Below are 117,104 nucleotides of genomic sequence, written 5' to 3'. Positions count from 1 at the left end.
GTTAGTAAAACGGAGTTATAACGAATAAGTTATTAACGATAGAAGTTGAGGGTAAAATAGTCATTTTGACATTAATGAGAAGATTCCAGAAAATCTGGAATAAAAGGGAGTGCCACGTGTGTGGCTGTGGTTGAAAGGAAATGAGAGATAAGGGAGAGAAGGGGACCAATGGAAGGGGAGAAAACGAAGGAAATGAGAGAAATGAGGAAACGGGTCTTTTGACCCGTCAGACAACCGGCAGGATTCATGGTCTCCCGGCCAATTTCTAGCGAGATGAAGGTCCCCCACTACCTAAAAGTCATCTCTCATCATCCTTTCTACCTATTCCACCCCAAATTGGAGTGAAATTGGTCTAGGAATTGGGGAACCCGCACCATGGGTGCCGCGAGAACCCTTGCTCAAATTCTAACAATTGTGAAAGGTTTCCCTCCAATTACCACCATTGCTAGACTTCCCTTGAGGCCTAGAACAAAGCCTAAACCACTGTAGGGGCTGCGGAGCACCAGAGGCGACGAATCGAAGCACACCCATTCTAGGATTTTTGACAAATTTTGGTGAAATTGGAGCTTTTCCTGACCAAATTAGACTTGGCCACAAGTATAAAGTTTGCTCTACTCTTTGAGATCTTCATTTATGTACTTTATGAGAATTTTTAGAAATAGTTGAATTTTCCGGCGAACCGTGACGGCGGCAAGTACGGCGGCGCATGGCCAGGGAGCCGACGTTGCTATTTTTCATGTAAATTTTGATATTCTGAATCTATAATTGGTAACCATTTGATATGAATTGGAGTATGAAGGTTAGTGTTGAATATGGTGGTTACTAGGATACGTTTGGAAATTTGTAAATAATGAATTGTGAACTAAGAATGACTTGATCCCTGTTTAAGGTACATAGGCAGTCTAACAAGATGTTTGATGCAGCCATAAAACAAGTAAGATTAAATAATCAAGAATTAATTTCTGTTAAGAAGTTGAGTTATTAGAAGTAAATTTTGACTAATAGAAAGCCTAGGCACATGCCTTATAAATTAATTATGTTTATGTTTATATTTATGTTTTTTGAGAGGGAGTTAAGGAATTAAAATAAAGAATCGTGATTTAAAATTTTACGAAATAAAGCAAAGTTTTTGGGCCTTCACCAATATATTTTCCCGAAATTAATATTTTCGGGCCCAGGGCGTGACAACATAGTTGAACATTGGGGATTGGGTAAGGACATTAAGATCATTTTGAGCCCCCGGAATACCGAAAAAAGTGTGCAAAATCCATATATCAAATGATGTCACCGCCTCCAAAATGATATTTGTCTCATTTTTTGTCCCCATAAGCTCTTTGCCATGCATTTAGACTCCAGGTCTAGTGCATACAGTTGATGCTTTCAATCATCCCAGGAAAACCTCGCATCTCGACCTTCTTCAGAAGTCTTTGCAAATCCATCTCAGTAGGTCTCCAGAGGTACTATGCGGTGTAGATAGATTCGATTACGGAGCAAAACCTCATCAAGGACTCAAGAATGATTGATTTCCCCATCCTCGCTATCTCATCCACTTGGTCTGCAGATGCTTTATATGCAAGCATCCGTAAGGCAGCAATAATTTTTTTACTCAGGAATGAGACCCATAACATCAAAAGCATCATTCTTTTGCACAAAGTAAGAATCATGGTTTCAAACAGCAATCATAATTTTGTTGAACAAATTTCGTTCCATTCTAAAACGACGTCTAAAGTACGTATCAGGGAATACACTGTTACAGACAAAATAATTGTCCAAAAGATTTGTACCTCGTCGTTGCCTGCTTCTATCAAGGTTTGCGGAACGGTTGGGCCTGGAGATCAGAGTCACAGCTTGGATGACTCGACGGAATATAAGGCTCTTTGGCTTCTTGCTTCTTCATCTCTCATTCTACGCTCCTCATCCTCATTCTCTTCCATCTCATTTTGGGTCACCTGGAAATTGACCATTTTTTCCCCTTGCTTAAACAATTCTTTCTCTTGCTTCTCGATTTCCCACAACATCCTTGAACAAGAAGACATTGTAAGAAGGAAGCAGAGACTATGAATAATGATAGAGATTTTGATTTTGGTGAAGAAGGAAGCAGAAACTATGAATGATAGAGATTTTGATTTTGGATTGTGATTTCTTAGGATAGATGGTGGGTTATATGGAGAAAAAAATAAAGGATTAGGTTGTAGATAATGTCACATGACATGTCGTCATTCATTAAAAATCTGATCGAAATATATTCTCAAAGATTGTAAACTGATTGTGACACGTGGCGCAATGTGATTGGTTAAAAATCTTATCGGAAATCTATCCTCAATAATTCTGAAAAGGTAACGACACATGGCACGACGACATTGAATAAATATCTTATCGAAATCTATCACCAAAAATTATCTTTTCGAATAATGACACGTGGCGCAACGAGAACCATTGAAAATCTTATCCAAATTACAAATAAAATTATTTTGTATTATTTTATAATATAAAAAATACTAATATTTTATTGCCTATTGTCATGGCTATTCAGTGTAAGGGTGGAGATGCAAAATGCAATTATTGTTCATTAAAGGCAGTTACTATTTATTGGAGGCTATTCAATAGTGACTTGCCCTAGGTTGCTCTTAGGTGACATCTGATGTGGACGAGTAATATTATTCATACCATATTTTCATACCACATTTCTATACCACCTTAGGTGACATCTGATATGGACAACCACATCATTTGAAAAATTTGCAAAACCCAAGGAAATGAAGGAGAAAGACTCTTCGTATACAACAATCATCATTTAATTAACTAGTTTTTCTTAAGGGAAGTATTATTGGCACTCCAAAAATCTCATTCTCCATTCCTCATCAATGTATTTTCCTTTCCAAATATAGAAAGTTTGGAGTGTAAAATGAGATTTTTGGAGTGCTAATAACAATTCCCTTTCTTAATTATTAGTTTATTAAATAATGAACTAAATTTAAAAATCTGATTAATTTCAATGATGTGGCTATACACATCAAATGACACATAATGTGGTATGAAAATGTGGTACAAAAACATGGTATGAATAAGATTACTCAATGTGGACAGCCACATCATTTGAAAAAGAGTAATGCTATTCATACCATGTTTTTGTACCACATTTTCATACCACCTTAGGTGGCATTTGATGTGGACAGCCATATCATTTGAATTAATCAGATTTTTCAACTTAGTTCATTATTTAATAAACTAATAATTAAGAAAAACTAGTTAATTAAATGATGATTATGATATACGAGGAATCTTTCTCCTTTCTTTCCTTGGGTTTTGCAAATTTTTCATGTTTTTATACCACATTTCTATACCACTTTATGTGGCATCTGATGTGAATAGCCACATCATTTGAAAAATTTGCAAAACCCAAGAAAATTAAGGAGAAAGACTCCTCGTATACCACAATCATTATTTAATTAACTAATTTTTCTTAATTATTTATTAAATAATAAACTAAATTTAAAAATCTGATTATTTCAAATGATGTGGTTGTCCACATCAAATGTCACATAAGATGATATGTACAAAAATATGGTATGAATAGCATTACTCGATGAGAATAGATATGGTACCGCCAGACCAGGGCTACGCTCGTTATTATCAGACACTTAACTTCCCACTTAACTAATTAATCATAATAGTTCATGTCAATTCGTAGGAGGCAGCCTAATCCCAAGTAGTGTGGTGTTATATACAAAATCTTTTTTTATTTTCAAATATTCAATTAATTTTTGTTTTTTGATTATTTTTAATTCATTCGATTCGGATGTCAGAAATTGAGAGAGGGCGTGTGAAAAGTAAAAATGAGCGTATGGATAACACCATAAAAAAAAATTAAAAAAAAATTAAAAAAAAATCATTCCACTTGATTTAGAGAAGCAATTTTACTTTTTAACAAAGGAAAATGAGGCGTCATTGTTCAGAAAATTAAGATTCATATTCATTCCTTAAACGAAATATCCTGAGTAAAGTCGAGAAGTTCTTGAAAACAAAATAACGGTGTGAGAAACAAAGAATGTCCTTAACAATATAGGTGAAAATATCGATATGCAAATTTATAGAAATATACAGAAATTATGGAAATTTGCAATGGGGTGAGTATATCAACTCATTTAGATTTAGTCAATATTAGATAAAAATTTCACATGAAAATTTTAAAAGTTTGAAATTTGCAAAGGGTTTCGGAATTTTTTTTGTAGTGAATCGATAAATGTTGTCGATATTCATTGAATTTTCTATATCTCGCCGATACAGAGTCGTCTCACTGGTCAACGGAGACTTGCACTAAAAGATAGGAGGTCGCATATGAACAACTTAACACTTTTGAGTCTAGTCTTGTCACTCACTTTATACTCATTAACCCTCTTTATTTATATCTAAAGGCGGTGTTTGACAGCTACTTACTTAGCGAAGCCTAAATGAACGCCCACATCTTTCTCTCTGGCTCTGTAGCTGGAACTGCAAATCAAACAAAGGGAATAGTATCACGAACGACCATTGCCTAGCTGACACCTTCTTGCTTTGCTTCCACTACGCCACACCAACCTGACACCTTCATGTGCACCTTCTTTCTCAGCAATCCTCCGTCAGGCTTTTGCCCATTGCGGAAAATTCCACACTACTGCCTCCCGTAAGAGTCTGGGCCGTGTCTCAGTTCCAATGTGGTTGGTCATCCTCTCAGACCAGCTACTGATTATCGCCTTGGTAAGCTATCAAGTTTATATTTCACTCTCCTTTCCATATTCACTCTTAATTTTGCGAACATTTCCATATCGATATCAGTATTTTGTGGTCATCAACTCGGATGTTTCCACAGCCAGTATGTCTTTTCATTTATATTAAGAGTTGTTGACTACTGAATAGTGTGGATTTGATTTAGTGGGCACTCGATGTATTTACCAACTAATGCATGACGACTGATAATATTTGAAAACAACGAAACCACCTAATTAAACTTAAGAATTTGGTCTAACAGTCCACTTAATCAAACAATCTCTAACCCTAAACAGCTGCGGAAAATGACTTGTTCATATATTTTAATGCAGGATGAACAATCATGTTTGAACCGAGCACTGCCACTATTCGACAACTTTCCGAAGGCGTGTTTCTTACCTATTGTCAATTAACTATAAAAATTAAGATATTACTCTAAAAAAAAGAAAGTTTACGTATAAAAATTAAAAAGCTATTACTGACACACTAAAAAAATTATTATTCACTCTTTATTAGTAAAAATACAAGGAAGAAAATATAAATGAAAAAGTGTAAAAATATCATTTTGAAGTGTCATTAACATCTTATTTTTTTATTACAGACAAATAAACTAGGTACATATTCTTGTTCACCCCATGGGACCCTATGGGTGCATCTCTTTGTTACCCCAAGTGTGGTTCCCACATTTTAAACGTGCAAATGTCATAAACGAAATTATTTACTCAAAATTCTAATCATATTTAAAGATAATTTGTGCAAAAAATTAATCAAATTATTAATTAGTAATCTACATATGTAAACAAATGGAGAGTACTTTGTGAAAATGTCAATCGTTATTCGTTATAAAATAATCGTTAATTAATTTTATTTTATTTTAGATAATTTTAAAATGATGAAGAAAATGATAAAGTGATGACCATAAACTTTTCCTAGCTAAAAGCAAAAATGTCTATTTGAATTAGATAAACTTGATAGGATGATAGGGTGATTTAACCTGCCTACAACTATCAAATTATTATAGGGCAAATCTGATTAATGGTACTCGTAATTATATACAGCATTTGAAAGATATTATCCTCGTGGTAAAAAATTAAGAACTAAATCTTTGTAGTGATATTCGTTAGGATTTAAACTGAAAATTAAAAGTTTTGTCAATTCTTTTGTTAATAGGGTGCACTTGAACTTCACATGTGATCTAAAACTATCATTCTTTATTCAGAATCTTCAAATGCAACCTATTGACAATAGAATTAACAAAACTTTTAATTTTCGAACTTGAATCCTTACGAAACTCACTATATAGTTTAATTTCTAATTTTTTTTTTAACAAAAATAATCTTTCAAATACTTTATAAGCACGGAAATTGTTAATTCAATTTAGCCCTTGTTATATTGTATTATTCAATATAATTGAATATGCAAATCAATCAGCGTCAGTCATTAAAAATCGTTCTTACATGGTGAACCTATCGACTAATAAGACGGATTAAAATAACAAGAAAGAAACTTCTTAGAAAGATACGATTATGACATTGACCAAAAATTAGTATTATAATTAAAAAGATTGGCGGGGTTGCGTATGGGATGATTTATTTGATTAAAATATGCTAAGTACATGTCATCATGTCGCTCTTATTGGCTTGGACCTTCGACCCCTTGAAGGTCCTTCTTAAGGAATGAAAATCATCTCCAGATCATTTTCGAAGGATTTTGAAGATTTTTAAATTGTGTCGGATCATTATATATTGTACAATTAGTTTTTTTGTCAGATACTATTTATATTTAATTTTAAATAAAAATATTTAAAATAAATTTTGACTATACGATGTGCGATGAATGGACACAATTTAAGGATTCTCAAGATCCTCACAAAGAGGATCTGGAGAGGATTCTCAGCCCATTTCCAATCGAAGGTCCAGAGGGTCAGAGGGCCGAAAATAGCTTGAAAACCGTCTCCAACCGAGGGCTAGACCAGAGGGCTCGTGGGCCCCACAGAATTTGAAAGGGCTGACCATTGCTAAAACGAGCCCTATGGCCCTTTGACCCTCGGTTGGAGACGGAGGCAAATATGACCCTGTACTGTTCATTAAAATATTAATATCTTAGAAGGCCAAAGGGCTAAAATGAGTCATCTAGCCAGTCCTCGATGGCTTCATTACTTCTCAAGAGAGATTTTTCAGTGTATTTTGAACACGAGACGACATGCCACATGTTATACAAGTCATGAAAAGTTTTTTTTTTTTTTTCAAGTGTTTCTTCAATTGTATAAATTATATAACATATCGTTCCGTATTTCGAGTACACTGAAAAATATATTCCTTATAAGGTTGTGGGAGGTTTGCTAACTTACAAGGGTAATCCAAGATATCAACTTGTGATTTGTGAGAGTAAAGCTCAATTCATATTCTTTTGTATTCATTAATGTTCCAACCATCACATATTCACCCTAAAATTAGATGCTCCATTGGATTTCATGTATTTGTAGTATTTTATTGTTAGTTGGAAGGAATCTAATTGGGGAGGATCACCATTTGTTTTGCCATTGAAATTGTTTATTAAACATTGTTGAAATCAGAGTATGAGTGTTATTGATTTCATATAAATTGTTTATAATTCACCAGAACAAAAATCTTTGCTTTTTTTCTTTTAGATATGTGAGGCAATAATAAATAAATGTTACATGATTTCCTAATTTTCACTCTTTACAACGAATTTCTTAATCTGTATGTGCGCCTTATATCTATTTTGATCCGTTAATAATTAGTAAACTCGTTAATACTCCACAATTGAAATTCAATTCTTTATTTTAAGTCCGATTACTGATTAGCATAAGAACTTGAACCTAAACCTTATAACGCGATTAATTTGGAAGGAATACGGCTGATCATTTTACACGTCAAGGGGAAGTGTTGAACAATGACCCGATGATGAGTACCGGCTGAGCAGTCAAACATCAAGCAAACCCACAGAGAAAATGAAAATGGCAATCTCGTAATTAAATTTCAAACCCAAGGTCAATAATTAAGGAGCTCTTGACTTCAGCATTGTCCCCTGATTACGTTGCTATATAAACCCCAAAATATAAACCTCTCTCTTCAGTCTTCTTCGGTGTACCCCAAACTATTTGGAAAAAGCAATCTGTACTCCCAAATGGCTTGCTACTGCCACCCACCGCCGTCCACCGACGCCGACGAAGCCAGCTCCGCCTCAATATCCGCCGTCCATCCGGACATAATCCAAACCCACATCCTCACCCGCCTCGACGGCCCCACGCTCGCCTCCGCCGCCTGCACCTCCTCCGAACTCCACGCGCTCGCCTCCCACCAGCCCCTCTGGGCCAACATCTGCCACTCCACGTGGCCTTCCACCTCCACGCCACGTGTCAGCCAAGTCATCTCCACTTTCCCCGCCGGCCCGCTCTCCTTCTTCTCCGACTCCTTCCCTCTCCTCGCCAATCTGGAACCCAACACCGTAACCGCAACCTCCGGTATCGCGCCAAAACACGATCAGGACCGTCCGTGCGAGTTAATCTCCGCCGTCGATATCTACCACCGCGGCAAGCTCATCCTGAGCAAGGTCATCGAGACGGAGACCGTGACCGGGTGGTTCCGGTGCTCGCCGTTCCGGATTGACCTGCTGGACCCCAAGGACGTGGTCCCCACCCAAATCAAGTACCCGGAGGGGCAGGAGGCCGACACCTGTCGCGACCTCGGGGACGATCTGACGCTGAGCTGGATCATGATCGACCCGACCGGACGGCGGGCGATGAACCTCTCAAGCCACTCGCCGGTGTCGGTACAGCGGCACTGGCTAAGCGGCGAGGTGCACGCGCGGTTCGCGTCGATTCTGCCGGGGGAGAAAGGGACGGCGTCGGAGCACGTGCAGTGCGGGATATTGGTCACGTGCGGAGGGTCGGGGGGAGGGGAGATGCAGATAAGGGAGGTGAGCTTGCAGGTGGAGGACATGGACGGAATGCACTTGAACGGCAGGGAGGGTTTGGTAATTTTGGAGAGGGCATTGAAGGGCAGAAAGGGAAGAAAGGGGAGGAGGAGGGTGGCGGAAGGAAGGAAGAGGTACGCAGAGTACTTGGAGAGGAAGAAGGAAAGGAAGGAGAGGAAGCTGAGGACTGAAGGGACATTAGATACTTTGTGTGTGGCTTTTGGGGTATTGGGCTTTTTCGTCTTTTGGCTATTTATTTTGTGCAGATGATTTTTATTTATTTTCTCAGCTATTTTCCTCCAATGGGTTAGTGAAAAAATATGTAGACATATGTAGACAAGTATAGGGAAACCGAAAAAACGATATAGGCTCAATACCAACATATTCTTATAAATAAGAAATTAAGAAAATGATGTGAGTGGCACAAAATGTTTTATTTATAATAAATTTGTCATGGATATGCTACTCTACCAAACATTTATGGTTAATTGATGAATGCTTAATCAACTTAGTACTGATTTGGTACTGATGTGCTTTTATAAAAAGTGGGTATAAAAAAAACTAAGCTAAAAAAGATGTTTTGGTAAACACTTATAAACAGCTTATTTTCACAGTTTTGAGTGAAAAAAAACTGAAAATATGAAGCAGCAAAAATGAGTTTATTCTCACAGCACAGCAGAAACATTTTTTTTTCTTCAAAGCACAGCAATACCAAACCAACCCTTAGTATTTCTTAAATGTATTTCAACCATTTTAACCTTCGAAATTTATATCGACATCGATGCTTCCACAAAATATGAGTGTCAATTAATATTTTCGAAAAACCCGATTTTTTTGTTAATAAATGTAGAGTGTAGGGCGTGGAGATATTTTTCAAACATGGACAAATAAGCCATCATCTTATTACACAAATAGAGGGACACTTGAAGAAAAAAAAACATCTCTCCACTTGCATAATAACATAAAGAAATTTCTATCGACATTGATGTTCCATAAAATATGAATGTCAATTAATATTTCCCAAAAACCTGATTTTTTTGTTACTAAATGTAGAGTGTAGGGCATGGAGAGATTTTTCAGTGTGTCTGACCATATTTCATTACACAAATGGAGGGAGACATCAAAAAATAAAAATAAAAAAATTCCCTCATCTTGTATAATAACATACGGTGTACTACTCCGTGTTATGGGCACATTAAAAAAATGTCATTAGGGCATGAATGGAAGTATGTGAGTTATGAAGGAAAGCATCTTACGAAAGGGCGTAAAAGGGGTCCTTACTTCACCTAATTCAGCCGGCAATTAAAATTGAGGAAATGGTCCGATTGTAAAGGACCATGATGGCATGATTTGCCCTTTTTTTGAGTCGACAATGGCCAAGAAAGCCGGTGGGAAGTGGGTTGTTAACTCACGAGGAAAGCCATTTACAAGTACAACAATGGAGCAGGAGGAAAAGGAAGGCGAAAAGTCTCTCTCAAGTCTCCTGTGTTTTGTTTTCTTGAGAGGGTAGGGAGCCACTTTGCAATTGCTCTTTTAAGAGAGTAACCCATTAACTCGACACGAAAATAATAGGTTTTGAATTAATCTATTAACAAATTAGACCGTTATTGGGTTATCAGTAAAAATTTGTTAACAAGTCAGGTCATTTTTGGATTACCTATTAATAACCCAATAAGATATCATTTACCATATCTAGACGTTAGGCTTGACAATTTTTTGCATGGCTCGTTAACCTGACACGAAATGACACGAGCTATTAACAAGTCGGGTCATTATCGGATCACCTATTAAGATAAGGAATTTAACACGACATAACCCGTTAAGATAATGGGTACAACACAAATACGAAAAACACGACTCATTTGCTAAGCCTCTAAAATTAGTGAGATGTGCCACTGATCTCTTAGGTGACTAGAATCTGATGGGATGTCCACATCTCTTTCGACAACGTTTGCCATTTAGCAGCAACATGCCAACAGCAGGTTGGTTCTGGATTTTTGCAACTTACAAGAAACCGCAAAATATGAAAGAGTACAGATTCATATTTTTTTGTGGGTCTATAATTTGGCTTATTGTTTACATTTCTCCCAAAATGTAGTACCAAAGTTTTAGGCTTCCTGCTGCAATTTGATTGTTTATGTCACAAGCTTCATATGGACTTAATGCTTCTACAAATTCACATCCCAAAAGGCAAAAGGATCGCATGAATCAGAAAATTATCTTTTTAAATCTCAACGAATGCAACACGAGTGTGTGTGAGAAAGAAAGCATTGATGGTCTCCCGAGGGCCCTTCTCCTTCCGAAAGTATCTTCCAGGAAAAAGGCACGGGTTTTCTTTTAGGGACATCGCTCATGCGCATGTGAGTGACTCCCAATCATTGATGCAACTGTGGGCCCTACCTACGCCCCACTGCATTAATGGCCAAAAGTTACCTAGACGCGCATGAGCTGATTGTCACATGCACTTCCAATGATTGTTTGCCACCCCTCTATCTCTATCACGCCCCCTCCTCCTTCTCTTGCTCAGTCTACCTCAAATAAAATCCTAAGCAAAAGCCTGGGAAGGGTAAACAAATACTTGAAAAGCATGCTTATATAAACAAAAGCAATACATCTTCATTATTTGCTAGTCCAACCTTCCAGGAATTCTTTATCCTTACCAAACTATATAGCGTTTGAAAGAATTTGGTATGTTTATCAAATTTCCATCCACTGAATTTGGAGGTTGTAAGAAATCTGATGAAATATTCTATACGATCTTACTTGCTTTGTTGTGCCTTGGCTGTGCTTCTGAGTTGTTTTTGAGGATAAGATAATACAGCAAACTCACATGAATTTGATTTTCCACGCATTTAATCCTTCCTGCAAGTGCCTCCCAGCGAATAGAAGACCCTGCATAAGTAGATCAACCGTCTTTTATTGAATCAGGAGGTCCTCTTGCAATCGGCATTCCACTGCCATAATTGGTTCTCGGCTTTGCATAGTCCACAAAAATAACGCGTCCATTCAGTGGCTGCGAGTGTTTTGAATATGTCATTTTAGAGTTATTTATTATGGCAAGATTCAAATGGATTAAGGAAAACAGAAAACAAGGAATTACCTTGCCATTCATCTCCTCCAGGGCTTTGTGGGCTTCGTCTTCTGAAGCAAAGGTCACGAATCCAAATCCTTTCGATCTTTCTGAGACTCTGTCCGATACAATTTGGGCTGCCAAAAATAAATAAGGTTTAAGTACAAGATGACAGAATATAATCAGTTTAGAGATAGTTGCCTCAGTATTCTTGCATTTGAATGCAAATCACCTTCTATCACTTGTCCATACTGAGAGAATGCTTCAGATAACCCCTTCTCATTAGTGTAAAACGATAGTCCTACAACGCGGGGAGACAAAGAATTCTTCAAATCAAGAGGATAAACATCAACAAACAAAGAGATTTGCATGAGAAATAAACAAGAGAAAACAAATCAAACCGATGGCAGTTAAACGACTTCAGGCAATGCAAAAACTACGAACTTATATGCCATAATGTAAAAAATTTGGGTGACCAATGTTCATTTTGCTAGCTAGAGCAGAACTATAGAAACCCACACCTTGCATTTACCACTTAAATAATTAAACCCCAATACATATTACATAATCTCTTCTCAAAGAAGCTATTCCACAGGTGAAATCATACAAGAATACCATAAATTTTCTTATGCAGATGGCAGAGATACAGAGTCAGAGAAGCAATGGAATTGTTCCCATAACTTCTCATCCCACCAAGAACCGGATTTTAGCAAGTGTAAAGTGAGCAAGGTTACACTAAACAGAGTCCATGATTGCTCTTAAATACATCATTCTGATGAGAAATTTCTGAAAAATACAACAGCAACAAACAACAACAAAACCTTATCCCACTAAGTGGGGTCGGCTGGATGAATCCTGGAAAGCCATTACGACCGGTTTTGTCCCAAGTCTTCCGTTAGCAAATGGTAAATCATAACCGTCGAATTGGGTTGGAACATGGTATTTGTAAATTTCAATGTGTCCTGTTCCAATATGTATAATCTCTTTTGAGGGGGCAATACTGGATAAGCACAAGTCTAACAAACACTTTGTAAACTTAGTCCAATCCACTCCTTCTCAAACAAATTAATTCCACCAAAGATTATATCTTTCTCCTTAATTTTGGTAAATTGGATGAAAAAACATGATATCCGATTATGTTCGAGTTCGACACAGCTTGTAATATGATTTGAACTTCCTATTCAGAGAACACAACTTCATTTCGTCTTAAAGCAGAATACTTTACAGAAATGGAGATAAAACAGAGAGAGAGAGAGAGAGAGAGAGAGAGAGAGAGAGAGAGAGTAATATACCGCCAACGAAGAGCTTAGTAGCGATTCCCCTGCAGGAAATCAGAAGAGCGGGAGGAAGAAGAAGGGTGGAGGAATACGATAATTTAGGGTTTGAGTGCACCAATCTTCTAAGCATCGCCATTGCTTACGATCAGACTCTGATACTTGTTCCACAGGAGAGAGGAAGAAGAGGAGGGCGGGGGGCGGCAGGGGTTTCTGAAACTTGTGACTAATTAATGGGCCGCTTTTTACAGGGTTTAACAATGTTGGGGGCCTATCTAATTATTAATTATCTGCTTTTCACGTCCTAACAGAGATATTTTTGTACAGCACCTCAAAGTAGTGTGATTCTTTTGCCCTCTTAATTGTCGTTACATAAGTTTAAATTATGAGATTGTGTATAATAAATAGATCAAATTTAATTCATCCAACGGTAATTACTAAGGTAGTGAGCATTACTACCATTTCAAATGATGAGCAAAAAATGGAGTCCATTTAGAGGGCATGTTTAGTATAGGAATGAATTTGCAAGAAACGAGAATTATTCTCATTCATCTCATATGACCACGGACTGGTTTGACATTACCGAAACTATTTTAAAAGCAGCGTTTTAAAAAAGTTGGGGCTAAAATTATGTTTGGTAAATGAAAAAAAGTGTTTTTCCCCAAAATCATGGGTCCAAAACAGCAAAAACCAGAAGCATCTTCCCCTGCTTCTGAAAACATCATTTTTTTTTTTTTCACAGCACAACTCCAAACTGGCCGTACATCATATCTTACTCTTCAACTCAGTGCATCTCATAATTCAAACCCCTTCCCCTTCTCCCCTTGGTGTAAATTAGTATAAATATCCCTTGTAAATAAAGTAGTACAGAATATTGCTTGTAAATAAAAAGTACGAGGATTTGAACACGAAACTCAGCAAGTTAAAGAGAAAGACGCTAACCACCAATTTGAAAAAAGAAATTGAGATCCACATGTTGCCCCACCATGAAACCGTGCCAAACTACAACACTACAACAAACTTCGTGTATATGCAAGTTTTTCTCCCGGCTTCCGGTGCATGAAAGAAGACGAAAAACACAAAGTTGTTCAGGGTATGCTCTACCAGCTAAGCTTCAATAATAGACTAATAAAATAGATCCATAATTAGAGGTCGTTAACACAAGTTTGAATACCACTAATGCAACCAAACCACCTAACAAACCAAAATTACTCATCCAAATTAAACATTGGAAATATAATTAATTAAATAAAAAAAAAAAAAAAAAAAAAACTCAACTAAGTGTTACAAACATCAAAGAGTCCAGGGGGAGATACATATGGATTAACAAACAGGCCGAGTGAGTGCCACCCTTGCAACCCTCCCAAGTCAGTAAATTCCTCAGGAACATTGACCAGCTCGGCGCGGGGATAAGTTTTCGCAGTTGTTACGCCTTATGCTGTTGCGCTGCCATTATTCCTGAGGACCGGAAGTAGAATAACTATATAACTATATACACAACTTATTCTACATGATTTTGTACTCGATCGAATATGCAGAGGAAGACACCATCGGTTCCCTAAGTTATCATGTATGGTGCACTTTCTGCAATGCTTGGTATATCATGTCGATGAATTGATCGTCCTGAAAGAATAACAATACAGAGTCAGTCATGAGAAAACTTTAGGTCGAGGATGCTTAAAACATTGGAGGCCAAATGTTTGATTGTCAACAACCAAGAGACAGGTACAATTCATGCAAAACATAGTAAGATGAATCTATAGTTGATACACCGACTTCTTTTCTTTCTACATATTGATATATAAATCAGCAGACTAATGCCCCCAACGTATATACACAAATTCATATAAAATATAATTTCATAAAAGGCTTTCTATGAAGTAACCGTGTTTTGGACAAAAAGAAAAGGTTTACTGTGCTCACTATATGTTGGGCAATTATTTCATGAATACAGGAGGTAATTCTGAGTACAAAAAAGAGACAAAACACAAAAATACCTGAACAAGCACTACAAGTGCCTCTCGAACTTTTTCTCTGCTAATAAGAGGCCCATCACTCGGAGCGGGAGGAGCAGAATTGGGAGTTAAAGATGGTGGGGGTGTTGGTGGTGGAAAGGGTTGAAGCATTGGGGTGCCATAGGGGCGTTGCAGATTCAGGGGTGGATGAAGTACAGCAGCAGATGGCACAGATGAAGAGGTAGGTGGTATGACCAAAGGAGGTGAGGAAACAGGGAGAGGGAAGAAAGAAGAGGGCTTTATAAGATTAGCGACCCGATTGTTGCTGGTGGTTTGATCAGAGGAGCCATGTAGGGGGGTTGGTGTAGATGGGACTGAATGGGAATGGGTTGGTATTTGTGGAGTTGGTGCAGGGGATGAAACGGCACTGGGTGCATAAGAAGGCGTGGGAACAGTTCCAGTAGACTGATAGGGCAGTCTTGAATTTGTTGCATTTGAAGCCTTATTTCCAATATTCATAGCTGCCTGCAGTAAATATGAGGGGACGATATGATTAGCCATCAGTGAAAACAAGCTATAATGAGTAAGGACAAAGGAGATACGGAGCAAAGACAACATACCGGAAGAGAATGACATGCTAATATCCAGAGACATCATTCTCTTTAAGTCTAAGCAAATACATCATTCGGGTTTTTCAGAATGCTCATATCACAAAAATAATAAAATAGTTTCTTTAGACCAATTTAGCCGAAACAATATCATTTGTAATAATTAGAGCATCAATATAAGCTTTTTCATCTTCTGGATGAACTGTAAACTCTACTTCAGTTAAGATAGTTCTCTCAATTTTAGAAGAAATATGCTTTTATTCATTTCACATGGGCATTCACTAAGAAACATCCCTTGCGATTTCAATGTCCTTCAAGTACTTACTCTCACACCCATACTCTTCCTATAATTGGTATTGCTTCTGAATTATATTTTTGTTATTCAGAGGAATCAGAAAGACAGAAACAACTGCCTTTGTTATCCCAAAATTTCCTCAACTAACATCTCTGAGGAAAAGGATTGAAATAAAGTCCACTCAATTTTAGCACCTCCAAATGCTTTACTGAGAGGTAAACGCTTAGGACTCGGCTACAACTTCACTCAAACAGCCCAAACAGTGAGTTCTTCAGGTATGCCTATGACTTAAAAGAATTTTAGGTACTCTAGGAATGAATTCAAAAGCATCTCAACCATGGAATTAAATAACATACTTATAGATGATACATAATGAACCACCAGGGATTAGGCTAAATTAGTTAGCAATGCACCAACAAAGATTCGAGGGAGGGATTTAAAATGACTGGATGCAATGCATTGAGGGGGATTTGCAAATGACTACTTGAAAGGAGTCATTTCTAGATCCTTTGTTTGCCTTTGTAATGATCATGTAGTGCATTTCAAACCCCTTTATCTAATGTTATGTAGTTCATACCTAACTAATTTATACTAGATCACTTGGTACTTGCAAATCCCTCATCCATAGGGGAAAAGTTCTAGACGACATAAAAGTAAGCAGATCGAAAAGCCACCATGCATGAAATCATACCAGGTAGCTTATAAAGGAAGAATCTTCAGGCGCCTCAGCAGCAGTAGGGGGATTCAATGATGGCTCCAACGGCCCTTCCATGACCAACATGGATGGGACTGCTTCAAGTTCCTCAAACTCACTACAATTTAATAAGCAGAAAGAAAATTAGATGCAACATTGAAGGCACAATTTACTCAATAAACAAACCCAAGTTAATGATGCAACTCATGATATGCAGAAAAAATTATACTGACAAAAGAGAAGATGGAAATATAGAAATATTAGAAACAACAGGAACTCATACCAAGGATAGTACCAAACTTAAGGGGCCCTTTCCACCACTTATTTCTTTTTTTCAGAAATATATTATATAAGTTATCTAACATTACAACAATTCAGGTTGAAGTTAATTTTATATGGCTAAGATTGAAGAACAAATGTCAATTCTGAACCTGAATACAGGAAGTACAATAAAAATATACAACACAATTGGAGCAACAATGGAGAAAGGGGGTAAAACCTTTTGCTTGAAGCCACTTTGGACTTTGGTGGAACCTTTGAGTATGCATTCAGGATCCTGTAAAAAGGAAAGGCATTAGAATCCAAATGCGTAAATGTGGCACATCTACATCCACATAGCTTAATGCAGACACGAAACTAAGGTATCCAGTATTTCCAAGTCACCATTTTACTTCTGTAGATCCCATGCTATGCTCTCTGTTTGTATGCATATCCATATGTATCTTATGCATGCACCCGGGTCACACTGCTGCTGATAACTTCAACATTTAACATCATATATTGTCCTTTTGTGTTGTGTTACACATATATGTAAGCATTTGTATAACTTGTAAACTTTACTAATGTCAAACTCTTGTAAGAGAAAATATATTGTGCAACTATATACCCCTAAAAAAATCTGTAATGTTATATTACCATCCTGCAAATCTGCGATATGCAATTAAATGTCTATAACTCTTTCTTAGAAACTAAAAAACAATTTGTGCTCAAAAGGGAAGCAATAAGAATTATGAGAAAGACATTGTACCTAGTAAAGAGATTTGCAACTTCCTCACATTCACGTGCGTTATAAAACCAAATGCCGTTAACTTCTTGGGATGCATTTCTATACAATAAATATGGAACTTGAACTTCATACTCAAAATCTCCCAAGACATTCTCCACTAGGTTATCTGTATAAAATAAAAACATAAAATTAATAAAATAAAAAAATATCTAAAGGGATATATGCATAGATGTATGTAACAACATATTTTACCAACATAATTAGTGTCGTTCAGTTTCATAGATGATCAAATCAGATATTCTAGGAAGACAGTGTGTACGACTTCCTAAAAGTTGTCACAAATAAAACCTACTTCAACAGAAAGGTAATAAGAATTCTATCCAAAAGAGAATGACCTTATTCAAAAGTATAATATAAATTATAATACACACTTTTACAAAATCAAATTTTACATTGTGTTGATAGATTCAAAACAACGCTATAACTAGATTTCTTGTAACAGGTAAACAATTCTGTCTGAACTTTGGCTCTCAAATCATGTTGGTTGTACTCATTTTATGTGTCATTGAGAAAACAAGTTCCACTTTTTGATCAACTTTATGAAACTTTATACTTTACATTGATCTATTTCTCAACCTTGCATGAACATAAATATCGTGTCACTTTACAAAGATCAAATCGTCCAAGCTTCTTAACAATCCAAACAAACCAATCTTGAGAATTATTTATAGATTAGTGACACGTTCGAACGATCAGTTTAGATATTTCATTTATTTTTGTGGAAGCACACCAAAATGATGTATGTTTATCTTTGCTTAGAGACTGTCCAGACGTGCATTTAAAGTTTAAACACTGCACACAGATGGTAATGTAGATTGAGACAAACAGTAGCAAAAACATCAAGTAAAAATAAAAAAAAAATTATTTTAGTGGTAAAATGCGCTACAATCTATACCGTGACTATCAAATGGAAACCAACTGTCCCTATCAACATTCAAAGAGCATATCTTTCAACATAAAACAACATTGACAATAAAGAATTTATACCAGTATTGCGCCGATTCATAACGATGAACTGGAAACGCGGTTGAGTATTCCTTAACAATACAACAGGCAATCCAACTATCAGTATAACTAAGCGAAACCATATCAGCATTCACTCGAAATTTCGAAAACAAAAACCAACAGACACAAAACAATAGCCAAAAAAATGCAAAAAGTAAAAAGATTTACCTTTTAACAACAAAGAGAGACCCTTCAACATCCTTGCGACTCTGCAAAAACCCAAAACGTAATTAATTAAAAAATTCAACACTTAATTTGGATTAATTCTAAAACCCTTGAATTTCTTATAATTTTCTGGGCAACCAAATGGACAAGTGGAAATTACGATTCGGAAAACGAACCCATTGATTGCTCTCGATGTTAAATTCATAGAAGGTGACGTGGGCGGCCGTAATCAGAATCTCTTCGATGAAGGGATCGATTCTCTGCAGCACCGTGAGATTGAGCACTTTGGTGCTCTGCTGATCGAGATTCGGCATCAATTTCCCCGTCTGAGACATTTCTAATCGGCTCCGGAGAAACTTAAACCCTAGCGCCGGCGATTTTCCTTTGAATTTTCCGTTTTATTTGCCCGGGAATTCTACAGAAGCCAGGGGAGCGGAGAGAGAGGGGTGAGCGTGTGACGGAAGAACACTGCAACGGAGTTGCACAGATTTTGCTGTGCTTGCTTAATCCTGTGAATTTACAATTATGGCCTCACCTTCTCGGGTTGCAGTATGGGCTTTTAGGCCCATTTTTGTCACATAAATGCGGATCATAGTCCCAAAATTTAATGATGTTGTTTTTTTGTTTTTTTTTTATTTTTTTTTCAAAAAATTTAATGATGTTTTTTTGGTGACCATGGATTTGTCGTCTTTGTGTTGTGTCATAAAAATTCTAATATAAAATTTCAGATGTAAAGATAAACACTCTTAATCACTTAAGTTATAAATTTAATACTTCACACGATATATATGTTTTAGTTAGGAACTTATGACTAGAGGTGTCAAATTGACCCATTGGTTGTTAATGGGTACCCATTGAGACCTATTTAGTTTGATCTCACCTTACACCAATGTCATTACTACCAATCTCACATCTGTATTGTGATAATATCAAATTATATAGGTTTTAATAGTACCCATTAACAACCTAATCTGTTGATTTGTCACCTCCACTTATGACCATGTTCTCATTATTTCAAGCCAAAACTATTGATCGTAACAAAAGAAATTGTAAACCTTTTTTTTTCCCAAGAATATTGCTTAAACGAGTCTACCGTTAAGTAGTAGTTCATGTTACTTATGGGTCAAGTATATATATAGTCATCAACTTACCTAATCTATTAAATCAAGTTATGTTTGAGTTTTATTTTCGTGTTGCTTTAGATACTGAAAAATCTCAGAAAATTGTTATTGACAATTCAAAAATATCACCGTGCACGTCTGTTACGAATGACAAAAAAAATAAAGAGAGTAGAGTACGTAAAAAAGACGACTATTTCATAATCTAGTCATTCCAAAAGTAGAGTAAGGAGATGACTGAATAATGCACATTGAGAATAACAATAACTTCCATTACGATATCCTCCATTGGACAAAGTAAACTACAACCAAATTCACACAACGATTACTAAGTAGTTTTGCAGAAAAAAAACCCATACCCAAATAGAATCACAAACAAGCGTTTACAATTAATTGTTGAAGAGCTTAATTAATCTCTTCCATCTTCTTCTTGTCAGTGATGCTTTCGTAGAGCCAACGCAGACAGCAGAATCAAGAACATGAAGGTGACAACAGTAACGAAGGAAGCCACCACAGCCCCACTCACGTTCTTGCAGAAATCACCGAACTGGTTGCAGATGGCCAGCCAGTTGGAGCTTGCGTTGCCGTTGTGGGCTAAGTAGACTATGGATGTTGCAGCCCCAGCAGCAGAAGTGGCTAGAGTCAGTGCCACCTGCCATGACATCACAAGTTTAATTAAGTTATTAATTATAAACAGATTAATCATATATGATTTTGTATTATGAGCTAATCATGTGAATAATAGAGAGTGTAGGAATGTAATTACAAGGTCAAGGATGAGGAGCAAGAGCCTTGGTCCACTTGCATGGGGGCGAACGATGCAGACGACGGAGAAGGGAAGTGAGAGCACCAAGTAGCCAGCTACAAGTGACATTGCTATTAGGAAAAACCTGCATGCATGCATGGATATTAGATCAATGAACCGTACAATACACACAAGGGTGATATTGTCTTTTTCAAACATTCAGAATTAATGTTACGTTGTTAAATTGTCATGTTGCTACCATTTTAGATTGACAGTCTGACAACGTAACATATCAGATTATCAACTAAGCACAACAAAAAGTAGTTCATCTATTCGATAATCTAGATTGACAACCTTACAACATAACATATCAGAATATCGTAAAACATTTTCTTTGGTGAAAAATATCACTAAAAGGAAAAAAGAGGAAGAAGAACGAGAACATACTGAAAGCTAGGCATGTCATCATAGCTAGCTTCAAACTGGAAGAACTGGGTGAAGAAAGGAAGGTTTTGATCACTGGTTCCCATGGTGGCAGCAGCAGCAAGAGCAGCCATTATTGCACCAATCCTCAAAACCAAGTCAATTATGGCCATCCCTTTCTGCATTCCGCCCTTTTCTTCCTTCACATGATGAACTGCCATAACAGGCCCTTTTCCTTTGGATGCACTTCTTGCCTCAATATCAATGGTGGTCGACTCGCCGCCGCCGCTCTTCATTTTCGTCCGGGAGAGAGAGAGATAGAGAGGGGGATAAAACAGAAAACTAAAGCTTTGGAAATGGGAATTGCTGAGGAGAAGAGACTAAAAAGCTTGTGATGAAAATGGTTAAACATGAGAAGCTTTATATAGTGCACCAAATAAGAAAAGTTTAATTAGTTTATTAATTAAAATTAGTCTGAGAGTTGCTGCAAATTATAATATATTTTTTTTGTTGATAGAAGAGCAAGTGAAGAGGTTTAATCTGGAAAATGGATCAAGTAGCAACCACTTCGATATTATATGCACACGTACATGTAAATTCTAAATAATATTTTGATAAGGAGGAGCGGATGGGAAACTTTATGCCGAAATTGGATTTAATTTAAGATTAATATAAATTAAAGTCAAAAGGGCAAGCATCACTTTAAGGTTGTACACTTTAATGGCCAGACTAATCGAGAGAAACTTCGGCGGAAGAGATATGTAGTTAGACATGTAAAGTAAGTTACTATGAAGTTGTCATGTCGACATAAATAGATGTTTCTTTCAATTTTTTTTTCATTTTACATTTAAGGAGATGAAGCAATACAAAAGGAAGTGCCTTCCCTTAACAATTTGGGTGTCTCCATGGAGGAACGATACAGCCAAATATAATAAGAATGTGTACAATGAATTGGGCAAAACTGGTTCGATTACTAAAGAAAAACCTCTATGTACACGGGATTCTACAATGAAATAAGCCCGAGTAAATCACACGCTGCTGTGCGTTGTAACTGAAAACTAAACTACTCCACTTCAATGGGTTTGAGATCTGGCATAGCTCATTTAGGTAAGTTGTATACTCCATCCACGCTCAGCGAGTGCTTTGTTCACCCGCCTAGCCGCCTCGGCAGTGTCATCCAGTGGTGTATAGCTCCAACGCTGGGACATCTACCCAAATAGAAGGAAGTTCAAAAACCTCATATTATAGAGCTGCTTCGATCTCTTCTTTTCTCATTTATTAACTGAAAAAGTAAGGAAATTGATGTTTGGTGACTTACATCTTCTTTACCGGTTAACGGTCGAACCGCTCCTCGTTCCTGCAGAGAGTTCTGGAAGTCTGCAAACTTCCATGTACAGTGTTCCGCACCAATCACATAAACAGGTTTGCTGAAGGTGAACATGACGAACTTTTAGGACGCATGAATTGACTAGAGGAGTTATTTAACACAACTGATATGAAAAAGTTGGCCCTCATCATTCATCATACTTAGGAGTCAAGAACATACCCCGTACTACAAGCCTCACTCAACATACTAACTGAATCAGCGGTAATGACAAAAGCATCGGCGCAGGCTAGATGGCCCATATGTGGATTGCGACCTAGCAGTATCACGTTTAACATAAAATTTCACTTTGGAGCATATATAGGTGCACAATATCCCAAGACTATAATAACTAAGTACCTTCACCATCCCAAATGTAGACTTTGGGATTAGTACTGAATTCCTTCCTCAAAACTCTGGACACCTGTTCGGGAGTTCTCCTAGAGAAAGATATCCTCACACTTCCACAGCTCCAAAGAACATTCTGCAGCATAGCCACTAAATGTTTCGCAAGATCCGCATCATATGAACAGTTTCCTATGAAAAGAATATGGATGCAGGACTATTTGATTATCTCCGCAATAAAAAGCAGGAAGGGAGAAACTACTTTAAACAATGCAAACAAAGAGGGGAACCACCACGTAATTTCAACACAGAACTCTGCCATGTAAAAGATAATACCATAGCAAAACCAGCACCTTAGATGTCGACAATGTCGGGATTTATTCATGTATCAACAATTATGAAAATGACAGGAATCCATCAAAATCATTTCTTCATAAAGACGACATTATTAAAGCATAACAGTTTTTTAGATGCAAAAACTTACTTGAAGGGCCTCCGATATTAACCACAAGCAAAGGTTTTGGAAGTGGTGTCAATTCGGCATGCCAGGCAGAAGCAGCACTCTTAAGTGCAGCAAAATCAGCCTGATGAAGAGCTCCCACGGTGAGAAACTGAAACACATAATAGAGAACCTGTCAACTAAATTATACCAGAAGGACATTTGTACAATAGTACAAGTATTAATCTACCCAGATGACAGATACTCACAACATTTTTGCCTGGTGGTTCCCGTGGAGTGATCCACCTCCGAAGAAGCCAAGGAATTTGCTTCTGTGCATGGGTAGTCAATGGGTAATAATCATGGCGAGGAGCTATCACCAAATCAAACCTATCCACATGCGACCTTGGATGTTGAATCTGGAACATGTCATCAAAGAGAAACTAATAGAATCAGATGCAACCTTGAAATTGTATTATCACGTTCGTCATTTCATTACAACCATGTTACAAAGTGAGCCAAACAAAAATTTAAACAGAAGAAAAATAGTCATTAACCTTAAAGATGAACATTTGAAGAAACTATCACATACCCCAAAAAATAGAATAAAAACGAAAAGAAAATATGTTATCCCTGTGGCTAGTAAAATATATGCCACACGCTAATGTACCATTCTATCTAAAGCAAACAGTTCATTGCATTTCTCCAAACCACATGTATCTCCAGAATAATTTAAATCCAAATAAATAAGAGACTGATCTTGAAATTCTCATAAGAAGTATAACATGTTACAAACATAAACAACATCTAAAACACAAGACGATTTTCCTTTTGGAAGGAACAAAGGGAAGGGTGATTAGATAGTATGGATACTAGAACTCACGAAGGTTCACTGGTTCACTAGTCTGTGAAAGAAAATAAAAGCAAATGGTTGAACTGATGCAGTGCCTCACTTTTTTTTTATCAGCATTAAGTAATTACCAGTCATATTATCGTATGCATCTCTTTCTAGGGGGATTGAACCTTAACCTGGACAAGAAAAACATTTTCGGGAGCCAACTGTTTTATGGCGCTTGAAACAGGAATGGTGTCCCGACCAGATGCAACCACCAGCAACGGGCCATCTCTGGACAGAAAATAAGGAATGCATATAGATGTTTTACTAATAACGAAATTACTGAGCAAAATTGAAAATTACCCAAATTCAAAATAATATCATACATGTTATATGAGCTTGTGAGGCAAGTAATATGCTACCTATCCAACTAATAGAACTCGACAAAATGTTCACATTTCTTGATTCAATTACGAAAACCCGGAAAAGAAGTAGCCACACATACTTGTCGAATGTTCGACGGGCCATTTCTGCAATCTGCTTTGCATCAGCTTCCGGAATATCAGATGAGAGGCCTGAGCTAGCACAATTTTCAGCACAAAAGCAGTCATCACCCAGTTCAACCCTTCTCTTCAATGGATTCAAGCATGTGAGGTCCGCATGAAATCCACGCAGACCCCACGTAACAGAAAGTACAGTAGAAAGAATTACTGAAAAAGTTTCACATTGCAAGTGCAGCATAAAGGAGAATAGTCAAGTACCTAATTTTTCAGAAGAAAGATGCAAAGGCACCACTTTTTTATGGAGAGGGAGTGGAAGCCAGTGAAGCCAGTCGTTAATCCCGCCTCTTGGCCGCCTAACACGCTGCTTAATCATCATTTATAAACCAATCAAACCAACCAAAACAATGCCTAATAAACATGCTCAAAACCAGATTAGCAAATGATTAAATTTAAACAAGAACAGAAACCCAATACCAATACCAACAGTTTTCTCAAATTTTCACAAAAAGATTGAAACTTTGATTACTTACGTAAAGGGACTGACGACCCCAGAGGCCGAGCGCACGAACCAACCCAATGCTCTGATTCTCCGCGCCGGCGAACCCGTTTCCGATCACGACGGCTCTTCTGATTCCGGTTGCTCGGTGGACCCCACCTTGGAACATCTCCGCCATTCCCGGAAACCCGAAGGCCTCCCCTTCGATTCCCTCTTCACTCACTTTCTTTCCCTCTTCTGAAGAGTGGGTGATTCTTTTCGTCTCTGAGCTGCTCTGCTCATTCTTTCCTCTTCCTCTTTTGCTTGCTCGTTCGAAACGGCAAAATCCCAAGCCAAATTCGAAACGAACGACAGGTCGTACAACGAAAACGACATGTCGGAGTTGTGATTCCTTGTTCCCGATTTCAAATTTTGTAATTTAATCTTCCTAGCATAAACCATTTAGTAAACCCATCCATTTGGTCTATAATTTTACTGAACCTACGTTGAAGAGCAATGGACGTTCGGTGTAAAATAATAATATGCTGATGGACCTCCGGTGTAAGTTTATAATGTGAATCAACCTGTACATGCGGTTTCTAATCAAAATTAACATGTTATGTTATGCATTTCGTTTGATTATTAGAACCGGTAAATAAGTTAAGGATGGTAATGAATATAGAGGCTTCATGTTTAAATGGCTAAAAATGTCTCGAATTAAACATAGTAATTGACTTCGTTTTTTTACTCATATCTAATTATGTATCACTGTATAAAAAGAAATTGAAAAAGCGTGACATGTGTTCGTTGTGTTGGTTTTTCTATTTTATAAAGAGAAATGCTAACAATATTCTCACAAACTCACTTATCTTCTCATTTCAGCATTCTCACTTTTCATCATGTCACGTGTACTCCACTAACAGTCAAAACTAAAATTTTAACCATATAAAAATCCCTATATTTTTTTTCCTTTGTTTTTTATTTTTATAACTATTTTCTTCCTTTGTTAATATAATTAAAACTAGTATATGGGCACACACAAAGTGTGAGAAAATTTTTTATTTTTATTTTTGAAATAGAAGGAGAGAGGAAGAGAGGAAGAGAGGAAGAGAGTAATAGAGAATGTGGAAGTGAGAAATTTATTTATTTATTAATTAGAGATATGTTAGGATTATATGTAGGTGAGGCTTTGAAAAAACAAAATTTGGTTGTGTAAAATTACATTTATACCCTATATTTTCGAATTCATGTTCTGTTTTAATTAGAGGGTTAAATTGGTAATTTTATAAAATTTTGGTTGACAATGAATATTTTATTAATTAGTAGAGATAATAAAGATTTTAGTTTGTCAACCAAAAGTAATTAAACTTTTAATTTTGCGTGTCAGTGAAATACACATGGCATAATTAAAAGTGAAAAAATTAAAATGAAAATCTAAGGTAGACTAGAAATGTAGGAAGTTGCTAGCACCTGTCATTCATAAAAGGTTATAATTGTCATTGCACATTTTCGCGTTATGCCCCTCTTTTGTTCAAAGTTGAAACCTTGTGCTCGCTCTCTCGGTCTGAAAATCTTCGGGTCAGAAAGATGTGGGCAAGCAAAGAAGGAGGGCCGCCGGAGGTCACTCTAGAAACCACCACTGGCATCTTCACCGTCGAGGTAAATTTTCTTTCTTCCCAAACTTTCTCTTCAATTTTCTTTCACTTTCTCAGTAACCAAACTGACAATTCAATCCATAAAGTTTGCATCTTTAACTTTATTTGTATTTTTAAATCGTTATAATCGTAGCTTTACTACAAGCACGCGCCGAGGACTTGCAGGAACTTCATCGAGCTCGCTCGCAGAGGATACTATGACAATGTCAAATTCCACAGAATCATCAAGGTTTCATAATTTCTGCTTGTTTAGTAGTGTGTGTGTGTGTATATATTAGAGATATATATATATATATATATGTATGTATGTATGTATACTTTACTGACAGTTAAATTGGAATTGGGGTAGGATTTCATAGTGCAAGGTGGTGATCCCACTGGGACAGGAAGGGGTGGAGAATCCATTTATGGGTAAAAAAAATTCCCTTGAATTTACCCATTATGTATTGAATTTTGCATTTTTTTTTTTGACCCCTGATTTTAATTAGATTTGAGAACCATAGTGAAGAACTTGTTTTGTATAATGGGTTTCAGGGGAAAGTTTGAGGATGAGATAAAACAAGAGTTGAAGCATACTGGAGCTGGCATTTTATCGATGGCTAATGCTGGTCCGAATACAAATGGAAGCCAGTTCTTTATCACGCTGGCACCGTGCCCATCATTGGATGGTACGATAATTTTTACGCAGTAATGTTAAGACTGTTTTTTACTACTATATGTGCAGTATTTAACTTTTCTAGTTACTTAATCTGCATAAAAGTGATCCTTAGCAGTAAACTTTTTTGCCTTACGATGGTCTGCCTATCTTGCATACAATGTGGTTTGATGGACTTGTGATATGTTGACTTTAGAAGTTATTTGCACGAGACATCAGTTCACCGCTCTGTGACCTATTGAAATGTCTAGAGACTGAAAAACAGTTCTTTCCATAACACTATTTCTTTGTGATTTTGCTATGAGCATTTTACGATTTGACATGCACACGCAATCTGGAGATAGTTATGGGTATTGGGCTGTTTTTGTGCACGGGAACCTATAGGCTTTAGGTGACTCTAATAATCAAAACCATCACCGTTAGGATTCTGTTTGAGCTATAAAGTGACCTCTTTATGATAGTATACCATCCTTTCAGCGGAAAATACTCTTTACTTGGATTCATTTGTTTGTTTCGATCAGTATTTTTACTTGCATGGCGTTTCTACTTCATTCAGGAAAGCACACAATATTTGGAAGGATCTGCAAAGGAATGGAGGTCATAAAAAAACTTGGCAGTGTCCAGACTGATAATACTGATAGGTATGCCTTCTGTTAGTTGTATTTCTTGATATTTGATACAGATAAATGGCCTTCTACTGTTTGTGGATTTTCTGCAAATGATTGGTCACACTGCTGGATCCTCTTAGATTCTCAGTCTGTTGTGGTTCACTGCACCTAACCAAAAACTTAAGATTCCAGAGTTTGAAACTTTAGAATGTAACTTGGTAACTATTTTGGTCTTGGATAAGCAAATTATCATGATGACGTTCTAAGATTACCTTCTGATGTGAATTTCTGTATGTTTTGTTTATAAATGTTTCCGCCTCATGTGATAGCATTGAAAAGTCTTCTGTTGAATTTTCTGGTTATAAAGTTCTCTTGACTTTAGAACACTAAGTAGAAATGAAATGCATTAGGAGACATAGATGGATCCTGACCGAATTAATGGATCCTGTCCGAATTAATGGTACCCAATTTCCAGTGAATGTGTTTCCAACCTAAGTAGTAGGGGTACCTCCTTTGAAGGATTCAAAGTATCAGTCTATCTTGGAGTGAAAGGAGGTGACATAGTAAGCTAAGCTACAATGTCTCATGAAATCTGCGAGAGGAATCTCGTTTGGTATGAGTTAAACTTTTTTTAAGAACTGAAGGGAGAAAAAGAGATGTCGAGCTATGAAGTTATATGTCTGAGCAAGTTAAGCCATTAACTATTTTCTTTTTTGCATAAATAATTGTGGACTCAAATTCGTTATACTAAGTTTTCAGTCATAGGAGCAGGTGTAACTCTGGTTTTGATTTTGGATATAGACAATAGTAGGTAGATGTGCCGAACAGTTTTAATCGATTGACATGATTCTTCAAATAATTTGGAAATGATGCTCGGTAGTTATTGAATATTTTCATATTTTAACAGTACCAATTATAAAGAGTCTGCTTTTGTTCACTTGGAAGAGATGCTGCGGAGAAGTGATAAATATGTGATTAGTTAAAATATCTTGCCGAATGTGATGACCTGTAGATCTGCATTGATACGAAATATTAAGAGGTTTTATGTTAAAGTTTTGTAAGCGATGATAGCACCTTGTCCTACTTAGATCTGTAAGTTTTGCAATTAATTGCATATATGATCGTCAGCGACGTAATTGTTGCGCCTTTTTAATACACTTCTTTAGGAGGCAGACGTAGTTTGCATGATTTGATCTAAACTCCTATCTGAAATGCTTTTGTTCTTAATACAGACCGGTGCATGATGTGAAGATACTACGAACATCTGTCAAAGATTAGACATCTTTGTTCGAGAGCTTGATGAAGCCGTGCCTTGGATCTACCAGAGTTAGTGAATTGCAGAGCTGTTGTTAAAGATAAAGCCATAGAGCTGGAACAAGTTAATTGGATAGTTTGTATCAACGGACAACTATGACGGTCGGACGGCGTACTTCAGTCTTACATGGATACTAACGGTGAAAAGGGGGAGTGGTTGTTTTCTACACTGAACCCTTATATTTGGCACCTAACACAATTTGCTGATAATTCAAGTACTCATTACCAACTAGTTTTTCGTCTAATGGTATTTCTCTTCTCAGCTTCGGAACTTGTCCCAATTTCGTATCTTTGATTCCCCCGTTGATGAAAATGAATCACTCTTTCCAATCCCACGCTCGAAATATTAATATCATTGGCCTTATGGTTACGGCATTGATTTGGAGAAGTAATTTCTCGCTTCCTTTTCACCCTTGCAGTCATTTTTTCTAGCCGTCGGACGGAATAAGAACACGAGAATCAAAGAACATAAAAAGAAGGATGAATGGGAAAGAAGAAAGCCCAAGATTGTCATAGTATCGGATAGCGCGGGTAAATCTTATTCATGAAGAGCAAACTTTGCGCGAATCATAGCGTTGAGACACGCTAAACTTTGCACTCAAAATCCATCTGTAAACAGGTTGATTAAATCATAGAACCTTGAGAAAATTGCAGGATTCAACTGTAACCAAACCAGAAAATTACTAGGTAATCTGACCAACTATGCTGTTTAAAAATCATACAAGCAAGCCTAGACAAGAAGGAACAACGATTCAGTTACAATTTACAAACCACAATTCTCTAGTCGGGAAAATTGCAGACAGCTACCTAAGATATATCAGCTCATAGTTTCACAGACCACGCATAGAAAGCCGCAATTCTAGCGCAGAAAATAATAGACTCCGAATGCTGCTAGCAGTTGTTTCCCAAAAATGTCATCCTAGGCGGGTAAACACAGTGCTTCCACGTTATTTACCACCGGACTCAATTCCACTATAAGCCGCCACGACTAAATATACCAACGGAGATCAAATCACCCAGAAAAGCAATATGGTTTCCTATCAACGAACCTCCGTACAAATGCCTCAGATATGCGCCCATCAGACTCCTCCATTTTCTTCACAAGCGGAGGGGTTAAGAGTAGGCGGTGGAACAGGACTAAATCCATTAGTCTTAATAGATCCTGGAGGCCCTTCTCTTGGTGTTGTAATACTTGTGGGATCAGAGATTCCAGCAGCAGGGTCTTCAGCAATTACTTCCTCTTGTATCATTTCCATTTGCCGTTGTGATGGCACATCACCTTTGCAGTACCTGTGCCACATGCTCCTGTATGCTGACTCCAGCCCAGAGGTAAACTTTGGTCCGTCACAGACAGGTGACCTGGCCATAAGGTCCCGGAGACCCATTCTCAAATTCGAAAGCGCTGTTACGTCAGAGGCCAGCTGCACTGCCAACTGGACATATTCATCCTCATTTTTTGCAATCAGATTTCCCAACCCTGTATTTAGTCCACTTTAATCAGTTAGGTTCTATCAGCAGTAAAACAATGACCAATTCATTGGCAAGGACACATGCAGACAAGACAGTAAGACGTGCACATCCATCAAAAGTTTGATATTGAAGGAATTGATTTCTAAACTGATGCATCTATTTACCTAGTCAAGTTTGGATAATGTTTACAAACTTTGTGCCTTTAACAGTGAGATTTGATCTCAGGTGTCCTAGAGCTTGTGACACGTACTCTCTTCTTAGCCATATATGAGATATAAACCAACAGATGCAACCAACAATAAGGGAAATAAACCAAAAGGTATCTTAGGAGCAACCATGCAAGGTACACCAGATAGACATTGAAAAAAAAAGGAGGAAAAAAATCACTTACCTACTTTGCTGAGAATACTAACACCAACGTTGTGCGCATGTACTGAACCAGCCATAGTAACACACGGGACTCCCATATATAAGGATTCACATGTTGTGGTTGTTCCAGCATATGGAAAAGTATCCAAACTACATATAGAGAAGATAACTTTGGTTAGAACCTCCAAACAAGATCCAACAGTAACAAGTGAAACCCTTCCTAAAATGTGCCTCCAGCAGGTCCAACATAAGTGAATCCGGTGAGACTTTATTGCATGCACATCAGATATTATGAAATGGTTTCTAATTTCTACAAAGCATCGCAAGTTTCTCTATTCACATTATGGTTCTCGAATTATTTTCAGGTCAACTTAACTGTTTTTGTGTTCTTTCCTTTAGCTTATTTAGAGTGACTACAAAAAATAGATCAACTGATCTTTACTAGTCAAAGATCAAGTCTCTTGTTTGCCTGAGTAAAAATTACTTCATATGTTCATTTTCGTTTTGCTACACAATCTTTCTAATTCAAGAATCCAGAGGAGATGAGCCCACACATCGGATAATTGCTCCCCTTGATCATCCAAGAGAGATAAATAGACAAGAAATATAAACAAACTTTGACACTATTCACACTACTGTCCTTCCAAATGTAAGACAAAATATCTCAAATTTACCTAATGTCCATGAGAGAATAGGCTTGCATATGATCGTAGTTGAGTAAAATTAGAGGCAGAAGATCAACACGTAATGGTTCCAACCCCAGCTGCTCCAATGTTGAAAGAAATCTCTCTCTCACACTATCACAACTAAAAGGCTTACACTTCACCACAAGGCGAGAATTTGGAATTGCAGAAAGAATTCTTGCCCAAACTTGTAGCACTTTTGGAGTGATCTAATAAGGGCGAAGAAAAGAGGAGCGAGACAAAACATTATACAAATGTAATACTATTTTTTTGGTAAGAAATGAGTTTTATAATATGATAAGTGATCAGATTGCTTATGATTGTAGCTATATGCTTGATTACAAGAACAAAAGAAACCTAACTAATACCTTTGCCAGATTATTAAAGCTTCCAAAAGTAACAAAGCCATTGGAGAGAGCAGGAGTGGGCATAACAGGCCCAGCCTCAGGGGAAGGTGTATAACACAGGAAGCAATCGGGTAATCGAACTAAGTCCTCAACATGCCTGACCAAAAAAATAGACAAAGTTACTAGAAAGTACGGTACTACCTACTCTATCAGATACTCATCCTTGAAACCAGAAGAAAAAGAGTAATTATCATAGAACTAAATAGGACTAGACTTACATCTGCTTTGAATCAGGTGGATCCGCCAGAGAATCTGTGATTCTATAATCAATCGCCGGCAAACCAGTTGTGTTTGGGTAGCCAATCCAGGTCACCTGTAAATCCAGAAATAGAAGGTTAGCTACTTAAAGAACACAATCCCGTAAACAGCGAGTGTGGCACATGAAAATGAAAAGACAAATTTAATGGGAGGCCCACAGTTTCGGACTGAAAAGAAATATATTAGGCTTCAATATATAAAGCAACTCACAATGCTTTGAAAGTTGGCCAATAAACAGGAAAATTGCAACTGCCTATTCCAGGACATTCTCTTTTAAATTCCTCAACTTTCAGATTTGATGAGGCCAAAAGGAAAAAAAAAAAAAAAAAAGATTTGCAACATATTATAAAATATGTTGTATATTATACTATAAGTCTATAAGACAAATGTCGACAAAGAAAAATACTCAGAAAACGAAAACAAGAATGTTTAAAGCCAACCGCCTGAGAAAATTAGAACACCTTTCAACATACCTGAACAGGTGAGGGCCTGCATGCCATTGTTCCCAATTTATTGTTTGCAGTATGGCCAGTAAGTTCCACCAAGATATCAACCTTATCTTCTCTAATTATGCTTGCAACCTTCTTTTCATCAATCCCATATATATCTCTCCAAATCCCACCCTTTTTCAAGACTTTCTCCCGAAACCTAATAGTCTTGGCATCTGCCTGTGACATTATATAAAAGTCAATTCCAAATCGTATGTAGGATAGAAAACCTTTAGTATCTGATCTTATAGAAAATGACAAGTTATTAACTTTATAACTGCATTGAAATTAAATATATAAAAAAAGATGATTTTGAGAGAAAATGTGAACTTATGACCAACTGAGAATTAACTAAGCAATTTTATAGTGGGTCTATTTGGTTAGGGGACAGAGAAGAAATGAAGACAGGAGACAAGGAAAACTAAACTAAGAGCATAGGTACGATGACAAGTTCTCATTAAACATATGGTTTTCAAAAATCTGTTATAATCAGAACTGAAAGCAAAGAGAGTATAATTCTGGCAAAAGCTGCAGATGAAAAAGTAAGACATGGTTTACAGGAAGCATAAACTTTAAACATAAAATGGATAACTAACATGGATGAATGTAAAAATAAAATAAGAAAATCAATACCTTCACTACTGCAGAATACATAACCACCTTGTACTTTGTGTATTCATGATGGGCAAGCGGAGCTTCTATAAAATATGAAACAGAATGAGTAAAATAATCAGGAGACACATATCCAATGATGAGGGGTCGTTCTGGATCTTTAGGATTGTCCCATGAAGTGTACTGTGGATATAACCTCATAAAGCGCCTACCCCAGTCCCTGCATGCAAATAAATTCAACTAAGCATCAACAAATCTACAACTCCCAATTTTGAGGTTAAACACTGCTCTGAAATTGGTAAGCAGCACATAAAAAAGAATATATAAACACCAATAAGAAAACTGCAATTGTCGATAAAATACTAGGCAAAACATTTATAATGTATCTTTATCATAAAGGTAATGTTAAATTACAAAATGGCTATATAACTAGCTTTAAATGTACCAATGTTTTTATCAAATTTTTTTCTCTTTATATGAAGTTTATTACATTCACTGAATAAAGAGAAAGAAAAGTAATCATGAAAAGTTAAAGAGGAATTAGTTGAGACCTGTGAGCGACAAAAAGTTTATCATCATGTCCTTCATTTATGTAGTTCATCGCAAGCAATCGATTCTGCAAGAAAATGGTCAGGCAAATAGAGATTAAAAGTTAAAACCAATGCAAAGAGTTTCTTCTGTAGGATAGATCAAGAAGCAGCAACAATAAATAAATAAATACTCATTTAGCTGCTTCCTAAAACTACAACCAAGTTATCTTTATATGTTACAGAATTTCATAGATGAGAGAGGTAAGTTCTTGTTAGAAACCAAGGAAGAAGCTATGAAGGTGCATGAGCTCAGCAGAAAATCAGTATACCATAACATTCAAGGAATTGGCAAGAAAATATAACATGTTAGGTGAAATTTTAAGATAAGTACAACTTGCTCCATGCAGTACTCATCTAAGTTGTAATAAATTAATAATCATTATATGTCAAATATCAAGTGATGAACAAGAGTTATGGTTTAAAAATCGCCAACTAGCAGCTCTAACAAATACAAACCCTACTTAGCTACAGGAAATATCTTAGCCAAGCTATCAAGTTTAGGACCACCAGTTGTTAGAAAGATTAAAAACTCAACATGAAAATGATACAGTAATCTAGTAAAGCCCATACTAAACTTTGTTTCCCTGGTGTCTGCCCGAGAGAGAGAAAGAGAGAGAGAGCGACAGAGACATGGTTAAGCTAAAGCATGGATAAATGTTTGCTTCCTAAACATCTTGAATAGCATTTTGAGACTATCAGTCAAGCCATTCTGTGTGACAATGCCAAATAACTTTTGTACATATTGGGAAAGATTTGTAATCCACGAAGTTTTTGAAAAACTGATTTGCCTTACACCTGTGATAATAATTGCGCACACAGTAGACAATTACTTACTGCTAATAAACCAAGGGCATTGAAGACGTTTCCAAGGGAGAACAACTGTCATGTTATATTTAGACATTGCATTCAGTAAACAATGGAAACATATCGTATATTAATGGCTGTTACCCCCGCGCCGGGTGGGGAGGGGAGGGGGGGGGGGGGTGTGGTGGGTGGGTATGTGGGATGATGCCACTATAGTTTTGACAATTTTCAGTGACAGTAATGTTACAGGTATAACCCAAAAGACAAAAAAAAAAAAAAAACAAAAACTTTGCACTCTTGTGAGTAAATCCCATGAGAGTCTAAGAGTATTAATACCTGGCCTGCATTTCGGGAATCGGGATCTATTTTGAGGCATTCCTCATATGCACCAATGGCGAGAGTAATATTTCCAGCATCGCGGTAGAGAACCCCTGTACATAAACAATCAAGAAAAATGAATACAGAACAAAATTCAAACAAAATTAATTATTGCAAAATGAAACACAACCCACCACAACGGAACAAGTATATGTGAAGTTGTGAACTGCAGAAATTTTGTTACGAAAAAATTTTTAGGAGAAAGAGAGCAACCTAAGTTATTGTATGCTTCTGCATATGTGGGATTTGCAACTATAGCTTTGTCAATCATGTTTGCAGCAGCATCCATTTTACCCTGCCAATAGCAAAAAGGGCAGTCAGCGACTATTTGATGTGTAGCCATTCTAGAGTCTGGCATATTAAAGGGTTTGAAATTAAACCTGGACAGTGTAGACAACACCAAGATTGTTCAACGATTGTGAGAAGTTTGGTTTGATTGACAAAGCCATCTGCAGTTTGAGAATAAACGGGATGATGGTAATGTCATTCAATCAGTATTTTAGAAGGGAAAAAAAGGAATGTTTTTGTACAAGTATCAAAAATTGCCTGATAACACTCTACTGCTTTATCAAGGTTGTCTCGATCTTTGTATATTACTCCCAAATTATTGCATGCTTCTGCACAATGGGGATTGAAGTGGAAAGCAAGTTCATAGAACACAATTGCCTGCATAAACAGAAATTCAATACCCACACAATGTAGAACTGACTAAACCATAAAGAAAATACATCCAAATGAGAGTTCTCCTTTACAAAAAACACTGACCATGTCAAACTTAAGCATTTCACCATAAGCAACCCCAAGATTGTACATAGCATCAGCATAATGCCAGTTATAATACAAAGCCTTCTTGTAATAGGATATGCCTTGATCAATGTCTCCTTCCAATTTAACCTAAACAGACATGTTGCTGAATCCAAAATCAGATGTAGAAAATTGGAAATACGTAATGAGAAAACAGAAATATAAAAATTGCAAGAAAATGAGCTAGAAGTGTTTTCGTCTACATAAAACGAAAATGGATAGACCAAACGGATGATGAAAGATTCTAGAGAAGAAAAACATTTGGGCTCATTGCAGTTAATACTTACCATATCATGTTTATCTCACACAAAATAAATACAATACTCAGGTTTCACCGCAAAGATTTCGTCATGGATGCTACTCATTAAGTTAATTTAGTAAAAAAGAGTCAGTTAAAAATGTTGAAGCAAATATATGATGAGATTGCCAGAGTATAGACACCCTTTCAGTTGTGGAAATTTAGCAACCACAAACATGGGTAAATGAAATTTATGAGCAACAAAGAAAGCATGTCTGCATTTTCAACAGCATTTTCTTTAAATAGAAACACCAAAATGTTAGGACTTCTATACACTGTACAAAATGCTTAAATGATTTTCAACATCTAATATCTCTTATATCTTTGTCAAATACACATAATTAGTACTCATTGAAAAAACAATACGCCTGGTTAAAAGTTTACAACCTATGTGTGAGTATATCTTGGGATTGGCAAACTTATTTGTCTTACAGAACAGTTTTATCATTGAGGATTGAGGATTGATTAAATTCATTTCGGTGAACATTTCTTTTGGTGTAATCTTAGCACAAAAATGTCGGGAGCACCTACACTAGTGACAAGGTAAGTGTAATAAATTCGACACCACCCTCTAGGACACAAATTCTCTTCGGACCTTGGCACAATAAAAATCGTCCACTTCTTAACCAAACCAATCATTAGCAAATAAACCCAACAAAACAATGATGAACACAGAGAAAAAATTAGGTAGCAAAACCAAAACGGAAGTTCTAGAATAAAACACGTAAGAGTAATATAGTCGATTACAACAAGACAAAATATCAAAAAAGGAAGAATCCAAAATGAAAACAGAATGAACATCACCTTTGTTCCTAAATCTGTTAATGCTATTGCCATATTATTCTTTGCAATCTCAAAGTTTGGCGAAACAGCAAGACACCTGGTATAGCATAGCAACCAACCAAGAATAGCATCAGCATAGATCATCAAACGAATTTACAGTGTGTGTGTATATATATATATATATATGAGTTAAGATCCGGGGAGACAAGCTTTTGACACACATTTTTGTTCATGTTTTAGTGGAGCCCACTCCATAATGTTTAACGGTCTGAACCTTCTATCTTTTAGGTCTTCCCTAAAAGATCATGTCTACCAAAAATCACCCCGATCCGAAACCATATGACCCTTGGATAAAATGTAGTGCTTCTTTGTATAACTGTATTCGTCCAATTTCTTCACTACAAATGAATGTCTTGATGGTTTTGGATTTGTCTAATTTTTTGCAAGGATGATCTATGAATGATGTATTTAAATATAGACGGTTCAACTTGTTTAAATACATTATGGAGTGGGCCCCACAAAAACATGTGTCAAAAGGCATGTCCAAAATGTGCATCCCAGATCCTAAACCATATACATAAGCCCCAGTTTAGACTGATAAGTAGAATGCAAACAGTAGACTACCTCTCGTAGCAAGCGATAGCAGATTCCAAGTCACCACGATTTTTGTAAATGACACCCATGTTGCAATATGCTTCAGCATACATCGGCCTCTCCAATGCAGCCTTCTCATAGCAAGTAAGGGCCATGTCAAATTGCATCATTTCAGAGTAGACAACGCCAAGGTTATAATAAGCAGGCTGCATTTCCAGAGTGAGGTAAGTATACAAATTTGTAAGAACAGTAAACAAGAATAATAAAGGTTACAAAAGGGAAAGGAGAATATTAAATTACAGCATAGTGCGGATCTGTCTTCAAAGCTTCATAATACTTCTGCAGTCCCTCTTGAGTATTTCCGGCGAGCTTTAAGCTTGTTCCAAGATCGGTTAACACAATGGCTAAGCATTCTGCAGCGGGTTTGTAGAACTGGTCTGCTTTCAGAGCTTTTTGATAAGACTGTTCCACGAAAAAGGTGAATAGTAACTGGTAAGATGTCAAAATTTTAATCATGATTAATCAATCATCAAAGCACAAAAAGTAATAGATAACATATTGTATCTTTCCTTTTCCATAGAAATAGAAAGTTAAGTAACAGGATCAGACCTCAGCAGCCTCCCTTAGACGGCCCTCTTCTTTGTACAAAATTCCACAATGCGTGTGAGCAGATGCATTCTGTGGGTCCAACCTGATGGCTTCTGCGAAACTGTCAAAAGCGAGCCTTCCCATATTCTTCATCTGCAAGCATATTCCTTTTCCAATATGAGCTTCCACATTTCCGGGATCTTTCTCCAACACGGTCTCGTAAAGACTCAGAGCATCAGCAAACTTGTTCCTCGAACGAAGAATGTTGGCATAAGAAAGAGCACCTTTCACTTCAAACATTTTCCCTGCCGGAGTTCCGCCAACCATAGAACCACTGGTACTGGGCAAAGGCTGCGAACCATTCAAGAATCCATTCTCTCCAGCCGGCTCTCCATTTCTCACATTACCAACATCCTTCTCCGTCCATGCCATTTGCGTATCGATAAAGGCTCCCTCTTTTATGGAGCAAAACCAACCTACAAACAAATTCGACATAAATTTTGGTTCTAACAACAAACTTGAAATTCAGCACACATAAAAATTTAACATAAGCCAATCCAAAATCCAAGACATTGAAAAATCAGGACAATGCTGACTTGGACAGAGGCTCGAGAATCGAGTCTCGTAACTAAGTTAGATAGCCATGTAGCAGCATTACTATCAAAACAAGTCCCTGCAAAACCTAATTAACTATCCTAAACACCTCCATTACTCACTATTCCAAACCCTAATTACATTAGGGCGATCACAGTAAAGCCACTCTACTGAAACCAACCGATCATTAAGCAATCAACCAAACCCTAATACAGCGGGATCACATACCGATAACAAGACACGGTTTTCGATAACAAAAACACGATAACAAACTGAAAACAGGGGATTAAAGAAGAAATAAAAAGAGTGGGAAAAAAAAATAAAAAGACGGGAAATTGGGATTTTTGAAGCGTACAGTTGGAGGCGGAGGAGCTCCCGCTGTGCCGAACGGCGAGAGATCAACGGTTGAGATTAGGCCACGGCTATGGCGTCCGGCCAAAGCACTCAGAGCTCCATGGTAAATTACCACTTTTAGCTAGACAGAGAGGGGGGAGGAGGGAGAGGGGTTTTACCGTTTTATGGTGTTACGAGAGTAAAAAGTAGAGAAACCCTGCGTCGGCCTCTCGGGCTCTCTTCGGACACACAGCTCGAATTGAATGTGTCCCAGAAAACCCAGAAGAAGGAGACGAGGTGGGGAGAGAGGAAGAGACGGAGAGAGCAGTGTGTGTCCCGTTAACGTTTGTGTATCTTTATCTTTAACCCTGTTTTTGATCGGTATTTGCATTTATACCAGTGCGCTAGAAGTGAGTCTTTGGGCTGCGCAAAACACAAATGACTCGGCGACTCGGTGTGAATTACGGGCAGTGTCATTGTCGGCAAGCCCCAAAAAGCCCTGGACGGAGTGCGAGCTTTTGGTTGTCTTCCATAGGGGCTACTGTGAACAAGCTCTATGGGCATAATTGGTATTTTGCACATTAATTCCGACGAATATTTATCCATAAAGAAAAAAAAAAAAAAAAACTTAGGCGGATAAAAAATGCAAAAGAGGGTTACCTTACATCATAGAAATCGTAAATCACGTATTTATCTTTAAAAAAAAAAAATAAATTCACCAAAATGACCTTGATAAGTATCGTATTTGTGTGTCAAACAGTCAAGACTCAGTTGTATTAATAACGTGATTGGTAATGTAATGCACAAACTAGGATTTGAATAGTTTTGTTTGAAAAATAAAGAAAAAGAAAAAAGAGAAGTCTTCAAAATCTTGTTAGATTGAGTGCGCTTGGCTACTCTTCTCCATTGTGGTTAGGGTAGTGTTTTTTATACACATATTTTTACTTCTCACACACTTCTCTGAATTTCTGACTGTCGGATCTAATGAATTGACAAAAATCAATGGTCAAAAGTTAACAAGAGTGTGAGAGAGGTAAAATTGGTGTGTGAATAGAACTATTCTTGTAGCCAATGTACTCTGGGTGTATGGTATAATTGGTATTTTCTCCATTTACTCCAAATATTATTGTAAAGAGAAAAAGAAAAGGAATTCTAAGCAAACAAAGAAAACAAATGTTATGTGTGCGTGAAAGAAACTTTACGTGATGCAGAGTGTCGGTCACATATTTATCTTAAAAAGAAGCGAAATCTACTAAAAAAATGAAACACTAATGTATGCATATTACATTTGTCTACGAGACACTAAATTACAATTGTAACAAGAGCGTAATATGCGTGTATAAGTGAGTCACACTTGTATTAGTAACGTGATTGATAATGTGATACACGAATAAAGGTTTGAATGTTTTATTGGAAGAAAGAAAGAAACAAATCTTCTAAAATTTTCACATGCAATTATATTGGTTCAGTCGCTATTTTTGCCCTAATCAATTGCCTTTGGAATGATAGAATTGATAACGGAGGAGGTGCAAGTAAAAACACTACTTTTGGTAATGGGGAATGGAAATCATGTGATGATGCTACCTACAATCAACATCTGGTCGAAGTCAGTTGATTAGAAAACTTTTCGTTGCCTTGCTAATCAGGCTTAATGCATTAATATTGTCACCTTGACAAGTCGTGATCGTTAAGCGTTAAGAAACGCTAAGCGTGTGCAGGCAGTTGTCGCTAAGACAACTCTTTCAGACGTTCGTCATTTTACATAAGCATGTGCCTAATTCGTCATATATGTGTTTGATCTCACTTTTAAAAATTCATCAAGAACATTGAATTGTCAATTTTTTCTGTTATATAAATGATAATGATGAAGAATTAGGCGAGTTAAACTAATCTCAGGCCTAGTTATCGAAACACAAAAGCAGCCTTACTCTCTAACACGCACAAACCGATCATAAAGAACCAAAACCCGAGATTTAGCCATTAACTATAAAAGTAGGTTACTTTCTTTCCGTTTAGAATGAACAGAAAGGGCTAACTTCCCGATAAAAAAGGCTAATTATTGGATACTTTTTTAGGCGTTTCGGATCAAGGGGCATGGTTGCCCATATGTTGCAGGGTCATGCAACATCAATATGTGTGTCAATATCAAACAGTGGTCAGCAAGCAAATTCATCAATATTAATGTTAAATGTTGGGTGCTGAGGAAAAGAAAACATGCATGATTGTGCTTCTGGAGACCCACCAGGTACTCTTCACCCCTATGATTTCACATTATTGGGCATGTTGTATAGAACCATTTGATTTGGGGAGTAGGAAAATGAAATAATAGAGACACACCCCAAAAATGAAGAGAGAGAGAAGACAAAGGAAGCCATTTAATTGGAAGTTAGAGAGATTAAATAATAAAAATTTTGTTTGTGTCAGTCGTCCACAAGAGATTGCTTTTATCATTCCTTACTAGTTAAGTTATAAAAAGTATGAAAGAGTCACTTAGAATAAAATGACTGAAAACACTTTTGATAAAAGCATTTTTAGAACCAATCCTAAGTAAAAATGCAAATGAACTTCAAGTATTTTTAAAATGACTGTAAAAAGCACATAACTAGTGTTTCTTTCAAAATATGCTTCAAGTGATTTTTGAACTAAAAGATATTTTCGCTAAAAACAGTTTTAGTTATTTTAAAAGTACTTGTAAACAAGTATGATTCTCCATATGTTCCAAGCTTGAGCTAAATGGGATTGAGAATTTGAAATCTGTGATTCATGGAAGAACCAATAGGCTCACATTATTCATGGAACAGACACTAAAAATTGGGTAGAGCGGGGGTCAAGGCCCAAACAAAGAGACACAAAAAATGGGTTCGAGAGGCATATCTTACCTCCTAATTTTCTTGGCTACTTTGGATGGGCAAAATGGACTTGTATATACTGCCTGGAGAATATACAATTTTATTTGTAATGATTTTACAAAGACGGGTCAGCGGTGCACGGTTAATTACAGTGTTACTGTTCTCAAATAAAACGTTTCGATGTAATTAGAAGTGAATTATTTAATATAAGATAATTTGTGAATACTTAATACCACTTACTACAACTCAATAATTAGAGTTTACGTAAACAACTTGGTTTGATATCATGTTAACGTTTTGAAGTGAAGAGTCTGCGGTCTCCTATTAATCGCACTGATATAGTTTTGCAACTCAATCACTTTTACAATTCAGTAAGTGTTGGATTTAAAAAAATAAATTCAGTGAATCTAATCATTGTTCAATAATGAATGAGTTACGTGAGTTTACTATTTATATTACATGAATATGTTGTGTAAGAGAGATAAATATCTCACTGACCAACCAGCAGTAGTATTACAATAAGCCTAATTAACTAACTTCATCTGTGGACTTATGAGTAGGAAAATCAACGGCTTAGATTCCTTAATAGTATACACTTTCGTGAAATAATTTCGAATAATACTTGCGTTGCCTTGTGGGGGAATGCATTATGCACTTACCTACCTTTCACAAATAACGTATTTTAGTCGTATAAACTTCATAATCAAACTCGTTCATCTTCTTAATCTTCATTTGAAGATCATTTCTATAAAAAAAAATTCAAATCAAATATCGTTTAATCTTTAAAAATATATCAACTAAATTGACGATTCATCTTAAATATGTTACTTGATACTCACATCGTCAATTTTTTCTATATATTTGGATGATTAAACGATTTTCGATTTGAATGAGTTTTTATAGAGATGATTTCAAATGAAGATTAAGAAGTTAAACAGTTCTGACTTCCGATTAAGAAATTTAAATAATAATATACGATATTCAAACTAAGTGGGAATGTCTATGGAGGAACGCAAGTATTATCAAAAAATTTATCATGGAGGCTTCAATACTTAGAAGTGCAAAAATATAATATAGGTTGTAATTTGTTGGTAAGATTATAGATGACAAATATATCTTGTTCTCTCTTTTCTGATTGGTTCCCTCACTTCCCTCTCTCATCCTCGTTGGCCGCCCTTTTCCCTTCATTTCTTTCCTGATTGGGCAAACCGTTCCCCACCATCTCTCATTTCTTCCTCCTCTCATCCGTCCCTCTCTCTCATTTCCCTGCTCCACTCTTCATCACAACTGTCCACGTGGCTCAATCAAATTGCTCAAGAAAATCTGGAATCTTCCAAAGTAAAGGTTAACTTTACTAAAATGCCCCCGACTTTAAACATTAATAATTCCTTCGTTATAGCTCCAAATTACGTTTTGTTTGCGCGCGACAAATACTACGAGGATACACCAAGAAAACGGATCTTACATGACACGACAAAGTGGTCAACAAAAATCAATGCCTTTACCTCAAGGGCATTTTCGTAATTTCACTCATTTAGAAATCAATAAAATCGTAAAGTTAGGGATGGGTTGTCACAATAGACACCATTATTATGAAAAAAAAATTATTATTTCATTTAGCAAAGATGCCTTATTTAAGTTTTGTTTTTTTTGTTTTTTGTTTTTTTTTATTTTTACCAACAACTGTCATTCACGATATTACTTTAAACTTACAATTTCTTTAGGGGTGTGATATTCACACACCCCATTTTACTTTTCACACACCCTTCTAATTTTCGACTATCGGATCAGATGAATTGAAAAAAATCAATGGATAAAAATTAATAAGGGATGTGTAAAAAGTAAAATAGGATGTGTAAGAAATAAAATAGGATGTATGGATAGCACACCCTTTTCTTTTTGAAAAAAAACAGAAACAGGTGCCAGCTTCACTAGTACCATTCTATAATCTAGAGCCCAATGATCATGGAGCATTTGCAAATTGCAATAAACATTGGTGTATCCGCCTTTCTGCCACCTTAAAAATATCTAATGGTATCTAACCATTAGTCCTTTCTCCTTTTTATGTTCCTGGTACTAAGGAACCCATGCCAAAGGAAAGACCCTAGAGAAACACAAAACACTAGCTTCCGACAACGTAGCTCCGAAACATTTAAATCATACAAGTACAATTGGGGCAACCTAAAAAGTATCTTCAATATTTTTTTTATCGAAGAATTTTGACTGTATAGCATATGACTATAGTTGTTCCATATACCTAACAAAAGTGAAATTTATTTGCTTTATATACCTAACTAAATTGAAATTATTGTATTAATAGTCAATGGGGCTAAGCAACAGTAGTATTTTTTTAATACCAGCTAATGGAGGAGGATGAATTAATCGAATACAGATTTGGAGTGCATGACCAAGGAGTTATTGTTTCTTACATGGTGAGCTGAGACCATCACTTTTACCGTACAAACGTAATAATGTAAATTATTCATTTTGTTTCTCATTATCTAATGATGATCTTTAGAAAAATTTATTTAATTTGAATATTGCTTAGTTATTCATATGTACCAAACAAATCTATGATTATGATAACAAGTAGTATCCTTATGATTAACGGCCAACTTGTTTGATTCATATGAGTGACTAAACGGTCTTCAAATTAAATGAAGTAGTCTAGTGTTGATCTTTAGTTGATGATGAAGAAAATAAACAGGTCGAATTATGATGTTTAATACAATTAACTGAAGTCACGTCGTCATGTAAGGAGTCAAACAATGACACATGCTTGAAAGTGTCGCAATTAAGTAGTTGGGGGTAGTATATGAAAATATATATGTTACATTAAAAGGTTAGGAAGAGTTAATGAAAACCAACCTTCTACGCTTGTGGCCGTGCCGATTGACCGTTAGTTTCACGCCCTCACCTTCCATTCTCTTGTTTTGTTTACTGCAGGCTATCTATCTATCTCCCACCACTTAAAAGAAAAGAAACTATTTGCCATATAAATATATCTCAACTTCCATATAGCAACACCAATACAGCTCAATCTCCCGTCTCCCTAGCTAGTTAACTTTCCTCTTATATGTGCATGTCTTGCTCCGGACCACAAGCAGTTTCCCAAAACTGCTACTGAAACTTCTATCGAGCAATGTAAGTCTCTCTCTCTCTCTCTACCATCTTATGAAGAGGAAGAATTCTCATCATATTCATCAAGTGAGATGCATGGTAGGTAGGGGATTTCAGTTTGGAGTCAAAGAGTACTTGTATGATTCCGTTTTTGTGCAATATAGTGGTTAACCGTTGTGTTAGGAGTTCATTAGTTAATGCAGTGAGTACATGAAGCTACCCAAAAACGAAGGGTTCGATGAGGCCAACAAATTAGCTTAATATAATTTAGAGATTTTTATAATCAACTATCTATGATTAGGTAGAGAAGATATGTTGATTAGGTAGAGAAAGATCACCTTCTTTTTCTTTTTCTTTTTCTTTTTTTTTTCAATTTTAATAACCCTTAGCTGATTATACTAGCTTAAGAATTAGCAACATTTTTTTCATTTTTTTCAACATATGTATTTTTATTTATATATTTCATGAATAATTCATATATATATATATATATATATATATATATATTCATATCCATTCACAAGCGAGCATATATAAAATACATGGTTAGATGCAATCTGTAGAGTAGTTAGTGCGTTACGGTAATTAACAAAAATATCGTTGCAAAGGAAACACTCTTTAGTTAAGGAGGTACCTTCGCATCATTTCATACTTCAATAAGTAGTGGAAACTTCATAGAAAAATAGAATTTTATTGGGAAGATTTAATTAAATCCAAAGTTTGACAAATTTTTTTCACTAAATAGTGGTTGACTTACTTTTGGATTAGTTACCAAGCAAATGTAAATTTGTTTAGAATATAATGGTGTGCTATTTACCTCTTTTTAATGAGAAAGTTTTTTTTGTTAATGAGACATGGATGATATAGTACGTATTTTTATATAAGTGTTGAAAAATTATATTTTTACATTATTAATTTTTTAACACATATATCTCATAATTTGTATAATAATATGTAATGTATCATCTCGTATTTCAGTCATATTAAAAAATCTATCATTTTTAATGCACACTTCTCTCTCAGAAATTTGCCACGTGTTTCATGACTTAATTATGGTTAGCTTTTTGTTTTACTTTTGCACTTTTTAAATTTCTTTATTTCTTTGATTCTTTTCGCAAAACGAGGTTTTGCTTGTCTTTTTACTTCTTCTTATTCATGACTACGGATCTTTGTCAGATTCCTTTCAGGAGAATATTATGAATCCGTATACAATATATGTTCATCTTATATCAAAAATTATTTTAAATATTTTTACTTAAAATTAAATAAAAGTAATTGTACGATATACAATCATCAGATACTATTGATGAATTCTCGTAATCCTCACCGAAGAATCCAGAAAGAATACTGTTGGCTTATTCGTTCCTTTCCTCTTCAGGCCTTCGCTCCCGAAGCAACGATTACAAAAAAAAAAAAAAAAAAAAAAAAAAAAAAAAATCTGGTGGGAAGGTATTAAAAGAATTAGATAGATGTTGAGAGCCTTGTCCCACTCTCCCTCTCTCTTGCCTAATCTATTTCTCTGTCTGCAAGTTTTGGAGCTCAGAAACGCAACAATGGCCCCGGGGTTGATACAGACGGCATTAGCTACGGCGGCATCTCGTTACGTCTGCTTACGGGTCATGGCTTCATCAAGGTTCTGGACGAAGAGAACGAAGAAAGGTGCGAAGTAACAGAGGGTTGTGGCGGCGGTGGCGCTGGTGAGGTGGGTGTTTGTCGCCGTTGCCGGAGATTGAGTGATGGTGTGGTGGTGTCTGTTGGGTCGAAGAGAAAGGAAGGGGAGGGAGGGTATTTCTTGGGGTTGGGTTGGGGATAAGCTTGGAACACGCGGCAGACTATTAGAATGGAGGTGAATATTCACCAGGTTAGTGGTGGTGAGGAAAGGAGTTAGATCCTCTTCAGATCCCCATATTTGGAATATCAATTAACAATCATAATTTTTTTTATTTATGTTTTTACGTAAATCGAGATTATTTTATTTTTAAAAAATATTTAATTATGATCGCACAATTTTTAATAAATGGTTAGCATTAGTTGATCTCCAAGATCTCCGATGAGGAGATCTGGAAAGAATCTAATTTCGTGAGGAAAATTGGTTACAATGGGAATATGCTAAAATATTATTTTGACATGTTAGTCAAAATGATTAGTGAAATTAACATAACTCCTCACTATGGTTTCTAAAGTTTAAAATTAATGAAATTGATCATTGAAATTGTCCACCATAAATTATTTTGATCATTATGTAAAAATCTTCGTTAAATTGAAGAAATTTTTAAATCTCAATGCTACATAAAATAGATGTAAGTGTTGAAGTTAAATCTTTAAATCTCAGGCTACATTAAATTAATTAAATCTACTTGTAGTATACTAGGTTAAAGCTAGATGATTTAGGAGTAATATATACTAGATACAGGCAATATTATTGGCAGCTTTCTTGGCTTTGTTAGGCAAAAAGCATGACAATAATTCAAAGCTTTAACATGCATTCAGGGCTTCAAATAATTAAATTAATACTTGTTCAATGTCGTACTTTAATCAACTCTAAAATTTGGATTTACCTCTCATGCAGCTATAGAGAATTAAAAATCAAATTCCAACTCCAAGCATGCAAAGTCCAGCAGAGAAAAAAGCAGGCGTCCACACCTACGTAAGTCAATGGCCAATCTCCTCCTTAGCATGGTCAGTCCGCCATGACAAACCTTCACGCCTAGCCATTGGCAGCTTCATTGAGGACTACAGCAACAAGGTTGAACTAGTCCAGTTCAACCGTGACACATCTGACTTCGCCACCGATAGCCGCCTCATTTTCGACCACCCTTACGCACCAACCAACCTCATGTTCTTCCCCTCTGAGGACACCGCGAATCCTGATCTAATCGCCACGTCCGGTGACTACTTAAGGCTATGGGAGATCCATGATGATAGGATTGAGCTCAAGTCTCTTCTGAATAGCAACATGAGTAGTGAGTTTAATTCGGCTATAACGTCTTTTGATTGGGCTGAGTTTGACACTAGGCGTGTGGCTACGTCGAGTGTGGACACTACATGCACGATTTGGGACATTGAGAGGGAAGTTGTGGATACTCAGTTGGTGGCTCATGACAAAGAAGTGTATGACATTTCTTGGGGTGGCTTCAATGTGTTTGCTTCAGCTTCTGGTGATGGCACTGTCAGGGTGTTTGATTTGAGAAACAAAGAGAGGTAAGGGTTAATTTTCACCTTTTAATTTTTTTTATGGGAGTAGGTATTAGCACTTCAAAAAAAAAAAAAAAAAAACAATCATCATGCGCACTTGTCCGTAGTAAAATAATAAGGAATGGATGAGCGTAGATGAACTTTTTTTAGTGCTAAACAATTCTATTCTTTATAGTCTTGCGTTCTTTAGAGAGATCATTTTCTTCTGTTTGTTTGAGCAAGTTCAACATATTTTCCTTTCGACTGCATACGGAGTAACCCAAGGTTTAAGAAACTAATATTTGGAAAAGTTTTAAAATAAAACTATATCACTATAGCAATCTTCTCAGATTGCATTATTATTATAGTAAATCGACAATATCGACATTGGTACTTTATTTATGTGATATCAAGACAATCTAATTATTTGTTAATATGGAAAATTTCGAGAGATATGGTTATTTGATAATATTGTTACAGTAATAGACTAATTTATAGTGTCATTTGAGTTCATTTCCCTTTAGCATTTGGTAGCTCAAGATACTTATTTATGCTTCGTGTATCTTGTGACCCAAGGCATATTTTCTTAACCCATCTTCAACAGGTCTACCATAGTTTATGAAAACCCTACTCAAGAAAGATCTTTGTTGAGGCTAGAATGGAACAAACATGACCCAAGATTCATTGCCACAGTTGGAATGGACAGCAACAAAGTGGTGATATTGGACATCAGATTTCCCACATCACCTCTGATGGAGCTCAAAAAACATGGTGCCAGTGTGAATGCCATTTCATGGTCTCCAGGGAAAGGACACCAATTGTGTTCGGTGAGTGATGATTCAAGGGCTCTGATTTGGGATGTGGTGAGACATGGATTTCAGTCCAATGGCGGCGGCGATGCGGAGCCGGATATGTGGTATGGAACGGCAGCTCAGATTAATCAAGTGCGTTGGTCTGCTTTAGAGTTGAACTGGATTGGTATTGGCTTTTTGAACAAATTGCAGCTCTTGAAGGTTTAATTAGAATATTTACGGAAATATATTTAATGTATCACTTGCAACTCCATATGCTAAATGCTGAGTTTTGTAATTAAGAGAAAAGGGAATGGGGAGTTGTCCGTGAGATGAATCCCAAATGTCAGTGTCATGACTAAGAGTAAATTTGTTGTGTGATCCATATATATATATGTTAGGATATGAGGACACGCTTTTGACACATGTTTTTGTGTAATTCACTTTGTAATATATTTCAATGATTTAACCATCTATTTTATGTCTTAACCTAAAGATCATGTCTACCAAAATTATCTTTGTTCGTTCACTACAAATGAATGTCTTAATGGTATTGGATTCGTCTAATGTTTAGCAATGATGATTTATGAATGATGTACTTAAATATAGAAGGTTTGCATAGTTGAAACACATAGGAAGTTGACTCTACAAAATGAGTGTCAAAAGCTTGTGTCCCCGAATTGTAATTATAATATATATAGAGTCTGAAACACACATCATGCAACCATGTAATTAAGGGATGAGCATTGTAGAAGAAAAGAATATTCTCTTATTGTAGGCCATATGCTCTCTATGACTACATATGCTAACTTGGAAAATTTAGAAGAGGAAGGAAATATTTGGATTCGTTGCCTTTTGTTTCTTCATTTGATGTGTTAGTTTTCTGGTGGAGGTTGGTGCTCACACGTGGTTAAGTTACAAAATTTGCAAACTAAATTAGAAACCTTGAAAGATTTACATCAATCTTTTTTCTGATTTTCGAATGACCAATGCATATCATTATGATTTGAGGTGAACTTGATGCATATCTAGTACGATGGAGAAAGAGGAGTCGTGCTACAACTCCCAGTCTCGCAACGGGGAGGAAAAGGGTTGCCTAATCACACAAGGAGCATTAAGAACCTAGAAAGAAGAGGCAAACACCACCAAAATACTCTATATGCATGCCAAAAAAGAGAGGGGAGAAGAGGAAACCCATTAAAAATTACAAAACTGGAGGACATGGTAGTCCGTCACAAAAGAGGACCATCGCCCTTGAGGTTGAGGGAGGAGGCATAGTTGGCGAATTGGTTAAAGCTGCATCAACATAGGCTGCTCAATTGAAATATCTCGAAGACCAATCACTTTGAACGAAACAGACTAGCTTTCCAACGAATAGCAATAATAATGGGATAAATTCTCCAAGTAGCTATTTAGATGTTGCCAAACAACACACTGCTTTTTTATAAAAACGCGAAACAAGTACTATTGACAAAAACAATATTGAGTAAAAACGCTTTATAGAGGTATATTTTGAATTCAAACGAGCGGACGTTACAGTAGGATTTGGATCCTCTCCCGAGCCCAAGGAGAGGATCCTCTTGACCAAGAACTGTAGGCCGTTGAATTTTCATTCAACGGTTGTAATTATTATAATATTAAAGAAACTCTCATATTTATAGCCGTTGAATGAAAATCTAATGACTAACCGTTCCTGATAAGGAGGATCCTCTCCTTGGGCCAGGAGAGGATCCAAATCCGTTACAGTATTTACTGCAGCTAAACTTTTACCCGGCAAAAAGAAGGAGACTCCACTTTCTTTATTATTTATTTTATTTTATTTTATAATTTTGGGCCTCAACTCCTGAAACCGAAGACCGATACCTTTCACCTCTGCAAATTTTGGAGCTCATCGTTTTGCTTCTTTGGTCGCGATTCGCGAATACGAAGCTTCCTCCGTCACTAGCCTCTCTTCTCTTCCATGGCGATGACCATTGAAGGTACAATTCTTAACCCACTCTGTTCATTTTTTTCCCTCGATTATTTACAATAATTTTGCTTTTGGCTGGATGAAGATAAATACGCACAATTTCGTTGAATAATATTAAAATTCTACTATTTTTTTATTTGTTTTATTTGTCCAATTCCTCTGAAAACGTTGGAGAAGTGGAATCGAGTGGGCTTGATAGCTGAACATTTTGGAATTGTGCTAAAATTAATTAGGGTTTCATATAGTTGATCATATTTTCTGATTCGAAAACACCCAATTTCGAGTGCTTCTCAGTTTAAGTAAAATTTTGTGATTACTAAAATTCTGCAATTCTCTGAATTTTGCTCATTTGTATTTTTGATGTCTTATCGGAAGTAGTTAATGTTATCAATTAAATTTTAGTTTTAACTTACTAATGTGGAAGCGTAATGGGAAGCTTGGATTTCCATCATGATCACTATATCACAATTAGGGGCTTTGGTTCACAAAATTTGAAGGGTTGCGTTGCTCGCTCCTACTTGTCATACGCTGCGAGCATGACGCCCTTCAAATATATATAAGTCATGCAATTGTGTTTTTTGTTCTGTCTTCGTTCATGCTTTGATGAGATTGAGTACTAATACTTTTTTGTTTTGGTGCATTGTTCCTCCCCGTATTGCTGATGGTTCGTGTTCTTTGCAGTGTAAGTAGGAATTTGGTTATGTAAATTTATCCATGTTATGAAGCTACATTTCTGAAGTGAACTTCTTGGTGTACAGGCTTGCAGGACTTGCTTTTATGTTTTCAGCAAGCATCTTGTTACAAATCCTGGTATTTGTCTTTTATTTATATTATTATTTATTTTTTAATCGCTCGACTGGTTGTGAGCTTGTGGTTATTACATGCTCTAAATTGTTTTAAAAGGTGTTTGCCTTGTACTCCAGCCTTCAGATATATGCGTCTGTTCAATTGCAGTTATAACCTAGTATTCTGTTATGTCATCCATACTCTTCCTTAAAAATATGCTGGATGCATGAAGAATAAGGGGCGTGCACACACACACACTTGCGTTTATCTTCGTGAATCATCTTACTTTATGAATTCAGAAGCGGTGTGCTTGTTTTTAACTTAACTTCTCTTATAATGCGGGTCATTATGCAGTTGGCATATTACTGTTCACATTTTTTTAGTAACCCACTTTAGAAGAAAAGTTAAGCTAGAATCTGGGACACTTCCCTAAAAGAAATTTAGGGATAGGATGCATTTTAAGGAGTCCTTGTTACCTTTTCACTTTAGAGTTGGGAGGATTTTTGTAGATTTATTCCCTGGTTTGTTTAATGATGTCGAAGTAGTAAGAGGCCATTTGTGCATTGATATTTTATTACAGCAATCAATAATTCTTGTGTGGGTTAGATTTTCTTTCTCTTCTTTTTCTTTTGTTGATATAGATGGCCTTTGTAGCTGGTTACCATGACAAATTTATAGAACCCTAGCGCCTGGGTGTTGTTGAAGCTGCCTTTCCTTCTGAAAAGGGCTATTATATCGCTTGCTGTATTAATAATAATGCTTGGTGATATATCACCAGATTAAGGAAGGAAATGGTTTTGAACTTAACCGCCAATTGGATCTGAAATGTCTTATATGCTTACCGTTTACTGTTTGTTATTATGATTATGTCTTCTAATGTGTGGCAGGCTTGTGCATTATACAACAATTGGTGGCCGATGTTATCCGGTGAGAGTAGTTAATATAAGTTGTTTATTCTACTTGGTATTTAGGTTCTTTAAGTATCAAGGGATGTGAATTTTGATTATTCTTGTAGCTCTGATGTACGTGCTGGTACCCATGCCTTGCTTATTCTTTGGTGGCGGTTCTACTCAGGTTTTATTTGCGAGGGAAAGCGATGGGTGAGTCTTTTTGAGCTCTTATGTAACAAAATTTTCTTCCTTAATGTAACCCTCATATGTAATATGCCCTGTACTGATAACTTTCTTTACCTTATAGATAGCTCATAGTTATAATGCCATGATACTTGTGTGTAATGGACCAATTTATTTGTCCGCCCGTTTGGTGGAACTCACAACTAGATCTAACCAGGTTTTTTCTGCCCATTGCCATGCGTGGATGATTCATGAAGATAACACAAGTATAGCTCATTCTAGAAATCTGAGGGAAATATAGCTCATTCTAGAAGTTTGATTTATAGATAAGTAGAACAAAGCATAAAAGTACATATTGAAATATTGTTGAAAGGAGGGCCAATTCAAAAAGATCAAAGGAAAACTAATGAAAAAGGCTTGAAAACTTTGAGTTTTAATGAAAATGACAAAATAAAGGGTGAAGTGAATAGTACCAGGATTGATTTTTTAGTGTAAATATGTGGTTTTTCGTTAAAGTGACCCGTACCTAGAGCTTTTCGTTGTGATGTTTACCCTCCAAATAAGCTGTAACCAATAGCCCATGGAACTTGTGCCACTGGTAAACTGCCCTTACAAAGAATCTCTATTAGCCAAAGTCACATTAACGCCTTCTCGTTTTTCTCTTTGTATTGCAGGTGGATAAATGCTGCTAAATTTTTGACTGGTGCATCAACTGTTGGGAGCATAGCCATTCCCATCATTCTTAGGCACGCTCATATGATTGAGACACCTGCTATGTGGATTGAATTCTTTTCATTCTTCATATTTGTCTGTACTGTCATGTGTTTCCACCGGGCTAGTCTCGAAGACGAGTGGTGATTAGCACTAAAAAAACCTAGGTTCTTATCTAATGACTCGTAATTGTTGGGGCCACCAATGATGTAATATAATTTAACAACTACAAGAAGTGTGATAACGCATGCAACGGGAAATGAACGGAGCCTTTCCCACTTTGTAGATGTGATTTCTTTGTGTATGTTCGAAGACCTTTTTTGTCAATCAATTTGCATACGTTGTTCAAAGGTATCTTGATCTGTTTTGCCTTTTACTTGATTTGGCAAGGGCTTTAGTTTCTTGTTTTGTGTATTTGATCGTCTAATCTTGGAAGTTAGGTTTGCTATTCAATATAATTTACTTGTGATGTTGATCTTGAGTACGTGATTTCACACTTGTTTCTCTTTCCGCCCTCCACGTCTTGTTTATCATTTGATTCTTCTTTGATTTATACAATTCTGAAGTCAGGAAACAAAGGGGCCACCGGTACTATAATTTGGTGGTATTCCTCTTCTTTTGTAAGTAACAGGTCTGACATTTGAATTTTATGAAAGACGAGTTTGTATCAAATTATTACTAGCACTATTATTGCTTATTTTGAAAGTGAGTTCTTAGGTTCGATTTTTGCCAAAGATGAATTTGAACTACATTATTGTTAGCTCATTGTGAGGTTAAGTTCACCTTCTCCCTCTTAGTGTAGATAATACCACTTGTTAAAAAGTGTAGCTTAGCTCCACTCATACCATTTCATTCACAAAGCATCCGCTTGAGTATTTTAACTTTACGAAGAAGTTTTTGGGGCTGACCTAGATTGGGCCGTAGGTTGGTTGACATCATGGGCCTATTTGTAGGCCTTCCCACATGCAAAGGACCAAGAATACCAAGGTCCTTGTCTCTCTGCTACCAACGTGATTTATTACATAAAAAGAGTAAAGATTGATTCATGGCCAGAAAAATCAAAAACTTCAGACTCTTCTCGTTTTCTTTTACTTATTTTTCATTTAATTTCTTCTTGATTGGTACTTATAGAGTCTAAATTGAGAGAGAGAGAGAGAGAGAGAGAGAGAGAGAGAGTTGTCTTAGTGGCGCTAATACAGTTTCCGAAAAAATTAAAGGTTTTTTTTAATTTTATTTTAGCTAAAATGATTTATTTATGAGATTGACATACTTCCTTATTTTGGTCTTTGATATTCAAAATCAATAGAAGTGATATCTGAGATTGTCTACCGTCCATCATTTTGGTCACTGTTGTGAAAAATCTCCGTTAGATTGAGAATATTTTTGTCAATTCAACATTTCCACATGAGTTGGTGGTTTCTTCAATTTAATTGAGATTTTTCATAGAATGACCAAAATAATTGAAGGTGGACTATCTAAGGTATAACTTCTATTGATTTAAATTTTAAGAACCAAAGTGAATAGTGACATCAATCTTAAGGATCATTTTGGCTAAAAAGTCAAAATTAAAATACATACACGGAATGCCAATAAGAAATATATACAAGTCCATCACCTAAAATGAATTACTAAAAGTAGTTATAATTGCAAGGGTTTGCACTTTCATTTTATTTTTATTTTTTAACAAATGATAGTATCTACACGAAGGAGATGAACTTAACCTCACAATGAGCTAGTAATAATGTGGTTCAAATTTGCATTTGACGAGAATTAAACCTAAGACCTCTCACTAACAAGTGAAGAGGAATAATGTGGTTCAAATTCGCCGTTGCACTTTCAGTTGAAATAAGAACATTCTTCTATGTCTCATTCAACATTCTTTCAATATCGCTTGTATTTTTTAATATTTAAAAAAAATGTAGGAATATAACATTGGAATGCCTCAATTATCTCTTAAACTGTTCATTCCTTCATCATTATTGCGTTCTTCTTTCGATTCTTGCGAATCGACAAAACCCTATTAGATGACAAATGAAAGAATCATGGTACAAAGTTTAAACAAAGGTCTTGGAAACTTTTCTGCTGTTATATTTTGTACGAGAAATGCTAAAAAGATTCTATTAAAATTAGACTTTCTATAAATTTTCCGTTATTTTATGTTTTTAACACAATATTTTATATTGTTGGTATAAAAATTATGTTAAAAATATGAAATGACAGTGAATATATAAAAAGTCTTACTTTTGAAAGAGTCTCCTTAACATTTTCTGTTTATATTTGCACATAATTGACAACTAAAACGTGTTGTCAAATTATAACCGACAAGGAAGAAGATAATAAAAGTAGGTGAGAAAAACGTAAAAACTAGGAATTGGATCCTCTTCGAGGCAAAGCCTCAGGATCCTCCTGATCCAATAATAAGGGTCGTTAGATTTTAATCCAACGGTTATAAACAGAGAAGCCCCTTTAAAGTTATAATAATTGTAAGCGTTAGATTAAAATCTAACGGCCCGTGCTTCTGACCTAACGTGCCTGATGTTTCCATTTGCATGCCCGTGAAATCATCTACTACGTCATGTTAGGAAATGCTTTCCTTTAGAAAGCGTTTTTGTTCAAAAGCATTTTTAATAAAAACGTTTTTTATTTGGAGTACAGTGAAATTGGTTAGAAAAAAAAGTACTTAAATTAAGCACGCAACACCTTTAACTTACTGGCAAGCACTAACCATAACGTTTTTGACGATTTAAAAATCATTTAATTAAAAATAATATTAGGAAGATTAAAATATTTAAACTAAATTTGCAAATTAAATAACGTGATTGTAGATTATTAAATTACTAATTAATTATGGATTAACATGTTTGTTTCTTATTGGTAAATGATAACACATCATTTGATTTGTAAATTTTGTTTAAAAATTTGATCTCCTTAACATTACTCTTTAATTGTTTTAAATGCGTTTCCAAATTTGCATGAATTTTCACACTATTTCCTTGACCTTTTCTTGGAGCACAAAACTCATTTAATTAGGACTACTTGTAGCGGTGAAGCCAAGCCCTAACATTAGATTTCTGTTGACCCGTCTTTTGGGGCAAACAAACGAAGGAATAGAAAATATTGTTTGATGGTTTATCCATTATTTATATTTATATTGTTCATATTAGCATAGACATTCCACAAAGCGGCGCTCCCTCTCCCCTCAAGTCAAAATCCCCAAAGTTGATCTCATTTTAGCCGCTGCTGTCCCCCTTGGGTGGGGTTAGTGGCAACTCTGTCTCCTTTCCTAATCCCTTTTTTCTTCTTCTTTCCTAACCTCGTTCTTTCTTTCTTTTTATTTTTTATTGTTTATTTTTTCCCTTTGATTTTTGGTAGTTTCCTCTTAGCGTGTCCCGTTTTCTTTGAATTTTGTCTCAATTGTTGTCAAATCTTGTTGCAGATTGGAGTTTCATGCCTTTTTTTTCTTTCTAAATTCTTATTCCTTGCCGCACGCTACTTCCCACCTGATTCGGCTATTCGACTCCTCGAGTTCTTCTTCCATGGACTCAGGGCTGGCCCAGGCCTAGTGCGGGGGCAGGGCAACTGTTTGGAGCCAAAAAAAAATTAGGGCACCAAAATTATTAGTGTGGCATATTTATATACGTTTTCATAAGAGTGTAAATTTATGAAATTTGGCTTAATGACGAAGAAATTTAACTAAATTTTTAGACTAAATTCAATTCTAATCTTCAACCAAGGGTGATGCGTAGACTAAATTTTTAGACCAAATTTGCAAATCATATGACGTGTCATCAAAAAGTTTTATTTGGTGCCCATTCATTACTTATACATATCATTAAAGACTCGAAATTATCATTATTTTTTTAGTCTTATATTGATGAGGTTAGTAAATAAGAAAAAAAAACCTCACGATTTATACAAAAACACTTACAAAGTTCAGATGGAAAACAAAACTCATAATCTATCTATTTGTAAGCCTAAAGTTTTTTGGTTTCTAACACATCCCGACCGCAGTCGAGGCATGCTGGCCATCACCCGAAGGTGACGTAACCAAAAGTGTAAGTGATGTAAATAAGTGAATAAATTAAAACTGAAACTAGAACTTATTTAGACTAATAAAGTGAGTGCGCAGTAGTGGGTAGAGCCCATAGAATACAAATGTTCAGGGCACAGATGACAAATAGTGCAGTCGAAACTAGTTAAGTACTTTGTACATAACGGGATAAGTTCCTACACTTAAACAGGGATATGTCAAAATCGCCGGCTAATCCTTGTATGCCATAGAGTAATTCAGCTATCTAGGACCTGGAGGGGTGAAAAACAGAAGGGTGAGTGGGCAAAAACAAAAGTTTATAAAATCCATTTATTTTCTGAACATACTAACCCATTGTTGTAAAACCTGTATAGTTTACAGAAACACATACTACGTATAGGTATGAAATCAAATGCAATTCAATAGTAAATCTAGAAGTATGCTACATCACAATATCTCAACAGTAATACAAGTAAAATCAGGTGTTCAATCAATCTATACTAGCACACAAGTCGGAGTCGCCTAATACGACCTGTACAACTAAACTAATGCTCATCAATCTATGCTAGCACACGAGTCAGAGTTGCCTAATGTGACTTGTATGACAGGATTGAGTGTAATCATAATATACGCTCTAGTGCTACAATCACGTGAAGATTGACGTTAATTGCGGGCACTTACGAGTCGAAGTTGCCTAATGCAACATGTACGACATGACTGACACCTACTTGGATCCAAGTCGAGCGTGCAGTGCAGAAGTGAATATACACGTGAAAGACTGGCCCTAGCCTAGGGAGAGCACTAACACCGGGGTGCAGCAATGATGAGTGGACTACATAAATATAAGCATGCCATAACAATTCAATAATTCTAATCAACATAATAAACTTACCTGACAATAAACTTACCTGCGCATCTCGTAAGATTATTTTTGCATTTTACAACAGTACAACATTTCTAATAACGTTATTTAATCATAGCATAGTATGCATAAATCAATTCAAAAACATTTGTGGAAACTATAAAGTTTATATATATATATACACACACACACGAAAACAAATGCCCACTCATTGATACTTCGATGGATCGTAGCCATCTAGCCTCGCTTGTCCTCGTACGCCCTCAGGGTAAGTCTCGCCTATATGCGAAACAACTAATAATAATTAGTTAATTAACACATACACTAAAAGCTAGGAAAGACGGTTCGATCCACCAGTGGAAGAGTTGAAAACCTACTCCTGGGTGACATGAAACAATCAATCCACCCCCCCATAGTTTGCTCAAACGGAAGGTTTGAATATACGAAAACACTTCACTCGACGTCACAGACCCGTACATGTCAAGCACTTGTCGGCCGGTGGCCGGAAGCACCCTCACACTTCGGCTAGCCCACGGTCACATGCGCCTTCAGGTGCAGGCTAGTGACTGACGGATGCTAGGAATATTCCGTTAAATAGTACTTAACGGCGTTACTTGATGCCGTTAAAATATTCTGTCAACTTTGACGGAATATTCTTCATCTTCTTCGGTGGAACGCCACCGTCTGCCGTTGCCTGGTTTCGTCGGAAACTGGAAAACTTCGTCGGTTTCTGGGGAAAAATTCAAATCTTCATAACTTGCTTACTTCTCAACCATTTTTGATGAAATTTATATGGAAATAAAGCTCTCGAGGAGTACAACAAGTCTATACCTTTTGGAAGTCCAAAAATGGACGGGAAAAGGTGTGAAAATGCCTCGAAAGTCTCGGCCTAAAACTTGACTCCCTGAAACCATGCTTCAACATGTTGGTTCTTCTTCAAACTTGTACTAGGAGCCTCGGGAAGTTGTGTAGAGGCTTCCCAACGTCCTAAAAACTTGTAACTTGGCCAGGATCACGTCGAAGCAAACTCATCCGAGTCAGAACTTCTGAGTTGACGAGTCAAAACTCATCCATTTCGTGATCGGCGAGTATGGTTGGGTTCGTGAGGATGAGTATAGTATGATGGTAGTGTTTTTAGGTTCGATATGTGAGTTTTTGTTGACAATCCTTGTTATTGCAGAGAAAAGAGAGCTTCGGCGAGAGAGAGAAGGAGAAGAGAGAGAAAAAGTGATTTGATTGGATGAGATAAGTGAGTGTGATGTCTGATTGGGTGAGGAGTGAAATGAGGGATAATGTTTGATTGGTTGTGAGTGAAATGGGGGACACGGTCCAATTTAAAAAAAGAAGAGAGGATAGGGTTTTTCAGATTTGCACCGCAAAAAGTACTCAGAAAATCTATCCCCTTATCATAAACAGTGTTTCCAACACTGTATAATTAATACACGCATGCACAATTCTACCTGCTGTTAACGTATTTTAACTAAACGTAACTTATTCGTTACCAGTTGGATTCGAGTTAACTTGCACTCATGCATTCGTAACGACGAGTACTAATTAATTACGCTACTAGGAAAATAAAATAAAAACAGAATGACTACATCCACATCGGGTTCCACTTTTGCCAAAAAGGACATAACCATCAATTTACATGCTCGGGGAGAAAATCACATAGAAAATTAAGGACAGGTCGTCACAGTTTCCTTCTCTTGACACAAAATAATTTAGTTTTTTCCATGTTTCTATATTATTGAGTTTGAAGTGCTTTTCTAAATATAATTTTATTGATGTCTTACGTGTAAAAACAAATAATTTTTTTATATAAAGTGAGGACACATTTTTTGGCATTACCCCGGACCTCCAAAAATCTCTGGACCAGCTCTGCATGGACTTTGGTTGGAGACGTGCTTTGGGTTTCGATGGTTGCTAAAGTGCAATTCGCACTATTTGGTAGGATTATGGAAGCACTTTTAGCTCAGGCGGCTTGCCCAACCCAATTTTCCATTCGGCTTAGGCGCTCACTTTTGGGGCTCTTTTCTTATTTTACTTTTGTAATGGACTGCACTTCTATTTGACAGTTGTGGATTGTCTTGGACTTACCTCATTTTGCATTAGTGTTTTTTATTTTTAATGAAATTAGTTGCTTGACAAAAAAATGTATTAGACATCCCAGAAGTGATTAGAAAAGGCTAATGTTAAGTAGACCAATATTTTAGACGAAATTTATGTTGGAGAACAATTCAGAAATAAACAAAAATAACAGAAATAAACAGAACTTGAAATTCTAATATTTTATTTACCAAATATACTTGATGTGCAGAATGAAATTATACAATAAATACATAAACTAATATAAAAATATCAATGATACTAACTTGATCATAGAAGTTAGAGGCTAGCGTAAAAGCTATGTCCTTCGAACAGTATTTTCGTCCCACTCTTGTGCTTGTGGTTCTACAACGTCTGCTCGACCAGGATACAAACCAGGATACAACTACCAAATTCTACAACCCGCACTGGATTATAGAACTCTAGCGAATTGCTTTGTGTGTTTACTCTCTGGAAATTTTGCACGGAAGATAAGGAGGAAGAAAAGATGATTCTCACTTGGATACTGTGATTGCAAATATATAGGTTGTTTCACACCCTTTCAAATACATGTTCAGTGTATTTGAAAGTACACAACTCTTTCTAATAGCTGTGTCTTTTAATAAAAAAGTACAACTCTTTCTAATAGCTGTGTCTTTTAATCAAAACGTTTTTTAATTAATAAATTAATTAAAAAACTTAATCCGAAAATTAAAATTAATGAATCTGATTAATTTTAAATCCAAGGCTCTTGTCTTGATTAATTAATATTAATTATATTTAGGCTATATTATATTCAAGCCTAATCCACACAACCATAAGGCCCAAGCCTTCAATCCATTTCCAAATGGTCCAAGTTCTAATTACTAAGAAAAGGGAATAAGCCTATATAAAGGTTGTGAAAAAATACTATTGACCAATGTGGGACAAGAGGGTCTCAAACTCCAACAATTTATACACAATATGATGTGTTACCAATAGGAAATAAAAACGTTAATCGATACTTAAGTAATAATCCAATTATCAACAAACACATCATATGATTTACAAAAGTTTAGAAAATTTGGTCTCTCTAACATTACCCCTAAAAATAAGATGCAAATATGAAATATACTCATGTCAATTCATGTCAACATTCTTAAAACGCATACATTCATTTTACGTTGCAATTAACTGTAATTTAGACAAAATGTGACATCCCACATTACCCAGGGGAGTGATCCTTAAATGTATATTCCAATCCTTACCTAGCATGAGGCCTTTTGGGAGCTTACTGGCTTCGGGTTCCGTAGGAACTCCGAAGTTAAGCGAGAAGGGGGCTTGAGCAATCCCATGATGGGTGACCCACTGGGAAGTTGCTCGTGAGTTCCCAAAAACAAAACCGTAAGGGAATGGTAAGCCCAAAGCGGACAATATCGTGCTACGGTGGTGGAGCTGGCCTGGGAAGTGGGGCCGCCCGGGCCGGGATGTGACAATTTGGTATCAGAGCCTAACCCTGGCCGCGTGTGTGCCGACGAAGACGACGGGCCCCTAAGGGGGGTGGATTGTGACATCCCACATCGCCCAGGGGAGTGATCCTTAAATGTATATTCACATCTCTACCTAGTACGAGGCCTTTTGGGAGCTCACTGGCTTCGGGTTCCGTAGGAACTCCGAAGTTAAGCGAGAAGGGGCCTAGAGCAATCCCATGATGGGTGACCCACTGGGAAGTTGCTCGTGAGTTCCCAAAAACAAAACCGTGAGGGAATGGTAAGCCCAAAGCGGACAATATCGTGCTACGGTAGTGGAGTCGGGCCCGGGAAGATTGTCACATCCCGGCCCGGGTGGGACCACTTCCCGGACAATGTGGGATGTCACACAAAATATCAACAACAAGGGCAGTTAAACTCAATTTAGAAAAAAACTTAATCATGCATAATCACTTTTATATAGGGACCATGTAAAACACAGCTTTTAAGGCAATATGCTAAAAAGGTCATACTAAACTTATTATAAATTGTAATTATTTTGGAGTCTAATTAATATAGAACTCGTTCTGATCTTTTAAAAGGAAGGAAAACAATTACAGTTTGCATGCAAACTACTCATATACATTTTACGCTCATACTTCTATTTCAATAATTTTCATCGAGACTTAATTTCAGTAATATTTAGAATGTCAATGAATATATATGGTTAAGTGCTATTTATAGGGAGTGTAGTGTATTAAGATTTGAGAAATTGTATTTGAATCTATATAATTTCACTCTAGACCCAACTTACTCTTTACGTCTATATTATTTTTAATTAAACTACCAAATCTCTTTATACTCAAATAAACTATTCTTACAAACTCAATCAAATATGTAAATTTATCTTTACACCTAATTAAAAAAATAAAAAACCAAAAATTAACGTCGAAGTAGAGCATAGGAAAAATTTCTAAAGAGACGCTAGAGAGACAACGTGGAATGGCGTACAAAAATTTCATTGCTCTTTTTCTCTACCGAATACCCAAGCGGCATTCAAAATATCTTTTTAGTTTGCAAACGTTTAGCGATTTCCAATCGTACAAAGCGTATGAAGTGATTTATGGGTTGAATTAATAGAGAATTGTGAGAAAACCAGATTGGGTTATCATGTCATTTCATTTCATTGACAATCAGGGTTTTATTAAGGGTAATGTTAGGGAGACTAAATTTTCAGAGTAAATTTTTTGAAATTAAAGGATATTAAAATTGATGATTGGTTTATTATTTAAGCGTTGATTAACGTGATCAATCCTATTAGTGACACTGACACATTATTTAGTTTGCAAATTTGGTCTCCCTAGAATTTAAGGATGACAACAATTCGGTATAACCGTCAATTAACCATCGGGTATTATCCATAACCATACCCACCGGATAACAGATTGTCTATTGGTTAACAATTATACCTATCTTCATCAATACAAAAAATATATTCGTTCAATTAAGTCATGATCATTTAGTAAATATTAATTTCGTCATTAAATATTTGATGTATAAAATGATTTAATGAATGAATCTTGTGGAGCATAAAAATTAAAGCTAAACATTGATAATGTTTGCTGATCTTTGATATCTCCCATAAGTACCAATGAATTCTCATAGATTTTGATTTATATCAAAACCTTTGAACTTTCCACAAAATGTAACTCACACAATGCAACTTTTATATTCTAAAGGTAATGAATTCAGTGAATAATGAATACATATATATATATATATTGATGTGTTACTAGTGTGGTGCATCAAACTGTTGGGAGCATAGCCATTCCTATCACTTTAGGCACGCTCATATGATTGAGACACCTGCAATGTGGATTAAATTCTTTTCATTCTTTATATTTGTCTGTAACTGTCCACCGTGCTAGTCTCGAGGACGAGTGGTGATTAGCACTAAAAAAAACGTAGGTTCTTAATTATCTACTAACTGGTAATTGTCAAGAATGATAATGCATGGAACGGGAAATGAACGGAGCCTTTCCCAATTTGTTTGTGATGTCGATACATATGTGTGTTCAAAAGACCTTTTTTTCAATCAATTTGTATACATACGTTGTTCAAATATATCTTGATCAGTTTTACTTTTTACTTGATTGGCAGGACGTTAGTTTTTTGTTCAATGTGGGATTGTTTGTGTAAGTGTTAGTCTAATCTTGGAAGTTACATTTTCTATTCAATATAATTTACTTGTGATGTTGATCTTTAGTAAGTGATTTCACACTCGTTTCTCCGTCCATACTCCACTTTTTGTTTGCGTCATTTGATTCTTTTTATTTATTTATACAATTTTACAGTTGGGAAACAAAGAGGTCATTAGCATTATAATTAGGTGGTATTTCTCTTTTTTTGTAAATAGAAGGTCTGACATTTGATTCTTATAAAAAACGAATTTGATATCAACTTATTATTAACTTATCATCATGTAATTTAGCTTTATCCTCACATGAATCGTTTATATAAAAAGGCTTAGGAAGAATATTCCACTTCATCAATTACCAAAAGAAACAAAAATGGAAAGGCCATGTCGTTCACAAAGCATCCACTTGGGGATTTTGCACTTTTCGAAGAAGTATTTGGGTTGACCTCAAGGGCCTTTCAGCCTATTTTCGGTATTCCCCAATGCAAAGGACCAAGAAGACCAAAGTCCTCGTCTTTCTGCAACCGGAGTGGTTTATACAAAAAAAAGGGTAAAGATTGATCGATGGCTATAGAAAAAATCGAACTTTAATGAAAAGCTTCTGGTACTGTTCATTTTAACGAAAAATCATATTTTTATACTAAAAGGTCAATTCTGGAACTATTCACTTTACCCTTCATTTTGTTTTAAAACTCAAAATTTTTAAGCCATTTTCATTAGTTTTCTTTAGAAAAACTTCAAACTCCTCTTTGTCGAAAGATCTGGATCTTTTTTGTAAGGATTCCGGAGATTCATAAATAATGTTTGTTTATTGTATATTGTATAGTAAAAAATTATTTTAAATTTTTATATTTAAAATTGAATACAAATAGTACCTAATGAAAACTAACCGTACGATGTACGGTGAACAGACACGATTTATGTATCCTTGGAATCCTCACAAAGAGGATTTATTTGGAATGTCAATGAAAAATATATACAAGTCCATCACCTAAAATGAAATACTAAGGCCTTGTTTGACAGCATGTAAAAGGGATCGAATAGATAAATAATACAGACCTGAATGTTTGGCGCTATTACATACTAAATAACACCTGGATTAATTATACTGGCCCCACATGATTTATACGGTACAAATCTGTTGATTTATCCTCCCTAAAACCTGAGGCTTATTAGTCGATCGGGTGGGGAACAACGCTCACTCTCTCGCTCACTGTCCCTCTCTCGTCGCGTTCCTCTCTCTCGCATCGTTCGCAAGACTCATTCATGTTGTCGTCGTTCAGCCGTCGTCGTCCTTCTTCTACTTTTATCTGTTCCGCCCTAAATTATTGGGGAAGTCATAGTTCCCTTCAAATTAAGTTTTAGAACTCCAAAATTTCTATGAAATTCTGTGAAATTAATGAGGGTTGGACAACTTCTTAATTAAATTCCTACAGCTCTTGGCTCAATTTCTGCGTTTGCGACGACCCACCACAATGGAAATCCAATTAATCGATTTCGTTGACAGAATCTGAAACCCAACGACTTGTAACCACCCTTTCGTTGAAATCTGGAGCAGAATCTCATCGATTCCCAGAAAACTTCAAGAGCCAAAATCTCTGTCAATCCTCACCGACGTGGCTGGACCGTCGTCTCCGCTTGAAGTCGCGCCTTCACAGTGCCTCTATTTGCCGTGAAACACACCCTTAACTGATCTGTGTTGTTTGCAGAAGATTAACCAAAAAGGGTTTTATGCAGAAGATGAACGACAAATTAAGGGCAGTGCCCTTTGTGAATTATTCTATCATTATTTTTCCTTTTTTTTCATTTTATTAACAATTTTTTTCCTTAAAACTAATATGGATATTTAGCAGTACTACTTATTTTGTGCGGTACCAAACACAGTATTAATAGTAGATTTTTAGTTCGATATTGCATCAAACAACCTACAAATTTAGTCAGTACTATTCGACAATTATTTATCATATTTGATTAAAATAGTCAATACAGTCCAAACTGCCAAATGAGGTCTACAAGTAGTTGCAATTGCAAGGCTTTGCACTTTCAGTTGAAATAAGAGCATTCATCTGTGGCAGTGTCTCATGCATTCAACATTCTTTCAATATCGCTTGTATATTTTTTTTTATATAAGAAAAGTGAGAATATATACTTCTGAGAAATGCTAAGAAGACTCTCAAATTAAGACTCTCCCTAAATTGTTTACCATCTCATAATTTAATGTTAATTTTTGTGTCAACAATATAAAATATAGTATAAAAATAAAAGGTGTCAAAAGTTTATAGAGTCTCACTTTTGTGAGAACCTCTTTAGCATTTCTGTTCTCCACTCCTTAGCATATCTCTTAAATTGTTCATTCCTTCATCATTTTTTTTTTTTAAAGAAATGCCAAGAAACTATTTCAAAATGAGAATTTTCATAAACTATCTATCATCTTATCTTTTTGGTATAATATTTTTATATTATTGATATAAAAATTGTGCCATCAAAATAAGATGGCAAAAAATACGTAAAAAATTTCACTATTAGAAAGTTCGCTTAACATTTCTCTTCTTGTATTCTTACGAAGCGACACAACCCTATTTAGACGACAGACGACAACAAATGACAAATGACACAACCCAATCTATGTTTTGTATTTGCACATGATTGCTTAATACATGTTTTTCAATTCTATAACCGACAAGGAAGAAATTAACAAAAGTCGGTGAGAAAAAGGTAAAAACAAAAGCATGCGTGCTTCTTATATTGTATGGGTCCTGTCTTGCTCACTTTCCTGCTGTTATATTTCTGTCAACGCGTCCATCGAGATAGTATGGTTTAATTTATCCTTTTCTTGTTTTGGTATTGCCCGTGGTTTTGCTAGTGGTATCGTTTAATGGTTTATCCAATACGTATATTGTTCATATAGTATAGACATTCCATAAAGTGGCGGCGCCACTTTTCATAACTATTTTATAGTATAGACATTAGATAGAAACAGCATATCTGCATTTGAAATTACAATTAACCTCAATATAGAAAAACTTAATCATGCATAATCGCTTTTATACGGAGACCATGTAAAACATAACTTTTGATGGCAATATGCTACAAAAGTCATATTAAACTTGTTATAAATTGTAATTATTTTGGAGTGCTAATTAATAACATCGCTCCGATCTTTTAAAAGGAAGGAAAACAAGTACAGTTCGCATGCAATCTACTTATATACATTTTACACTCATACTTCTATTTCAATAATTTTTACCTAGACTTAATTTCAATAATATTCATAATGTCAATGAATATATATACGGTTTAGTGATTCTTAGGGATGTAGTGTATTCAGATTTATATGGATTTTTGTTGAGTTTTTTATGTGATAGCTTTCACATATTTAAGTAAATTTTTACATACTATTATAAACTCCATAAAATTTCTTAGACTTTTAATGATATATTTGTGTGGAAAAGAAATGAGCTAAATGATAGACTCAAAAAATTTTAGAGAGTTCATGTGACAACCCGTCCCAAATTTTACATTTTTATTAATTTTAGAATCATGAATTTACGAAAATGCCCTAGAGGTAAGGACTTTGACTTCCGTTGATCACTGGTTAGAGTGACGTATGATTTATTCCTTTATCATATCCTCGTAGTACTTGCCACTACGAATGCATAGGCGAAAGCCGTTTGTGAGTCTAAATTATAACGGTATAATTACGGACGTTTGAAGTTGGTTATTTAAAGGTAGTTAAATTATTTGAACTCCCACCTTGTGGGAAGGTTAACTAATCAGCCTTAAGTAAAGAGAAAAAAGGACCAATGAGAAATCAGAAAGAAAGAAGGAAAAAAAAAAAAAAAAAAAGTTCCCAGCTTTCCCGTGGGTTTTTCCACTCTCGACCACCTATTTTCCAAGGCCGATTCCGGCCAACTCTGGTGGAGTTTTTCGACGCCACCACAACGATCTTGAAGCTCTCATTCCCCTATACAAAACCCACCCAAGAACCACCTTGATTAACCACGGTATGTGGCGGTTTGAGGCCACGAAAATTGACGGTTCTCACAGTGCTCCGGTCACCCTTTTTTATTTTTCGGCAAATCGGCAGAGCGATAGCCGATGCCACCACTTGGGCTTTGTAGCCCATCCTCCCAGGAGAAAAACCCAACCAACCTTGACCTCGTTGGAGCACCGTAGACGACGAATCGACACCGGAAAGCTTTAGGCACCCGCCGGCTTCGTGGGCAAAATTGACAATCTTCTGTCCACTTTTGGACTTTGTGGCAGGTATGAAAGTTGTTCCTCTCTTTGAGATCTTCATTCTTGTAAATTTTGGTAATTTTTGGAAATAGTTGGATTTTCCAGCGAGCCGAGGCGGCCGACCGCCACCCACGGTGGCCGTGGCCAGTGGGCCACCAATACTATTTTTAGGCTATGTTAAATGTCTTGAATTTAGTCTTGATATGAATGACGTAGGTTGATCGTTGGAACCTAAATTCTCTACGATACGTTAATAGGTATTTATGTGAATCGATGATCCAACCGTTGGATCGTCACCAAACTTTGTTACATTGTAGTACATAATATTTGAAGAATGTAGGAACTTACAGATTGGGAATCCGATGTACAGATCTTTCCGAATTGGATTTGTAAGTTCATAAAATAAAACGTTAACCGCTAATCAGTTTTGGGAATTGGCGAGGATCCAACCGTTGGATCGTAATAAAATCTTAGTATGTTATTCTAGAAGCATAATGTGGATCTTTGGAAGTTACGGATTGGAAATATGATATGCGGATCTTCCGAATCGAGTTATACAGGGTTGTAGACCCTACCGTCGATCAAAGATCGATGGTTGACTTTTGGTCAATGGGTCTCAAATTATTCTTGAAAGTCCTCGAGGATATGTTTTATGTAAATTATGTATGCTATCGGTAAGAACTTTGAGACGTGATTTGATAATTGGTCACAGGCGACGATAAATTGTGATGTCTCGATGTGCATGCAAGATAATCATAGTGTGGACTCCAGGTGAGTGGGTCTTTTTTTTCATAGGCATATAATTAATAGTTCCATAAACACTTCTAAAGTGATCTATGCTTGTTACCTACAATTAATCATTGCGAACTACGAATAGCTTGATTCCTGTTTAGGGTACGTAGGCAGTCTAACAAGACGTTAGATGCAGCCATATAATAAATGAGATTAAATAATTGAGACAATAGCCTTGTTTAGTGAATTGAGCAATGTGAGGGACATTGGTGGGAAGTGTGAGATTTAGTTTTATGATTTGGTGATTCAATGTTGATCATAAATCAATGCGTGAAGAATCAAGAAATTGAAGTAAGGAAAGGTCAGTAATGATAGTTAATTTAACTAATGTCTAATTGGGCTTATCATTGATGATTACGCTCAAAAGTAAATTGTTTGGGAGTAGGGTGTTATTGATTGTACATGTTACGCCGTATTATATATTTTGGGAGTATCATGAAATGTTTGGGTTTAGATTGCATCATGGCATATTCATATGGATATTACCTGAACCTAACTATTGTGAATGCTTGGAAGTGCTAAATGATGTCGCGGATGCCCAGGTAAGCTTCAGGTGAGTACATGTTGATGATAGTGATGGTAGTGAGTATGATTGTGTTGAGATATATTATAGCTCATAAACCTACACCCCGGTGTTAGTACTCCCGCCTGTGGTCAGGGCACAGTCCTTCACGTGATGTTCACCTCCCACACCTTACGCTCACCTTGGATCCAAGGTAGGTGCACAGTCTTGTCGTATATACCACTTTGGGTGGTTCCGACTCGTAGGTGACCCGCGATTATTCGCACAGTCTTCACGTGATCGTAGCACGTAAGCGTATTTATTTACACCCAATCTTGTAGTACAGACCACTTTAGGTGGTTCCGACTCGTGTGCAGGTATACTTATTGAGCTATTGGCTAGCATGTTATTGAGTTATTGGCTAGCATGTTATTGAGCTATTGGATAGCATGTTATTGAGCTATTGGCTAACATGTTATTGAGTTATGTGCTAGCATTGATTGATAAGATATGGGTGCAGTCGTACAGGTCACATTAGGTGACTCCAACTTATATGTTAGCATTGATTGACGAGATATGGATAAGTCGTACAGGTCACTAGAGGTGACTCTGACTTATGTGCTAGCATTAATTGATGAGATATGGGTGCAGTCGTACAAGTCACATTAGATGACTCCGACTGATATATCATTTTGTATTGATTAAGTTCATTTGGCCTACTTATTAATGCATGGTGGAGTTAATGGACATGGCAAAACGTGGTTTTGGCCATTTTTTAGTATGGTTTGGATATATGTATATATGTTGTATTGTCTTATGGAAAGCGATACGGGTTTTACATTGAGGGGCATTAGTTTTAGAAAGGTAATAACTTTGGGAAGCTTGGTTTTATTGCTCACTCACACTCTCTGTTTGGTGCCCTCCAGGTTTTGGCTGCTGAGTTTGTATCGACAAGGATATGTGGCGAATCTTAATATTGATGGATACTTCTGAGGGTATGATTCTTACCCACACTTTTGTACCTTACTTATGCTCTGACGTTGTGTGTGAAATGGGTTCGCTCCTGCTCACAACGCACTCTGGTATTTAAAATTTTTAGGTTCAAATTATTCACATTTTCTACACTCTGTCACATTTTATGGCTTCGTCACCTTTCAGGTGTCGGCCAGCACAGCTCGATTCAGGGTCAAAGTGGACTTTCTGGGTCGAGGTGTGTCAGTTCAACACTATAATTTTATGAATTGTCATAGACTTTTTAATGACCACTTTATTAATAAGCATTATCATTTTTAAGTTTTTGCTATTGAAATTATGATGATGATGACCATGACAAAGTGGTATTATGAGGTGATGGTGGCAACAATAGTGGTGGAAGTGTCACGTGGTGATCGTCAACAAGATGGTGATAGTAAGTTGGTGTCTTTAGTGGTGACGATAATAGTTGGGGTGCTATTTGAAGTGGCAAGGTGTTGTTGGGGGTGGTGAAGGAGTAAGGATAAGGGCAGTGGTGATGACGGTGACGGAGGTGGCGGTCATGATGATTGTGGTGTCAATGGTGGTCATAGTAAGGTTGGTGATGATGCTCATGGTAGTGACGGTTGTGATGGCGATGGTGATGATAGTGGTTGTGGGGGTGGAAGAGTGGACATGCACCACTACAAAAGTGGCTTAATGTGTCGGAGACTGGTGGTGGTTTTATGCAATATACTGTCAGATAAGGCATTTTTGACAGCTTGTTTAGATTATGTTGGGTGAAAAAGCAATATTGTCGCTTACAACCGATATAAACTATAAATGTCGGATATAATCGACACTAGACATTATTATCCGACACAAATAGGGAAGTGGAATTAATGTTCTTCTATCCAACGGTACTGACTTAAAAAAAAATAAAAAAATAAATAAAATGCTTGTAACCACCCTTTCGTTGACAGAATCTGAAACCCAACGACTTGTAACCACCCTTTCGTTGAAATCTGGAGCAGAATCTCATCGATTCCCAGAAAACTTCAAGAGCCAAAATCTCTGTCAATCCTCACCGACGTGGCTGGACCGTCGTCTCCGCTTGAAGTCGCACCTTCACAGTGCCTCTATTTGCCGTGAAACACACCCTTAACTGATCTGTGTTGTTTGCAGAAGATTAACCAAAAAGGGTTTTATGCAGAAGATGAACGACAAATTAAGGGCAGTGCCCTTTGTGGATTATTCTATCATTATTTTTCCTTTTTTTTCATTTTATTAACAATTTTTTCCTTAAAACTAATATGGATATTTAGCAGTACTACTTATTTTGTGCGGTACCAAACACAGTATTAATAGTAGATTTTTAGTTCGATATTGCATTAAACAACCTACAAATTTAGTCAGTACTATTCGACAATTATTTATCATATTCGATTAAAATAGTCAATACAGTCCAATCTGCCAAATGAGGCCTAAAAGTAGTTGCAATTGCAAGGCTTTGCACTTTCAGTTGAAATAAGAGCATTCATCTGTGGCAGTGTCTCATGCATTCAACATTCTTTCAATATCGCTTGTATATTTTTTTTTATATAAGAAAAGTGAGAATATATACTTCTGAGAAATGCTAATAAGACTCTCAAATTAACTCCTCCCATCAAGTTTGTTGCGCAAGTAAAACAAAATCAACTCTTCCTCTGTTGGGTAGAATCTATATCCAGGTGGTAAATCCTCCATTGCATCTGCCTCTCCAGCTCCCTCTACCCTAACCCTAATAACGCTACTTCCAGCTACCCAAATAAAGAAAGCTCAAATCTAGCTAGTTGTTCAGGTTTCTATATATGTTGTCTGATACGTACGTTTCAATCATTATATATATAGCAGACGAATGATGGAATTAATGGATTGAAATTATGTAAATGGGATCGCGCAAAAAGGAGGCCGAGTGAAAGGAGAAGGGAAAGACAGATTTTCTAGTTGCTTTGGAAAGTTCTCCGCGCTTGTGCTCGAATAAAAAAGCCTTTGCGCCTCATCTTGACTTGTTGGAATCAGTCAATATGCCTGTTTTTACACTACACGCGCTGTTGTATTATTTGCGTTTACTGTCTTCAATTCATCTCACAACGATTAGTATTTTAATATTTAGACCATTTTTAGTTTTATATAATTAAAAACTTAAAATGAAAAAAGAAAGAAGAAGAAGCAGATGAATAGTTCTTCTTCTTCCTCTCCCAGCCAAGTAACCACTACAGCCCCACCCCCTCCCGTCGCACATGTAACTGCAGTGGACAATTCGCTTGTAGGTGCCGGTGTGATTGTGTGGAACCGGGTCTTGATGACATCGATGGGTTGAAGACTCGCGGCCTCCATGATGCCTCCGAGCGAACCCGACAGCGCCTTCGGGTACATCGGAATGGGAGGCTTTTTGGCGGCGGTCGCAGTCTCGTTGGATTGGGGGTTTCACCCATGTTTTTGGGAATTCGATTCCAAATTTCAAACTGCAATCTCAGCCTTAATCAGCAACCATGAGCCTTAATTGAAGCCACAAGTTCCCTCAGCCCACAACTTGGCAAGCGCCAAGAGCCAGTTCAAAGATTTTTGAGGCCCGGAGCAACGCCAAAAAATGTGCCCTCACTTTGTATAAAAAAAATTATTTGTTTTTACACATAAAACATAGATAAAACTATATTTAGAAAAACACTTCAAACTCAGTAATTTAGAAACACGAAAAAAACTAAATTATTTTGTGTCGAGAGAAAGAAACCAAAAAACTTCAGGCTTACAAGTAGATAAATTATGAGTTTTGTCTTCTATCTGAACTTTTAAAGTGTTTTTGTATAAATTGTGAGGTGTTTTTTCTTATTTACTAATCTCGTCAATATAAGACTAAAAATATATTGATATTTTCGAGTCTTTAAGGATATGTATAAGTAATGAATGGGCACCAAATTAAACTTCTTGATGACACGCCATATGATTTGCAAATTTAGTCTAAAAACTTAGTCTACGCATTACCCTTTGTTGAAGATTAGACTTGAATTAGAACGAATGTTTAAAAATAGCAACCCACTTAGTTATTAGCTAGTAATTAAAAATAAATTAACAATCAACAAAAATTCCTAAAAATTAAAATAAAAAAAAATAAAAAACATGCACATAGCATTTCAAACTTAGGACCTCTCGTTAATGTTAAATACAAAAATCATTGCTTCTAATTAAACTGTTATGAAAATAAATTTATAAAAATTGGAATTTAAATAAGCACACATAGTGTTTTGAACCCAAGACCTACTCATTAATTTCAAACAACAAAATCACCTATTCTAGTTAAATTTCTTTGTTATTAAACCAAATTTTATAAATTTATACTCTTATGAAAACGTATATAAATATGCCACACTAATAATTTTGGTGCTCCTAATTTTTTTAGGCCCCGAACAGTTGTCCTGCCCGCACTAGACCTGAGCCGGCTGTGGCGCCGCACGACCATCCGTCCCAATTCCGAACTCCCATCCCATCCAATTTCGATCTTCAAGTCAAAAAACATAAACAGAAAGAGAGAACGAGGAAGGAAGGAAAAACAGTCTTGGAAAACATGAGATTCCATAAACTCACATCCCAAATCAGCGAACGACTCCAAACCAAGCCAATTTGAAGCTACACAATTCAACACGATTAGAAATTATGGAAAAATAAGTAATATTTTTCCATTTCAGTCAAACCCAGCACAAACAACGAACCAGAAAGCTACAAGCTTGGATCTTGAATCCCAATTTATTCATTTACTTCATCTTCTTCTTCTCTTTTTATTTTATTTTAAATTTCTTAATTATATAAAACTAAAAATTGTTTTCTATTATTTAAATATGTTTAGTTCACATAGTAATGTTTAATTAGATTTGTGGAATCTAGTTATGTGCCAGAATTTTAACGGATTTGACCACATTGATTTGAGATGGAACGAAAATTCACCCAAAACTCGTCCCGTGGAACAGCTCGTTCCACCCGTTTTAGGCGCACTAAACGTGGGACGAAACGCCTTGTCTCACTCTGTTCCGTCCCGTCCCACGTACCAAACGGTACCTTACTTTTGATTGTGGATTGACACGTGACCTAGTTGATGTCTGAATAGGCTTGCTCATGGAACCTTGTGCCATAAAGTTGTTGGACTACCCATGTGCATTTGGTGGTCAGAAGGTACTTTATGTAGTCTGGTCCGACTGAGCTAGTTAGCGCTCTAATATATTCCTTTAACTCCCCTAGGCCCATGAGCTTTGACTTTAATTTGGGCATTTTGTGATCTATCACCCCGCTTGCACCATTTTGTGGGCCGAAAAGAGCCCTGCATTAATAGTAAGCATCTGGTAATCAAGGCCGAGTTCACGAATAGTACACATAACAAGATATTTGTCAGAAATAGGTTCACCAATTTTAGCAAGTTGATTAGCAAGAGACTTGGCTTCTTGAATGTAGACAATCGCGGTCTTAGATCCTTTGGACAAATCCAAAAGTTGAAAGTGCAAAATGGCTTTATTAGCAACCGAGGTATGAAAAAAGTGCGTATGAAGGCAATCCCATAAAGAATGGTGCGTAATAGAACTAACAATGAGATACAGTAACGGTTTACAAATCATACTCATGAAATAACTAATCACCAGTTGGTCCTGTTGATATTAACGGAGGTACTCGGGATTAGGAATTTTAAGAGAAGAGAAGGGGTCGGCTTCAATGTATTGAGGATTGGCAATGGTGGGTAGGTGAGAGAGGGAGAGGAACCTTCTACGTATTTCCAGAGATCAACGACCAATAAGAAAGACTATGAGTTGACGAACCCAAACAACATAGTTTGTGGTGGAAAGTTCAATGAAGTTGGCAGTGTTTTTACTAGGAGGAGAGGAAGATGACTCCATGAGAGGAATAGGGGATGTAAAGGTACAATTTTTGTTTTTGTTTTTGTTTTTGTTTTTTGTTTTTTGTTTTTTGTTTTTTTGTTTTTGTTTTTTTGTTTTTTTTGTTTTGTTTTGTTTTGGTTTTTTTTTTTGGACGGTAGGGAATGAAAATAGAGGAGAAACTCTAGGACCTAAAAAAACATAGACGAGTGATATCATGTAGAATTATAACTTATTATGTTGATATATGAAAATATTACAATATAGAGGGTTATATTAAGCCTTATTGAAGTAAGAATCCTAACTAATTATAATTAAAAATTACATTTTTATATTACGTGCTTCAATCATAGACAAAATTCCGAATTAATTAATTTTATTCTAACAACATGCATGATAGTCGAACTTTTTACTCCACTAGCATCTCTTCCTCATTCACATCTTTGCCAGCATTTTTGTGTCGTAAAACTAGGGGTCGAAACACCACAACAAAAACAACAAACTATTCTCATCTTTGCCAGCTTCAATTCAAAATGGAAAGTTGAAATGTGAATGCAGAGTGTGTAAAGCTGACAAGGTGTGTTTGGTGTGAAAGCCTATATAAATAATAATTTTTTGTTTTCTTGGAAAAAATCTATCGTTACATGCTTTAGTTTTTAAGTAATTAAGACGAGAATACAATTTTTTGTTGCCTTCTAAATTCTAGAGAACAAATTTGAATTTATTTTCAAAGTGTCATTTTTCATATTTAATTATATATAAAGATCCGGTTGTGCAAAACACAGAACATAATTCCCTAAAGATTTACATGTGTGAACGCCGTAGTTTCAAAGATGCTCATTTTTCAGTACGCGTATGTGGAAATTTGTGAGTTTTAGTCCAACTGGAAGACCGAGATGGAGTAGATAGAAAGAGCTCCATGTATGTGGAAATTCAAAATGTGAAGACGCACTGCGGAATGTTGACAAACTGTATAAGAGAATGAATTTCACATTGATAAGACGAGAAATTTTGCATGGATTTATAAGTAAGTAGGGTTACTTCTCATATTACTAATTGGTTTTATGGTAGAATATTAACTTTCTTCGTGGTATAAGAACAGGTTATCCACATGTGCAGCCAAACAACCACACATGCTCTACGTCACCTTATTATGTATTCCACGTGTTAAGCTTTAAAAATTGTCACACCTGAAGGAGCGTCTTGAGAATGAATCCGTATTGATGAGATGAGGAACCTTATATGGACTTATAAATAAATAGAATTATTCTCTATATTATCAATTCATTTTATGATAGAACCTCAATTTTTCTTGAAAGCACGCCAACAAAATCATCACGGTTTAGCTAGTAAACTTCTTTATTACTAAACAAGGATCCCCACTACTCAAATCATTGAGATGAGTTAATTTATTGCGTGTTTCAATTTTAAAGGTGAGTTACACGTGCAAATAGCAGGTAGCCAACTAAGGTGCTGGTCTTGTTTGCGGTTGACATGTGGTCACACACGGAGAATCTTAATTAGACCACAAAGATAAAACAAGAATAATGTTATTCTTACTACAATTTTATACTACATTTCTTAATCATCTTAGGTGGCAGATGAGTTGGACAAACTACATCATTTAATTTCAATCTCTTTATTAGTTACAACACTTAAATAATCTTAGGTGGAAGATAGAGACTCTTGGATGGCAACGATTCGGTTTGGGGACGAAAATGTTATATTCATCCCCATAACCACAAAAATTAACCATATCCATAACCGTAATTTAACCATCGGGTATTATCCATAACCATACCCACCGGATAACGGATTCCCTATCGGTTAACTGTTATACCCATCTTCGTCAATACAAAAAATATATTCGTTCAATTGACGCATGATAATTTAGTAAATATTTATTTCATCATTAAATATTTGATGTATAAAATGATTTCATGAATGAATCTTGTGGAGCATAAAAATTAAAGCTAAACATCGATAATGTCGGCTGATCTTTGATATCTCCCATAAGTATTATTGGTCTAGATTCTCAAAATTTTGATTCATATCAAAACTTTTTAACTTGCCCATAAAATGCAACTCACACAATGCAACTTTTGTATTCTCAAAGTAACAGATTCAGTGAATAATACATATATATATAATTATATATAAATGCTATGAATTATATTATATATAATTTGGTTCAGATTCGGGGACGAATACGGATTGGGGATCCTATAACCATATCCAAAACCATAACCGAATATTATTCACGGTTTTTCCCCATATCCAAAATATACCCGAGTTTTCATACCCAAATCCAATCTATTTAGACGGTTATCCGCGGTTATCGGTTTTAACGGTTAGAATTGTCATCCCTAGTACGGACGGGTTACGTGTCAGTGACACACTGGCGGAGTAACCAAGGTGTTTTCATTAAATGATGCATGTGGGCTGGGCCATTCCTATTCTACCATATATGTCTTTTCCATTCCGTCGAAAATCAATTTTACGGTATAGACGCTTATGACCTCCTTCTCTATGCCCTACGGTAATGATTATTATGGCAATACGACCTTTACCATAACAATGTTGTCCATAGATCAAATTATTTCAGGGGAGGGAGGAAAGGAAGGGATCTGTTTTCTACAACGGAAAAAAACGGAGCCTCGCTCTCTTCGCCCGACTATCATATCAGCTATTGAAGGCGTAGCAGACAGGCGTGACCTCATGCACCATTATGTTTTTTTCAAGTCCCTTCAGCCTCAAACCAAAGTAAATGAACTGCGACTTGTCGCAATCTGGTCGCCCAAGCATCCCATCACCAACGACCGAGATTAAGTGCTCGGGACTATATAAGCCTTCGATTTCTCAGCCGTCGCTACCACGTGTAAATTCCGACGAGGCTATTTTCGTCAAATCTAGAAGGTAGGATAAAGTCGGACTCCCCAACACTGGTAGACTGAGTGGCCTAAGACATCCTATAGTAACAAGCGCCTAATTATCAGAGTACTCATACCTTAATTTGTTGTGATTCTCTCCATTTACATTTCTGAGATCTCGACACTACTTGTAGATACTGAGCGCACACGATGTCAATTGCCTCAGACTCCGAAAATGACAACCGAGAAGCTCAAGACTTCGAGCAGTCAATCTGTAGCTACGTTGCTAACTCTTCTAATTCAGTTAATACTTCCAACATGTTTGGCGACAAGTTCCCAGTCGAGTTGGGCATCAATTTTTCATGCCGACTACCAAATTGATCGCCAATTATAAACTTGGTGAATTCTTCCTCATCATTTATTCCTGGAAAAGATTCCACCTCTGGTTACCAAGAAGAGAACTTCGAGCACGATGTTGACTGAGCAGCTCCTAGCGAGATGAGGGATGAGGGCTCACCAAATGTACCCAGATGTCACGAGTTGTCAGCCCCCCAGGCATGCATCCTAAATCTAGAAGCCTCATACTAGTTTCCTTTTGGTGTAAGGTAGCTGCACTATTGAAACCTGCATTCTGCTTCTTCTCGAGGCATGGCTTTTCCCAAGCCTGCTTTCCGCTGGCGTTACTTCTGGTAACGTGCCTCATGGCTTTTGTGCGTTGGTTGTCGATGCAAGCTATGAAGGAAAGTCAGCATTAAATGCCTGACTTGCTGGGTTTAGCATATATTTAATGCATGAATCTAATTTAGTCCTAACTAAGAGTGTTGGCTTGCTAAGGAAAGAGGTAAACTAGGCTAGTTCTCTCTCAATGTTTGCCTATGTGAAATGAAAAAGGTATGGGCTTGGATCCTTGGGCCCCTAAGCAGCCCAAAGTCTTCCATAATCCCCGATTTCGTGTAGGTCTAATAACTTTCCGTAACCATCCACATCACAATTCACTTGACAAGCCCCGATCATGTAACTTGGGCTTAACTAGCATAAGGAAGCTTGGCATGTTGAATAGGCATGAGCATGGCGTGATTTGCATAAATATCCGCCTTAATTACCGTAGCATGACATGTTTGTAAATATATTTCCTTCTCGATCCGCACCTTGGCATGTGTTTGGGCTTAAATGAAGGCTTACATGACAATTGGGCCTTGAGACTTGGTTGGGTTGATGTGTGACATTTTTAGGCCTCAACAAAGTGCTTATTGCAAGAAACACATAACTGGTGCTAAAGCGCTTTAAGTGCTTTTAGAACCCAAATTTTTTTTTTCTTACATTTCTAATGGAGGAACTTCTCTAGAAGGATCCAGTTACAAAAATGATTAAGGGTTTGATGCCGTTTAGTTCTAACATCATCCGAACACTCGCAACTTAAACCAGGTCGTGGGTGAAAGTTGAAACTATAATATTTTGGGCCTCTTGCAAATTTCAAAGCTTTGGGTCTCTGCTACTCCCTACCAAAAAGCCTAACCGACACACGAAAAAATGAACAAAGGCTAAATTCATCATTACAAAAACTGCATCCCCTGTATATTCCAACTTCTGCACTTCACCGGCCTCCTCGCCTCTTCAGCCATTACGGTTTTCTTCCATTGAAATACTTGTTCTGCAATTTTTGTTTGTTCTTGTTAAGTGTGGCCCTTAAGATCGCCTTCCCATTTTACCCATGGAAGCGTTTTGAGTCATAGCTGCACGATGGTAAAAAACTCCGTTGGGGAGGGTGTTTTTAGGGTTTTCCTTCTGAAACCCTCCTCTCCTCCCACCTGGGTTTTCTGAGGCATTGCTCTGTTTTCCATCTCTTTTTTTATTTTATTTTTTTGAAACCCTAAGGCAGATAACTTCCATGCTGTTTGATTCTGGGTGTTTCAGTCAATTGGGGCTCTGGCTCACTGGTTAAACTGCTAAATATCTCTTGGTGGGTAACATTTTAAATTTTAATCCTTATTAGGTTCTTTTTTGCAATTTTTTTTTATTTTTTATTTTTATGAATTGGTTTGAGTTAGAAGTGGGATTTGGCAAGAGTCATGATTCAATTAGATGTATGAAAAAAGGAGAAATCTTTTTTCATGAACTCAATTATTTGAGGCATTTGGATTTGTCTGACTGCTTTCCATCATTATATCTTGTTAATTGCTGAGCTTAGTTCACTAAACCTTCAAATTAGCATAACCCCACTTGTTTGTGACTTCTTTTACTTATTTGTATGCAATTTTGAGATTTTAGGGTTTCTATGGTTGGATTAAGAAGTTTAATTTATAATGTAGTTAGTAGAATCAAATTTACTATCTTGCAATTTAGTTTGGAAGTGGGGTTGGCAAGAGTGATGATTCAATGAGATGTGTGAAAAGAGGAGAAATCCGTTTCATATAAGTCATTCTAGTATAATCCGTAATCCGTTTATCTCGTTTCATGTAAGTCATTTTTCATAATCCGTAATCCATTACCTCGTTTCATGTAAGTCATTCTCCATAATCCGTAATCCGATTTCATCTTATGGAATTACCATAAACATAAGCAATAGCAACATCAAAATATAGAACTTGACCTAATTACCCAGAATCAAAAATCACAATTGGGTATTATATAAAAAAATCTCCCCCAATTAATCTTGGCATTAAAAAAGAACCACAATTCTTGATCAACCAAAAGCAGAAAATCGAAATTACCAAAAAATACTAGAGATTTCTGTAGAATTGTTGATCATCAATCAAGAAACCCAGTCTTGCGCCAAATCGCATTCCTAACCTGACGCAAATCCCTACCTTTCAGCGTCCTCCCCACGCCTTCCAGCACCGAGAACGTCGTCCTATCCGACACCCCCGACCCCCTCGCCACCAGCTCGTGCGGCGGCAGCATCTCATCGTCTCCCCCGTCGTCGTCGTCCACCACATCAGCCAGATCGTCGTTTCTGCTGTGCTTCTCCACCGCCCGGGACAGGACCGGCACCATCATCGGGGCCGAGCTCTGGATCTTCCTCGAATTCGGCACCGACTGGGACTGTAATTGGGACGGCGAAAGTCTCGGAATTGAAGGGATGGGCTTCGACGATGACGAAATTGTCGGCTTCCGGTACAAGACTTTTGCCGATTGACCCGGTTCCGGGAGGACCGCGAGTATTCCGGAGTTGACGCGACGAGTCAGATTGAGTCGGGGGTTTGGGGTGTCGGCGGTGGGCTCGGTGAAGTCGTTGGTCCAGAAGACCTCGGCCTCGTTGAGCTCCTCGCCGACGGCGGCGGATGAGGGCGGAGAGAAGGAGAAGAGGCCGAGCAGCCGATCCGACGACGGCGATTGCTGGTTGCAGAAGCTGGTGGAATCCATGGTTAGGATTTCTTGGGGGAATAAAAAGGGGGGAAAAGGAGGAGACTTTTGGGTTTCGATGCGGCGGAGGGACGCGGAGTTCTGTGGGAAATAGAGGAGACGAGAAGAGAAGAGAAGAGAAGGGCACCAGAAAATGCTGGGGGTGGGAGTTGCTTTCGGGGTAAAAAAGGATGTGGTGGGCGATGGTTTTTGGGAGTTTGGATTTTAGTGAGTCACGTAGGCCTAAACCTTATCTTTGGATTTTAGGGAAGTTATTATATATAATTTCCCAAACGTTACGATGTTGATAAACAAAAAAGACCATTCTTGAAGATTGATCTGTTAATAAATCGGATTTAGGTTTGGTTCGGATATGGATTGCATGTGTATTTATAAAATTTCAATTCGATAATTGTTATGACATGAATAGGAGAAATCTAATCTGACTCGTTTAGTATTGGGCAATTTTTTTTTTAATATAAACGATATATTTATATTAAGGGTGGGAAATTTGAGTTATGTCGTACAATGTGCAAGCGAGAATAATTTTGTATAATTATTTGACAAAAAAATAATTTGATACTATGAGAGGTAAACTTAAAACGTCTCATCTATAAGTGGATAAAAGTATAGATGGTATTATTGTTTGAGAAAAGAAACCCCCATAAAAAAATTTCACAAAATAATTTTCTACTTATATAAAATGATTTCACTCCTAATTGCACCTAAATTTTTTGTGATAAAATCAAACACATGTTTAGTTGTGTAGATGGATAAGTTGGGACCCCATCGGTGGGACTAGTAGTGGATCGTTGACCTGACTATGAAAACTTAACATGATAACTATTATTTTCTACACAACTTGGTCCTAATTTACTTGGCTTGAGTTTGCTTCCTTAAGTTAATAGCTCAACCGTTACAACTTCTATTATGACAGTGGTGTATCGGATCCTGTTATCGTCACATTGAAAAATCTCTACACCATTTGGAGAAATTTTTTATTGTGCTAGAAACACAGTTTAGCATATCTAGTGTCATAATATAATTGATTAAAAAAAAAATTTCAAGTTTTAAACTTATTGTATTATGACACTTGAAGAACCGCAACATATTATCGACATACTCTCTCCACCGCTTGAGAATGGTGATAAAAAAATGTGTACAATAGATTAATAAGGAAAAATACTAATATACAAATACATTTTGTTGTTCGTATTCACCAATACCAACAAACAAGCAATTCCTTCTTCTTGCTCATTTACGCAGCAAGATATCCAAGTCATCATTTCCCTGGCGTCGACCACGGCGCACTTTAGAAAATTCCACTTCCACATCCACCACTTGCACTCTGGTGGACTATCCGATTGAAATCTCGCAGAGCTCCGTTTCGCCCAGTCTTCTTCATTGACCCGACCCGACCTCCATCTCAACGCCGCCATGCTTACCACGGTAATTACGAACCTGCAACTCATCTCTTCCTCTTCGTCTTCTTCTGTTGGGTCTTTGTTTCACTGATTTGCTCGTAGTTTGAAATCTTCGTTTCTGTCGGCGTTTGATTGTGTTTGCATGGAGCAGCAGAGAAGCATATCGGGGTCGTCGCAGAGCCCTAGATCTCCGTCGTCGCAGCCGTACCTGTCGGTCTCAGTTACTGATCCTGTGAAATTGGGCAATGGCGTCCAGGCATACATCTCCTACCGAGTGATCACCAAGGTAATTTCGTCATTTCACTCTCAATTTCTGCTTTTGATTGTAGGCTTTGTTTTGATTAGGGTAAGGGTCTCTGTGAATCCGTTGATTGCGTAATTAACAGTAATTGCATGGTTGGTTTTATCTCAGAGTGTACGGAAGATATAAATTCTCACTTTGTTAGGGGAATTTGATGTACTGAATGACCACTTCGGTTAATGTGAGAATAGGTCTTAGAAACCAAGGAAGTTGACAAAAGGGGTTCCTCCGTACCTGGGCATCGAAAGACAGAAAAATCAGAATTTGTATTAGCACGGTCATTCAAAATGCTCCGCGAAATGATAACTATTCTAGCTTTATGTACCATAGCTTCTTCCTAGTGCTTCGTTGCTAATTAATTTGAAACAAGCTAACAAGTATCTTGCTTATTAGTGTGATGGAAAGTGTGATGATTGATTGGATTGGAGCCAATTGTGCATTAATCACAAATCAGTGATTCTCGTTATAAAATGTGTGCAAACAAATGATGTTTTTCAATGGATCTTTTGAACTTGAGCATGTTTAGTGAGTTGGATGAGCATGTGATCTATGAACATGCTTTTTAAATCTTGTTTTTGAGTCTGTTTTGATGCTATTATAATGGTTAATTTCTATTTTTGAGTATTCACATCTATGCTATGTTTGTTTTTTCAGACAAATTTTCCTGAATACCAAGGGCCAGAGAAGATTGTTATTCGACGTTACAATGATTTTGTTTGGCTACAGGATCGTCTCTTTGAAAAGTACAAAGGAATTTTTATTCCGCCTCTTCCAGAAAAGAGTACCGTAGGTAACAACATAACTATACCCTTTTTTCTTCGAATTGTTTTGTGCTTTTAAAGTAGAAAATCCTATGTTTACCTCATCATGTGCATTGTTTTGCCATGCCTAAATTTTTGTACTTGCATATTCATGCATGCCTTAACTAGCTAGTTATAGATATCTTGGTTGTTGATTGAAATTGTGAATGAAGGAACTGTGATAGTGCCAAGGTGAAGGCTGTCATGGCCAACTCTAAGGATACTCTTTTTTGTGGGTTTATGATGTATGTTAGGGCAGTGGAATTAGAGTAGTTAGCAGAAGCAAAAACACAGAAAACTTTAAACAAAATGAAATTAAAAGATAAACTGACTCTCTCCTGGGGCCTCGCACCCGTTCTTGGCCTCACACCAAGAATTGGAATTTGGAATCACTCCAAATAAACTACTATTGTAGGAAATTTAACTAAACTTTTATTCATAATCTCTTCATTGTCTTTACTATTGGAATTTATAATGCCTTAAACCTAAATAACGCAGGAAAGTAAACCTATTATAGGAAAGAAATCCAAATCCAAAATAGAATAGGATACCAAATCTAGCCCCAATAAAACTGGAAAGAATCTTAAACCTTCTAAAAGTAGGAAATTAAAAGACTAGAACCCTAAATATTAACATACCAAAACGCTGGAGATTAAAAGACTAAAACACCCATTCATTTAGGGCAGCCTTCACTTTCGTTCCACATCAGTTTATAACCATGCTTGGAGTGATTTTGGCACTGAAAATCTTTAACCTTTGGAGTCTATGCTCGTTGCTATACTTAGTAGTTACTGGAGATAGAAAATGCAAGATTATGAGCACTTGTATACAGTGACTAACTTCAGTCCCTAATGCAGAGAAGTTCCGTTTCAGTGCTGAATTCATTGAGATGAGGCGTCAAGCGTTGGATGTATTTGTTAACCGAATAGCTTCACATCATGAACTTCAGCAAAGTGAGGATCTGAGAACCTTCTTACAAGCAGATGAAGAGGTGGTGTTTCTAAAGTGATGCCTTGAGTCACACAGTTATTCTCGTGTTACTACTATGAAAGTGAACACTCAATAACTTATCAGGCACCTCTGTCAGACTTCAGAATAGTTGACGTGTTTATATGCTTTTTTTCAGACAATGGAGAGGTTAAGGTTTCATGAGACTGGTATCTTTAAGAAGCCAGCAGATTGGATGCAAATCTTCAAGGTAATATTGATTCTGCATGGTGTTTTTAAGACTTAACTGTCTCCCTGGATATTTCCTTTCCTAAAAGGCATTTTTCATGAATTAGAAACGTTCAGTACCTTGTTCTGCTTATCATGGATGGATTTCTGGTTGGTATCTTTCCTTTTCTATGATATGTATTCTGTAATGAGAAGATTGAAAGGTTAAATCCTCATATGCAGGTACTGGAAATCTGTAGAAAAGTGTCACTATATTCAGTGTGAAAAATAGTGCACATTAGCAATTATTCTCAACCCTCTATTTTCATTGTCAGGTTAATGATCTATGTTCTGGATTGTCAAGCCAAAAAAAAAATGGAACACATATCACGTGGAAATAAATGTAGGAGAATATTCAATTGCAATTGTACAATTACTGTTCTTGTTAATAGGTTGAAGTTTTCTGACGTCCTTCAAGTTTATTTTTCCTTCCTTTTTTTTGTTTGTTTAAATGCTTTTAATGTCTTGTCAAGTGCAAGCATAAGGGGCAATCCTTTCCACTGCTTCATGTCTTTTGCATTTATTGTATTTATTGAACTGAATAGGCTACTTTAACTAGTAAGTAGCTTTCCTTTTTGAGAGTTTGTCTGGTTGAATAACACGGCTCTGTATTTAACAGGATGTACAATCTAAAGTGAGCGATGTGGTTCTCGGAAAGGAAAAGCCGGTGGAAGAGTCAAATCCGGAATATGAGAAGTTGAAACACTACATTTTTGAGCTTGAAAACCACTTGGCTGAAGCCCAGAAGCATGCATACCGTCTTGTAAAGAGGCACAGAGGTAACGACGATTTGAAGGCTCGATGTTCTTTCTTTACCTTTTTCTTTAACTCTATTAGGGGCTTTTCGGCTGCACTTCCTTATTCTGAATTCAGAATATGGTTAGAATGTGATTCTTTATAACTATATTTATGCAGAACTGGGACAGTCTCTAGCAGATTTTGGGAAATCAGCCAAGCTCCTAGGAGTTTGTGAAGGTAATGCTCTTGGAAAGGCCTTTACCGAGCTTGGGGCAAAGTCGGAGACATTATCAATTAAGCTGCAAAAGGAGGTAGGCTTTAATTGAGAATCCAGTATATCATTGGTGTTCCAGTGTCTATGGTGTGTTTGTTTGTTCTTCTTTGCATGCGTTCCTTTTGTTTTCCATTTTGCTGTTAATCATGATATGTTATCGTATTACCATATCTTTTCGTCTCTTTGTAGGCCGAACAACTGTTAATGAATTTTGAAGAACCCTTGAAAGATTATGTACGTGCCGTGCAATCTATTAAGGTGAGAAGGGTTTGACTTGACACATGTCTTTAGATTATACTCTTCACACTAGCATTCTTCTCTTTTGGCAATGGATATAACTTTAGCTTATTAGTTCATGGACACAAATTATTATTTGAATATTTATCCTTCCCATTCTGCATTAGACTTATGGAATTTGTTTCCTACCATTCTGGGTTAATATGTAATAGAAGCTCTTCCTGGAATTGCCCTCGGTCAAAGTTTTTTCCCATTCATTGTGTCCTTCTGGTAATCTTCATTTGTCATAAAAGCTGATCCTTTTAAATATGTGTGTTGAAACAGGCCACAATAGCTGAGAGAGCAAATGCTTTCAGGCAACAGTGTGAACTTGCTGAAACAATTAAGTTGAAGGAGATAAATCTGTATGCATCTGACCAACTGTTTTATGTTTCTGTGTGTGTCTGGATTTTCCGTTATGCTAGCCTGTTGTATACTGAAAACATAGATGAGTAGTAACTGTGATTATATTTAGGTTTCCGGTTAATAAATATAAAATGGTATAAGGGAAAAAAAATATTGGTGAAGGGCATAGTTGGGAACCATTTGATTCACAACTAATGTTGGATTTCACTCATCATTTTGATATAAATACTCTGGCGGTCGTTTTGCCTGTAATTGTTGATTGGCCTAGTAAGTGCTGATTGGTTTGCAGTGACAAGCTCATGTTGACCAGATCAGACAGGGTGGGAGAAGCTGAGCACGAGTACAAGGAGGCAAGTCAGCTGATGCAATCGTATATGGTGTACACGTTAGATGGCATCTTCATTATTTGACTAAGATTGGTTTTGTGATGCAGTTGAAGGCTGAGGGTGAGGAAGCAACCAGAAGATTTGAAACGATAGTGCGACTGATGAGTGAAGAGATAGTTCGCTTTCAGGAACAAAAAACAAGAGACATGGGGGTTGCTTTCCATGAATTTGCCAAGGGACAGGCACGCCTGGCAAACAGTATTGCAGACGCTTGGCGAAGTCTTCTACCTAAGCTCGAATCTTGCTCCCCGGTTTAGTTGAGTGAATATAAAACCGGAGCAGTAGACTTCATTTAGTTCGTATAGATGGCAGGGCAGCTCTTGCTTCATTTAGTTTGTCCTGTTATTCCGGTGTTGTTTGCAGGGGATATGTGTACCTCACACATGGGATTTATTCTCACATTTTGGTGTGCCTTCAAATGTTTAATTTTCTGAATTGTCCATTGAAATTAGAATCTTTGTTTTCCTAATTGGTAATTAGTGCTCCCCTGTAAACAATGGCAGCTGAATGAGTGGGAAGGTTTGTTGTTAATTGTTTCTTTTGGCCTAGCCTCAGGATGGCGGTTTTCAAAATGGCTAACGAATTTTAATTTTCTCGCATTGCAACCTAATATTTTGAAATCACATCGGTTGGTCTCCTAGCTTTTTGAACTTCTTTTGGGCTAGCCTTATGCTACTTTTTCATTGAGAAATAAAAATGGAGAATTGTTATTAAAACTTGAAAATAATTAGTTAAGAGCTGTTTGATAATTAGTTAGGTCAAAAGTTCAAATTTTAGCCCACGTTAAAAAAATCTCAAATTTCAATTCAAAAACCCAAAAACCCAAAATTCAATCCTGATCCATCCTGAAATACTAAAAACATTTTGGGAATGCCGAAATTTCAGTTCGAGGTGGGTCTTCAAATTCCCATCCTGAAAATTTTCGGCTTGGGATTCGGGATCCCATACCGAACCACCCCTAACAACATCTGCACAACCATGGTAGTCTTCTCCTTTTCACCACTTGCCTATACAGTTAGACGATCCTCGAAGGTCCTTACAAACACTTTTTCGAACTTTAAGGTGGTACCAAGACCATTCGGGCCAATAAATAGATTCGCCCTTGAATGTATGATTGACCTGTAAATAAAATAATCTCGACCTTTAGGTTTTTTTTTTTTTTTTTTTTTTGGGCCATGCATCATAATTTCGCTGGCACCGACTTCAAATGAAATGTTAAACTTGTTTGGCCCAAACATCTCCAATTTGGTTAGACTTGTTTGTTAAAGTGATTTTGAATGAGTAAAGTGCATTTAGAGAAAACATTTTTTAAACCAATTCTGAATAAAAATATGTTAATATTAGAAAAATACTTGAATTATTTTTAAAACCCAATTTTCTCTTTTTTTTTTTTTTTTTTTTTTTTTTTGTGGTACTTCTTGTAACAAACACTTTAAGTACTTTTAGAATCCAAATTTTTTTTTCTCTAACATTTCTAACGAGGAACTTCTCAAGGAGGATCCAGTGACAAAAAAGAAAAAGGGTTGTTCACCAAATAAACATAGGAAAAGGGGCCCAATCAACACACAAAAAATTGAGCAAAGGCCAAATTTTGTCATTACGAAAACTGCACCCCCCATGTATTCCAACCTTCTGCACTTCTCCAATCTCCTCTGCCTCTTCGGCCATTAGGGTTTTCTGCCATTCAAATTCTGCAATTTTTGTTTGTTCTTGTTAAGCGTGGCCCTTAAGATCACCTTCCCTTTTTACCCTTGGAAGCATTTTGAGTCATAGCTGCGCAATGGTAAAAAAAACTCCATTGGGGAGAGTCTCTTTAGGGTTTTCCTTCTGAAACCCTCCTCTCCTCCCACCAGGGTTTTTTTAGGCATTGCTCTGTTTTCCCTTTGGATTATTGGAGCTCTTTTTCCCTTTTTTTTCTTGAAACCCTAAGGCAGATAGTTTCCATGCGCTTCGATTCTGGGTTTTTCCGCAATTTTTTTTTATGAATTTGGACGAGTTGGAAGTGGGATTTGGGTAGAGTGAAGATTCAATTAGATGTGTTAAGAAAGGAGAAATATTTTTTCATGAACTCAATTATTTGAGGCTATTTGGGTTAATATTTAACCGTTGGGCTCTGTGTTAATAAGGTCCAAGAATGCCAAAGCAAATGGGAAGGCTTGCCTGAAGCCTAATCGAGAAGCTTGAGGTGGAGTAAGAATGTCTCAATCGCAGCACAGGCCATGTATGTGCCTATGATTGAAGTGACAGATGACAGAGACCAGCTCCCTATCAACCAACAAGCACTTTTTGATGGCATAGCAAGTAAATAGATGATGACTCACTACCCCCCGAGAGCCATCGGCCAAAAAGCAAAGCCAGTTCGTACCCAAAAAGCTGAAACTTGTCCAAATTCTGTCCTTTTAGCTACAGTTCCCTTAGAAAAGCCATAGTTTGTCTAGTGTAAAAGTTCTGCTACCATACCTTAGTGTTGTAGTATCGATTTCCTCATGTAAAACATGCTTGCTTTCCCTCTCTTTTAGCATAACAACCCTTTGTAAACTCAAAAAGAAGTGGCTACAAGAAGTTTAACCTTACTCGACATGATGAAATCTTGCCCGAGTCTCTTTGTTTGTACTTCCATTTAGAAGATTTGTCATTTAATCTACTTTCCAGCATGTATTCAAATCATTTTAACTGTTTTCTACTTAAGAAGTCCCATTTACATTCGAATATGGTTAAGTTAATGAACCTGTTTTCATTAAAGTAAACTCAGATCGAGGAAATGGTTTAAAAGGCCTTGAACTCCCTTTGTTTTGGACATACAAGATTATGAACTAAAAATCCTTGTTTACAAGGCAAGAAAAAGAACCTAAGGCAGACTTAATCCATCTGTGACAATCTTTTGATGAACTAGAAGTTTGAATAACTTGGGGCATAAGTAATCAACTTAAATCACACCCAATCAACATCTGTTATACTGAGATAACAGTGGCACGCCACATCCTTATTAGTTTTGATTGTGAGCCTCAAGGCCTACACCTAAGGCCCCACAAAGGCACCTTTCAAACTAACTATAAACTCTCCTTGCAGCACACCAAGCGTAAGGGCAAGCCCGACAACCAAACCACGTGCTACCTCCTCAGAGAGCTGTGCGAGGGGAAATCCTTGCCCGAGCAGAGGCATTTGAATTTTGTCTGACTTGCTTTCTATCATTATTAATGTTCTAAAAAACAGCCTAGGCGGCCACCTAGGCGCTGGGGTGTGGTGAGCCGAAGCGTTTTCTTACAAATTAGTGGGAAAAATCGAATGGGTTCTAGGCGGCCTAGGCGGATGTTTTTTTAATGAAATTAAAAAATAAAATAAAAAGTCCTATATAAGTCTAAGTGGTTTAAAATTGTGAACTTGTTGTACATGTGTCATCCTACAATACTCCTCACTATGGTTATATGACATATATGCTTAATGTGTTTTTAAATTTTGGACTTGTTGGATACTGTTTTTGCATTTTATCATTCTTTTATTATCTTATCCATAAATTTCATACAAGTATAACTTTTTGTAAGTGTCAATATGCACTTATTTACAAGAAATTTACCTAAATCTGTCTAAGCTGCCTAGGTGCCCGCCTAGACCCCGCCTAGCCACCCAACTAGTGCCTAGCGTTTTTTAGAACCTTGATCATTCTATATATATATATATATATATATATATATATATATATATATGTTAATTGCTGAATTTATTTCTCTAAATTGAATTTGTAATATATAGTAGAATTAAATTTACAATCTTGCAATGATAGGAGGCTATAATTTGGAAGTGGGCTTGGCGAGAATGATGATTCAAACAGATGTGTGAAAAGAAAGGAGAAATCCTTTTTTTATGAACTCAATTTTTTGAGGCGTTTGGATTTGTCTCACTCACTTGCCTTCCATCATATCTCTATCTAATTCCACACTAAAATTTGTATTACTTCTCTTAATTAATTGTTTCCTTTAACTTTAGAGTTTGAAGTGCGCACAACCTTTATCTGTTTTTTGATTCTTGCAGTTGTTGAATTTTATTTCTTGATATGAAATAAGGTGCAGAAAATGCAGCCTGTTGTGTTGCATTTGTTCTTTGTCAAGTGTTGGATTTCGATGTGAGCCAAAAACTATACGCGCAATTCCCCCTTGACTCGACCATAATTGAATTATGGAATTCTCTACCAGAGCTGCGGAATTATGGAGTTACCAACTTTACACAAATTTTCAAGTAGATAAGATCGGTCAAGTGTGCTCCTTTAGAAATGGGATTGGGCGCGTTAGTGATCATATTGATGAGCAGAATTGATGTGTTACAGATAATAATCTTTACGTTTGTTAAGCTTTTTCATGCACCAGTTGCCCATGAAACTTAGAATCCTCCCTGAAATAGCCCTCAAACCTGCACTCTAAGCCCTCGAGAAGTTGCACTCGAACTTGCACTCTACGCCCTCGAGAAGAACACAAATAGTTTGTGTGTGTATAATGAAATGCGAGTAATGATTATCTCGTTTCATTTAAGTTATTCTTGTAAATCCGTAATTCGATTATCACGTTTCATTTAAGTCATGCTCGTATAATCTGTAATCCGATTATTCCGTTTCATACAAGTCATTCTCATATAATCCATAATCTATCTCGTTTCATACAAGTCATTCTCCATAATCTGGAATCTGAATTCATTATGGATTTATCACAAACATAAGCGATAGCAACATCAAAATATATAACTTGACATATCAAGAATAAAAAATAACAATGGCTAAAATCATTTATTTTGGCTTTTTGACCCCATATTGTAGGGTGGATCTTGATAGATATGAAAGATCTCGTCCAAGCCGTACATACGACTTTCATCGAATACGGCTTTCCACATTGGGTATTATATTAAAAAACTCCCCGAATTAATCTTGGCATTGAAAAAACTCCACAATTCAACCAAAAGCAGAAAATCGAAATTACCAAAAAATACTAGAGATTTCTGTAGAATTGTTGATCATCAATCAAGAAACCCAGTCTTGCGCCAAATCGCATCATCTCGTCGTCTCCCCCGTCGTCGTCATCCACCACATCAACCACATCAACCAGAAGCATGCATACCGTCTTGTAAAGAGGCACAGAGGTAATGACGGTTTGAAGGCTCAATGTTCTTTCTTTACCCTTTTCTTTTCAGTTTGTCTATTAGGGGCCTTTAGGCATTAATTGAGAATTCAGTACATCATTGGCGTTCCAGTGTCTATGGTGTGTTTGCTTGTTCTTCTTTGCATGCGTTCCTTATGCGTGTTGAAACAGGCCACAATAGCTGAGAGAGCAAGTGCTTTCAGGCAACAGTGTGAACTTGCTGAAACAATTAAGTTGAAGGAGATAAATCTGCATGCATCTGGCCAACCGTTTTATGTCTCTCTGTGCCTTTTTTGTACTGAAAAAATAGACGAGTAGCGACTGTGATCATATTTAGGTTTCCAGTTAATAAATATAAAATGGTTTAAGAAAAAAAAAAGATTTGTGAAAAAAGCATAGATGGGAACCATTTGATTCAACTAATGTTGCATTGCACTCACCATTTTCATATAAATACGCTGGCGCCCGTTTTGTCCGTAATTGTTGATTGGTTTGCAGTGACAAACTCATGTTGACCAGATCAGACAGATTGGGAGAAGCTGAGCACGAGTGCAAGGAGGCAAGTCAGCTGATGCAATCGTATATGGTGTACATGTTAGGTGGCATCTTCATTATTTGACCAAGGTTGTTTTTGTGATGCAGTTGAAGGCTGAGGGTGAGGAAGCAACCAGAAGATCGAAGCGACAGTGCGACTGTTGAATGAAGAGATAGTTCGCTTTCAGGAACGAAAAACAACGGACATGGGGGTTGCTTTCCATGAAGGTTCTGTTTTTATTTATTTCTTTTGGCCTAACCTCAACATGGAGGAGTTATGAGCTCACTCCGCCGCCTCCACTTCCCACGTGTCAATTCCCACGTCCCACTCTCCCCTCCTCCGTCGGTGGCTGCTTCCTGTCCGCTAGTATTCACAACCGCCACCAGCTACGGCTTCTTTTCTAAGCTTAATTTGCACTCCGGCCGTCACTACCGCCACCAAAATCAAACGCCGGTGGCCAAGGCTTCTTCTCAGGAAAAGGACAGCCTTATTCCTTCCGACGACGCCGAAGATGGCGTCTTGCTCGGGACCATGAAATTGCCCTCGGATGCCGATCTTCCCAGATTCCAAATCTTACTATCCAGGTAACTCTATTTAATTATTTAAGTGCATACTCTAACAACATAGCTGGAATAGCTCAGTTGGTTAGAGCGTGTGGCTGTTAACCACAAGGTCGGAGGTTCGAACCCTCCTTCTAGCGAATTTTTTTTTCCATTTTTCTTGCCTTAAACGCTGCGTTTTGGTCCAATGCATTAAACGCTGCGTTTGTTCAACGGTGGGCTAATTTCCCATTTTTCTGGTGCAATATAATAAACGTTTCTTTTTGTTCAACAGCGGGCTAATAGTCCCTACCTAATAATTATTTTTCTGGTCCAATGTATTAAACGCTGCGTTTTGTTCAACAGTGGGCTAATGGTCTCTGCCAAGGAGCTAACCTGCCTCTTGATATGCCTTTGAAGGTACATAATATATTTCAATTATTTTTTTCCTTTTATTTAAGGAATTGATTTTCCGAACACCCATTTTCTGCTTCTGCACATTTCTGTTTATTTATGTTCTTTTATTTTCTTTTATTTTACTCAAAGTTTGAAATCGCAAATAGGCGTTCTGTTGAAAGTACTTTAATACGCAATCTCGCGCTGCATAGCTGTGACGCGTTAGTTTATATTGCCCAGTTGCATGGACACATTGGAATATATTATGACAATGGCTTTGAGACCTAGCAATGGACTGAATATTTTCTTGTACATTGCGATGGAACAGATGGACAAAATTGCAGGTGGGACTAGATTGGGTTTTGTTACAATTGGGAATGCGGAGGTTGAGGTCCCTGTGTACATAGACTGCTTGGTTTTTCCACCAAGTGACGGCTCCGGCCCAATTTTCCGAGCTGTCAGAAACGGACGCTTGAAGGACAAGACACCTCCCGGTGAGCCAAGGATCATGAGAAATCTTATGCAGGCCCTTCAGAAGTTGGTCCAGATCGCTAGACTGTAAACTAGTTTCTATGCATATATTTGAGTTGAGATTATGTGCACTTTCTTATGTAATGCAAATGTTCTTACTGTTTTTTAAGTCCAAGAAAAGAAAGTCCTTGTTTCTTGTTCAATTTTATGCTTAGTGATCAAATGCAAGCATTTGTTTTGCTTCTACAAAGTCAAATGCAGATTATGGTGATCTGGGATTTGTCCAGAAAGAGACCGAATGTGTTTTTTTAGCTAGCTGACAGAAGACCTAAACGATTTTTAACCTCCGAGTTTATATTCTTTCGACTTGTGTCCTTTGTGCTGCTAGACTACATAATATTTGCTGTTTTCTTGAATCTTCTGTGTTCGAACGAGGTACATTGTCTTGGAGCTTATTACTAGGTAATTCTTCTCTCAACTTTGTCCAAACCCTAAACACTGGGAAACAAACTTGGTATCCAGTACTTTCCATGTTGGCAGTATCCTCAGCTATCTGAAGCTGAAATTCTCACACTTTGTTTTGACCTTAAGTAAGTAATTGTCCCGACTTCTTTATCCGGGACTTGAGAGAAAATGGAGGAGCAAGAACGGAAGGAAGTTTTGGTGATGAACAAGAAGACCGTTATGATGCAGTTGTTTGGGGGTCTGGCTATGGTGGTTCTGCTTGTTGGTTGTCTATGGTAAGGGTGTGTCTAGTTGAGAAAGGCCGGAGATAGGAATCTAAGGACTTTCCAACTGACAGCTTGAAGATATTTTCTGCTATGAGGATGGAGAACCAGGTTACCAGAACTTAGGCATTAGCCTTGGACCAAAAGATGCTTTGTTCCAGGTTATTCTCTTTTCCTCTTTTTCTCTCGGGCAATATCTGCCCCGATTCTGTGTTTCATTGTTTGTTTTCAATCATGCCAATCACAGGTTTTTGGTCCTTCACACGGTGCAAGGCATCATCAGATCCCTTGCGCGGTTGGCAGGTTTTTGATCTGGTTTAGCATATCACAGTACATCCCGGCCTCTATGTATGTGATGCTTCTTTTATCCAATGTTCTGTTGGAATAAAATTCTTCTCTTACTATCGTGACGGCAGCTGAGCACATAAGCTAGAACCTTGTGCAGGATGCTCTAAAGTACAAGATGAGAGAAGATCTTGCATCTGTCCACAAAATTGCTAACCGAGGTCTGGATTCCTTCACTGAGAAACTATAGTTAACGGTCAGAGATCAGAGGTCTTGGTCCATAAATTAAAAACAGGTAGCAAATGTTTTTATTTTCTGTTTCTGGTCCATTTCTTTCTGCTGTCGAGTTCCTAATTTCTTGTCCTCCCCATATAACGTGCAGAAGATGGATTCGTTATTAGTTGTAGACAATGGAAGTGCCACCATATTTTGCCACAACCTAAAGAAAACGAGCAACTAAATCCAGTTCTTCTAATGGATACTCCACCGAGAGTTACTGGCAGCCAACGGAGGGAAATGACTTAGTCATATTTGATCCAACCAGAAAAAAATGGCCCTACCAAAGCTTTATATATCTGGAGGGCGGTCTCTCCTTGTGGCTCCTCACACATATTTCCTTGCTCATAAGCACATGAAGTTGCACCAACCAGGATTTCAGTGCGAAAAGGTAGTTGTGGAGGGTTTCGGGCATTCGGATTTGTTGATTGGAAAGATTCTTACAAGACAGTTTTTCCTCACATTTTATCTCCCATACGATTAGCTGAAAACGGGAGGAGTGGGAAGGGAAAGAGGTTCAGAAAAAAGGCATTGGATTGGGAAGCTGATGGTCTATATGAAGGATTTGGGGAGTTTGGAACATGGTTTCTCCTTTTGTGGTTGTTGGTGATGTTTATGTTGTTTCCTCTGCAATTAGGTTCTTTTAGGAGTTGTAAATCTAATCAATGTGTAACATAGAGAAATTTCTTCAAATGCTACATATTAATGAATGATATGAGAGTGAATGAGATTGAAAATAGAATACCTGACGACTAAAACATATATAACATTGAAGTCATGCCCTTAACTCAAATATGGGAGCTAAATATGAAGTTTCTTGAGGTCTGAATATGGACACTAGATCTCCTCTCTTACGGGCCAAGATATGTGATGAGTTTACATGAAATGTTCCAAACCGATTTTCATTTTTCGTTGTGCCGAAAACGGTCCGGTACATCAAGTGTCAGTTATTTTTTTAGGGAGATTTTGAATGCGGTTCCTAGCTATGAATATTCTTTGACTGAAACCTTGTTGATTTTTAATTTTTTATCGAAGTCCCTGAAATTAATGTGATAATTTATGTATATGTATGTTACTATATTTTTTTAAATTAAAAATTGAAATTTATAGTTGTTTATATTAATAAGATTTTAAATAAAAAATCATAATTTGTGGGATTAAAAATATTAAAATATAAATATACTATTGTGTGTGTTTGTGTAAACATGGGTACGTTCATCAAAATTAACCAAAAAATTATTGTACCAAAATATGGGTACATTCTTCAAAATCACCAAAAAAAAAAAAGATATTAGGCTTATTAACATTAGTAAATTTCTTCGATTAAACTTGATATGAATACCTTCTCAAATCAAAGAAAAAAAAATATACCCATATAAGTTTAACAATGGATTACAAAAAAATTGAATAGATTTTGAATAAAAAAAAAGGGTACATTTTACATATAACAAATTGGTATATTTGAGAATGATTACATTTTAAAATTAAAAATTTGAAAAAATTACATGAATAGGTACATATAAGATTAAAAAATTGAAAACACTTTTTAAAAAAGCTAATGGATACAAACTTATTCTAATTTATTTATTTATTTTGAAAATGTTTTGAATTGAAAATTAGTTAGTAGTTTACTAAAGGTGTGAATATTAAAATTATAAATCAATTATTAATTTTTATTTTAAAAAATTATGTAACTGACATAAAAATTCACTATTTTATTAATGCTAGGGACTTAGATCAAAATCTGAAAATTAATAAAATTTCAGTTAATGAACATTAGTAATTAGAGACGGAATATTAATTTTTTCTTTTGTTTTTATTTTAAAATTTTTTTAATTAATTGTTTTGTTACATTTTGTATATTTCTACGAAAGTTTGCTAACTTGGATTTTTCTGTTGTTATTTCATTCGTTAACCTTATAAGCGGCGCGGTAACTGCCACGGACGCAAATAACAGTTAACGGTCAAGAGAGAGAAAGAGAAGCACGTGGCAATAACCCATCAGCCTCATCCCCTCTTCTGTCTCCGTCTTCCACCAAAATGCTCACTCAAACCTTCCCAAAGATTCCTCTCTCCCCTCCTCTCCTCTGCTCTCACTCACCAAAACCCTCCTTCCTCTCTCTCTCTCTCTCTCTCTCTCTCTCTCTCTCTCTCTCTCTCCCCTTCTCTTTCTCCCTCTCTCTGCTATTTGGCTGATGAGATGAGCAGAGCATAGAAGCTTTACAAAAATGGCTTCCTTCTCTCTCAGCTCTCATCCTCCCCCTTCCTCCAAAACCCTAATTCCCTCCTTCACCTCCGCCCATGGAATCCCTAGACGTCTCTCTCTGTCCAAATTCACCTGCCCGCGTCCCCAAATTTCCTGTTCTGCTTCCAAGGAATCCTCCCCCGCCGATAACACGCCAAGGTAATCAAGAGCCCATCGGAAATTGCTTATCTAAAAAGCACTTTTACTCATAAGCGCTTTTACTATAGACACGTTTAAAATTTTATCAAAAATCAAAGTGCCTTTAATTTTTTAACTAAAAATTCCAAGTACTTTATGAAGAAGCATCAGGTGCATTTCTTCTCTGAAAAGCACTTCTATTGGCCCGAAAGCATTTAGCCCTTTTGTCTGTCAGAAAGCGCTTTTAGCAATCCCAGACTGAAAGTGGTCCTTGGGTTTAGTTGACGAGAAAAATGCTGAATTTTCTGTGTTATGTTTTGTTTTCTCAGCACTTTTTGTATCATAGAAGGGCCGGAGACGGTGCAGGACTTTGTGCAGATGCAACTGCAGGAAATTCAGGACAACATAAGAAGCCGCCGCAACAAGATTTTTCTTCTCATGGAAGAGGTGAAAACAGAAAACTCAAAAGGGTTTGATATATGTTTGTTCTTTTAAGTTTCAGTAGCTAGGGGATTGTGGACTTCTTTGTTTGATATATGTTTGGCTTGTGTAGCTAAGGAGATTGCGGGTGCAGCACCGGATAAGGATGGCGAAGGATATGGATGAGGCTTGTGAGGAAGAGTCAAATGAGATGCCTGACATTCCATCCACTATCCCTTTTCTCCCTCATATTGTGAGTTTAAATCTACAATGTAGTTAACCGCCTTAAGTTTGCCCCTTATCGACATCCTCAAACAAGTTGGGAAATTTGGATAGTTAGCTAAGACGTAAGAAGCATGGATGGGTTTATATACAAATCTAACCTTATATTTCAGGAGGGGGCATGCAGGTTGAAAACGATAATTGACAACGAATTGTGATTTTTCTTGTGAATTCTGTGGTTGTGCGAGCGCTTTGCCTTTTATTTTCAGCTGACATTGTGTGATTTGTATTATGATGTAGACACCAAAGACGTTGAAGCAGCTCTACCTTACAAGTTTATCAATGATATCTACTGTCATTGTATTTGGAGGTCTCATTGCACCATCGGTAAGTCTGTAAGCATAGATGATTGTTTATAGTGAATATTTCCTGATGTCTACATACATGTATAATTTTGTAAAGGTGGATTCTCAATTTCTTTACCCTTTACTGCTTTTATGTTTACTGACCCTTGTAGCAAGATGGTACATGTTCCTCTGTATTGAATAGGAGGAACCGTAGTTTTGACGTACATGTTTTGTGCCTATTGGTTAGACTTAAAAATTATTTACTGTTGTTAAATGTCTCAACCTGTTCTCTTTGACAGCTGGAACTAAAATTAGGTATAGGAGGTACCTCGTATGAAGATTTCATTCGCAGCATGCATCTGCCTTTACAATTAAGGTATATACTGGACATGCTTTTTTTTCTTGATTACTATTAGAAATTCAAGCAACCAGTACCGATTTTCTTACTTACTGTTCTGAAATCCCTTTTGTTTTCTGAATTCCCTTTTGTTTTCTGAATTCAGTCAGGTTGATCCTATTGTGGCATCCTTCTCCGGTGGGGCAGTGGGTGTCATTTCAGCATTGATGTTGATTGAAGCTAACAATGTTGAGCAACAAGAGAAGAAAAGGTGCAAATATTGCCGTGGAACTGGTATGTTTTAAACTGTCACAAATGCAAGCGTGTCAACTGATAAGGTTCTTTGGGGAAACGTGGATCATTTGTTGGATGGGGTTGTCTTTAAATTTTCTTGCATTTAGTTTTCTATGAAGTTTGCTTACGCTGGTAAGTTTATGAAAATAATAAGTAAAAAATGGCTTAGGTTCTGGCTCTTACAGCGCTATTAGTTTCTTCGATTTTATGGAAGTTCTTCCTTGCCTTTCTCATCACTAGAATTCTTGTCAACTTTGTTACTTTTCTTATGTTTTTTTTGACCTTTCTTCAATTTCTCCTTATAAATGTTATTTCTAAGGTTTTATTGTTCTCGTACTTTTGTTTTAATCTGGTAATTTTGTCTGGTATTACATGGACAGGGTACTTGGCCTGTGCTAGATGTTCTGCAAGCGGTGTGTGCTTGAACATCAATCCTATATCAGCATCTAGTGCAACGGACCGCCCTTTGCGAGTGCCCACAACTGAGAGGTGCCCAAATTGCTCTGGTGCTGGAAAGGTACAAAATTTGTCTCTAAGTGGTTTATTCATGAGAAATGATTTGGCATGTCGAAGTTTGTTGGCACTGCAATTTATCACACTTATCTCTTGATGTTGTTGATCATTTGTCTCATGGTACACTTGCTTCAAATCTTTCCACACATTCATCGTATCATGTTTGCCGATGGTTCACTCATGCTAGGCTTAAAAGGAAGAAAGAACCCTAATGAGATTTACGATGATTTTTCAAACTTCCGAAAGGAATTTAGTGCAAGGCTTTAAGTCCATTTGTTTCTTTTGAATCCTTGATAAGAGATTTAAGAGATTTGCAGTTTGTGTTCTTCATGCACTGTAATTCCAATCTCTCTCTCTCTCTCTCTCTCTCTCTCTCTCTCTCGCTAGGACTAATCATCACCTTCCATGTTCACTTAGGTCATGTGCCCGACGTGCCTGTGCACTGGGATGATGATGGCAAGCGAGCATGACCCACGGATTGATCCATTTGACTAAAGCAAACCAGATGAAAAACTTAGCAGTGTTATCTCATCGTCGATGCAGCTTGGGAATAACTTAGCGGTGTGTAACTTGTGCCAAAATGTTGGCTTGACTGCAAGATTACTTCACTTAAACTAGGAATCATCACAAATTTAAGTTCTCTGTTTGATGAAATGTGTTGCAACTTACCGTGGAGGATTGGGAACTTGGTTGTGAAGAAATGCTAATTTAGTTGAATTTGTTGCTTTTTGTTGACGTGAAAGTAGAGAAATATTCTATGAGAAATTTAGATGCAAAACCTATTAGTATTAGGTCAAGGAGGCAAATTAACCTATTGGGTAATCATTAAGACTCATTTAGTTTGATTTCACTTTACACTATCATCACTACCAGTCTCACATCTATATTATGGTGATATCAAATTAAACGGTCCCTAACGGTTAGCTATAAACAATTCAATGTGTTGATTTGTCACCTCTAGTATCAGTTAATCGCTATTCACGTCCAAGAGCTATGATTGAGGAACTCATCGAGAAGCATGCCCTGTGCGACAGCTCTCTCACAAAGAGTCGGGGATGCATGTAGGTCCTGCAATTGGGGCCTACTCCCCGCTTCATGTGGAGGACTGCCGTTTCCGCCGAAGCTGATAGTGTCTCCATTTTTATACATTAGCTGAGAGATTATAGAGATGATGTAAGAACCTCTGTGCGATTAACACCACCAGGACAGTTTGGCCGAGTGGTCTAAGGCGCCAGATTTAGGCTCTGGTCCGAAAGGGCGTGGGTTCAAATCCCACAGCTGTCAAATTTATCTTTATTTTTAATCTTATTTTTTTCTTTGAACACTTTCCGCTGATATTCCCGCGAAGGAGCAGCAACGACGTCGGAGAGCTCATAATTTAGTCCCTTTCCTCCAACACAGGCGGAGTAGTTGACAGTTTTCGCCGTCCCCATGGCTCGGATCCTCGGAAACAGACCGGGTCTTCACCACCTCCTTACCCGTTTCACAATCTCACGACGGCCGCTGCAAACCCTAGCCTACTAAGAGCTCAGATTCTACGAAACAAGGAGATCACGGGACATGGGCCTCTGTTGGAGCACCCCACAAAAGATATGGAGATACCTGTTTTGCGTGCTGAGAACAGTGATCGTTGGGACCCGGATGTGGTGGTTCAACGGCTTGGAAGCCTTGCCAATCGAGAAGCCGATGGATCGGAGGGCAATGTCTCACTTCACGTTCTTCCCGAGTCCGCCCACTGGTCAATGGGTTCACATGGACAATCCGAAATGTCTTCTTGAGATTGTGGCACCTAGGATTTCATCCCTTCATACGTCAAGGTTTCTTCATCCAGTTTCATACCTAAAGTTATGTTTTTCTTTCGGATTCATACTTCCGTTTATTGAATGTTAGAAATTCCGTTAAACCATGACATGACAACCACATGGCATTGTGGCCCCTCGTGCATCGCAAATCTTGGAGGTAGTAAAGAAGAGCTTCCTAGGCAACAAGAGTTCATATACAGTCTCTATCGGAGATGCTCTTATAAAGAGAAATGACTTGTTTAAACCGCTTACCAGAGTATAATACCTGACTCATTCTTAGAAGTCGGCATTCTTACATTCTTGTCAAACATTTGCATGACTTTTTTTTTGTGTATTGGCACTGTTATTATAGTTCGTCAAATGAGGCAAAATTCCTTACAACTTGAGTTTTCCCAAAGAGAGGAAGGCGTAGAAAGATGAACTTTTAGTTAACTGAAAGGACTAAAATGAAAATTGAACAGAATTTTAAGGACCAGGATGTAAAGTGAAAATCGGAATCATCACTCCCCAAACGGAATAACGGAAAAGTGAAAATCGGATGTGTCAAAATTCCCCATGGCGCGAACCGTCGGAAGAAAACCGGGTCTTCATGCCCTCCTGACCCGATTCGTTATCTCACGACGGCCATTGCAAACGCTAGCTTACGAAGAGCTCCGACCCTTCGCCGACCCACAACCCTACCGCACCACCGCTTTCGTCCTCCACGGCCTTCTGGGCTCCGCCAGAACCTGGCGATCTTTCTCCCGCACCCTCCTCTCCAATCTCCCCAACCCATCTGGTCTCTCTCTCTCTCTCTCTCTCTCTCTCTCTCAATTCATTTCTCTATTTTCGTAAACAGAAAATTCGAATTGCAGGTTGGAGAATGGTGCTTGTGGATTTGAGGAACCATGGGAGGTCGGCGGAGCTCGAAGGTCTGAACCCGCCTCACGATTTGGTCAATTCGGCCCAAGATTTGGCTAATTTGATCCGGACTCAAGGTTGGGACTGGCCGGATGTTGTTCTCGGCCACTCCTTTGGCGGGAAGGTTGCTCTGCAATTTGCACAAAGCTGTGCTCGTGGTGACTATGGTGATTCTGCCAAGTTGCCCAAGCAGGTTATACACTTTGCCCTCTTGCTCTTTGTGCTAAAATTGCTTAGAGCTTAAATAAAATAATAGAATGATTATCTCAGGGCTCGTTTGGGTCTGCCTCTGCAGCTTTTATCATGAACAAGTCGAAATGTTTATTGAGCTCTCATGCTGAACGTAGTAAGAAACGCTTTTGGTTAACCTTTTTAGCCATTTCAGAAGCAATCCCACGCATAAGTTCTTTTTATAATGGCTAAGCACTTTAAGACAACCAAAAGCGCTTCTTGCAGCATTTGGCAGAGAAAGTTAAAGTGCTTCTGGAATATACAACTTGTAAATACTTTTCTAGAGAAGCACCTAGCACAAACTTTCTTCTAAGTACTTGTAAGGTCCAAGTCCCTTCCTAGGGAGCACTTGAATTGTTATGTAAAATGTAGATTTGCTTCTAATAAAAACGCTTTCAACAAAAGTGCCTACAAGCTGAAGTTCTTTTTGGACAAGCATTTCCAAACTGGCCTTAAAGTACTTATTCTAGCAACGTGAATCAAAATGTGGAAGTTTTTTAGTTTACACTGATGTTGGGGAGTGCTTAAAAAGTTGTTGTATAGTGACTCAAAATGATGTCTTATTTTCTTCTTGGGTTGGGAGTGAAGCACTACAATTTTGGTTCTGAGAGCTCTCTAGCATTTGTGAGATCCGCAAGTGGGACACCATGTATGCGACTGTGGAGCACTCTGCTTCTTCAACTTATGAATGCTGAAAGGTGTCTACCAACACTTGTATGTGTTTGTTCGTATTCGGGGTTTATATGTTGCACAAATCATGCTTAGTTTCTCTGATTAGGTTTAAAGGCAAGTACTGCTTCTGCTGTGTGTTGCCGAATGCAATTGAAACGATAGGAAGGATGATTAGACTGGTTTGACATCCTAGCATGAATCCTTTCTGTTTTTTTTTTGTTTTTTTCTCTGTGATCCAGAACAGCTGTGGGTGTTGGATTCCGTTCCAGGAGAAGTGAACCCTGAAAACAGAATTAGGGAAGTTGAGAAGGTTTTGCACACATTGCGGAGTCTACCTTCAGCAGTTCCATCACGAAAGTAAAACCTCTTTCTCCTTACGATGAGTTATTTGATTTTTGCGTGTACATTGGTGCTGTAGTGTGTAACTGCGTGTACTATTTATGGGTTAACAGTTCAAGAGTTGGTTTTGTGGAGTTCTAGTATATTTTTTCCGTATGCTATTTCCTTCAAAGATGGCTATATCCCGTTTAAATCTAAATTTATTCAGATGCTTTATTTCTCATACAAACGCCTTCTCTACCCTCAAATTGCTTCACACAAGCAAGAGCCTTGAATTCAGTCAATCTTTACATTGTTAAATGTGAATCGGAGTAACCGTTGTTTTTTGCCTCGGAATTTAGTTGCATTATGGAGTTACAAAATTATCCTATGTATGATCATCGTATTTCCAATTTCTTGATGCAATAAATCTGGTTCTTCATTTAAGGTGGCTCATGAATCATTTGCTTGAGCTCGGGTTCTCAAAATCATTGTCACACTGGATAGGCAGCAACCTCAAGAAACATGGAGATCATTTGACATGGGCGTTCAATCTTGACGTTGCTATCCAGATGTTCAATTCTTTCCAGTATATATCTTACTACTTTCGAGACTAATTTGAAGTAGAAAACTATGAAAATCTGTTTCCTTCCCTCTTACCTCTCCATCTTCTCTTCTATGAATGTAAAACATTACAGGGAAAAGTCTTATTGGCCTCTGTTGGAGCACCCCCCGCAAGATATGGAGATAGCTATTGTGCGCGCTGAGGACAGTAATCGTTGGGACCAAGATGCGATTCAACAACTCGAAAACCTTGCCACTCGCGGAGCAGATGGATCGGAGGGGAATGTTTCAGCTCATGTTCTTCCCAAGTCCGGCCATTGGGTTCACGTCGACAATCCAAAAGGTCTCCTTGAGATTGTGGGTCCTAAGCTTGCATCCCTTCGGCCTTAAACCGTTTCGGGTTTAATTTATCTGCCACAGAAGATATGTTGTGCAGATAACATTGGTAATTCTTAGTGTTTCAATTGTTCACTTGTAATAAATCATTTGTGTCTTCTTTGCGGTTCTCTGTTCTCGTTTTTGGATTTCATCTGGAGCTACATTATAAAATTGTATCGGTTGTTGGTTGAAGATGGCAAATTGGCAATGCTATTGATCTATTTTTCGTTTTTTAGTGTGACATGTTTTGTGGTGTTACTAATTTACGGGTAATAGTATGGTTGTAGATGCTTACAATTACGAGTAGCAATTCGTGGCCACGACCTGGTAGTGTTGGCACATAGTAGTCAGGTCATGTTTTCAAAACTCGAACACGATACAATTATTAAAGGTGTTGCACGATAATAACATTGTTTAAAATTCCTTATTACAAAATTATCCGTAAAATATGGTTAATATATTAATTTGTCGTTCCACATTCATTTTAAAGAGCATCTCGAATAGAAGATGCAAAACGCCAAATCTATATTTTTCATGTAAATACACTCTTTTATTTACATTTTTCTACGAAGATAAATAATTTACATTTCGTTGTCTCCATTTAAGAGTTTTCCAATAAAGAGAAAGGGGTGAAAATGATAATTTGGTGTTATTCACGCACAATTTTTAACTCTCAGAGGTTCATCTTAATTTTTAGCCTCCTAATTGAATAAAATTAAAATAAATAAAAATGTGTGAGAAATAAAAAATGTATGCCAACTACCTACATGATTTTTTTTTTTTTTTTGAAAAAATAAAACGATAATAACTAAATTAAGAACGAGGAAATGTGTTAAGCTTACAATAACATTATTATAATAATATGGTTCAACTTTACTTTTAACAATAATGGAACCTAAAACATTTCATTTACGACTAAAATAGAATACCATTAAGCTGCAGTAGGCAGTATGAAATTACAATTTGCATTTTCGGTTTTCGTCGGTGCGGGGGATGTAAAAGATGTAAATAAACCCTAGCGCGTTTCTTTCCTGCCCCTGTTTCTTCTCTCTGTAAAACAGCTGCAACCCATCCAAAACCCCTCCAAGAAACCGTAGCATTTGGGCATTGGCCATGGGCGTCGCCCTGGACTCTTCCGTCGACCCTCCTGGCAACGACAAGCAACGGTACTCTCTCTCTCTCTCTCTCTCTCTCTCTCTCTCTCTCTCTTAAACTGGTAACTGGTTTCAGTTCAGGGTTTGGGGTTTTAGTTCGATTCCAATTTTCGATTTTTCATTTCATTTTTCGAATTAGGTTTACAAAGGGAAGGCAAGCTCCTCAGTCAGCCATTGATATGGAATTCCTCGCCGCTCCTATCAAATCCGCCAAGGACAAATTCGCGCTCGTCCCGGAATTTCTAAAGGTTTCAACTTTAAACTACTACTACCATCCACTTATTCATTTAAATTTTAATTAAAAAGTTGCTACCCTGCTTGTTCTTGTCATCATTGCTACTGTTGTTGTTTTTAGTATTTTTGATTCGTTGGAATTTAAGAAAGATGGAATTTTTATTGTACTGTAGGTGAGGGGGTTGGTAAAGCAGCACTTAGACTCGTTTAATTACTTTGTGAACACGGGAATCAAGAAAATTGTTCGTGCCAATAATCGGATTGAGTCGGAGATCGATCCAACTATTTACCTTGAGTTCAAAGATATCTATGTCGATAAGGCCTCGGTGATGTCAATGGGTAAAACTGATGATATTTCTCCCAATACATGCCGCTTATCTGATATGACGTATGCTGCACCGATAAAGGTTGATATAGTGTACATTCGAGGAAGTCATGATCGGAAGGAGAAAGTCGAGAGGAAAGGTGTGACTATTGGGAGAATGCCTATTATGTTACAGAGTTGCTGCTGTACTCTATTGGGGAAAAATGAAGCCGAGCTTGCAAAACTGGGTGAGTGCCCCCTGGATCCCGGAGGATATTTTATCATCAAAGGGAATGAGAAGGTGCTTTTGATGCAGGAACAACTCTCGAAAAACAGGATTATCATTGATATGGACAAGAAGGGGAACTTTAATGCATCTGTTACAAGCAGCTCAGAGAGAATCAAAAGTAAAACCGTTATTCAGATGGAAAATCAGAGGATCTATTTGATACTTAACCAATTTGCCAAAAAGATTCCTATTATGGTGGTCATGAAGGCTTTGGGAATGACGAGTGATCAAGAAGTTGTGCAGATGGTTGGTAGAGATCCACGGTATGGTTCCTTGCTAATGCCATCTTTGGAGGATTGTGCAAAGGAAGGTATATACACACAAGAGCAAGCCTTGGACTACCTTGAGTCAAAGCTGAAGCGGTTTAATTTTTCTGGTTCTTCATCCGAGAAGGATAGTGCTAGAGTAATGAAACTTCTTCGAGATGTGTTTCTTGCGAACGTTATGTGTCAGAATGATTTTCGCCCTAAATGCGTATATGTTGCTGTAATGTTGAGACGCATAATGGATGCAGTTTTAAATAAAGATGCAATGGATGACAAGGATTATGTTGGTAACAAGCGGATTGAGTTGTCTGGTCAGTTAATCTCTCTTCTGTTTGAGGATCTGTTCAAGACAATGATTACTGACATTAAAAAGATAGGAGACAATATATTATCAAAGCGTAGCAGGAGTAGCGCTTTTGACTTTGCACAGCAGCTTACGAGTGATAGAATTACAAATGGGCTAGAAAGGACCTTATCCACTGGAAACTTCAACATAAAACGGTTCAAAATGGACAGTAAAGGTATGTCACAGGTCCTATTTAGGTTATCCTACATAGGGTGTCTGGGCCATATGACCAGAGTCAAGCCACAATTTGAGAAGACTCGAAAAGTAAGTGGACCTAGAGCCTTGCAACCTAGCCAGTGGGGAATGCTTTGCCCTTGTGACACTCCAGAAGGTGAGCAATGTGGACTGGTTAAAAACTTGTCTTTGATGGCTCATGTGACAACTGATGAAGAGGAGGGCCCATTAATGTCTCTGTGCAAGTGTTTGGGTATTGAAGGCCTGGAAATACTATCAGCCGAGGAGGTTCACTCACCGTATTCTTTTCTGGTTTTCTTCAATGGAAACATCCTTGGAAAGCATAAGAAGCCACATCACTTTGCCAATGCATTGAGAAAGTTGCGTAGAGCTGGAAAGATTGGGGAGTTTGTAAGTGTCTTCGTCAATGAGAAACAGCGTAGTGTTTACATTGCCTCTGATGGTGGTCGAGTTTGTCGTCCACTAGTTATTGCTGACAAGGGCGTACCAAGGGTCAAAGAACATCATATGCAGGAGTTGAAGGATGGAGTACGCACGTTTAATGATTTCTTAACTGATGGGCTGATTGAGTATCTTGATGTTAATGAGGAGAACAATGCTCTGATTGCTCTATATGAAAATGAGGCGACAGCAGAAACAACCCATATTGAAATAGAGCCTTTCACCATCCTAGGTGTTATTGCTGGGCTAATTCCATATCCTCATCACAATCAGTCGCCTAGAAATACGTACCAGTGTGCTATGGGAAAGCAAGCAATGGGAAATATTGCTTATAATCAGCTACAAAGAATGGACATGCTTTACCTTCTGGTGTATCCTCAACGGCCATTGTTGACAACGAAGACAATTGAGTTGGTGGGCTTTGATAAACTTGGAGCCGGGCAAAATGCAACTGTTGCTGTGATGAGCTATAGTGGCTATGACATAGAGGATGCAATAGTCATGAACAAGGCATCTCTGGATCGTGGTTTTGGTCGTTGTATTCTAATGAAAAAATTTTCTGGCACGCTTCAAAAATATGAAAATGATGCACGCGACAGGATAGCAAGGCCCTATAGGGATGGACCTGATGCTGGAAGGATGCGGGCGCTGGACAACGATGGACTTGCTGCACCTGGAGAAATTATTAGAAATAATGACATTCTAATGAATAAACAGGTTCCTCAAGTCACGAGAGGGCCGCAGATTTCCCCAAGCCAACTAAATATTCCATATGGAAATGCTCCGGTGTCTTACAAGGGACCTCATGGAGAATCTTGTGTGGTTGATAAAGTGACCCTCTCTTCTGATAAACATAATAATTTATGTTCCAAGTTCTTAATTCGGCATACTCGTAGACCGGAAGTTGGTGACAAGTTCAGTAGCAGACATGGGCAGAAAGGTGTTTGTGGTACCATTGTCCAGCAGGAAGATTTCCCTTTTTCTGAACGTGGCATTTGCCCTGATTTAATTATGAACCCTCATGGGTTTCCAAGTCGAATGACTGTAGGCAAGATGATAGAACTTCTTGGGAGTAAAGCAGGAGTGTCATGTGGCAGGTTTCATTATGGCAGTGCCTTTGGTGAACCAAGTGGTCATGCAGACAAGGTTGAAGATATAAGTGAAACGCTCGTGAGGATGGGGTTTAGTTACGACGGCAAGGACTTGATTTACTCAGGTATCACAGGCTGCCCTTTACAGGCATATATATTCATGGGACCAATTTACTACCAGAAGTTAAAGCATATGGTTCTAGATAAAATGCATGCACGGGGTAGTGGTCCTCGAGTTAGTCTAACTAGGCAACCTACTGAGGGAAAAGCCCGTAATGGAGGACTACGAGTCGGAGAAATGGAGCGTGATTGTTTGATTGCTTATGGTGCTAGTATGTTGCTTTATGAGCGCCTGATGCTGTCGAGTGATCCTTTTGAAGTTCATGTTTGCAAAGAGTGTGGTTTGTTGGGATATTACAGCCATAAGCTGAAAACTGGAATTTGTTCCTCGTGCAAAACTGGGGATAAAATGTATACTGCAAAGATGCCGTATGCTTGCAAGCTCTTGATTCAAGAACTCCAGTCGATGAACATTGTTCCTCGCATAAAACCGGAAGAGCTTGAAAAGGAATGAAGTTATAGGTTATGGCTTCTCTTGACACCGCGGAGTCTGCAACGTACAAACTGCCAGTCAATCATGCGGAACTTCCTTCGACACTTATTCGAAGGTGATGGAATTTTTCTTTTTGGTTTTTTTTTTTTGTTAGCATATCCATTGCAAAGGAAGAACCAACTTTTCAGTATTATTTTTGTTAATTTCTTTTGTGATATTATCATCGTATCAAATAAAAACAACATGAAGTATACAGGGTATAGAGAAGTCATCCGTTTCATTGTTTAAAACTATTCATGTACTCGACGACTGTACATGTGCACCAAAGTATCCATTCACATTTCTCGTCATGGAGGGAGTAGGATTGTCTTACTCGTCATGGAAGGAGTAGAATTGTCTTACTCGTCATGGAAGGAGTAGGATTCTCTCCCATTCTATTATCATTCCCTTCCATCATCTCCTCTCACACTTTTTCTTTGGTAGAAAACCCTCTTGTCAACTTTTTTTCCCTTTTTTTTTTTTCCTATTTTACTCTCATTTTTTATACACTATTGACAAAAAGGAGGGCAAAATAATAATTTTATACTTTTTGACAAAATGACAATCATATCTCTATTTTTCTTATTTTACTCTTTTTTTAAGATAATGACAATCATATTTTTTTCAATTTTATCCTTACTTTTGATGCACAGTATTTACATAAGGATGACAAAACAGTAATTATGTAATATTAAAAAAAATGCACTTATTAAGAGAAATTGTTCACACACATACAAAGTATGTGCTCTCTGCTAGTCTATATAAAAAATTCAAAACAAGATGCAGACGTGGCGTAATCGTAACCGTTTAAATAGGAGGAGATAGAAGGGAAGAGAGATTCAGAGGGGAGAGAATCTTACTCTGTTATAGACATGGGCAATTCCAAGGATCTATGATAGGCAAATGACTAGTTCCATGATCATCGACCTACCTCCACCTGTTAGGAAACAAAAAGTCATTATCGACTGGCTACCGTCAAATTAATCTCTAAGCCTTTAAAAAAATTATGAAAGCCTGAACTTGTCTAGGCGCTCGGCTAGACCCGTCTAGTTCTCGACCATTACTTAAATAGAAAATAGATAATTTTCATGTTTTTTCATCACCCCCATTGCCGAAACTGGTAACTAGCGTTCGTTTAAAAGGGCAACATGTCATTCAACACTCGCATGCGAATTCTGTACGAAGGGCAATGAAGTAATTTGAATAGCCCAGTGCGAGTTCTTAAAAAAGGGTAATAAGGTCATTTTAGTACCCCAAAGCAAAATCCTAGCTATAAAACTTAGCGAATGAATTACGCCGGAGGGGTTTTCTGGAAGCTCCGAGAGCCCGCCTGAGCGTCGTCGTCGTACTGAATAATCTGAGACGTCTAAAGAAATCATTTACTCGCAGCCATGGTAACCCTCCTTCTCTTTCTCTCTCTCTCTCTCTCTCTCTCTCTCTCTCTCTCTCTCTCTCTCTCTCCCCTCTGTGTTTTTAGGCAGTTTACATTCTGTGGTTGCCGAGAAATTGACAGTAAAATATGATCAGAAAATATTCATTTTTCCCTCCAAATTTTCTCGCCAACCAAACACATTACGAATTATCGATTGGAGTAGACTAACACTGTTTGGATTTGTAGATTTATTGAAAATATTGAACTACTGTTTTATAATTTGATTTGGTGTTGATTATATCTTTTTATTTGTATTTTTCGATTGGTTTAGTCGAGGAAGAAGACCAGGGAGCCCAAGGAGGATCATGTTACTCTTGAACCTGTTCTCCGTGACGGAGAACACGCTTTCGGTATTGCTCATATTTTTGCCTCATTTAATGATACCTTCATTGTAAGACCCAAATTTTTCGTTTCAAATGTAATTTACCATTTTTATTTGTAGTTGAATTTATATGCGAAATTGTTGCTTTCTAATTGTAGCATGTGACTGACTTGTCCGGTAGGGAGACTCTTCTGCGCATCACCGGTATGTTTTTCGACATCTCTCAGTTGTTACTTGAAATAGTTTTCCGGTATTATTTGATTTGCAACTGCATGGTTGGATGCGATCCACAGTAAATTCGGATATTTGTAGTTGATTGTAAAGCTAGTTACGGAAGCTTAGTGATGTTATGTATGATGGCGCATTGGCGCTCTTCTTAAACCGTTCCTTTTCCATAATTGTGATGAATAGAAGTGACCGTTTCTTGATGCTTCGGTTCTGTTTGTGGACTATTGGCATTACTGTCCTGTCGTACTCTGTTGGAAGATGATTTTCTTTTGATTATTCCATTGCTGTTGCTATCATTACCCATTTTTTCCCCCAATTTCAGGTGTTATGAAGGTGAAAGCTGATAGGGATGAATCATCGCCTTATGCAGCTATGCTTGCCACTCAGGATGTTTCTCAACGCTGCAAGGTTTACCGGCCTTTTTATTTAAATGATTTTTATTTCAGACCGAGTTATATGATTTACATCCGTCCTTGGTTTCTATTTCTTAGTTGTAATAATAGAATTAATTTGGTTTGGTGACTGATATTGTAGGAGCTTGGCATTACTGCTCACATATAAAGCTCCGGGCTACTGGAGGGAACAAGTCCAAGACTCCTGGTCCAGGCGCCCAATCAGCACTCAGAGCCCTTGCTCGTTCTGGCATGAGAATTGGTCGCATTGGTAATCTCCTTTGCCCTTTCATCTCTCTGTGGTCTTGATAAATTTACAATGTATCAACATCCTTTTTCATTTACTCCCACTCTCATATTAAATGTGTATTGTTCCATTCGTGATACCTAGACAGGCTAGACTTCGGGAGTGATGTTATTATGGAACTTCGTTTCCTTCAAGTTAAATATTTGCAGTTCTTGATTTTCTTTTTCCTGTTTTGACAGAGGATGTGACTCCAATTCCCACCGACAGCACTCGTAGAAAGGGTGGTAGAAGGGGAAGAAGGTTGTGATTTCTTACTCGCCTTCAATTGTGTGGTTTTCTGCTGCTGCTGCGGTAGTTTGGGAGATATTATGATTTTGATCAAAATTTTATCATCGGCCATTCCATCAACTCGGATGTAGTTTTGAACCTAGTTAGATTATTTGCCGGAAAAAGTAGAATTTAGTTTGGTTGACGATTATCATTCGAGCTTTACACAGAACAAATGATGGTATTCTTGTTATCTATATATGGTTTAAAATCTTGTACTTTGGCTCTGTGTTTTGTTTCTGGTAGACCTGAAAAGTTTCGGTCACCATTTATCATGACAAGCAGCAACTTAGTAGACGCAAGTGTTATGATACCAACTTACATGACATGTATACATGGTCATGCGTTGTCTCATGTCTATGTATATACAGAAATTACTGAAACCCTAACTTTTTGATACATATATACCTGAACTCGGGATGACAGGGATGAAGATTTGGGAAGACTACAAAAACGTATATGGTGACTAGCAATATCATCTACCCAGAGCGTTGGATTGTCCGGTAACGTATATGGTAAAAAACATTAGATAGATTAGGATACAATTGTTGTCCGTATTCTTCTCGATCTTCATTGATTGCATCACAAAATCATGAACGAAAATGTATTTGTATCATAATTATATGAATGCGATCAATGAAGATCGAGGAGAATACGGACAACACTTGTATCCTTATCTACCAAATGTTTTTCTACTAGATTCAGCTTCGTAAAACAATATGCATATTGAGGGGAAAAAAAAGAAAAATTACTATTGCATACCTTAAGTTAAATAAAATAATTAGATGCATAAAATTTGAGATTTACAATATAGTACTACCGATGCATCTAGAATCGTTTGTTAATATGTTTATAACTTATTATTCAGGAGACTTAAATCAGTTTTACAATATATAAAATGTAAAAAAGCGTGGCACAGAAACTTAAGCAAGGCCTTTGCATCACTATTCATTTGCAAGTATATTTATTTAGAGTTTTTATATTTAAACTCTTGCAACTCTTAAACTCTAGAAAAAAAAAAAACCCACATATATTATAACTTCTAAATAAAACCTAAATTTTAAATATGATGTCATGTTGGATAAAAGATGTCCATGAATTTGTGTTTATTTACAAAATCATGACACCAAATCTCTTATACGTTTCTTTTAGCTAGACATTTAATTTGTTTAGTATATTTTTAATTCTGTGTGAACTCCTCCAATCCAAAATCTAATTAGATCAAATATATACGGACATATATTCTACATTTATGTATACTAATACTGTCACATACCGACCCGGGCCCCCATCACATCCCGGGCTCAACTCCACCGTAGCACGATATTGTTCGCTTTAAGCCCCGACCACGCCCTCGCGGTTTTGCATTGATTTATATCACCTGGCTTAAATGTTTTTATGTTGAGATATTCAACATGGCACATCTGTGGATTTTGCTATTCTGAGCATGGTTGTGGCATAGATATGTATTCTATTTTCTGGGAAATTATACAGGTTTTACGGCGAGGAGTTACTATCTTTGATAATTGAAATGGTTTTGAAAAGCTTTGTTTTTGCCCACTCATACTTTCTGTTTTGCGTCCCTCCAGGTTCTAGTTAGGTGTGCTTTTTGGTGGCTTGTGAGGAATCCACGGCAGCTCTGACAGATTATCACCATTGTAGGATTATCTTTGGTGTTGTATAATTAGTATTTGTTCTGCTATACTGCACTTAGGCTACTTATGCTCTAGTTGTGAATTCACACTTAGTTTCGTCTTGCACTTATTCTTATCTAGTGCTCTAGTTAGTTTGGTTTTTATTTATTCGCATTTCTTATATTACTATTGCTTTTGCACTGTGCACATGGCTACGTCATCCTCACATGACGATCAGCACGCCTTGATTTCGGTCGGGGTATTTCAAATACCATAAAAAGAAGTAAGTAAATTAATTTTGTTACAAATTTAAAAAGTAGGCACATTAATTTTCATGTAATTGTACAATAGGTAAATTATTTTCATAAAATTAAACAATAGATATTGTTTTCAAAAAATTAATTTTCATAGTAGGTAAACTACTTTCATGTAATTATACTGTAGGTATAAAATTAAACAATAGATATTGTTTTCATAAAATTAATTTTCATACTAGGTAAATTATTTTCATAAAATTAAACGATAGATATTGTTGAAAATAAACAATAAATTAGGTATATTCAAATTGAAATTTATTGTCGAAATTAAAAAAAAAAATCCAAAGTAATTCCTCCATCTAGAACCATATTTCATGGCTACAAAACCTTGCCAAATTCAATGCATGTGATCAATTAAAACAAACTTACAAGAACTTTCCTTACTGGCTTAGATGGGGTATATTAGGGATCCAAAAAATATAAAAACAGACACACAAACTTAATTTGGTAAGTTACTTAGTTGGATCCTAGTAATTAGGTTTTATTCGAATAAATATTATATGATGGGCTAGAGGCTGAAAAATGAGTTTGGAGGGGAAAAGTTAAATTCTCAGATTTATTTATTCAATTTAGTCTCTATACACGAAACAAGGACCTTACCTATATTCAAGATCTTATATCTCCTAACGTCTCATCAGATATCATGATTTCTTACAAAATCAAACCTATGGGTTTACTCTTCTAGACTAGCGGCTCATATAACCAATGTATATAAAAAACCTAAAATTAAAAGATACGTTTTTCAAGTTGATTATGAAAATAGGATCAAGTATTAACACCATGCAATGGAAGAGAGAGAAGCAGATTGAATGCCCGATGAGAGATTTTTCAGTGTGACCATTATACAGGGTGGTACATCATGTGTCGCTATATAAATGGTGAGATATGTGTGTTAAAAAGTTAATAACTTAAAAAATAAAATTTCCCACCACTTATATACAAATTTCCCACCAATGTCTATAATTAAATGATATGTTTTTCAAGTTGATTATGAAAATAGGATGTAGTATTCAGTGGCGGATTCAGGATTTTAAACTCGGGGGTCCCAATTATAAAGGTCAAAAAATTTATAGACAAAAATAACATTGAAAATTTTAATATGCAAAAAAATATTACAAATTATAAAATCATAATTCAAGCGTCCATTACGAGGTTTCATAAGTTACTAGGGAATACCTAAGTCATTGATTATCTAATATGAACCATTAAATTTAAAGGGGTGCGCTATTCACTCACCCCTTTTTGTTTTTCACACATCCTTTGTTAATTTCTGCCATTTGATATTCTTTAATTCAGTCAATCCGACGGCCGTAAATTAAGAGTGTGTGTTTGAAGTAAAAAGGGGTGTGTGGATAGCATACCCCAATTTAAAACACCGGTAAAATAAAACTCTCCCCAAACTCCCCCTATCTTTCTAACCAAACAAACCATTTTTCTATTTCACTAGTTTCCAAACATCCACCTTCTCTCTCACTAAGAACAAAGCTGACATACCTCCACCAACCACCTCCATCCCCATTCTCTTGAAGCCATGGTAGCTCCACCCCCAAATTTCACCAACCCATGACAGATCATATCCATCTTACTAACCTTATGAAGGAAATTTCACCCATAAGAAAAATTACTAAGATGGTTGAAATAATTTGGGGAAATTTGGGCTTATGTACTGCCCCTGCCAAACGACAGAGAAAGGTTGGAGGAGAAGTGGGTGGAACCGACGGATGAGATCATGGCAGAAGCAA

At 37.0% G+C, this 117,104-nt stretch overlaps 14 protein-coding genes, 4 non-coding genes and 1 pseudogene across 23 annotated transcripts; 13 read left to right on the top strand and 6 right to left on the bottom strand.

The window, feature by feature from the left end:
- The first annotated feature begins 7,812 nt into the window (after positions 1–7,812).
- Positions 7,813–9,104, top strand: LOC137713969 (probable F-box protein At2g36090). The gene has a single exon (XM_068453330.1). It carries the CDS (start codon positions 7,897–7,899, stop codon positions 8,953–8,955), a length of 1,059 nt encoding a protein of 352 aa, XP_068309431.1. The 5' UTR covers positions 7,813–7,896; the 3' UTR covers positions 8,956–9,104.
- A 2,148-nt stretch (positions 9,105–11,252) lies between these two features.
- Positions 11,253–13,289, bottom strand: LOC137713782 (small RNA-binding protein 11, chloroplastic-like). Its single transcript, XM_068453133.1, has 4 exons — positions 13,048–13,289; positions 11,988–12,056; positions 11,786–11,892; positions 11,253–11,698 (listed from the first exon to the last, which is right to left on the bottom strand). The coding sequence occupies exons 1-4, from the start codon at positions 13,166–13,168 to the stop codon at positions 11,591–11,593; spliced, it is 405 nt and encodes a 134-aa protein (XP_068309234.1). The 5' UTR covers positions 13,169–13,289; the 3' UTR covers positions 11,253–11,590.
- Positions 13,290–14,125: 836 nt separating this feature from the next.
- LOC137713051 (mRNA-decapping enzyme-like protein) lies at positions 14,126–19,349 on the bottom strand. Its single transcript, XM_068452288.1, has 8 exons — positions 18,994–19,349; positions 18,821–18,861; positions 18,635–18,684; positions 17,609–17,753; positions 17,081–17,137; positions 16,579–16,699; positions 15,027–15,509; positions 14,126–14,652 (listed from the first exon to the last, which is right to left on the bottom strand). The coding sequence occupies exons 1-8, from the start codon at positions 19,150–19,152 to the stop codon at positions 14,596–14,598; spliced, it is 1,113 nt and encodes a 370-aa protein (XP_068308389.1). The 5' UTR covers positions 19,153–19,349; the 3' UTR covers positions 14,126–14,595.
- Positions 19,350–20,368: 1,019 nt separating this feature from the next.
- On the bottom strand, positions 20,369–21,399 carry LOC137712077 (casparian strip membrane protein 1-like). Its single transcript, XM_068451224.1, has 3 exons — positions 21,128–21,399; positions 20,702–20,825; positions 20,369–20,587 (listed from the first exon to the last, which is right to left on the bottom strand). The coding sequence occupies exons 1-3, from the start codon at positions 21,397–21,399 to the stop codon at positions 20,369–20,371; spliced, it is 615 nt and encodes a 204-aa protein (XP_068307325.1).
- A 540-nt stretch (positions 21,400–21,939) lies between these two features.
- On the bottom strand, positions 21,940–25,358 carry LOC137713696 (mitochondrial fission protein ELM1-like). Its single transcript, XM_068453033.1, has 10 exons — positions 25,119–25,358; positions 24,847–24,949; positions 24,591–24,660; positions 24,280–24,376; positions 23,520–23,669; positions 23,296–23,422; positions 22,827–23,003; positions 22,650–22,743; positions 22,422–22,530; positions 21,940–22,311 (listed from the first exon to the last, which is right to left on the bottom strand). The coding sequence occupies exons 1-10, from the start codon at positions 25,260–25,262 to the stop codon at positions 22,207–22,209; spliced, it is 1,176 nt and encodes a 391-aa protein (XP_068309134.1). The 5' UTR covers positions 25,263–25,358; the 3' UTR covers positions 21,940–22,206.
- Positions 25,359–26,593: 1,235 nt separating this feature from the next.
- On the top strand, positions 26,594–29,527 carry LOC137712714 (peptidyl-prolyl cis-trans isomerase CYP18-2). The gene is made up of 6 exons (XM_068451851.1): positions 26,594–26,722; positions 26,852–26,947; positions 27,068–27,129; positions 27,253–27,386; positions 27,930–28,014; positions 29,214–29,527. Exons 1-6 carry the CDS (start codon positions 26,651–26,653, stop codon positions 29,257–29,259), a joined length of 495 nt encoding a protein of 164 aa, XP_068307952.1. The 5' UTR covers positions 26,594–26,650; the 3' UTR covers positions 29,260–29,527.
- A 376-nt stretch (positions 29,528–29,903) lies between these two features.
- Positions 29,904–39,653, bottom strand: LOC137712713 (probable UDP-N-acetylglucosamine--peptide N-acetylglucosaminyltransferase SPINDLY). Its single transcript, XM_068451850.1, has 18 exons — positions 39,371–39,653; positions 38,443–38,897; positions 38,134–38,295; positions 37,864–38,039; positions 37,261–37,336; positions 36,120–36,248; positions 35,901–36,020; positions 35,735–35,803; positions 35,568–35,649; positions 35,313–35,407; positions 34,134–34,198; positions 33,604–33,802; positions 32,956–33,150; positions 32,443–32,537; positions 32,186–32,321; positions 31,809–32,026; positions 31,157–31,284; positions 29,904–30,772 (listed from the first exon to the last, which is right to left on the bottom strand). Exons 2-18 carry the CDS (start codon positions 38,851–38,853, stop codon positions 30,375–30,377), a joined length of 2,754 nt encoding a protein of 917 aa, XP_068307951.1. The 5' UTR covers positions 38,854–38,897; positions 39,371–39,653; the 3' UTR covers positions 29,904–30,374.
- A 5,549-nt stretch (positions 39,654–45,202) lies between these two features.
- Positions 45,203–49,781, top strand: LOC137713520 (WD repeat-containing protein LWD2-like). 4 transcript variants are annotated; one of them, XM_068452827.1, is made up of 4 exons: positions 45,224–45,341; positions 46,848–47,178; positions 47,887–48,518; positions 49,096–49,781. In XM_068452827.1, the coding sequence occupies exons 3-4, from the start codon at positions 47,923–47,925 to the stop codon at positions 49,508–49,510; spliced, it is 1,011 nt and encodes a 336-aa protein (XP_068308928.1). In that variant the 5' UTR covers positions 45,224–45,341; positions 46,848–47,178; positions 47,887–47,922; the 3' UTR covers positions 49,511–49,781. The 4 variants fall into 4 exon arrangements, with proteins under 4 accessions (XP_068308929.1, XP_068308928.1, XP_068308930.1 ...); XM_068452829.1 differs by having other exon boundaries at positions 46,696–47,163; XM_068452826.1 differs by having other exon boundaries at positions 46,696–47,178.
- A 1,322-nt stretch (positions 49,782–51,103) lies between these two features.
- Positions 51,104–54,302, top strand: LOC137712916 (vacuolar protein sorting-associated protein 55 homolog). The gene is made up of 5 exons (XM_068452117.1): positions 51,104–51,261; positions 51,933–52,061; positions 52,925–52,964; positions 53,053–53,137; positions 53,785–54,302. The coding sequence occupies exons 2-5, from the start codon at positions 52,029–52,031 to the stop codon at positions 53,966–53,968; spliced, it is 342 nt and encodes a 113-aa protein (XP_068308218.1). The 5' UTR covers positions 51,104–51,261; positions 51,933–52,028; the 3' UTR covers positions 53,969–54,302.
- A 26,451-nt stretch (positions 54,303–80,753) lies between these two features.
- Positions 80,754–80,853, top strand: LOC137714042 (small nucleolar RNA Z266). Its single transcript, XR_011065383.1, has one exon. It is a non-coding gene; the product is annotated as a small nucleolar RNA Z266 (small nucleolar RNA).
- A 443-nt stretch (positions 80,854–81,296) lies between these two features.
- LOC137713488 (protein S40-7-like) lies at positions 81,297–82,252 on the bottom strand. The gene has a single exon (XM_068452787.1). The coding sequence runs from the start codon at positions 82,056–82,058 to the stop codon at positions 81,444–81,446; it is 615 nt and encodes a 204-aa protein (XP_068308888.1). The 5' UTR covers positions 82,059–82,252; the 3' UTR covers positions 81,297–81,443.
- A 1,004-nt stretch (positions 82,253–83,256) lies between these two features.
- LOC137712746 (sorting nexin 1-like) lies at positions 83,257–88,365 on the top strand. 2 transcript variants are annotated; one of them, XM_068451896.1, is made up of 11 exons: positions 83,257–83,486; positions 83,616–83,747; positions 84,417–84,552; positions 85,420–85,553; positions 85,689–85,760; positions 86,397–86,556; positions 86,693–86,826; positions 86,979–87,047; positions 87,351–87,430; positions 87,721–87,781; positions 87,865–88,365. In XM_068451896.1, the coding sequence occupies exons 1-11, from the start codon at positions 83,475–83,477 to the stop codon at positions 88,072–88,074; spliced, it is 1,200 nt and encodes a 399-aa protein (XP_068307997.1). In that variant the 5' UTR covers positions 83,257–83,474; the 3' UTR covers positions 88,075–88,365. The 2 variants fall into 2 exon arrangements, with proteins under 2 accessions (XP_068307997.1, XP_068307996.1); XM_068451895.1 differs by having other exon boundaries at positions 83,258–83,486; positions 83,613–83,747.
- A 3,253-nt stretch (positions 88,366–91,618) lies between these two features.
- Positions 91,619–91,725, top strand: LOC137714041 (small nucleolar RNA Z266). The gene has a single exon (XR_011065382.1). It is a non-coding gene; the product is annotated as a small nucleolar RNA Z266 (small nucleolar RNA).
- Positions 91,726–94,101: 2,376 nt separating this feature from the next.
- TRNAN-GUU (transfer RNA asparagine (anticodon GUU)) lies at positions 94,102–94,175 on the top strand. The gene has a single exon. It is a non-coding gene; the product is annotated as a tRNA-Asn (tRNA).
- A 4,102-nt stretch (positions 94,176–98,277) lies between these two features.
- LOC137712926 (protein ORANGE-LIKE, chloroplastic-like) lies at positions 98,278–101,415 on the top strand. The gene is made up of 8 exons (XM_068452129.1): positions 98,278–98,574; positions 98,883–99,000; positions 99,107–99,226; positions 99,496–99,582; positions 99,842–99,918; positions 100,046–100,173; positions 100,554–100,690; positions 101,104–101,415. The coding sequence occupies exons 1-8, from the start codon at positions 98,399–98,401 to the stop codon at positions 101,179–101,181; spliced, it is 921 nt and encodes a 306-aa protein (XP_068308230.1). The 5' UTR covers positions 98,278–98,398; the 3' UTR covers positions 101,182–101,415.
- Positions 101,416–101,890: 475 nt separating this feature from the next.
- On the top strand, positions 101,891–101,970 carry TRNAL-UAG (transfer RNA leucine (anticodon UAG)). Its single transcript has one exon. It is a non-coding gene; the product is annotated as a tRNA-Leu (tRNA).
- A 1,025-nt stretch (positions 101,971–102,995) lies between these two features.
- Positions 102,996–105,754, top strand: LOC137713531 (uncharacterized). Of its 2 annotated transcripts, XM_068452840.1 has the most exons (5): positions 102,996–103,266; positions 103,343–103,581; positions 104,536–104,648; positions 105,058–105,198; positions 105,308–105,754. In XM_068452840.1, the coding sequence occupies exons 1-5, from the start codon at positions 103,044–103,046 to the stop codon at positions 105,561–105,563; spliced, it is 972 nt and encodes a 323-aa protein (XP_068308941.1). In that variant the 5' UTR covers positions 102,996–103,043; the 3' UTR covers positions 105,564–105,754. The 2 variants fall into 2 exon arrangements, with proteins under 2 accessions (XP_068308941.1, XP_068308942.1); XM_068452841.1 differs by lacking the exon at positions 105,058–105,198.
- A 798-nt stretch (positions 105,755–106,552) lies between these two features.
- Positions 106,553–110,757, top strand: LOC137712775 (DNA-directed RNA polymerase III subunit 2). Its single transcript, XM_068451935.1, has 3 exons — positions 106,553–106,717; positions 106,845–106,953; positions 107,113–110,757. The coding sequence occupies exons 1-3, from the start codon at positions 106,665–106,667 to the stop codon at positions 110,443–110,445; spliced, it is 3,495 nt and encodes a 1,164-aa protein (XP_068308036.1). The 5' UTR covers positions 106,553–106,664; the 3' UTR covers positions 110,446–110,757.
- Positions 110,758–111,735: 978 nt separating this feature from the next.
- On the top strand, positions 111,736–113,831 carry LOC137713733 (small ribosomal subunit protein uS11y-like; annotated as a pseudogene).
- Positions 113,832–117,104: the final 3,273 nt, after the last annotated feature.

The sequence above is a fragment of the Pyrus communis genome, chromosome 13, assembly GCF_963583255.1.
Source record: "Pyrus communis chromosome 13, drPyrComm1.1, whole genome shotgun sequence".
NCBI lineage: Eukaryota > Viridiplantae > Streptophyta > Magnoliopsida > Rosales > Rosaceae > Pyrus > Pyrus communis.
The sequence above is the reverse complement of the archived record's forward strand: the minus strand, read 5'-3'. Positions and strand labels throughout refer to the sequence as shown.

Bases quoted from the DNA above. Each gene is read 5' to 3' on its own strand.
- LOC137713969 (XM_068453330.1), top strand. From the start codon at position 7,897: ATGGCTTGCTACTGCCACCCACCGCCGTCCACCGACGCCGACGAAGCC.
- LOC137713782 (XM_068453133.1), bottom strand. From the start codon at position 13,168: ATGGCGATGCTTAGAAGATTGGTGCACTCAAACCCTAAATTATCGTAT. The intron at 11,893-11,987 runs GTGATTTGCATT...TATTTTTGGCAG, and splicing joins GTATGGACAAGTGATAGAAG to CCCAAATTGTATCGGACAGA. The intron at 11,699-11,785 runs GTAATTCCTTGT...AAACACTCGCAG, and splicing joins TGGAGGAGATGAATGGCAAG to CCACTGAATGGACGCGTTAT.
- LOC137713051 (XM_068452288.1), bottom strand. From the start codon at position 19,152: ATGTCTCAGACGGGGAAATTGATGCCGAATCTCGATCAGCAGAGCACC. The intron at 17,754-18,634 runs GTATAAATTCTT...TATTTTATACAG, and splicing joins TATGAATCGGCGCAATACTG to ATAACCTAGTGGAGAATGTC. The intron at 14,653-15,026 runs GTATTTTTGTGT...TTATTCTTTCAG, and splicing joins CACTTGTAGTGCTTGTTCAG to GACGATCAATTCATCGACAT.
- LOC137712077 (XM_068451224.1), bottom strand. From the start codon at position 21,399: ATGAAGAGCGGCGGCGGCGAGTCGACCACCATTGATATTGAGGCAAGA. The intron at 20,826-21,127 runs GTATGTTCTCGT...GCATGCATGCAG, and splicing joins GATGACATGCCTAGCTTTCA to GTTTTTCCTAATAGCAATGT. The intron at 20,588-20,701 runs GTAATTACATTC...ATGTCATGGCAG, and splicing joins TGCTCCTCATCCTTGACCTT to GTGGCACTGACTCTAGCCAC.
- LOC137713696 (XM_068453033.1), bottom strand. From the start codon at position 25,262: ATGGCGGAGATGTTCCAAGGTGGGGTCCACCGAGCAACCGGAATCAGA. The intron at 24,950-25,118 runs GTAAGTAATCAA...ATGATTAAGCAG, and splicing joins GGGGTCGTCAGTCCCTTTAC to CGTGTTAGGCGGCCAAGAGG. The intron at 23,423-23,519 runs GTGAGTATCTGT...TATGTGTTTCAG, and splicing joins AACCACCAGGCAAAAATGTT to TTTCTCACCGTGGGAGCTCT.
- LOC137712714 (XM_068451851.1), top strand. From the start codon at position 26,651: ATGTGGGCAAGCAAAGAAGGAGGGCCGCCGGAGGTCACTCTAGAAACC. The intron at 26,948-27,067 runs GTTTCATAATTT...GAATTGGGGTAG, and splicing joins AATTCCACAGAATCATCAAG to GATTTCATAGTGCAAGGTGG. The intron at 28,015-29,213 runs GTATGCCTTCTG...TTCTTAATACAG, and splicing joins CAGACTGATAATACTGATAG to ACCGGTGCATGATGTGAAGA.
- LOC137712713 (XM_068451850.1), bottom strand. From the start codon at position 38,853: ATGGCATGGACGGAGAAGGATGTTGGTAATGTGAGAAATGGAGAGCCG. The intron at 34,199-35,312 runs GTATTAATACTC...ATTTTCTTGCAG, and splicing joins ATTCCCGAAATGCAGGCCAG to AATCGATTGCTTGCGATGAA. The intron at 32,322-32,442 runs GTAAGTCTAGTC...TTTTTTGGTCAG, and splicing joins CCACCTGATTCAAAGCAGAT to GCATGTTGAGGACTTAGTTC.
- LOC137713520 (XM_068452828.1), top strand. From the start codon at position 47,923: ATGCAAAGTCCAGCAGAGAAAAAAGCAGGCGTCCACACCTACGTAAGT. The intron at 48,519-49,095 runs GTAAGGGTTAAT...CATCTTCAACAG, and splicing joins GATTTGAGAAACAAAGAGAG to GTCTACCATAGTTTATGAAA.
- LOC137712916 (XM_068452117.1), top strand. From the start codon at position 52,029: ATGTTTTCAGCAAGCATCTTGTTACAAATCCTG. The intron at 52,062-52,924 runs GTATTTGTCTTT...AATGTGTGGCAG, and splicing joins GCATCTTGTTACAAATCCTG to GCTTGTGCATTATACAACAA. The intron at 52,965-53,052 runs GTGAGAGTAGTT...TTATTCTTGTAG, and splicing joins TTGGTGGCCGATGTTATCCG to CTCTGATGTACGTGCTGGTA.
- LOC137713488 (XM_068452787.1), bottom strand. From the start codon at position 82,058: ATGGATTCCACCAGCTTCTGCAACCAGCAATCGCCGTCGTCGGATCGG.
- LOC137712746 (XM_068451895.1), top strand. The intron at 86,827-86,978 runs GTAGGCTTTAAT...GTCTCTTTGTAG, and splicing joins CAATTAAGCTGCAAAAGGAG to GCCGAACAACTGTTAATGAA. The intron at 87,048-87,350 runs GTGAGAAGGGTT...GTGTTGAAACAG, and splicing joins GTGCCGTGCAATCTATTAAG to GCCACAATAGCTGAGAGAGC.
- LOC137712926 (XM_068452129.1), top strand. From the start codon at position 98,399: ATGGCTTCCTTCTCTCTCAGCTCTCATCCTCCCCCTTCCTCCAAAACC. The intron at 99,001-99,106 runs GTGAAAACAGAA...TGGCTTGTGTAG, and splicing joins TTTTTCTTCTCATGGAAGAG to CTAAGGAGATTGCGGGTGCA. The intron at 100,174-100,553 runs GTATGTTTTAAA...TTACATGGACAG, and splicing joins CAAATATTGCCGTGGAACTG to GGTACTTGGCCTGTGCTAGA.
- LOC137713531 (XM_068452840.1), top strand. From the start codon at position 103,044: ATGGCGCGAACCGTCGGAAGAAAACCGGGTCTTCATGCCCTCCTGACC. The intron at 103,582-104,535 runs GTTATACACTTT...GATCCAGAACAG, and splicing joins CTGCCAAGTTGCCCAAGCAG to CTGTGGGTGTTGGATTCCGT. The intron at 104,649-105,057 runs GTAAAACCTCTT...TCTTCATTTAAG, and splicing joins TCAGCAGTTCCATCACGAAA to GTGGCTCATGAATCATTTGC.
- LOC137712775 (XM_068451935.1), top strand. From the start codon at position 106,665: ATGGGCGTCGCCCTGGACTCTTCCGTCGACCCTCCTGGCAACGACAAG. The intron at 106,718-106,844 runs GTACTCTCTCTC...TTTTCGAATTAG, and splicing joins CCTGGCAACGACAAGCAACG to GTTTACAAAGGGAAGGCAAG. The intron at 106,954-107,112 runs GTTTCAACTTTA...ATTGTACTGTAG, and splicing joins TCGTCCCGGAATTTCTAAAG to GTGAGGGGGTTGGTAAAGCA.